The sequence below is a fragment of the Eublepharis macularius genome, chromosome 13 (genome assembly GCF_028583425.1).
Source record: "Eublepharis macularius isolate TG4126 chromosome 13, MPM_Emac_v1.0, whole genome shotgun sequence".
NCBI lineage: Eukaryota > Metazoa > Chordata > Lepidosauria > Squamata > Eublepharidae > Eublepharis > Eublepharis macularius.
This window is the reverse complement of record NC_072802.1, coordinates 43770636-43892531: the sequence shown is the minus strand read 5'-3', so window position 1 is coordinate 43892531 and position 121896 is coordinate 43770636. Positions and strand designations below refer to the sequence as shown.

The 121896-nt window shown below is 44.7% G+C and overlaps 5 protein-coding genes across 9 annotated transcripts; 2 read left to right on the top strand and 3 right to left on the bottom strand.

The window, feature by feature from the left end:
• The first annotated feature begins 220 nt into the window (after window positions 1-220).
• SLC7A3 (solute carrier family 7 member 3) lies at window positions 221-23460 on the top strand. 4 transcript variants are annotated; one of them, XM_054996787.1, is made up of 12 exons: window positions 221-256; window positions 14170-14578; window positions 16367-16525; window positions 16820-17000; window positions 17410-17522; window positions 18061-18283; window positions 18457-18596; window positions 18688-18790; window positions 18954-19165; window positions 19563-19729; window positions 21001-21109; window positions 22844-23460. In XM_054996787.1, the coding sequence occupies exons 2-12, from the start codon at window positions 14209-14211 to the stop codon at window positions 22972-22974; spliced, it is 1908 nt and encodes a 635-aa protein (XP_054852762.1). In that variant the 5' UTR covers window positions 221-256; window positions 14170-14208; the 3' UTR covers window positions 22975-23460. The 4 variants fall into 4 exon arrangements, with proteins under 4 accessions (XP_054852762.1, XP_054852765.1, XP_054852764.1 ...); XM_054996790.1 differs by lacking the exon at window positions 221-256 and adding an exon at window positions 4736-4786; XM_054996789.1 differs by lacking the exon at window positions 221-256 and adding an exon at window positions 10884-10933.
• A 5632-nt stretch (window positions 23461-29092) lies between these two features.
• On the bottom strand, window positions 29093-37678 carry LOC129341358 (nascent polypeptide-associated complex subunit alpha, muscle-specific form-like). 2 transcript variants are annotated; one of them, XM_054996507.1, is made up of 6 exons: window positions 36251-37678; window positions 33805-33997; window positions 31596-31712; window positions 30987-31081; window positions 30276-30359; window positions 29093-29257 (listed from the first exon to the last, which is right to left on the bottom strand). In XM_054996507.1, exons 1-6 carry the CDS (start codon window positions 37223-37225, stop codon window positions 29171-29173), a joined length of 1551 nt encoding a protein of 516 aa, XP_054852482.1. In that variant the 5' UTR covers window positions 37226-37678; the 3' UTR covers window positions 29093-29170. The 2 variants fall into 2 exon arrangements, with proteins under 2 accessions (XP_054852482.1, XP_054852483.1); XM_054996508.1 differs by lacking the exon at window positions 31596-31712.
• A 2903-nt stretch (window positions 37679-40581) lies between these two features.
• On the bottom strand, window positions 40582-45591 carry SNX12 (sorting nexin 12). The gene is made up of 4 exons (XM_054996900.1): window positions 45326-45591; window positions 43110-43205; window positions 42822-42946; window positions 40582-42231 (listed from the first exon to the last, which is right to left on the bottom strand). Exons 1-4 carry the CDS (start codon window positions 45488-45490, stop codon window positions 42129-42131), a joined length of 489 nt encoding a protein of 162 aa, XP_054852875.1. The 5' UTR covers window positions 45491-45591; the 3' UTR covers window positions 40582-42128.
• Window positions 45592-50716: 5125 nt separating this feature from the next.
• On the top strand, window positions 50717-67918 carry FOXO4 (forkhead box O4). Its single transcript, XM_054996101.1, has 3 exons — window positions 50717-51459; window positions 60879-62119; window positions 64443-67918. The coding sequence occupies exons 1-2, from the start codon at window positions 51007-51009 to the stop codon at window positions 62100-62102; spliced, it is 1677 nt and encodes a 558-aa protein (XP_054852076.1). The 5' UTR covers window positions 50717-51006; the 3' UTR covers window positions 62103-62119; window positions 64443-67918.
• A 2971-nt stretch (window positions 67919-70889) lies between these two features.
• On the bottom strand, window positions 70890-82812 carry GDPD2 (glycerophosphodiester phosphodiesterase domain containing 2). The gene is made up of 16 exons (XM_054996952.1): window positions 82625-82812; window positions 80254-80378; window positions 78587-78690; window positions 78395-78488; window positions 77652-77711; window positions 76517-76615; window positions 76331-76424; window positions 75702-75847; window positions 75161-75243; window positions 74820-74970; window positions 74039-74254; window positions 73053-73204; window positions 72390-72537; window positions 72172-72254; window positions 71705-71733; window positions 70890-71298 (listed from the first exon to the last, which is right to left on the bottom strand). Exons 2-16 carry the CDS (start codon window positions 80353-80355, stop codon window positions 71246-71248), a joined length of 1614 nt encoding a protein of 537 aa, XP_054852927.1. The 5' UTR covers window positions 80356-80378; window positions 82625-82812; the 3' UTR covers window positions 70890-71245.
• Window positions 82813-121896: the final 39084 nt, after the last annotated feature.

The following is a 121896-nucleotide window of genomic DNA, read 5'->3' as shown; positions in this document are numbered from 1 at the left end:
GGAGGCTAGAAAATCGACACGTGTCAGCTTGGGCTCTAGATTTCGTGCGGATACCGGGAACAGGACTTTGCGGCTCCGGAGCCAGGTTTGGGGCTCCCCCTGCAACCTCCCTCGAAGTGCGAAGCTGCTTGGCTCGCCCAGAGGAGGGCGCTTTGTAGAAACGCCTTCTCGGCTTCCGATCCGCCGGCCTCCCGCGCTCCGCTCAGTCATTTGCTGTCTAGTTGGAGGAAACAGCGGAGCTGCGCGCGTTTGGCGGGTGAGAAGCGAGTACAGTGGAACCGGACTCGGTACCGGGTTGGTGGGGGTGGGGGGTGTAACGCCGAGCGAGGCAGGCAGACAAGCAGGCAGAAGGATCGCGCCCCCTTGCAAGCGGAGCTCCTGATTGCGTCAGCCCTGGTCAAACTCACTCCCCCCTCCTCCGGCATACCTTTCAGAGCTGCGCGTCAGGCAGAAGTTCAGCCGGTGAAGGGAGGGAAAGCTTTGCCTGTTGAATCTGCGCTGCGAACTTGTGGGCGCTTCTTGCGTAAGCGTCCCTTAAGCTGTGCTCTTTAGCCCTCCGCGTGAGAACGCAGGCGGTAGAGAGGAAGGTGCTCTGCGAGCGCTCAGATGCCCTTCGGGGTTTGGGGGCTGAGTCTGGTCCAGGGCGGGGAGGGGAGCAAGGGAAAATCGCCTGAGGTCGCAAGGAATGCATAGGGACGCCTCTTGGACAAGGAAGATTATGGTTTGGGTAGCTGTTTCTGTCTGCTGGAGACGGGTATCCTTCCACATTTGCTCCTCGTAGAGAGATCTGTGAATTCCCTATTGGAAGGGAAGACAGGCACGCGTGGATCGCTGGTTGACCAGAGGATACCTTTGGGGGTGGAGTGGGGGAAAGGAGAGGGTGGTGTAGCTCCTACCTCGAAGCTGAGCTGGTTCCCGGAAGGGAGGCTGGCATGTACTTGGCTTTGGCCAAGTCAGTTGCGTGGATCTCAGTCACTCGTCTAGGTTGTGATCTTTCCTCTAACGCCCTTCTCTCTCAGTTTGGGAAAGGCTTGGGGCATTCTCTTCACCCAGTATCTTGCTGCCTTCCCTGATCAGATCTGAGGCAGCTTCTATTGACTCAGTCTCTCAGACATCCCTTGTCGATTTCTTGCTCTGGTAAGTAAACAAAAGGGAGGGGGGAACCCTAACCTGTATCCAAAACAGCTTTTGGTACTGGTTGGCGCATCTGATTGTAATAGTTAGGCCAGTCAGAGGCATTTTGTTGTCCCAGAAGAGGAGCAAATGCTAGCTTTTGCCTCGCATCCCCTTCTGCCTTGTGTCTGTGCAATCTAGATACTGAAAAGTGCTTTCCTGTTACCCTCTCCTTCAGCCCAGAGTTGGAATGTAGGACAGAGCCAGTGCGATGTTATGGTTGAGAAGAGGATTTTATCTGAGATACCGGTCAGAGTGGCAGGCACTTTGCACACATGGGAAGTTGTTAGCAGTCAAAATTCCTCTGCAGATTTTAATTTGTCCCTTGTCCGTGTCTATGGTGATATTCCTCAGACTCTATTGGTGGAGGGTACCTCTTCAGGGTTTTTGTTTCCTTTATCTGTATTTGGAACAGGACATGCAACAAGAATAGGTGCCTCCAGAACAGGGAGTGGCACAGTGGGGTGCTGGAGCCTGTTTAAAGGGAGCCCACAGCGCAAGTTGTAGGAGCCCCACCCTGCCTGTTTCCTGCTATTGTTACCTGTGGGCACCTCAGGCTGTGGGATCCAGGAGGTGGGGAGAGTTGCCTCCCCACGTCTAGCATATCCGGACCATGTATGCATGTGTGTCTGTCTTCCTTTCCTCCTGCACAAGCATGTTGTAGGGTGCGCAGGAGGTAAAGAGAAGCACTTCGCAAGCAGGAGAAAGGGGGATTGTACACAATGCTGCCTGGGCACCAATCGACTGAGGAGGAGAGCTGGTTACGTCAGAAACGATGCCTGCTGCTGGATGGCTTGCCTTCTGCTTTCTGCTCTCCCTAGAATACCACTGTAGTTAAGAGCTTGACAGTAATCAGACAGTGGCTCTGGAAAACAGCCAGGCCCTCCTTTCTCCTATCTGGCTCCCTCTGATTTGAGGCTGCACAATTTTTCTTGCTGCTCTGTTTTCATTCTTATCCTGTTTTGCAGACATGGACTGACCACTTCTCCTGTTGGGGGCAGAGTCCAAGAGCATGCTCACCCAAACACCCTCTTGAGTTGAATAGAACCTTCAAAGTGCTTTTGCCTCAGTGAGCACAGTTCAGCTATTCTGTTTGTGTTCATGCCCGTGCTTCAGATGAATGCAGCTCTCTTGTCACTGACTGAGAAGGCACAGAGTCCTTTCAGGGAACATGCTGTGCCCCTCCTTGCTTCTGAACTGTGTGAATTATCTTCCAGACTAGGACCTGCCCCATCCTTTCCCAATGTGCCTGGGGCCACTGTGGTGTTGAAGACCACTGTCTCTCTGCAAAGCAGAGTGAACAGAAAGAGCCCCGGGGGTATCTTTACCTGGTTTCCTTGTAAGCTCAGACATGCACTGCTAATAACCCCAGTAGACCAATGCACCTGAATCTGTTTTGTTCTTATGCATTCAGGCTCAGACATGAAGGGGGAATTAGTTAAGAACTGGACAGGAGTTAGTACTTGATTTGCCACTTTCCTGAAGGAGTCTGCCAAGGAGAGTGCTGAGAGTATTTGGATGGAGAGGGCTGCCAAAGAAATGAAGGATCCAGGGCTTTCCCAGCTGAGAATAGCAACATAGCATAGATGCCATCCCATGCATTGGGAAGCTTGACCTGCTTGTTTGAATGATATGCAAGCTGTTTGATCTTCCAGAGATACTATGTAGTATACAGAGATAGTGTGCAGCAGGAGGGGCTGTGGCTCAGTGGCAGAGCATCTGCTTTGCATGGAACAATCCCAGGTTCAGTCCCCAGCTGCCAACTCCAGTTTAAAAGGATCAGGTACTGGGTGATGTGAAAGACCTCTGCCTGAGACCCCAGAGAGCTGCTGCAAGTCAGAGTAGACAATAATGTTCCTGAATAGACCAATAGCTTGACTCAGTATAAGGTTGCTTCATGTGCATACTTGCTCTCTTTGTGCAGCAAGCATGCTGTGGTCTGCCGTCAGCTGGTCAATTGTGGGACTGATGGTTAGCCCAAAGGACACAGCTGACTTCTTGGAGGTGGGGAGAGCCATTTCAATTCTGCCAAGTGTTAGTCTGCAGTGAGTCTACCAGGTTTTAATGGCCCAAATGATGAAAGAGAACCATGTTTTCATGTGCAGATGATACAGACTCTTCTTTTTTCTCAGATCTTTTCTGTGGCACTCAGTTTCAGATGTCCTTTACATCTAATATTAAATCAGACTTCATTAGCATGGCATCTGAGATTAGTTTAGGTTTCCAGGTGTTGGCTATATTGGTCTGAATTCCTTCAAAGCTGCAGAAAAGTAGATAGAGTTGCCTTAGGAGAGATCCCTTCCAAGAATGCCTGGGGGAGGATAGGAGACAAATCTTTTATGATTTTTATTTTTGTTTCTTGAATGTACATAGCACTGTAGAGAGTAAAATAAGCACTGTAGAGAGTAAAAAATGGAGAAAATGGCAGGTTCCTGTTCCAAGGAGATTACAGTTTAAGAGCTGAGAGCAGGGGAAATGACAGAGAATGAACATATTCAAATATAAATATACATACTTGTTTAGTTTCAGGTTGAGGTGAGCAATAAGGCTTTTTATCCCCTTGCAGAGCCTGTAAAATAATTCTAGCTTGGCTCCTGGCTAATCTGGGGAATGGATCCCTCAGATGGGTAAAGGCAAGGTGACAGCCCTTTTACAAGAGGGCAAGCAGAGAAGAGCCTGCAAGTGGGCATTCCAGAGGCTCAGGCATTGACTCCCAATATTGCAAAGATAGGACCACCTAATGGAATTTAATGAAAGAAGGGGGGCGGGGAGAACACTGTATGCTGCCCTGAGTTTTGGAAGAAGGGCAGGATAAAAATGTGTGAGGTAGATTAACTGGGATTGCTCTCAGTGCTCTGACCAAAGTTGCATTCACTTCCTGTCAGCTACTGATCCTTAATGCCATGTTACTCTGAAGGTGGTAAGCCATCCCTAGAGTTCACATGACCCTCTTGTGAATCCCACAAACCACCATTTGAGGATCGCTGAGCTTGGAGATGTTGGCATGTCACTACTCTGAGAGGGATTTCCCCCTCTTTAAATCCTTCTCTTACTGGTCAAGGCGAGGTGAGGTGGGAGAGTTGGGTGGGAGTGGGGCAGCTACGTGGGGAACAGCAACAGATGGAGGAGGCAGTAGCTTTTCCTCTTCAGTGACTTGGCTGATGCAATTGGCTTTCTCTGCTTCTGCTCTGCTTCAACTGTCCAGGACTTTTACCCCCGTCAATTCACGCATAGGTGACTCTGTCGAAGGCACCTTTGCTCTTTACCCATCACTCAGCAGAGCGCCACGGTTTCTGTGAGTCAGTCCTGCTGTCATTTACAAAGTGTGAATTGTCGAGGTGATGCCCCAGTCTATCATAGATGTCAAGCAGACATATGCTGGGCGTCTAAGCTTATTTTGCTGTCCTTGTTTTGATATTTCAGGTAGTGAGAAGGGTCCAGTCTTGTCTTTTCTACTGCTGGGGGATTCTGCCTTTCAGTTGAGAACATGTGGCCCAGGTTCCTTCACAGAGTGGAAGCCCAAAGGTGGAATGCTGAGGGCATCCTTGAGGCACCAGCTTCCCTCAGAGCAGCAATTTCCAGCTGTACTTTTACTGTAGCTGTTCTCCCAAAGGTGCATGTCATTATCTAATGAGTTTTGCCTCATGAATTCTCACAGTCATGAGGAGACCTCCCCCCTGCTTTGTCTGCTTCTCCCTCATAATGGGCGGTGTGAGCTGCAGAATAAGTGACATTGCTCATGGCCAGCTTGTTATTTTTGATTGTGTTCCAGAGCAGGCTTAGTGCAATGAAAACAAACCAACTCAAAAGTACTTTTTTAAAAAGTGGGGGAGGGGAGTCTTTCTTGTGTCTTTTGCTGTTTGATGGAACTACGTAATAGCAGAAAGGGTCCTGCATTGACCGTCCTGTGTTTCTAACTGTACTGCTTTCATGTGATGACAATTCTTTATCCACTTCTGGGCAGTTGTCAGGATACTAAGAGAGGTTCCCAGCACAGGGGCAAATATCCAAGGGTGGTGGCAAGCTATCATAGGGTTTTTCCAACAGCCTGCCTTCCAAGGTTGGGGTGGGGGGGTTGGAGAGAATAGTTAACAGCTTCCTACCCTAGTCTCCTGGCCGGGGCTGCGTGCCAGTGACAGAACCTTGCTGGAGGGACTGGGAAGGAAATGTTACAAGCTCTTGTTGCTGCTATGAATACAGAAGCATTTGCAGTGGCAATGGAGCATCCAGATGAGTTTTCCCCACACTTTTTCTTGCCTCAGCTCCCTGTGGCTGCTATCCCCCACCCCATTCCCCTTCCTGTACCAACAGAGGACTATTTTTTTTAAAAAAAGGTAACTGTTAGATCATTATAGCATTATCATGATCTGCTGTCACAATCTCCCCCCAGCTTTTAATGAAAACTGGGAATTCAGAGGAGCTAGTAGACTCTGGCTATGGATGACTATAGCACTATAGTGCTCTAGTGGTTATAGATTTTTTTAAAAACCTGCAAATAGCCCTTAGGTAGTATGGCAGGAAAATAGCAACCATGAGAAGGAAAGTGGTGTGGCTGGGGGCAGATAATCCACACTTTCCTACCCAGACTGATACTTATATACACCGTGCTTGTCTTCCAACAATGGGAGAAAAGTTGGTTTGGGAAGAATGTGCCATGAATAGAGAGAGGACGATTGCAACCTCAATGTCATGCAGATACTCCAAGAAAGGCACAGCAGTTTGGCAGCCAAAGCAATGATAAAGCTCTGTGTAGAAGCAGCCTTCTTCAGAACCAGAGGGAAACCATGTTGGTTCTGCCCCCAAATGTTTTCTTTGTTCTTCTGACCTCTTTCTAACAAGCAGGACATCTTGGCTGAAATGCAGATTCCACCATCAGCTTTCCTGTGTTGTGGTTAGAACCCTGGCCCACCCTGGCTTCAAAGTCTTTTCAGACAAAACATAGATAAACTTAACATTTTCTTCCTGATTTATTTTTGTTTAATTTATTGATTTAATCATATCAGTGTCCTGCCCTTCTTCCATTATGGATTAGCAGTGTGCACGGGATGGTGGGTGCCCCAAGTAGTTTCCCATTCAGGCACTGATCAAATTCAGGTCTGCTTACCTTCTGCAGATTAGCTGCATCATGTGTTTCCCAACTATTGGACTGATGGTAATGATCCAGAGAGCAATGTGTAATGCATTTCAAATCATATTTTGGTCTTGACTTCTCCACCTAGTTGATAGTTGTGGTCACTGTGGAGAACATGCTGGGATTGGCCCAAACTTCTATAAACTGAAGACAGCTACCCATTCCTAATATATCCAAGACGTTTTACAAACCCCAAAAGCACGTTTTTATAAATTAGGTGTCTTAAGTTGGTGCTCTTTGTGGCTTCTTAGCTTTGCACTTCTATAGAAATGCTGGCTTCTTAAAGAATTAGCAAAACATGAGAGAGAGTCTTAAGGCAGAATACTGCATTTTAGTGACCAGTTGACAATGTACTACTGCACCCCTCTCTGGCCCACCCAGCCGTTCTCTCTCTTTCTTCCACATTGATTGAAATCCTCTGCTCTTCAACTGCTTACTTTGGAGAAGGAATCCAGAATGGCCTACCTTCACTTCTACAAAATTGTAATTCTTATAGCTGCTTACCAGCAGCTTAGATACTTACCACACGGCTAGGCAAAACTGAACGAAATGGCAGTCCAGTAACACCTTGAAGACTGACAAAATTTTCCAGGGTATAAGCTGTTATGAGTCAAAACTCACTGTGTTAGATACAAATGAAAAGGTGAATTTATGTCTGTAAAGTGAGATAACTGCTTACTTGGATGATGCTATATTACACAGGAGTAATATCTCTTATTTTGGATGGAGTATTCATCATCACCCTTGAATCCAGATCCTAGATGAGCAACTAGGTACCTGTCCCTTAAAATCCAATTCTGTTCAAATTAAGTAACTTTAATCATATAAGACAAAACTTCAGGCTTTTGCTGTCTCAAGAAGATTTATAATCCCCAAACCCAAGTGTATCCTTACTTAAATTTCCATTACAGGCCTGCTTCTCATAAGCAGCTGTTGGGATAGTAAATGTGTGTTTGGACTATATCTCTTCACCCTACAAGTGGGGGGGGGGTATGGATACCTTCATAGGAAAAATTCCCCATTTGTAGAAAACTAGGCTGTTTTCACACTACTTATCTGCTCCTGGAACATTGCGAAACATCGTGCAAAAACCATGGAAGATAGCTTCTTCTCGTGAGTTTTGCACGGCATCGCGCAAAACTCACGAGAAGACGCTATCTTCCGCGGTTTTTGCGCAATGTTTCACAATGTTCCGGGAGCAGGTAAGCAGTGTGAAAATGGCCCTAGTGTTGCTTGAGGGAATATTTTTTTACGCAGAAGGATTCAGATTCTATCACCTGCAATCTGAAGAGGCGATAGACCAAGAAAAGGTTTACTGCCTTGTCTTCTGCAGTGTGCACAGTACTATTCATTGGCTTTCTGGGATCTAGTAGAATAGTCTGAGATTAGCTAAAGGAAGAGAAACATAATAATGAGGGAGGGTGGCAACTTCTTGTTTCTGCCAGTCACAAGCAGTGCTTACCCCCTCCAGGCTTTCCCTTATCCAGCAGTAACCTAGGCTGCATTGTGTAGGAGCTGGTGCAGCTCTTTAGTTGGGACTGAGACCAGGCAAACTTGACCTTCCCTGGCTCTCCCTTCTGCCGAAGTGAGAGTTATTATCTATTAATAGAATTAGATGAGGGTTGAAAGGCATTATTATCTTCCATACTGAAGTGAAAATGTGGGCTCAAATTGCGTTCCCAAGATGGAAATGTTTAATTACATGCTTTGCCAACTTAGTTTCTAGCTTCTGTCAATTGTGATGGTAGACCCTAGCACTGATTACAGTGCTTGGGTGTTTGCACTTTCTCCCCATGAGCTTTGCTGTGTCAATTCACGTCCCTCTGGCCAGAGCTTTGTGTATGGAGGATCCCAGGAGTTGCTAAGATACTTTATTGTGGGTGAGGTCCTCTTAAGAGCTGGTAGAAAAACTGGTTTCAGTGGCCTTAGACTGGAGTAACTCTTAGGATTGCACTGTAAGATAGCCATACTGCTAATGCCATCTCCTCACCTAACTTACTTTTTTTTTAAAAAGTGTGTGGTCCCCAAACAAGTTCTCTATAATGCTTATAGCTCTTTGAAGAAAAGTTAACTAAACCGGTTAACACCGTAAGTGATTTCAATTAACTATTTACACATTTACAAAGGCATCAGTTTCCTATTAACAAAATCCAATAATGTTTAGTCTTTAAATTAACAATTTACTATAACTGCAAGTATCCCTGCTATTTAGGATAGAACTTTCTGAAGAGCAAACAAACAGACACAAATTCTGGTCACATTCTGCTCAGCAAAGCCACCCTTTGCCCAGGTCCCCTGTCTTGACTTGGCTTGGGCATTAGTAATCAGGTTCATTAATTTCCTCAAATCTGGTTTCTTTCATTCTTCTCTTGCTATTTTTGCACTGCTTCCTGGACCATGCTGTGCCTGGATCCAAAGTGCAGATGTAAGGCCCTGGCTAGATCTGGGTAACTTTGCTTCTTAACAGGGGTAGCTTCTGTTGGGCCATCAAGGCTGGTCACTTAGGCTGGCTAACAGCAATACCTCAGTCAGCCCAATACAGGGTGTGATCTCAATCTGAGGCAAATAGGTTGTTCAATTACTATTGCCTACATAATTTGTATTCTAGATTAGCCCAGTGAAGAAGCCTTCCTCTTTACACCAAGGCCCAGCAAGGGAGGTAGAGGGTGTATGTGTGTGTAAGGAGTAAGTACACTTTAACATATCCAGAAGTTTAGGAGAGTCTGACTGGGCTATAAAGCCCAGTAACATATGGTCTGTATAATTTCAGAAATTATATATATTTCTTTCATGGATTGTGAGTTTGTATGTGTGGGATGGAATTGTTTGGGGAGAGATGTTGCAAGTTTAAGAGATTCAGCTAAATGGGGTTGGATTCAAAGGCCTTCATGGGGCACACCACAGGTGAGGAAACCTGGCCTTGTTTGTGGCTCTAGCCAACAGCTGATCCGCTCCTCCTTCCCCAATCCAAGCTACTTGTTTCCAGTGCTGGCTGCCATCCTTGCTTTTTTCCTGCACTGGCTCTCCCTTGAACACATGTGAGGTAAACAAAGATTACAAGGATTTATTTTCCATCCACACAGATGCAGCTGATTTCTCTCCAAGCCACTCCATGCTCACGAAAGCTCATACCACAAATTTTGTTAGTCTTATAGGTGCTACTGGACTCTTGCTCTTCTCTACTTGTGAGGTAAGTTAGGCTAAGTGACTGGTCTGAGGTCAGTGAGTTTCATGGCCTGAGTGAGCATTTTAACCTGTGTCTCCCCAGGTCTAGTCCAGCATCCCAATCACTACATCACACTAAGTGTAAGCTAGAGTTGCCATCCTCCAGTTGAGGCTGGAGATCTTCTGGAATTACAACTTATCAAGGGTGAACTCTATGTCATTATAGCGTTCTCAAGTCCCTCCCTTCCCAAACCCCATCCTCTCCAGGCTCCACCCCAAATTTCCAGGAACTTCCCAGACTGCAGTTGACAACCCTTGGTAAGTTGATGAAATCCTGGGCTGATAGAGCCTGTGCATTCTGGGCTGCTTTCTTTAACTTTCAGATGCAGCTTCTGTAAACTACTTTTGTTGTGCTTTTCTATTCATTGTTTCATTTCATGAAAGAAAAAGATTTATATAAGCCTATTTGGATCCCCATTGGGGAGAGAAATGGGGTATAAATGAAGTAAATAAATGAACATTTCTCCAGCACACTCCTAATTTGACCTGAGCTACATCTGCATTTCTAGGCTATGCTTCACAGTACAAGGAGTACTGGAGTGTGGTTACAAAATACAGGCTTTGTATAACTTTTTTTTTGCTAATTGCTCAGATTAAAGCTTCTACATCTTTGATAAACAGTGGGCTCAGACTTCTAAGCGGGTGGATTTTCCTGCATCCTGAATGCTTTTCTGTTACTCCTGAGCGGTGCTACTGTCAAGAGCCCTTCTCTTCCTCTTTCCCTTTCCTGTCTCTTTTGCAAAAATTCTTGCTCTCTGGAAGTCCTGTTCTGCCTTACCCTGTTATTTCATAGCATTGAGGGCTTGCACCTGGAGAGCCCCCTTTCCAAGCTCTCCATTGTACACTGCTTGGAGCAGATGAGTGGCAGCATTTTTTCTGAGCCCTGAATCTTTGGCTGATAGCACGCAACCAGTTGCACTCTAGGCGTGAGGACAGTGCTTCTAATAAAATACTCACCTATGTGTTGCTCTTTTTGGGTCTGTTTAGGTTGCAACACCATCAGTCAGGGAAGCTAACACCTATGTTCAGTGTAATCTAATAGTTGCTCAAGCATCCCCCTTCCATGTTGGTGTTCTGCACCAGGCAGAAGCATATATTTTTCAGTCCAGCACCCCAGGGTGCATGACTTGCCAGTAAATCTTATATTGGTGTCTTGATATGTTTGCTGTTGCACTAAAAGACCTTCTAAGCAGCTTAGCCATACCATCGCCATGTCTCTAATGCGGAATATGCAGCTTGGCATTTGCCCCTCCCCGTAAGCAGGTTCTTGGCAGAGCCATGGCGCCCCTCCCTAGTAAAACTTCCAATCCCCTGTGACGACAGCAGGGGCCTCCTGTCTGATGGATCAACACTGGAAGGGTTTGTAACGCAAGAGATTTCCAAGTCCAGAGCACGGCAGGGCAGGTTTGCCTTTTGTCCCTCTTTTTGCTGAAGAGAATGTTGAGCATGTGTGAGATTGAAAGGACTGCAGAAAGGGGGAAAAACAATCCAAAGCTGCTGGCTTTTGAAAAATGCTGTTGCACTAGACTGTGTGATCTCAGAGGCTCTGGATGAGCTTGAGGGGGTCAGAAAGAGTTGCCCTAGTTTGTTTGTGTTGCTGTTCTCTGTTCCCCTTGCTTGGCAACTTCTGGTGTTGTGTAAGTGCTTTGGTTTGTGGAAGGAAGCAGCCTAGAGTAAAAACTTCATGCTGCTGCTTGTGTAGACAGTTTCTAATGGTGGTTCTTTCAACAGTTTGTTCTGCCAGGCTCCAGGCCTGGGAAAAAATGTGTTTCCCAGGAGAGTGTGAGAGATTCTCTTCTGCTCGGCTAAAAGCAGAAATTTGCTTTCTTTTGTGGCTCGTCCATCACTTTCTCCATTGGTCTGGAGCCTGAGGCAGCTGTACATGACGCTGTGCGTGTGATTCCCGGGCTCGGCTGTATGTGTGTGCTGTTTCCTGCTTCTGAAGGGAATTCTGACTCTCACAAACTCTGGAAACTCCCAGAAAAAAATCTCTACATACATCATTCCTCAGCCTGTGGAAATGTAGTGGGAGATTATTGATTGAGGGTTCTCTGTCCAGTCTTCTGCAAATCAGCTCCTTGCTAAAGCTTCAGCTTCTCTTTGGTTTAAGTCCTTTTTTGTGTCTGAAGAGAGAGAGAAATAACAACATGCTAACTAGAACTTAATCCAAATTAATATAGAAACATTTCTTTCCCTAGACTGTTGGTTTTTGATATTTGAAGTGTGTTCCTGTAATTTAATTTCTGCATTTAGCCGGTGTTGCTCCTCCAATCTCATTTGCCTACTATAGAGCTATTAAGGACAGGAGAGTACCCTTTTGTCATTAGCTAGCTGATTATTTTCTCCCCTGTCCTTACAATTTTGGGCACCTTCACAGTATACTCCCCGCCCCCCCTTGCCAATTGCCAAGGCACCTGACAGCAAAAGGAGGAGACAGCCATTAATCTCCATATATTAGTGCTGCAGAAAGAGGAAATGAGTAGGTCTTTGTTTTGCTGTGTCCTCTGACAGTATTATCAGTCAACTTGATGGACTGGCTGGGACCTTTATCGATTCCATGAGCCAGACTAGATGATGGAGGTCATTTGGAAGTAACAGGAATTCTTAGTTGGCAGATCATATAGGATTTGTATCTGGTGGGAGGACAATCATTTTATTAATTTAAAAAGTTACACCCTGATCTTAAAGCAATAATTTAAAAAGTAATGCACATTCAAATTCTAGCAGTATTACAAAAAAAAATAGAATTACTGTTAAGCATAAAATAAAAATATGTATAATATTTTACGTATACCCCACTTTTCTCACCAGCGACGATCTGAAGCAGCTTGTCACTTAGTTCTCTCTTTACCTTGTCTTGTAAGGTAGGTTAGGCTGAGAGAGTGTTATGGGCCCAAAGTCACCCAGCAAGCTTCTATGACAGCAGGGTTTGAACTCAATTGCCCCAGTTCCTAGTTCAAAACCCTTTAGCCACTATGCCATGCCAGCTCACATTGTTAAAAGTGTAGGTGGCAAAGAGTCAGTTGCTGATGCTGTGCAAGAACTGTCTTCAGGCAACCAGACAGGGGTGCTGCTGCACCTGAAAGGAAGGAAGTCCTTTTTTTCTTCTTTCAAGTCCGTAGTGCATCACAACTTAACATAGGGATGTGTGGGCACTTGGGGGATAGTAAGTCTGGAGAGCTTCTTTGCAAAGTGATTATGCCTTATGGTCAGGTATGAAGTTTTGCCTCTTAGGATTCATTTTTGTTTTCATTCTGTTGCCTTTAGTTCAGGTTCTGTACCTCAACATGTGCATTCTATACCCTTCATTACCATGCACCTGATAAAACAGGCTCTGGCTTCTGGATGCCTATAGCCATGTCTATGCCCTTGCTGTGGCTCCAGGATCCAGCCACCAATGATGGTATTTGGGGCTCAGTTGGGCTCAGTTTCCGGGCTTGCCTTTTGCTTCCTCTTGAAATGCCTTGTGGAAATAAGGTGGGACAACAAGCTTCACTTCTGAATGTAGGTGAATCCTGCTCGATCTGAGGCTGCATGTCTTTATTGACAATTGTCATTCATCTACTTGCTTGTGTCCAGAAAAGATTGCTTGCAGACGGGCAAGCAGTGTTTATAAATGAGACGTGAGCAGATTCCCTCTTTCTCCTGGGTGTTGATATGCCATCATTGACTGACATTGGCCTGTGTGAGCAGGTGAGCCCGGAAAACTTTTTCCTTTCATTTTAGTGGATGTTTTGGTAGTTTTTTCTTGTTTTTCTGTTTTGGTAGTTTTATCTTGTTTTAATAAACTGGGATGCGCTATTTTGTCTCCGGCATCACATGCCATATTTAATGCTGATGTAAGGTGTTGTAGCCTGGCCTGCAGCCTAGTTTTTCAGAGGAAAGTTTGTTCTAGTGTCAGTCTAAAGTTTGTTTAAACTGGTTAATCGCTGAAGATGGCTTCCTGACATTTTATCCAATGAATGACTTGTGCAAACACAGTTATCCTGAGATTTGCTTTGTGCTAATATTAGTGAACATCTGCAGCAGGCGTGAAGGTAATGTATAACCCCAGCCTGTTTGGGCCTAATCTGTTCTCTTGCCGCTTCTAACGGCAAAATACTTTGGGGCTGACACTGTTACATGGCATTAGACAAAACCTTCTGCAGGCCCTCTCTGAAATAAAGCCTTAGCTTGTCAGAGGCATGGTGAAATCTAGATTTCTTTCTTTTCTTTTTTTATGATGGCATTAAATCAACAAATATCAAGCTGGTAGACTGTGAGCTGAAGTCTGTCATTCCATAACTTGTGGGAGGGCCGTTTAAAAACGCCAGTTTATAAATTAGATTTTGGGGAAACTAGATGTGGCATTGTACTTTGGAGCCAGTATTGCCAGTGTGCTTGCTTCTGTGCCCCTGAACCTTTCTCACCCTATCTGCAAAGAAGCTTGCCCAGAAGGCTTGCCCTAATTTTCAGCCTTTGGAAAAGGAGCAGTGAAACACTGCCATGGGGATTCTCTAAATTCCAAGTAGCAGAGGTTCTTAGCTTGCTGGGCTTAGTATTAGTTTAGTATTGTGTTTGGGTTAGTCCCGCTAAATCCCCAAATCCTTGTTGCAGTCTCTGCATTGCTGGCTGACATGCTATAATATGTTGTCTTCTAGATATTTCGGAGTCGTCAGGCATTGCCGATAAGTAGCAAGATGCTGGAGAAAACCATGAAGAGCTTTGGCAAGAAGTTGATCCGGCGACGTGTGGTAGATCTCAGCTCAGAAGAGACCCGTTTTGCCCGCTGCCTCTCCACCCTGGACCTGATAGCTCTTGGTGTGGGTAGCACCCTCGGGGCCGGTGTCTATGTCTTAGCTGGGGAAGTGGCCATGGAGCAAGCAGGCCCTTCCATTGTGCTCTGTTTCTTCATTGCGGCTGTCTCATCGGTGCTAGCTGGGCTATGCTATGCAGAGTTTGGAGCCAGAGTTCCGAAGGCCGGTTCTGCCTATCTCTACAGCTTTGTGACCGTTGGGGAGATCTGGGCTTTCACCACAGGATGGAATCTTATCCTCTCTTATGTGATAGGTACATGCCATTTGATTCAGAGCTGGGAGGGAGGAACTTCAGTTTGTTCATGATGGCAGAATGCATTACTGACACAACCGAGGGCTTGTTTGCTGCTTTGTACTGAAGAAACATCATTGTTGGGTTTCTTCAACAGGTTAAGCCTCTCTTGAATTGGGGATCCCAGACTAGATTTTTTATTTATAACTTCAAACAACAACCACCATTCAGCCATTGCTGTATGAGATATGGCATACAAATACTTTGAATAATTGTCTCCTATTTGTTTAATTGACTTCACCTTCTCCTCAGCGGGGACCCAATATGACTTACATTGTTCTTGTTGCCTTTATTTTATCCTCACAGCAACACTGTGAGGTAGGTTAGACTGAGATTGACTGTCCCTAGGTCACCCAGCAAGCTTCTAGGGCAGAGTGGGGATTCAAACCTGGGTCTCCTAGATCCTTGTCCAATAGCGTAACCACACCACCACACTGGCTCTTGAACACTATCCATCACAATTTGTCACATCTCAAGAAAAACAGGAGGGTATTTAGGTTTTATATTCTTGATTTTCAGTTGTGATGTTTTTAATTATCATTTATGAGCCATCTAGAGCCACAAGGAAAGGTGGGAATATAAACATTCTCGCTCTCTCACTGTTCATGTTGTTGCTGCTCCAAATCACAACAAAAAGCTTTTCCAGGCCTAGTCATAATTCTTGGAATTGTCACTTCTCCTCAGCAGAGCTTCTTTGTGTGAGGCCAGTTCCTGATGCTCTTGGTTCAAAGTGAAGTGCAGAAGGTTCTTTCCAAGTCATTCCTGCCAATCTTTTGGCTCCCAAGGCTGCCCTGTGCAATAGTCCTTTCCCATTTGCATCAAGGCCCCCTGTGTGTGGGTGTATGGTAGCTCCATATGAAACCCTCTTGATTCATATAACTGGAGAATGAGGAAGAGGGTGGGTATCTGGGGTGGGCAGGGCTATGCAGAATCTGGCTTTGGCTCTACCTGGGCAGTCCTCACAGCCCAGGGCTGTAAAAAGAGGCCTTCCTCCAGAAGTCAGGGCTAGCACTGTTCACTTGAGTCACTCTGAAGTAGTTTTGTTAGTTTATTCCATTTTTAGCCTACCCTCTCCACAAGCAGGCTCAAGGTGGGCTACAACAATGATAATCGCATACAAAATATGAAAGACGTATATGACTATATATATATATAGTATATATATATGATCTATAAATATTGGGAAACCTGAATAATCTGGAATACCAGTATTTATGCTCTTCCCAAAATCTGAATTCTAAAAATACAGATTTTTTTTCCCAGGTGCACATCCCTTGTTACATCCTTCAAAGCCCAATTTCCATTGATTTTGCAGGGTGTAACTCTGCCTAGGATTACACTGTAAAATCTTTTAAAATGTGGAAATAAAACATAACTAAGGTCTTTTTAAAAACAGCTTTAAATAATGTTCAGAACTGGCAAGCTAGTTAAAGGTTAGAGCTTACAAGATCCCTACACATAGCTTCTTTGACATTTTAGATGCACTCTGTGGAAACTAATGAGATTTTCTTAGCCTGTTCTTCAAGCTAGCTTTGAACTGTTTCACAAATCAAGAACTCCACTGCAGGCTGTTTTCTGGGGAAGTCTGTTGTGTGTTGATTGGGAACGGATGTGTGCACAGCCGATAGGTTAGGACTAGTCTTCCAGCTTTGGTTTCTCTACAGGCTCTTCTCTAGCTCTTGGGTAGTGTTGATAAGGCATCTGTGGTATTTCCTTGAATAAATGAAGGATTCTTTGGTTGATTGCCAGGTACAGCAAGTGTCGCTCGTGCCTGGAGCTCTGCCTTCGACAACATCATTGGTAACCACATCTCCACTTTCTTCCGGAATAACACTGCCCTGCATTTGGAGAATGTGCTGGCTGAATATCCTGACTTCTTTGCCCTCTTCCTGGTGTTGCTGCTCACAGGTGGGATGATCCTAAGGTGGCAAAGCTACTCTCCCTTGCAAAAGCCCACAAGCTGCAGAACTTAAGCTGAGCAGAACTTACCTCTAGATTGGCTGTTCAGTGCCAGAACTACCCCAAAGGCATGTGAAATGAATAATAATAATAAACCCAACTAGCCAGCCCTGGCTGGTCAGGCTTTCCAGAGGAGTGGGCAGGCATGTTCAAGAATGCATGCCCTCCAGCGCCATTCTATTTTAAAGGAGCTGGTGTGTCCCCCTGCCTCCCCTGAGCTCCTCTTGTCTCCTCCCCCTTCAGGCTTGCTAGCATTTGGTGTCAGTGAATCTGCACTAGTGAACAAAATCTTCACTGCAATCAACCTGCTGGTCCTCAGCTTTGTCATCATCTCTGGCTTTGTGAAGGGGGATGTCAAGAATTGGAGTGTGTCAAAGGAATATTATCAGAACCGTTCCCACGAAGCTCTGAAGTCTGGAATCAAGTAAGACACCATCTCCCTAAGGGGGTCAACTTCTTGGCTCACGGTTCCAAGTTGATTGCTCTTATTCAGCTGTGGAGCAAGGCCAGCAGAAACTTGCTACCTGAGGATTAACACCTGGCTGCTCAGCGCAAGCCAGCCTCAGTCACCAGTTTTTCTTAACATGCTGCATAGCGGAGAAAGACATGGAGCAATAGATTGGTGAAGAAAGGGGAAGCAGCTAAGGGCACTAGTTGGGAGATGGCCAGAGGTCAGCTGTTGAGGAACCAGAGCTGGAGGGGAATATTTAACAGTCATGTCACCATGCAGTGTCTATCCCCTCCTGGAGAAAATGACCTCTCACTAGCTGGTTTAGCTCCTCTGAATGTGGTTACAGGCCTCCTCTCTCTTCCTCCTTCCTTCTCTCTTTCAGGGCTGGCGATTTTGGTGCAGGTGGCTTTTTCCCTTTTGGTTTTCAGGGGGTCCTCTCTGGCGCTGCCACTTGTTTTTACGCCTTTGTTGGATTTGATTGCATTGCAACAACAGGTAAGGCAGGGAAGGCAGGCAGAAATCTGCTTACATGCTCCCCTCCTCACAGTGCCACAGAGCACTTTAGCATGGAAGGGGGCATTTCATGGATAAGTATAGCGGCTGTGTACACAAACGCATTCTCATGGGATCCCTGCTCAGCCTGAGGGTGTGGTGGTGGCTGCTCTTCTGTGCCTGTGGAGTTCCTCATGGAAGGCATCTTCCTGTGTTCTGGGAAATGAGTCATTATCCATGCAACCCAGTGACACAGATGGCTGCTTTGCCTGGGAGCTCTGAGGACTTCTTTGCACAGAAGAGTTCTCATGTAGAGCAATAGTCATCTACCCAGGCAGTAGATTCAGAGTGCAAAATAATGATAACAAAAAACTCGCATTGCGCATTCTCACATTTAAAAGAAAAACTGCATTTCCTGCCCAGAATAGCTGTTTTTTAATTGGGGTTGTTCAAGTCTTTTCCTTTTCTCGGATATTGTATGGGAGGGCTGATTTCATTGGAATCTCGTCCTGGCCGTTCTCACCTGCCCCCTTTTCCTCAGGTGAGGAGGCTCGCAACCCCCAGCGCTCCATCCCCATTGGCATCATTGTGTCCCTCCTCATCTGTTTCGTGGCTTACTTTGGGGTTTCTGCTGCCTTGACCCTGATGGTGCCCTATTTTCTGGTGAACAAGGACAGCCCCCTGCCAGAAGCCTTCAAGGACGTGGGGTGGGAGCCTGCCCGCTATGTCGTGGCCATCGGCTCGTTATGTGCCCTCTCTGCAAGGTAAGGTCTAGGTGGGAAAGAGGAGGCAGAGCTAGGATAAGATTTGTTTCTGCCATTGATCCACCCCAGCGAAGCAGAGACAGGTGCCGTGTGTGCTGCAGTTTGTACTGCTGGCTATCCAAAGCCTCTTCCCATGTCCAGGTGCTGACCATCTCTCTTCCTGCTCAATGCAGTTTACTTGGCTCTATGTTCCCAATGCCACGAGTGATATATGCTATGGCTGAAGATGGGCTCCTCTTTAAGTCGCTGTCCCGGGTACACAGTCGTACTAAGACTCCCCTGGTGGCTACAGTTGTGTCGGGTATCATTTCTGGTAAGGATATTTTGCCAAGAGATCTCTTTCCCACCCCCCCATCCAAGCAGTGAGTTAGACTAGGTCTCATGGAAATTTTGTTCTCTTGCAGCTTTGATGGCATTTGTCTTTGAGCTGAAGGACCTCGTGAACCTCATGTCAATTGGAACACTGTTGGCATATTCCTTGGTAGCTGTTTGTGTACTCATTCTCAGGTTGGTGCATGGGCACTTTGAACAACTACTGATACAGAGTACTCAAAGCCACATCAAAACACTGTCATGTCCTGGCCTGTTGGGGTCCTTGATCTCCATGGCTGGTGGAGGCTCTTTTAGCATAAAAGATGGATTGTCTTAATGCCTTTGGTTTTACTGATAGATACCAGCCTGAGATGGTCAGCTCTTCCAAGGATCTGGAGATGTTGGAGGTGAATGGAAGTGAAGAAGAGAAGGTGATCATGAATTTGTCAACCGGCAGTAATCAGACTACACTCAAAGAGAAGTTCACCTTTGGGAGCCTTTTCTGCCCTTCTGGGGATACTCCAACTCACATTTCAGGACGCATTGTCTACATCAGCACCACAATTGTCTGTAAGTGCTTGGGACAGAACTTGGGTGTTTTAGGTAACCTGGGATTTAAAGCTTGCATTGGAAGACACCTCCTCAACAGTGTTCCTGAGACCAGAAATGTTTCAAAAGTTCTAGTTAAGTTGGGGAGGTAGATGTCTGACAGCACTTGATCAACTGGGCACAAAGGACTACTGCAGTCTTTCTTGGAAGGGCCCAAACATCCTTTCTGGATGCCAGGAAAGGAATGAGTCTAGCTCAGTAGCAGATCTGAAATGCTACAAGTTGGTTTGCAGTTCTGCCTCTGACACCTCATGTTAGATGACTCCTGGGAAATGCCATAGAGAGGTTCTGCTAGGTTTAGATCATGTCATTGCCCATGCCCCCAATATCAATAGATGCTTCATTGTTTTTATTACAGCTATCGTAATCACTGCCCTGTGTGGGATCCTGGCACAGGAACGGAAAGCGCTCATGAATGGCAACATTGGTTGGGTTGTGCCATGTGTGCTTCTCCTAGCCATTTCTCTAGTTACCACTATTATCATCTGGAGGCAGCCAGAGAGCAAGATGCGCCTTACTTTCAAGGTAAGAGTCAGGGCCAGAAAGCTGCTCATCATGCAGGAACTGTATGTGGCAGAGCGGGGTGTTGTCTAGATCTGGCATGCTGCACTTTGGCACCTTTGGTGCTTGTCATTTGTTGAAGGAATGGTGACACTTCTGCTGTTGCTTCTGAAGGGCTGGGTCTTCTATGCAAATAGCATCCTGCCTTCCAGAATGAACATCTGCCTCACCACTCGTCCTTCGCTTCTCCCAAAATACCTTTGTTGTCTGACTCCCACAGGAGTGGTATGACTCCCAGTCTGCCTTAGCAACTCCCCAGCTCCTTGCAGAAAGGTATCCTTTTCTGCCTCAGGGCAGCCTTTCCAAATCATTAGAGGAAAAAAACCCAAGCTGAATGCTAAGTTGTCCTAGGCAGTCCAGATGACGTTCCACATATTAGTAACCCTGTTGTGTGGAAACACATTTTCCAAGCATTCTGATGGCTATTTTGTGTCACTTGGAAATGCAATTTCCCCACCATCCCCAAATGTAAGTACTTTGTGAATTTTGCAAAGTTTGATAAAACTGGAAAATGCCATTATGCTTTTCCATTAAAAAAACGAGAAAAAACTGTTGCATGAACAATATCATATTGTCAAATTGCATATCGTCAATTCATGGTGACACCCTCCTCCTCCCCCCATCCACAAGGCATTCCAGGCAAGAGATGAGCAGAGATGGTTTGCCATTGCATTCCACCACATAACAACCTCAGTCCTCCATGGTGGTCTCCCATCCAAGTACTGACCAAGGCTGATCCTGCTTAGCTCCCAAGTTCTGACAAGCCCAGGCTAACCTGGGCGAGTCAGGCTACTTATTTGTTGAAATAGGGCTGGATATTTGTGCTGTTGATGCTCTAAGAGCTAGTCTTGAACTATATATAACACCCCTCTCAAATTTTCCCCTGACTTGGATAGCCTAGGTGAGCTTGATCTCGTCAGATCTCAGAAGCTAAGCAGAGTCAGCCTTGGTTAGTAATTGGATGAGAGACCTTCAACGAAGACCTGAGTTGCAGAGGCAAGCAATGGCAAACCACCTATTAGTCTCTTGCCGTGAAAACTCCACCAGGGGCTGCCATAAGTCAGCTATGACTTGAGGGCACACTCTACCACCACCTCCCTTAGATGTTATTGTTTCCCTATTGTCTGTAAAGACCCTCGCTGCAATTCAGTCTAGTTTTTGCATATGCAAGAAAATCTTGTGAGACTATTAGTTTCTCTGAATCCTTGCCTTGAGGGCTTTCTCTTCTTTTCCAGGTGCCAGCCCTGCCACTGCTCCCTCTCTTCAGTATCTTTGTGAATGTCTATCTCATGATGCAGCTGGATGCAGGCACCTGGGCCCGCTTTGCTGTCTGGATGGTTATAGGTAAAGAGATTGATGCTGTATGAAGCATTGTCATGCAGATTTGCTATCAGTAATGGCTGTGGCCTCCCATTGGGGAAAACAAGGAACCCATACAGTGGTATTAGTTTCCTTCTCTGCATGGAGATATTATCTGGGGTGGCTTAGAAGTGTTGCACCTTGAACCAGTAAACAGAGCTTTGGAATTTCAGGTTTCATTTGGTAAGGGAAGACATGCCGCAATCTAGGCAGTGATTCAGGCAGTAATTTGAAGGTGATCCAGAGAAGAAAGCAGGCAGGGGCTGGGTATGATGAGCAAGACAGAACCCAGGGTATGCAGTCAAGATCCAAGCTTGGCCTGAGTCAGAATGATGATGGTAGTTGTTGCTATAGGGGTCAGAGAATAAAAGAAATACAGGTTTGATTTTTCCCGGGCTGGGAAAGAGTTCAGTTTTGGGTGAAGTCAGAAGCAAACCTTCTGATTAATACAGATCGAAGCTCTGGGTGGAGAGGAGGTTGCAAACAGGAGGGGTCTTAAACTTTCTGAATATGAATAGGAGGAGGGTTAGAGACAAGAAAGGTATTGTTAATTGCTTCAGGTTGAGATCATTCTGGGCAGTGGGCAACTGGGGCATGTGCCTCAAGCTCCCCACCAGGGGAGGGTGCTGAGTGCTCTTGACCTTGCCCCTATGTCAGAGAGGAAGAGAACAACAGTAGATTGCTGCCACTCACTTCCAGTGGTGGTAGTGGCTCCCACCTTTCTTGTGTGGGTGAGGGCTACCCTTTGTCTCTTCTGGACTTTTGTCCAGGGCCCCAGAATCACTAAGACTTCCCCTGATTGTGGGGGGTGGGGGGCACTGTCCTTTTGTTAGGAATTACTAAGGCAGATGGCAGAGAATTATTCCCAAAGGCCCCTTGATGATTATTCTAAGCATTTCCATCCAGTCATGGAGTTTGATGGCAGCAAATTAGACCAGTTTCACTCTGGGTTTTCCACTGAGCTGGGCTTTATGTTCTTATATGCTTGCATTTTGGTAAGCTAGTAATGGGTTCTTTATGGTTAAAATTAGATCATGTAGAATAGCCTGTTGCTGCCTTTTCTTCTATCTTCCTCTTCCTTTGTCCTGCAGAAAGCCCAGGTTGGGGCTTGCAGGGCTTTCTTGTGACATGTATAAAGACAAGGTCTTGCTAGTATTTTCTGAAGTTTGTCGGGAAAAAATGGTTCATTACAGAACAAGAGGTAGGGGTTAATTATTTTTAAAAAGCAACATATCTCAGTTCAATCCTTGGGTTCATCTTCAGCTCAAGGAACCTGTGTAATGGGTGCTGAGTGAAAGCTGGTGCCAGTTAGAGGACATAATACTGAACTAGATGGATGCATCCAATATTAGGGTTTGGGGGTTGATCTTTAACACATAATCATGTTAAAGTATGTTAAATATTACTCAACATGAAACATTAATCAACCACCAACTTTCAGCTATGGCTGTCTATCACACACTTCCTCTGAGGAGCTCCAGGAAATCTCCCCCTATCCCTTTTATCATCCCAACAAGCCCTGTGCAATAGTTGATGCAGAGCCAGTGACTCGCCCGACTACCCAGTGGGCTTCATGACTAAACAGGGATTTGAACTCAGGTTTCTCCAACGCTAGTCTGGAACACTAACAGTTTACAGCACACTGACTCTTTGGCATAGCACAATCTAGCGGTATATTATTATCTATATTAAATAAAAGGGGTTTTGTAATCCATGCAGGCTTTGCCATTTACTTCGGTTATGGGATCTGGCACAGCGTCGAAGCACAGCCCACTCGGCGGCCACAGCTGACAGCAAACAAGCCCCTGAATTCTACCAGCTCTGAGTTGAGGCCAGATACGTCCATCTGAAAGGAGGAGGAGAAGGTTCTGCATCTGCCCTGTCACTCTTACCTGTCTCCTGCCCTTCCATATAACAAGCAGGAGAGGGAAAGATCCTGGGCACACTGTTTCCCTTTGCACACTCCAGTAATCCCAAACAAGGTTATCCTGCAGGGAGACAAGGCAAATACCAAGCTGGAGGTGGGGGAAGCAGATGCAAAGAACTGCAGCCCTCTTGCCCTTGGGAAAAGCTGACAGGCAGAGAAACTGCCACATACCCAATGTCTGTATTTATTGTCTGGCCATGTTGGCTAGGGAGTTGCCTTTCTTTTGTGTAAGAAGCATGCATGTGAAGTGGCTGATGGTCAAAAAATGGGTCTCAGTGCTCTTTGGTTGTAAATTTTTGCTTTCCTTTTTTTGTAGAGTTTTTTGTCAGACATATCGGTGTTTTGTATGATTAAAAATCCAAAGGACCTTTTTTTTTTATAAAGGAAGTATGATCTGTCTCACTGCCAATATCTTGTGCCAATTTACCTTATTAATCTTCTTTGCAATGTACTGTGTAGTGGTTCTTCTGAAATCACAGCCGTTGGTGTGGTCCACTTTCAGCTAAGGCTCGCATGACACACAGGCAGCTGGGGACTCCAGCCTTGACAGTTCTTTCCATTCCAAACCCACTCACATCTCTCTTGAATGGCAGGAACTATTTGGAATCACACTGTAGCTCTTGTGGAGGGGTGCAACATAGGTCACTCACTATCTAGCATCCTGCACGTTATTATGCCTGTAGGCAGACTCTGTTTTAGCACACACCCACACAAGCCAAGTACCCTAGTGACGGTGCAGGTAGAGGCAATAAACCTTCCATGGGTCAAAAATCCAGCATTGTGTAAATCAAACACTTGCTTTTTCAGTACTTCTATAGCATTTCTGACTGCCATGTTTAATAACAAGGCCCCTGCGTGCTTTAAATGTAGTAGTATGCAAGAGTCTGCTGAAGCCATTTCTTTGAAATATTTGCAACCTGTACAAGTTGAAACATATTTGCAAAATTCTGTTTATCATAGGGAGGAAAAATATCAAGAAAGCATGGAAGCTCTGCTTAACCCCCCTTTCCTGACTTCACCATGTATCCTGTCTCATGCTTTCAGGCTTATTTTCAGTCTTAAAGCCTAGGAACTTGTCTGTGTTGGATTTTTTTTTAATTTAGAGATTCTCAGTACAGAATTCTACATGCATGGTATGATTTCAGGAGCAGAGGCAGCCCTGAGCCCATGGATGTGTTTGTCTTAATGTAGATCTGTGGGGCAGCTGGATACATGCCCATGAACTATTTGGTATCTGTACTGTGTCAGCAATCTGGGTCAGATGGTTCCTTTTTTTAGGCAGGTATATTTTGTTACAGGAAGGTTTCCTGAGCATGACACAGCCTTAAGAAATGTTCTTATAAAAGCATGCACCACTGTAGCTACAGCACTCCATAGTCCCAAAGCGGGACAGTATCTAGACCAACTTAATAGTTTGAGCCAGGCTGGCTTGTGATCTTGTTAATCCACAGAGCAGAGCTTGATCTCAAGGCCAATCAGATGAGGGTGGCTTGTGTGGCTAGTGCATTAAACATTCTTGTTCCCATTTCAGCCCATCAAGTGCTGCCTTTCATGACACTGTCATCTTTGTCTGAAGAGGATGGAGCAGGAATCTGGAAGGCTAGATATGAGCCTTTTAAAAAACATAGTTGGAGGATGGGATTAGGTTCTGGACTCATAGAAGAGCAACTGTGGTGAATGTGAGCATATTTGTACTTGGTCAAGCAGAGAGCCATGTCTTGATGGAGTGCTTGTTATGACAGCTTACAAGAATATTGTAAATGAATTAACCCCATCACAGCAGTTTAAACTTTGCTAGGGCTATGGAATTTGGCACCTAGGCACTTCATAGCAATTGTTGCTTGTTGTGGGTTTTCCGGGCTGTATTGCTGTGGTCTTGGCATTGTAGTTCCTGACGTTTCGCCAGCAGCTGTGGCTGGCATCTTCAGAGGTGTAGCACCAAAAGACAGAGATCTCTCAGTGTCTTTTGGTGCTACACCTCTGAAGATGCCAGCCACAGCTGCTGGCGAAACGTCAGGAACTACAATGCCAAGACCATGGCAATACAGCCCGGAAAACCCACAACAACCATCGTTCTCCGGCCGTGAAAGCCTTCGACAATTCATAGCAATTGTTATATACAGACTACCCTTCCCAGTAAAGGGTCAGTGTGTGAAGCATGCCAAGGCAGTAAAATAATTATTTTCTATCTTGATACCAGGTGCTTCTCCTAAACAGCAACATACCAATCACCCCCTCCCATATGGGAAGTTTGGGTCCAAATCATATTTAACCTACCTTAGTAACTTACTCCTGCAGCAGGCCCCTTTGCTTAATTTTTTTAAGTCACCCACTTAGAAGTATTAGTTATTGCTTATATCCCTTCCCCCTGGTTATCCTTTCAATCTCCAGGCATTTGAAGAGGCATAATTCTTCAATATAAAACCAAAGCATAAGAAGAAAGTGCATTGGCTAGGGAAGGAGGGCGAGCACAAGTGTCTGTGTTTAAACCGTAAATGACAATGGCTTGAAGCTACAAGCAGACTAAAGTAGATATTGCTAAATCTTAATGTGAACAATCAATGAGGGATGTGTATTCTAATAAAGGGTTTCCATTCCTTATGCAAATGAAGGCTGAGCTGAATAATTAGTTATACCATATTAACATGCACATGAAGAAAACCTCAAGGCAAGCAGACAAGTCATAAATACTCCCTGAAAAGGGCTAGCCAGGGATAAAGGTGTTCCAGCTTTTACTATGAGATCAGTACCGCAAGCCATCAGAAGACTCAGTTTGGGGAAGCTAGGGTGAGGTTTAAAAAATGGGAGAGAGACTATCAAGCTGGCCAAACCTTAGCAATCATTACCTGTAGCAAGAAGGAGCAGGAACGATACCTCCTTTTTGCCACAGAGGACTAATGAGCTGAGCTAGACCCAAGTTCAGAGGCAACAATGATACTTATCATTGTCAACTGAAGATTCAGGAAGGTAAGTGCCAAGAGGCAGAAGGGCTTTATCAGAAGAAAAAACCTCTTTTGCAAACCGGCAAGCATGAAGGCAACAGGTGTTGCAAATTAGGGCCCCTCTCAGTCCAAAAGAATTTCTGGTTCTATTCCTTTCCCTAAAGCAAGACCATAGCCTCTTAAGCAAAAGCATACAATTCCTGACCATCCATAATAACCGGTAACCCTAAAAGAACATGCTTTATAGGTGTAGCCAAACAAAGACAACAGGCCAGTTCTAAGGGTTGGCAAACAACCAGATGATTGCATGATCGTTATTCTGCTGTCAGTTTGGTACAGTGGTTAAGAGTGTTGGGACTCTAATCTGAAGAACCAGGTTTGATTCCCCACGCCTCCACTTGAAGCTGGCTGGGTGACTTTGGGTCAGTTACAGCTCTTCCAGAGATCTCTCAGCACCACACACCTCACAGGGTGTTTGTTGTGGGGATACTTTGTTAACCACTCTGAGTGGGTGATAAGTTGTCCTGAAGGGTGATATATACATCAAATATTATTATTAATCAGTAGATAAAACAGTTGCAAATAAACTGATAAAAAGCCACTGATTCTAGTCCAGGAATGGTGCTTTTAAAGAAGACAGAACACACACTCTTAAGTTATAAATAAGATGCAGTAAACACTTATTACTGCAATGATTATTGCCGGTGTGTTTAATTTTCAATAGTGCCCAAGACCGCTGTTCACTAAGATGTTTTTTTCTGCCCCTTCCCCTTATGAGAAGAGCAAATGACATATTTAGAGTGGACAATCTATATACTTTATTTTGGAAAATATTTAGGTATACAATGTTTGTGCTGATGATAAGGTAAGCCCGGCTGTATAGTCATATTGATGCTGTGGACATAGAAACCTCTTTGCTGGGTTCTTTCATAAAAGATGTTGCTACTGTTTTGACAGAAAATAATCCAGGATGCTCCAAAGAGGTCAACATTGATGATTTTCATGCAGAAACTCAAATTCAGACATTCAAGCAGAGCTATAGAAAGCCTGATCTGGTGCCAAAAGTATGGAAACTTTATTAATATAGCTCCAGCCTAGAGTATGTCTTTTCCATAAGTAACCCATTTCCAAAAGAAAAGTCTAATAGGAAACCTTTCTGTATATTTCTACTGCTCAGTAATAGAAATTTACAGGTAGGTTCATACTAAAGTAATAGAGGAGGAAGTAATGTAAAGAATTCCATGGAATTAGCCCAAGTTAACAACTGCTTGGGCTTATAATTATATTTATTAAGTACCTACAGCAGCTTAAATATACATTAGAACAGTGAAGTTCAAGCCATGAGGAGAGACGGGGGCTCAGTGGAAGAGACTCTGCAGAAGGGCCCAGGTTCAAACCACTGGCATCTTCAGTTAAAAAAGATCAGCAGCCAGTGATGTAAAAGACCTTTACAGGAGCGCTGCTGCCAGGCTAATATTGATGGACCAAAGAATCTGTTCAGTTAAGACAGCTTCATGGCTGTGTCCATGAATTGGGATCATCAGATGGGTTGCAAACCACCAACAGCTAGGTCACAGGCCCCTAGAGCCACCATTTTTGAAGGACCTGCTCTTAGCATGTACAGGTAGAATAATAAGGGGGCCAGAAGTAGCTGGATGGCAATGGGGTCACTCACTGGAGAAGATTCCTTTGTGACTGAACACTGCTTGTTCCTTACCATGCTACTGCTAGGTTTGTGGTGCCTGTTCCCAGCTCTTTTGAGTCTACTAGATACTGTCCTGGCCTCTGTGGCAAATTTATCTAATTTGCATACACAACAACTTGATACCAGGTAAAGTCATAACTCTGGCTCCTCCTTTCCTGTCACACAACCTCATCACATTACTATATTACATAATTTCCTGTCAATTGCTTGATAGGTTCTTATGTTCCATAGTACCAGCTGGGGTTAAATGTAGGTAAAAAGGTCTTTTAACATATAACTTCACACCGGAAACAAAAACTTCTATGTTACATGAACATGACATGCAATGTTTAAAAAAATGGGTTGGACAAAAATTGTATTTTCCTTTGTTTCTGTTGGACCAACAGTAGTATGCAGCTTCCTTGCACTCTTGCCCTAGCTATGTATGGTGCAGAGGGTAGGAGGAGTCATAAACAACTCAGTCCCCAAGTCCTAAAGAGTGCCAGGGCACTCTAACAAGAGAGATGTGAACTTGCAGGCCAGAGGAGTGTTATCAACACTCAGAAAAGATTGTGAATTTTTATTAGGATAACAAAGGCCAATCCTTGTTCACAAATGAATATCTTCCTGCAGTTCAGAATGACCAATTTGGACTCACCAGGGAAACCTCAACTCCACTAGACAGAATTACGTACTTTGGTATACATTCCAAAGCACGGCTGCTTTGATTCAGTTCTAAAAACGGTAGAAATTATGCAGCTAGGGTCATCTTTAAAGGAGATAGAGCCCAATTCAACAGGTTGCTCTAGACTATGAATGGCACAGGCAAGAGCCACACATTTGCTGACCTTTGTACAGGTCAGCAATGTGCTGAAATGAAAGAAGCCAAGCTTGACAGGAGAGGAAAGGGGGCTGGTTCTTGTCTAAAATGGCTTTGCTGTCTGTAGATCTGGACTCCAGCAATTCGCCCCTGAGGGAGACAGTTTCAGAACAGTCATTCTGCTATATCCTGAGAATCAGCAATGCCAGTGCTTTAACTAGATTTAGGCTCCATCAGCTGGACATCTTCCAGGGCCGCAGCCCGTGAGACAGCAGGAACCAGGCAGGAAGATGGAACAAAGGATTCACCATTGCCTTTCCCCCCCCCCCCCGTTTCCACAGCAAGGCACTAAAACTGGGAGGGGAGGAGAGCAAAGCTGAATTTACAGAAGAGCACTCTGCTATGTCCCTGTACACTAAGGATTACAACCTATGGATAAGGTGTAGGGACCAGAAAAGGCTAAGCAAGCATTGGCTTGAAACAGGCAGGCTAAAACTATACACATCCCTTACTGCCCTTCAAAGCCCTTCAGGCAGTTTACATGCAATAAAACAGTCCCTGATTTACAGGGACTCTGCTTATTTTACAACAAGACTTCATTTTATTGAATTTATTAACTCTTAATATATAGCCAGATATGCTTTGTCCATTAGCAAATATCCATCGATACTCTTCATTTAAGAAATCTCATTTGCACAGTTTGACAATGTTCTTCATCTAGTTGCTGAGGAGGACAGTTTTCATTTTCTAACACCGATTGCTGAAAGAGTAAGAAAAAGGTAGAAAGGGACAACCCAAACCAAAGAACAAGTTAAAATTGGTTCATGTTATATAATATATAGAATTTCAATTGTTATAATCATGATTTTTCTATCAAAAATTGTTCATGGCCAGCATTTGGAACAAAGGCACATAACATGTCCCCAGCAGCAAATTGATTAAATGCCCCACCTTCAGTCTCCATCACACTAACGAGTAATTGTCTCAAATTATATAATAACATTTGGCTATAGAACCCTCCTTACTCTACAGCCTACCACAGTGATTGAATTCTAAGCCCAGGGGAATGTACTCAAGCTGCTGCTCAGCCTCTTTCAGACTAGTCCCAGCTGGTCCACCATCACCCCTAAATTGTCCCACTGTCTGCATAGATGTGGATCTTCTGTGCACCTGTTCCTTTCCTAATCCATAAAGAGGGCATCTCAAGCCCCTCCAACTTTGTGGTTCATTCTATACTAGAAACACCATTCACTGAATCACTTGCCTTAGTTCCCTGATTTCATAGTCAGTTTTATGGGTTTTTTTAAACCCTGACCCTCAGCACAACAGACTCTTCTCTTTAGGTCCTAAAGTTTAGGAGTAAAGGATGGCCATTTTTCCTTTATTTATTTCCCCTTAGATTCCCCATTTACCCAATTTATGCAACAACCAAGGGAAGCATTGTTACTGCTCTGCAACTTTGTTTTATGTTTTTGCGTTCCTTTGCATTTAACCTTTTTAGCCTTTTATTTGTTTAGAGTAATAATGATTATTTCTCCTTCCCCAGTTGGAGTACTGCATCGAATTGGGACCCAGGTATATACTCCCAAAGTAACTGCCCCAGTGACAGGGTATGATTGTACTGATTTGGGAAACCAGGTCATATGAATAGATTACTACAATCTTTTTATCTGAACTGTGGATAAGCTCTGCTCTGCTAGTGATTTGACTGCACTGCATTATACACTCTGCATACAGAAGCCCCTCAGACTGTAAATGCGGGGTTCCAAGAAGATTACCTTTCCTTCCAGGAAGGCAATAGTCTTTCGACATGTCTCTAACATGCTTTTCAACTGCTGATTCTCTTCAGCTAGCCGTTGACACTGAAATTGAAAAACACATGCCATTTTAGCCATCACAGTACATGATTTTCACTACTAAAATGAATGGCTACATTTCTGACTATGAAGGACTAAGGACTCTTTTGCTAGCAGAAGGTTCCAGGTTCAGTGCTCTGAATGTGCAGTTAAAGGTTCTGAAGCAGCAGGGCTGAAAAAGGTCCTACTCAACCCATGATTATCTGGAGAGCTACAGCCAGACACAGAAAGCAATAACGGACTATGCACATTAGTGGCCTCACACTAACATCCATTCATATATATACCAACTCTTGTTCCTGGAAGAACTGGACACTCAACTAATTGATGTTTAATGTGCATCCCTATGGAAAATCAAAACAAATCCTTAATTTCATAAATGCCAAACAAAAGAAGATATAAATTCTGTACAGCATGACAAGTTTGTATGATTATAATATCCCACCACTGTGCACCATAGTGCTTGAGCTGCAAACAAATAAATTGTTACAACTAACTGCTAGAACATAGGCTTCTTCAGAAAACAAATTACCCACTGGAAATGTTATTCTTTTATATCTGTCTGTCTGTCTGTCTGTCTGTCTATGTCCTTTTTCTTGGGTGATTTAAATCCATCGACCCTGCTGGCCTCACCTGTGAGCAAGGTGCAGTAAGCTTATTCTCCAGAGCAGCACTTGAGATTTGTCCAACAGCCAGCAGATCACTGCATGTGGGCTTCTCTTTCTGACCTGGATGTAAGACACAAGAAATTTTCCTTCTTTGTTGATCTGCAAAGAGCCTAAGAGTTTTGTTCCATGGACCCCCTAGCCTACTGTTTCTGTGAAGGCTGGGCATGTCTCTCCTCCCCTGCCATGTCAGGATGCCCACTTAAGAAACCTACCTTAGAAGATTGCTTGTGGGAAGGGGGAGAAGCTTTTAGTTTGCTGCTGCCCTCTACTGGCAATGAACCACCTCTGCACCTAATACATAGTATCCTGACAGTAGCCACTCTCTAGGCAAGCATGTATTCCATTCCATAGTAAAAAAAAACCCCATGAGAACTGCTATATCCCAAAAGAGGATGACAGCACCTTTGTTGCAGCTATGAATGTATAGTATTGTGCTTGAGAAGAACCTGCATTTCAGTGCATGGAATAACCCATCATTAGGCATTTCCTGCATCCCTAGCCTGGAAGAGGAAAGTTCTCACCCTGACCCTAAATAAGGACTTACTGCTGAAGTAAAGTATCCTTCCCAACTTACTTTTGCATATTCGGGATCGCTTAGGAAATGGTTGTTCCAAGGGGGATGCAGTAGCTTTGTCAGATGGTTTCTCCCAAGGCCGCTTTTGATTGGCTGTATTAGCTGTTATCTTGTTGCCTGAATGACACACAAGAAGAAGAATGCCTCCAGAGCTGCTTTTGATCTCTGTACAAATCATGGCTTGACAAAGAAGTGTTCTGAACCCTACACATGGTGGTATGTATCCTACCATGTTGCTGAGCAAAGCGTAATGCCTTCCTCCAGCCGAAGGAGCCTTCTTCCAATGGAAGAAGTACTTAAGTTGAAGAACATATTTATTTATTTGATACTCTGCCATTTTCCCCAGTGGGGACTGAAAGCTTACATTGTTAGCTTCTCCATTTTATTCACACAACAACCCTGTGAAGTAGGTTGGGATGAGACTATGAGACTTACTCACAGTTACGCAGCAAGCTTTCATGGCAGCGTGGAGATCTGAACCTGGAACGCTGAGATCCTAGTCCAACACTTTAACCACTATCAGCTCTCACAACTGCTGCTTGAATACTAGCACAGGTCTTGACAAATATTATTCTGCTTTAGGAGCCAGCCCCCAAAATTCAGGAACCAGACTAATTTTTCAGCAGCTTTTTGTATTTTAATGACAACGACAACAAAAATAATAAAGCGCTGTCAATTTGCAACCAACTTATGGCAACCCCTCAAGGGGTTTTTAAGACAAGAGATGAACAATGTTGGTTTGCCACTGCCTTCCTCTGCATAGCAATCCTGGTCTTCCTTGGTGGTCTTCCATCCAAGTACTAACCAGGACAGACAGTGCTTAGCTTCCAAGCTTTCAGGCTAATCTTGGCAATTCCAGCATATTTTCTAATTATTGTTACAAAACCTAACCCTAAACTCTTTGCAGATTCTTATAATTTTATTAAAGATCTGACAAAAGTGTTGTAGTGTATAAATAAATATGGGCAGTAGGATTTGAATCCAAGATCTTGCTGGTCTCTAAGGTGCCACTGGACTCAAATCCTGTTCTACTGCAATCCAACATATCTACCCTCCTAAGTAAATATGAATAACCCTGGTTGCCATCGTGACAGCAAAAAGCTAACCTCTAATTTATTATTGCTTCAAGAAGCTTCATTGAACTGAATATTGAAAGCACCTGATTAAGAAATTATTTGATTCACTGACATTGAATGGTGCAAAGTTAACATATAAACAAGCAATGACAAGAATTTCATGCACATGTATTTTTATGTCATACTACAAAACTTTTTTTTTTAACTGTTGAAATTACCGTTATAGCGGAAATCCGTCATTCTAACATAACATTCAAGCATCAAATAATTAGTCTGCCTGTTTGGAGAGTTTGGATCACCTCCACCTTAAATATCAGTTCAAATTAGCCCGCCAGAATAATGGTCCAATGGATTTCAAAGAAGGCATAGAATAACATTAACTAATCACAGGCATCGCAGGGGTGTGGCCTTGCCATAGTAATTTAGCAAAAAAACACTATAGCGGAAATCTGATGAAAAAATGGAAAAAAAATGAACAAGATGTCGTCATCAGCGACGTTGGATCTAAACCCGCCTCGTATTGCGCGATTCTACCAGGAATGTGGACGAAGTATAGCGCAAGAGAAGGGATGTGAACACAGACTGGGACATTGCAGAATAGAATCCAGCGCGATTAATGCACATAAAAAGTGGAAGGTAGGGAAGTGTGGATTCAGCCTTTCTGATCTGAAATAATAAGCTTTGCATCTCAACTGAGGATATCCAAGATACACTACAGTAAATTCATCACTTAACATTCTAAGCTCAATGGGTCCTGGGATTTGTCAAGCCCTGTACTAGCATGTTCCAGGCCATAATGAAGTGATTAATCCAATACTAGACCCAATCAAGGAAAGCTGAGAGACCTCTCACACAGTCTTCTGAAGATCCATTCTCCTCTCAGCTCATGAGTTTCTGAATGTTGCCTGCCCCTTCAAAACTCCTTCCAATACTGGACCTCCAGTATATATGCACAAGCTGGCTGATGAGCACCAGATTGTTACCTAATTGTAACTCTTAGAAGAAATAAAGGAAATATGCAAGCCAGGTCAGAATCTAGTCAGGTCAGAATCATACACTTCAACCCTTTCTTGACAGACACACCAGCCTCCTTGTAACCCACATCCACTCATCCAGAAGCCAACCCAGATCACCTGCTGGAACTGGAAGTCTTGTTCCTGAAGCATTATCATATCTTGATGCTCCATGAAGCTTCATACCCAGACACGCTAGGTACCCTTGAACTCCAGATCTATCAGCAAGTTTGGAAGGAGGATGGATGGAAATCTGGGGCTTCTTGTTGCAGGGCAGTTTTGTCAAATCTGTCTTCTCATCAGGTAAGAGTTTCTACATGATACAAGACCCAAGTATTAGATGGGCTTTAAAAGCAGGTGTGAATCAACCCCTCTCTATTGTCCCAGACACTTGAACACTGCTACAATAAGCTGATTTAACAGCTCTATTTGATCACAGATTATAATGGTGATAAATAATGCATCCGAATATAATACAGAACTAAATTCATTGCCAAAGGAAGTGCAGGAACGGAGTACATAAGTTCAGTTGTCCAAACTGCAGTTCATTACACAAGCTTCCAATGGCCTTTCATTAATAGGTAAGCCAAAAAAAAAAAAATCCTGCTCATTTTCAGAGATGGGACACGGAAACGCAGTGAGGAATAATCTCTATTTCTCCTTCCCCACAGATTAAAAAGAATATTTCCGTCACATCTGGTATTGCTGACCACAGTTTGAGAGCCAGTTTGGTGTAGTGGTTAAGAGCGGAGGCCTCTAAACTGGAGAACCAAGTTTGATTCCCCACTCCTCCACTTGTATCCAGCTGGGTGATCTTGGGTCAGTCACAGCTTCTCAGAGCTCTCAGCTCCACCCACCTCACAGGATGATTGTTGTTGTGGGGATAATGATAACATACTTTGTAAACTGCTCTGAGGGGGTGTTAAGTCATCCTGAAGGGCGGTATATGAATCGAATGTTGTTGTTATTATTATCTGCTGAATCCAGAGAACTGTAAATGCTTTCATTTTTTAAAGAAAGCTACTTACATCACCAACATGGTTTTGAACAGTATTTAATTATGTTGTCATACCATATCAAAGGTGAATTTTAAAGATAGGATAGTGCAAATAAACCCTTTTGTGTAAACATATGTAACAGTCCAGTCAGCAACTTAACAGCTAGAAAGCAATTAAGCTCAAAGACACAAGATCAAACCATGTGAACAGTTCCTAACAGCCAGGAATTCTGAAGGCAGGTTATGACAGAGAATGAAGCTAGTTTCTTATTCAGTACAGAGCTCCATGAACAGCCTAGTTTACACAGCTTAAAGTAAGTTTTCACCCTCCTATGCATTTTCTTTGCAAAAAACTACCAATTAGCAAGGGTGATGGTCCTGTGTTTATCAATACAGTAGTGAGGATCTCTCACAGACAAGGAGAGGGTTTCAGCATTCTCAGGGGACTCCTCAGCTATGAATAATAACATTTGATTTATATACTGCCCTTCAGGATAACTTAACACCCACTCAGAGTGGTTTACAGAGTGGTTTACAAAGTATGTCATTATTATCCCCACAACAATCACCCTGTAAGGTGGGTGGGGCTGAAAGAGCTCTGGAAGAGCTGTAACTGACCCAAGGTCAGCCAGCTGGCTTTAAGGAGAGGAGTGGGGATATCAAACACAGTTCTCCAGATTAGAGTCCTGCTGCTCTTAACCACACCACCAAATGGTTTGTAAATTCACAAAGAAAAGAGACCAACACCACTTGGTCGATGCTTAGATAAAAGACTGAACTCTCCAGAAATAATTTTGTCTCTGGAGGATTACTGTAGCTTTATCACACTTGATATCAAGCAGCTGTGGCAACAACTACACAGTTTCTAGCAATATGAGCAGGCCCTCTTACGCATGTAGTGGATGCTTCAAGTTTTCAGTATATAATAAAACCAAAAATCTATACCTGCCTACCACTGGTGGGGAAAATCCCTCTCTGCTACAGTTAGCTGCAATCATCATCATCATTGCCAGAAAGAGGCCTTTTAACTTCTTATTTGTGAGCAACTGGCCATAGATCTAGTTGTAGAAATTCTAACAGTCAGACTTGTACCTGCATACAGAACTTTTACTACCAGAATCAGTGACATATACTGGAACTAAAAATCCAGCAGAAAGCTTTGTGTGTTAAATGACAACACCCAGGAGAAGTTATTAAGAGAGTGGGTGGGTCAGTTGCTTACATCCCATCAACATGTTTATACTGACCTTCCTCCAAGGATCTCCGGGAGGTATGCATTGTTCTCCCCTTTCCTTTGCACTGTAACAAATTTGTCTGCTAGGTCTGAATGAGAGCGACTTGATGGACAGATCTTTGAACCTACTCTTACTCCTCTACATCCTAACCAACTCACTGCATTAGTATCTCATCTGGCTGATCTTTAAGAGACACCTCCTACAAAAAGTCAAGGGCAGATTTTCAGAAGGAGGCAGGAGAGCTATAACTCTCTTAGATTTCATATTTGGGCATTTGCATGCACTTAATTGAAGCCAGTAAAAGATAACACAATGCCCCCCGGATATTGCTTACCTGGGCAACAGGCTGGCTCTGCACAGCTGATCCTGATCTGGTTGGCAGAGTGACCATGTTCTGCAAGCGATTTCCACCAGCTGGCTGCAGGATTTTCTTTGTTGTACCAGTGCCTTTAGGAAGGGCTCCTATGCCCGGAGCCCCTCGAGGTCTCAGGACTCGAGGGACACCTTGCAACAGGTTTCTTTTGGCGAGGGGGGCCTTCCTGGAGACAGGAGGTAACTGGTCAGCCCCATGGTTGACAGCAGCGGATAGGCTCCCACAGCTGGATCCAAAGGTGGAGTCTGACCCAGAGCCTGCCGCTCTCGGAGGACATTGTGTATACAAAGCTGTAGGAGGTGCGTCTTTTGAAGAAGGAGGCACCATCAATGGGGTCGACGTGATAAAGGGCAGCTCCTGCTTACAAACACCGAGGGCAGACTGGGTGGGCGCTGCGTCTACCGGCGTCACTTTCCCCTCAGGCGAGGGCGACCGGGAACAGACGTAGGTGGCGTTGGCAGAGCCACCGGCACTGTCGCATTCAAATGTGGCGTTGGCCCTTCTAGGCGGCGGTGCGTCCTCCTTCCATTCAGGCCCCGACGGTCCTCCGATCAGGCCCGGGGAAGTCCCCGTTAGGCTCTGCTGCTCGATGCTCGGCGCTGTGACGAAGGGCTCGGGCGGGCTAAGGCCGTCGGAGGCAGCCTCGGGGCCAGGCCGCGAAGCGCCATCGGGGCTGTCTAAGAAAGAGCAGGAGGGCTCCAGCGGGGTCAGCGTCTCCTCCTGAACGGTGAAGGCGCACCGCGGCCGAATCCCCGTGGCGGCGCTGCTCAGCTGGACCACGACGGCCTCGCACTCCTGGGCGAAGCCGCTGCGGTAGAGGAGGCTGGGCGTAGGCGCGACCCGGTCGGGGCCTCCCTGGCGGACGGGGCTGAGGCACCATTGAGACGGCGGCTCCAGGAAAGAGCCCGGGCTTTGCGGCCTACTCAGCCGCCTCATAACGGCTGGCAATTCCCTCAGGCCGATTCGGGTCTCAACAGGCTCTTTCGCATTCCGCGCCTCCTCCCCATTGGCTCGGTTTCCACCTATCAGGCTGCTCGGGTTCGCCCCTTCCGCCTTTTCTCCAACAAAAAGCACCCTCGAGGAGTGGGTGGGAGCGTCAACTGCATTACGGGTTGCCAACCTTCCGGTGGTGGCAAAGGACCTCCCGGAATTACAACTGCTCACCAGGCGGCAGAGACCAGTTCCCTTGCAGAAAATGACTGCGTGGGAGGGCGACCTCTATGGAATTATACCCACTGAGGCTCCTCCCCTCCCCACCCTGCCCTTCCAGGCTCCCCCCTCCCCCCACATCTCCAAGAATTCCCAACGTGGAGCTGGCGACTTATATTTATAGATATGTTTTAGCCCACCCCGAAAAACTTATCTAGACAATAGGAAGTAGGGTTTCCTCTGTCCATGACAGCAGGCAGGCGCGCTGGCCGGCTGCCAGAGCTTGCTCAACAGGCGACTGCCGGAAATGAGGCAGAAGGAAGCCACAAGACAGGCTGCACCAGAGAGACGTGGGGTTTTGCTTTACAAGTTACCTATGAACTCCCATATAGCAGAAAGTCTTTTAGTACCTTTAAAGACTAACATATGTATGATGGCAGAAGCTTCTGTAAAACTGAGTTCACTTTATCAGCCACATAAGGTATATTCCTCAATTAGCAGATTATATGCACATACAAAGGTACAGGAGAGAGAGAGGAAAAAAGTAAACAAGACCACACACCTATGAAATGCAGAAGGGATAATCTGAGATAGTGCCCTGCAAAAAGTCAAAAGTATGCAACCTAAACAAAGTGACTGTTCACAACACCAGTAACTCTCAACAATCCGGACTTTTTTAGTATTTATAATCTAACCTCAATTTAATCACTGTGAGAGGCTAGGTTGGATAATAACAAATTTCCTAAAATGCATCTGATGAGAGCTGTGGCTCTCGAAAGCTTATGCTACAATAAAGTTGGTTTGTCTTAAAGGTGCTACTGGACTCTTTGCTAAATTTCCTTAAAAAATACCATTCCAGCTACTTGACAGTGGACTGTCATTTGTTCAAGAATGGTAACCGAGTTAATACAAGAGCCCTCCCCCCACTTCATGTACCTGATTAAGTGGGCTCTAGTTCTCAAAAGCATATGCCATAATAAATGTATTTACATGACTTTTAGAATCTGTATACTGTAAATGGGAATGCAGAACAGCTGTATTTCCAGAGGCAGCAGGCTAAATACGGCCTGTATGGCCTGTCTGAATAGTTTGACCATACTGGCATCCCCACTACTGTAACTTCCTGCTGAAAGAGATGTCAGGAAAGCAGTTGGATAATTCCCACTAGGCATACCCAAAATGTCACAGCAATAAGCTTTTTGACTCATTATACAACTCATCATACTCATTGAGTTCAAAGGAAAAGAAGGGGAAAATGTGGCTCAGGTCAAGGTATACAGCATGGGACTTAGGATGTTACATTTAATCAGATAGTGTATATTTTTTTTTAAAAAAATCTAGATAAAATAAAGCCAGCTAAAACAAAAGAAAATCAGTTGCTCCCTAAACATAAAAGCCAATTGATGTCCAGATTTTTGCCTTATCCACACAGGTCCCTTGTGAGGTAGAAAGTAAAACAAAAATGGCAGCCCTTCTTTTCCCACATCTAGAGATCAATTTTAGAACTTAAAATTAAATTCCAGCTATGTTAACAGAAGAGCTACCACGTTTCTTTATTTCCCCTTTCTGCTTTACAAGGAAACTACATGCTCCAATTTGCGCCATGAGAGTGGATGTGTTTTGCTGTTCTGTTCCACAAACAAGAGAATCACAGAACAGAGACCTCACAAGAAAAAACGAGCCATAATGAACTAAGCATAATATATATCCACTATCAGCAATAACGTACCAAGGTCAGTTTATAAACTCAGTTTCTGTATTTTTTTTTACCAGCAACACACCATATAATCATTGTGGTTTATACTGAGGGCAACTGATATTTAGAAACTTCAAATTAAGGCAACCGGAGAGTATAAGCATAAAACAGGATATGGGAGGGGCAGTGGCTCTGTGGTAGAGCATCTGCTTGGCATGCAGAAGGTCACAAGTTCAATCCCCAGCACCTACAGTTGAAAGGATCAGGTAGTAGGTGATATGAAAGACCTCAACCCGAAACCCTGGAGAGCTGCTGCCAGTTTGAGTAGACAATACTGACTTTGATGGGCCAATGATCTGATTCAGTATAAGGCAATTTCATGAGTTAGAAATGTTTTAAATAAATAAATACAGCACCTCTAAGTGACCCTGCAGAAGCACTTGAGGGTATAGTGGTACTAGACTAGAACTTTAGAGGCCCAGCTTAGAACTCTGACTCTGCCATAAAGCTCATTAGGTGATCTTGAGTTAGTTTCTCTCAATGCTCTAAGGTAAGAGATGGGGTAGGGGCAGAAAGAAGACTAGGCCCTCTGAGCTCACTGAAGCAAAAAGTCAAACGAAATTGATAAGGATCAGTAATTGGTTTCTAAAAGGATGCCAGGGCCCACATCTGTCTTATTTCCCTCTCCTTCATATTTCTCCTTATTACATGGCCCACAGCTGAACTTTGGCACCCACCATTAAGTCCCAGATTAAGTTCCATCAGCAATTAGCACTCGATTCCAACAGCATTAAGGTTTTCCTCACCAACATGGAAGTGGGAGGGGCAAGGCAAGAGAAACATGAGAATAGGGCAAATTATGTATGGGGTTCATCTCCCTTACTAATTAGTGTTGGTTAAACTACATTCCAGAGCCTCAGAACCTATTCATTTACCTATCACTTGGAAAACTATAGCTCTGTATGCCCTTCAAGGCAAGGATGAAGTCTACTCTGCAAAGCCACTAAAGAACAACAGGTCATTCTAGAATGGACAACACAAAACACAGTGGAGGTATTAATGCATCATTTAAAGTATTAAGATTCAAATTGCTTTTACAATGAAATCTCAAAACAAGTAACCTAGTTTAAGCAGGACTTTATATTTCTAAATGCCAGAGCAACAGTTACTTTCCTCATGCTTCTACCACAATCGAACACTCTATTTATGACAACACAAAGTCCAATCCTGTGCATATTTATTTAGACATAAGGCCTATTCAATATAGTGGGGCTTCTTCAAACCCAAATTGCGCAAGGTTACAGCCCTTGGATAACCTTTACAATGCTCCCTGGCATTCCACAGGTATTGTGGAAATGGAATGGAACAGAGACAGCGGATAGTAGCCCATAGAATGCTTTGTCCAGAGACATTTTGAGCAGACCACTGCTGAATACACAGACACATATTGGCTTCACAGTGGTTTAATATGAACAAATCTTGGACATTACATTAGACAGTAAACCAAAGACAGTTTGCTGAATTATAAGCCCCACATCAGAATGTATGCACAGCAGTAACAGCCTCTGATCTTCAGCCTTGTGCACTGATGAAGGGTTTGAAAAACCCTTAGCTAATGCTGATCCAGGAGGAAGCAGCAGGCTGCTTCAAACAGAAAAATAAGGTTCCACACCAGTTAGCACCTCTCCACCAACAGACAGGACTGCCTAGTGCTGTTTTTTCCTAGTGTTTTCAGTGGCAGCCCAGAGGAGATATATTTTCTGCTTTTCATTAGCCTCACACATTAGGTAGTGAATTACTCCTGTCTCTCGCCCCTCCCCCTCCGGCATAGAGTTTTTACAGAGGTTCCTTCTGCCCTCTGATGTTGTTTCTCCCATCCCAAGACATGAGATATACAACTTCTGAAGTCTGTAACCCGCACATCCACAAAATCTAGGATTAAGGATGCCTGTTTCTTCAAATCAGGTGAAGAGGTTCCTTAGATGACCTGAACAGTAAGTGCAAGACCTTCTAATATACATTGCTAATGAATAATAAATAGTTACATGTACATTGTAGCCACAGATGGAGGCAAACAAGTGTAACTGAAGACATCTATCAGCCACAGAATCCATATGTTGAACATACTTTAGCTTTGGCTGCTTACTATGCCTCTCACTTGGCAATCCTTGGAGAAACACTGCTCTGCAGGCATTAAAGTCAAATTTCACAAGAAACCAACAACCTTATTTACCCAGACCTGAACAAGATTCTGGCATCAAGCAAATCACAGCCTGGGGTGGAGTGTCTCCCTGCTATGGGAACCAGAGGCTTTCAATGAGGCGCTTCAAACCCTGGATTTAAAAAAAAAATAATCCCTCCTTGACTTTGGAGATGCAAAGCTAAAGATATTCTTAGGAGCAGGATTAGCAGCTAAAAACTCCAAACATACTGTAACATGGAGAGAGGACCCTCAGAAGAGCCCTTTTTGCTGAACAAGGAAGCCGTCAAGGTGCATCTGGCCTGCAGTATCAGCCTAGCAGACAAGGAAAACACCTGTTGCTTTCCAGTGCCAGGCTTAAGTCTGGGATGAATGTTAACCATAAGGGCATAGGAACAGCCACAGAAACATCCACAACAGCAAGGGGAGGAGCTCCAGGATCATTTACTCACCAACAGAGGTCTGTGGCGGCATTGAGAGGGGAACAGATGTCTAGGCTTCAGAACTCTCCCCATCTTTGCACATCTGATGCTTGCTGCAATACCTTACACTAGTTCTTGGCTCAATTTCAACAAACAATAGGTGCAGATTCTCATCTTTAATGCAGAGACCAAAGACCAACAGAACCAAACACTGCTGCCTGATAAGGGGGTGGAATGGGACAGCATGGCAGGCAACACTGGACTAGTGGGGCGGTTCAAAGAGAAAAAGCTGGTTCAGAAGGGACATTGTAAAAATAAATGTCATTTTTGCAGGGGGAAGAGAGAGAGAGAAATGGAGAATGCCAGGCTCCCCTACTGGCGAACTTTCCCTGGGACGTAATTCCTATCGATGGTCTCTTCTTGCAGGAACATGTGTAAGCATCGCTCATTCTGTGCCAATGGGTGTCCAGCGATTCTGCCAGGAACAATCAAGAAGGTTGTTAGAGTTCAGTAGGCCATCACTTCTGGTTATCTCTGAACTTATCCTTCACAAGATTTTCTGCCAAGCACAGAAACTCTTGGGGACTGATAAAAGTCTCATCTTGGACTTCACACAGTATGATGAGAAGTTAATCTTACATCTCCCCCAACTCTCAGCCTAAGGGGAAAAGTGTGCATGTGTGTGTGTGTGGGGGGGGGGGGTAGAAACCATGCCTCAGACTCTAGGGGCTGCCCAGTGTGGCATGAATTTAGAGATAAGGGAAGGGGCACTACCTTGGCAACCCTTGATATGCCCTAAGTTGATGGCAACTGCAGCAATGGGAAGGAAGTACTTTTTTCTTTCTTTCACGGCAGACTTCTGCCAATGTCGGCCTCACAGAATCCATCCTCATGACATACACCCTTTGGTGTATATTTATAGTCTCCTCTGCCACAACCGTTCCCATTAGCAAAATAGTGATGATGCTCATACTGGTTGTGCTATGCAACTTGGCAACCAAGCAGTTATCCCCTCTCCCCCAGTCCTCCGCTTCCCTCAGAAATGGATACCAGTGTCAACCTTACTTGTTTATGAATTGTTCTAAGCCCTGTCTTCTTTCTTCTATGAAAGATTCTTCAAAGATGCCCTCATCTCCTCTGAAAGGAAGTTGGCGTTTCAAGGCTTTGCCAGGCAGTGGAGGCACTACAATCTGGAAGCAGAGGGAACACTTAACAGAAGAGCAGAACCCTGAACCCTCAAGACTACAGTTTGATGAGAAAAACCATTTCTACAGGAGATGGGAAGAGGCTTGTCTGTGTCTATACTGTATACATAAGGCTGCACAAAGCAAGTGCTCTCTCCTTTGCACTCACCTTACTGTCTCGCTCCAGTTCATTTTTCAGCCACTCAAAGTCGCTATATCGTCTCCTCACGCAGGACTCTTTCAGTTTGAAAATGGGCAGATTTGTCTGCAAAAAGACACATTGCTTAGCAGTTGCTTTGGAAACCAGTCCTTCAGCTCTACAATGAATGCAACGGTACAGTCCAGGAGCAAATTTACTATCCTCCTTTCCTTGATAAAAAGAATCAAAGAACAGACTTCTATCAAGAGCAAAACACAGAGGCATATTAAAAATTAATTTCCAGTTGTTTCTCGATATGTTTTCTGCAAGTGATAAGTACAGAGCTAAGTTATTTGTACATGGGATCCACCAATATTGTTATCACTTTAAATTTAGTTCTGGCAACCAGCAGAAAAAGCTTCTGCATGGCAGATAATGACAACACCAATACATGCCTTGTGACATTCAGATTAGATTAACGTAATTCACTCTCTATAAGGCTGCCTTTGAAGGTATTCAAAAACTGTAGTTGATGCAGAATACAGCAGCATAATTATGAACAACAAAGTTAATCATCCTCACTGGCTTCCAATCTTTTTCTGGATTTGATTCAGAGTGTTGGGGGATGAATTAAATTTCTAAAAGGCTTAGGTCAGGGTAACTGGAGTCCTTTCTCCACCCATGATCTTGTAGCTTCTGTTCAAACCATACCCTGATGCACAGGACAGCGAGTTTAATCACCGACTCCAGAACTCTGCACAAAGAAGCATAGCTTGGTCCCTCAATCCTTGTCTTAAGGCATCAGGTTTTTAACCCCTACCTCATTTGCAGAGAGTTATTTGGCAGTGGATATGTTATTGAAGTTTCTGACGCTATATTCTGTGATCTGGGGTTACTGTGAGGTTTGTAGTGACACATTTTATTGCTGATTGTATTTGGTTTATTATGCTATTTTCACACTGTACTACCAGCCTTCAATACTAGTTATATTGTAGAAAGGCAGAATAGTAAACAGTATACACCAGTACATGAGTAACAAGTTTTAAAATACTATATCAACAGAGAGACAGGGGGTAATCACCACAAATGATCTCCCTGCACCAACTACCCTAAAGTCCTCCTGCTTGGCTGCAGACTTTACAGAGCAGAAAACAGAGCCCGTTTGCTACTAAAAACAACTGACTACCATGCCCAGCTAGAGTTTATGGACCTCTGAATTCCACTATGAATTATGTATTCTGCAAAAGTTTCAAGTTTGTCAGCTGATCCACAAGTTCTTGGCCCTGAACATTTAGGGAAGAGATCTGCACAAACAGTTAACAAACGTCTGTAACATCTGTTGGAGATTCAAATGAATTCTTTGGTCAAGGGCAAAGTTGCTTTGTGCAACTAGCCAACCAGTAGCACGAGCAAGACCAGTATCAGGCCCTGAGTAGGCATAGCTGTGGAACTATTATACAACTGCCCCATTATACAGTTTTCCATTTTCCACCTGTATAGAAAAGGGATACAGGAACTGTTCTGCCCATGCTCAGGAGAAGCTCCAATTCCAGGTGTCTCATAACAAGAGAAAATATTCAGGGGAATCAAAACTACTCTGTAATTATTAAATGGAGGCTGTTGGTCCTTAGCTTTCAGAATAGGACTATTTTTTTTAAAACAACACTTCTCTAAGGAACCTTTCTTACTCCTCATCTATAATTAAGCCCTAGAAGAACGGTATTTACCCATCATTTATGCATGCATACCCCACACCCCTTTTAGACTGCAAGCATCTCAGACCAGGACCCTGTGATTTGTTTTTGTTGCTTTAAAATGTCCTGTATGCCAATGGAAGGCGCATGACACAACCACATTGTTCAAGCCAGGCAGGTGTAAGTCTGGTCACTGTTAGGATAGGAGATCATATAGTCTCCCAAGTACAATGACGAGATCCAGACAGACTGTTATCACACATGCAGGAAAAATGGAGAAGAGGCAGAAAATGCTGAGTAGGTAGAAAGGGCCGCACCACTTCAGACTGTCAAGTGGACTATTCCAACATTTTGGAACTATGCTTCAAAAAAGTAATTACACGTAGACAGCCACTTCCGTGATGCGCTAACTTTCTACCTGCAGGGTGCTTTTTCTAACGAGGAAGACCGTTCAGGGTCGCTCTCCACCCTACCCCTCCTGCCAGCACGTCAGACCACGCCTCTTGCGCCCTGTAGCTCCTCCCCTTGCGCCCCCAGCCCCCCCTTACGCACTCTCATGCGGAGCTCATAGCTGGTGTAGCGGGCCCGACCGACGCCCACGGTTTGCGGGTTGAAGATGTCGATCTCTAGGAAGTTGCTGGGCGGCCCGTAGGCATCCGTCAAGTCCTGCGGCTTCGAGTTGAGGCGCCGCGTGTCGGCCACCGCCGCTTCAGACATCGCGGGCGCTGCGAGAGGGACGATGAGGGTCTCTCACGCTCAGAACCGCCTCAGCGGAACCGCCACTCTCGTCTCCCCCAGCGCCGCGGCGCCGCAATACATAGCGCCACCCCGGAACGTGCGTGGAAGGGCGCGACACTGCCTCCGCCCTGCATAACACTAGGAGGAATTCAGGGCTTAGGGTTGTTGGTCTTGTCGCCCCGCACTCTGTATAAAGACAGACAATGGGATATGTGCAACAGTAGGGATTGTTTAATCCATGGTATGGGGCACTCGATTGCCCATGCTCGGAACATGTATTTTTCAGCAATACTGCTCGTGCGATGTGGAAGGGAAGGACGGTATCCATATTCCCGGGCGCCTGTCAGTTTCCTGAACTCTGTACGGAAAGGGCTACTCCTGAAACGACTTGCATAATTGGAGGAAATATCCACAGAGATGCCGCAAGGCGCTGTATTTGGTGCGCGTGCGCAACGGTGTTTCTCGGTGTCCTGTAAAAGGAGAGGGATGTTGTTCTGCTGGGCTCTTAAATGTGTGTGTGCGAGGGAATGCGGAGTTTTGTGGCTTGCAGTGCCAAAAAAAAAGAGGGGAAGAGTTTTCTGCAGAAGGGGACGCTGACTTAGAACGGTGCTGAACTCAATTGTGTACGCGTGTGTAGGTATTTCCTTGGTCTATAGAAAACTGGTTTTTACTTTTGTGCATGTACCTACCTTGTTTTGTTCTTTTAAAAGGTCTGCTTTTACCTTGTTGACCTTGTTAGTGGATCTGCTGTTTTTATATGTAGCGGGTAGGTGCGTTACTGTGCAGTCTTGTGTACAATCTCATTGGTGTAAGTCTTTAATGGACTTAGTAACTTTGCATACGACTGTATTATTGTATGCTTAACGCACGTGTAGTCAAATCGCAAGCGACTTATGGTTACTCCAGGAAGGTGCTTTCAAGGCAAATAAGAAGCTGAGGCGGTTACCATCCTCTGCAGTTTTCCTTGATGATCCTCCATCCGAGTACCGACCCTGCTTAGTTTCCCTGATCTAACAAAATTGGACTATATTTTATTTATTTATTCACATTATTTGTAGCCCACCTTTTGCAACAGACTTAAAGAGGATTATACAGGATAAGTCAATTTCAATGTCATTTCAATAAACAATGTAATAGGGTATATAAATGCAAATTTGTAAAGCTTTAAAACTAGCAAGAATCTAATACAGAGTTGAAAAAAATGCTAAAATAGAGCATAGGCAATTCTGACATATTAAACAATGTATAAACTATTCAGTAGGATCATACTTCAGCAACAAACAGTACATTGCAGTAAAGTCTATAGTCTCTATCCCTTTATTTATGCATCTCTTTGAAACTTACAGTACATCTCTCCTATCTGAGTAAAAAGCCCTCTTGAGTAACTCAGTTTTGCATTGTTTGCAGAAAGCCAGAAGAGTGAGTGTTTTCCTGACTTCTTCAGGTAGGTTGTTCCATAGGGTAGGGGCTACCACCGAGAAAGCACCTATAGGGGCAGCAGTTGATTTTGCCCATGTGCAAGGTGGCACCTGCAGAAGGCCTTGTTCAGATGAGTGAAGCTGCCGTGGTGGAGCATAAGGAGAAAGGTGGTCCTATGGATATAGTGGACCAAGGCTGTGAAGAGGTTTGTATGTGATAGTACCTTGAATTGAGCTTGGTAACTGATAGGCAGCTAGTGGAATGACTGCAGAATGGGAAAAATATTTATGCTCCTCCTAACTCTCGTAAATAAATGAGCTGCAGCATTCTATGCAAACTGGAGTCTCAGTTTAGAAGGGAAACCTCTGTAGAGTAGTCAAGTCTCAATGTTACCATGGCATGGATCACGGTGGCCAGATTGCCCATGTCAAGATAGGGGGCCATCTTCCGGACTAGACTGTGGTTGTAGAAAGCATTTTTTTGCACCTGCCTTAATTTGTTTTTCTAGAAATAGTGATGGGATCCAGTATAACTCCAAGGCTCTTAACTGAGTCTGCAAAAGTCAAGTGAATTCAATTGAATGCAGGGAGTCCTTTAAGATCTCAGCCTTCCCAATGAGTGTCACTTCTGTCTTGTTGGGGTTCAGTTTAAATTTGTTTGCTTTCAGCCAGTTGACCTCAGCAACCCAAGATCTCCACTGTATTCTATGGTGGTTTGGATAGTGCGGGCTTTCCTCGCCATACTATACCATGCAGCCTTTCTTTTCTATACTGTTAGTATGTTGCAGCCAAAATAAACAGCAGTCTGTAACACTTAAAATGTTTTATTCTTTATTCTTAAAGTGTTTTATTCCATGATAAACATTTATGGAATAGTGGCGTATCTGACAATGTGTCCATGAAAGCTTATGCTAGATTAAAAGCTTTTTAAGGAGTCTCAAGATTCCCATTTAAAATATTATTGTTACACACACGCACACACACACAGTATTATGTGTGTTCAGGGGCTAGGTAGAAGAATTTGCTCCCACTGGAGCATTGTTCCTGATGCTTATTAAGCCATTTAGCACCATTAAAATGTTCTATGCCTTCTGGAGAGGGTTACTTGTTTTGTAACCTCTAAAATGTAGTTTAAAACTTCATCTGGGGCTCAGAACATCTTAGGAATTCTGCTTGTCAGCAGCCTTTAATGTTCAGCATTTCATTTTTTTTAAACTGTGGGAATTGTTTCAAAATGTCTAACCTAATCTCCACATCTCCCAGACTAACCATGATACATCCCACAGCTGGCAGGAACAAATTATCATTCGTTAAAGGAAATTTGGCTCATTCAAAACAAATCATAAACAGTATATCATTATGTATAGTTTTGTTCAAAGGGAAAACTAAAGTCCCAATTATGATTATTATATATTCAGAAATAAGCTGTAGGTTCAAATTTAACCTTAGTTGGGTGTTGGAGAATTGGCATTTTCTAGAGTCCCGTATGCACATTTTCATTGGTGCAGACTGATCCTGTGCAGAGTTAACAGTGCCTAACACTGCATAGATTGCAGTTTCAGGATGTCACAAGTTCAAAATTTTAGTTCTTACATCTTCTTTCCAAAATTAAAATACTGTGAGAGCTCAAAATTTGGTTCACACTAGCAGCATTGTAAAGTTTGGCTTCCACATTGTACTCTGTTTCCATATTATGTTTGCCAGTTAAATATAGTACACTGAGAATTTATCTGTGTGCCACAGCAAGTTGGAAGATTTGGATTCGAGATGGGAAAGGCTTCTGCCATAAAATGTGTGGCCAAGACTAGTTGTATCTCAAAGCATATATGAAAACTAAAACTAACAAAGAGGGGGGACTCTGTGAACAACTGTTCAGACTATTTTCATAAGTGATGTTTAAAAATCAGTTTTGGTATTTTTCGTATTTGTAATTAGAATTAAAAATAGTACATTGACTAGAATGGACACTCAGATTTAAATTGGCTCTTTTTGGGTTTCTGCGCTGCAATAGTTTAGGTGGGTAGCCATGTTGATCTGTAGTAAAAGAGCAAGATTTGAATCCAGTAGCACCTTAAAGATCAGCTAGATTTCCAAAGTATGAACTTTTGAGGGTTGGAACTTATACCCTGAAAACCTTGTTAGGCTTCAAGGTGCTACTTGCCTTGAATTTTGCTGAGCTGCAATAGCATTCACAAGGGGGAGGCACAGCCTTAACATTGGTATATTCTGGAAACTGTTTCTCATCAATGTTGCCAGCTAACTTTTATGGTGCATCTCTTGTTTTATTGTCTGAAAATTTTGTTGAAACATTCAGTTTGTTAGACTAGTGATAAAGCTGTGCATATATTTGTTGATAGGGGAGGGAGGGTTGTGTGAGTTTTGAGGATGTAGCTTCCCTTAATACAGAGAAAGAAGCTCTGTCCTCAATGATATCAGAGTAAAACCAGAAATTTACATAACAGTAAACAAACGCAGCATATTTTGTCTCTCCAGTTATAAAAAACAATACTGGGATAAGTTTCAGCAAACAAGGACACTTTTGGGAGACTCTTCTAAGGTGTGCCTAGCTCTTCACACTATCACAGAGGATACACAAAATCACCAAGTTTTGGCTGAGAAGCCAAAAGTTAATGGACAGTAAGGAGCAAGCAAACCAGAATAGCTTATTTTATTTTAGTTGATTTACAGAGTGCTTCAGATGGGTAGCTGTGTTGTAGTAGAACAGCAAAGTTTGGGCTCAGTAACACCTTAAAGACCAACTAGATTTCCAGTGTATGAGCTTTTGAGAATCAAAGCTCCCTCCCCCTTTGTTTAAGGCGTTACTGGACTCAAATCTTGCTTTTTATAGACCGCCTTTCTTTTTATTTAATTTGTCATTTATAGTCCTCCTTTCTCACTGAGATTCAAGGCAGCTTATATAGTGTGAGATTAGTACAGTCAGTATCAATGACATTTCAATAAACAGTGTTACAGGGTAAATAAATACAAGTTTACAAGGACATAAGAGCAAAAATTCAATACAGACTTGAAGAGATGCTGAGAGTATAAGCTATTCTAAACCACATAGAACTACCCAGTCGGATCATACTTTTTCGTAATAGTAACTGATCGTTGAGGCACTAAAACATAATAATGCATGGAAGAAATGCAGTTTAAAAGTTTGTGCAACGACGGTTACCAACCGCCAGGTGAGGCCTGGAGATCGGCTATTACAACTGATTTCCAGACAGAGAGTAATTCCCCTGAAGGAAAATGGCTGCTTTAGAGGCTAGACTATATCGTATTATTCTCTGCTGACGTCCTTCCCCCCCAACCCCGCCTTTCCCAAGCTCCATCCCCAAATCTCCAGAAATTTTCCAACCTAGAGCTGGCAAATCTAGGTGCAACATTTTATAGTTAGGAGTCATACAGTACACACAGCTGGAGGGGAGGGCGTAGCGTCTGGCGACCAGAACAGCAGCGTCGCCTACCCCAGCACAGAAGGTTTGTTTTGAAGCAAGCCGATTGGTTGGTTATACAAGTTTAATGAAGAATAAAAGGGGAAGCTGCTGCTGCGCTTTCTGGGAGTTGCAGTTTCTCCAGGTGGTACTGCCTGCCACGGTTCTCTTTCTTGAGCTCGGCTTGCGCTGTGTTCAACGGGACAGCGAGTCCTTTCGAGCGCCTGCTTCTCCGGGCAATCCAACTCTAAGACTACATCTCCCAAAACACATCGGTGTGCGCAAGCGTAGACACGTCTTTCCCGAACTCTGGTAAACAGAGAATCGCCGTGGGGCTGGCTGCTCTGGTTAGCGAAGAGGCGGGAGCGACGAGAGAGAAGAAGGGAGCGCGTGCGCGCTCTAGAGCTAAGGCCGGACGCCGAGCCACTGGGGAGAAAGGCCTAGCGGACGGTGCCATTAATCGATTAAGGGGGGGGGGGACGTTCGGCGCGGCCTGAGGAGCTTGGGCGATACCACCCCTCGGGGAGAAGGGGGGCCGTGGGGGCGCGTGCGCGCTAGTCACTCGACGAGCGTTCTGCGGCCCTGAGGAGACGGCGGTGATGTGGCGGCGCTGAGTGAGCGCGAGAGCGGAAGGGGCGTCATGGCGGAGGCGTCCGGCAGCCCCTCGGCGGCAGAGGCGGCCTTGGACCCCGAGTTCCCTCCGCAGAGTCGGCCGCGCTCTTGCACATGGCCCCTGCCCCGGCCGGAGCTGGCAGGGCCGCCGGCGGATCCAGACCCAGAGCCCGGCGGCGGGATAGGACCCGGCAGCGGCCTTGGGAGCCCCGAGGAGCCTGGCAGCGGCGGGGTTACAACGGCGGCGGCGGCGGCGGCGGGAGGGCCCGGGAGCGGCGGGACACGGAAGAGCGGCGGTGGGAGCGGCGGCGGGGCGCGTCGCAATGCCTGGGGCAGCCAGTCGTACGCCGACTTGATCAGCCAGGCCATCGAAAGCGCCCCGGATAAGCGCCTCACCCTGGCGCAGATCTACGAGTGGATGGTCCGTTCCGTGCCTTATTTCCGCGACAAGGGAGACAGCAACAGCTCCGCCGGGTGGAAGGTGAGGCCCGAAGGACGGGGGGGAAGGGGGGGAGGATTAGCAGCGTGATCCTGCATTCCTTGCATCAGCTCTGTGAGGAAGGCCGGTAGCGCTGTCGCTTTTTATTTGCCCTGTACGTTGCAGCCGGCGAGAGTTCCCTAAGGCCACAGTTAAAGGCGAGATTCACGCAGGGGACTTCCCGATCCGTTGTCACCAGGCTACACCAGACTAGAGTTTCTATGTCTTTTCCCCTTCCTCTTTCCTTTCCTGGCAAGGTTCTCTTCCGTTCTGGCAGTGCAACTCTGTGCGGAGTTACTCCAGGTATTGCACCGTGAACTGCTTGCAGAAGGGGCTTTGCCTTTTGCCAGGAGTGCCTCTCTCCATTCTTTCCCTGTCTTGTGACTTATAAAGCTCAAAATAACAGTATGGTAGTCTTTTTTTACTTTTAGGAAGTGCATGCAATAAAGTTCAACAGGTGAAGTTTATTCTTCAGTCAGAGGGGCAGTAATGGGAGGAAAGTACCTGTTGAGGCCCTGTTTATGTTGCTGAAAAAAATGTAAGAGTTCTGTCAGCAAAGGATAAGAAAATGGCAGCATTAGGGGGTTAGGCAGTCTGAAGTTCAAAGGTGGGGCTGAGTATTGCATGGCTGTTGAGGTTGCTTAGATCCTCCAAAGGAACCAGTTTTCAGTGCTAGATTGCAATTCTGGCATATGGCTTCTTTTAAAAAGGTTTAAAGCATCTGTGCTTCAGATATGGGTAACCTCAACTCTCTTCCATGATGTGGAACTAGGCTGCAAGGTTTATGGGTTCTGGGTGTGATTTATCAGCAGGTCTGGAATTAACAATGGTAGTTACTGTACTGCCATTTGATGGGATTGAATTTGAGTCAGCATTGAACTAGAACTCTTTCACACTGCTAAAGAACTATTGTGGCAATTATAATTCTAAAACATTTCTGATGAGGAGGAAAGCTTTCTAGTCAGAAAGTGAAGTATTAGTAGTTTAGACTGACTTTGAGGGGTGGTGGTGTAGCAGAAGGTTGGATTAGATGGAATTTCTTTCCCCCAAATCTTGGGTTCTTGATATTGAATGCAGAGCTTTAAAGAAACTAGGAGAGAAGGGTGTACTGAAGAAGCTGTGTCCTGAGTGCCCTGTTAAGTATATTTAGGTTGCTGGGCACCAATGAGATTGCTTAGCACGGACCCTTGTGTCTGGTAGGGATGCTGTAGCTTAACCCTTGTATGGGTCATGGTCCACAGCATGAGGCAAGTGTATTTGACTAGGAATTCCTGCATTGTGTTTTTTCTGCAGTTCCTGTGACTGATGATTTTTGCAGGGAGTTTTTCAATACAAGAGGCCTTATATTCCCCCTTATCATCATGTCTGTGTCCTGGTTTTTCTGTGCAGTGCAATTTGATTCTGAGGCAAAAGCTTGGACACCATCACCCCATCTGTAGCTGTTAGCAGTGCAAGTTTAGGGAATACTTCTGCTCTCATTGCTTGGAAAGAGTAATAAGGAATGGTTCTTCCAAAACTCAGAAAAATTTCAGATGTCTATAAATGTAATGTGACCCCCCTCCCCAGCTGATGCCTTAAAAGGTGCTGGCTTCTCAAAATTTAACAAATTTACAAAAATAATTTCCCATCCATATATTCCATAATCTCTCAGACTTCCTCAATGGATAATAATAACTTTCTTGCTTGGATCGGCATACAGTTTCTTCTGGTTCTACAGTCTTTCATCTAGCAGCTCACAATGGATGCTATATTACCTTTAGAGCTGAGGTCTTCAGCCTTCTAGATTAGTGATCTAGATTTCTAGATTAATGACCCATCTCCCCCCCCCCCCCCAGAAAGCAGCACTGGTCTAATTTACAAGCAAATGTCTAAAAAGGAAACAGTGACATTGGACTTGTGATGAGAACAAGCAAAGAACAGCTTTTGTGGGGAGAGGGGGGTTCTGTGCAGCAAGCAGATGTGTGTGATGTTGCAGTAATGAACTGTGGGTTGTGGGGATTAGAGGAGAATAGAAAGGGGGGGTTGGGGGTGTCTGGACATCTCTGTGCTAGAAAAAGAATCCTCTCCACTACTGAGTTGTCTAATCTTGCTGCCCTAATGCTGAGGAGTGGGCATGTACAATGCAAGACAAGGGACATGACACCCTTGTTCTGTCTGCATGCGCATTAGCTGCATATGCACTAGCCTTAGGGCATTTTCAAAAGCTGTAGGGGTTGATAGCTTAGCATGACTAACCTGAAGTTCTCAACCCATGGGTTAAAAACTACTGCTTTAAAGAAATGGAGGGGGTGAGATTACTGCTGATTGCTCCCATACCCCTGGCTCTCAGAAAAAGGTATTGGGGGGGGGGGCGTATATGCATGTTGTCTCATGTGCTTGGCTCTTCAGTTCACTTTGTTTCAGTACTTCCAAGAAAGGCCACTCCCTGCCCCCTTTGTAAATGTTCTTGGAGATTTCCTGGAAAGGCAGGAGCTCAATCAGAGACTCTAGGCCAGGCTGCTGTGTAAGGCCAAGTGTCATTTGAATTGATTTCAATACTGGGCCTCAGTTCTTTGTCACCCAGCTGTGCTGATGCTTGGTATAAATAACTCCTTCATAACATGCATTCCTAGCTTACACAGCCATTCCTTCAGAAAGGGAGCTCTGGGCAAAGAATATGTCTGCCCTCCCTTGAGGAAGCTCAGGCTGAAAAGCACTTGGAAAGAAGACTCTCTTTATTTTAAAATATGAGCCTTGTTTGTTCCAAAAATGGGAAATGCCAGTGTTAAAAGGAGTTGGCTCCTGTAGAGAGTGTTCTCTCTCCCTCCATGCCATGCCTAGTCTGAATCTCAGAATAGCACCACCTGTGTGATTATCCACACTTTCCAAACTTGCATTTCAAGTAGTTAAAAAAAAACTGCTGCACTTTCTCTGTTGCCTTTGCCATCTTCTATAGTACAGTATCTGCAAAAGGCTGCAATGTTCTGAGCGCGCTGCTTCACAGCTGAGTGAGACTGTTGATCCTCTTTCCTGTCCTCTGTTATGTGGTTTGGGTAATATTTTGTGCTGCCTTAAATGTGAGCTTGTGAATGATCACAAGGTTACAATAGATCTATTTATCCTTAGCATGTAGGTTAATCTGAGAGGCTGGGTTTTGCCAGATACCACATGAGCTTCCCAGTTTAGCAGGAGTTTTAACCCTGATTCCTGCATGCGGGTTTAGCGATCTCTACCTCTTCACACTGGTTTGCTGTTGTTTTTTTTAAACTGCTTCTTCATTTGCTTGTACTTCTCATACTTGAATAGAGGTGAACACTGTTTAAAGTTGTCTTAATGATGGCTCTGCAGGCATTCTTTTATAAAATTCAAAACTTATTCATGTCTAGGGAATTCTCTCTTGCTTTAGAATAACCAAAACTATGTTTCTGTATGATCAGATCGCTAAATGTCTTGTATGAAATGAAACTGAAATACATTTCTTGGCAGTGAAAATAGTTTTGATCTGGAGCAAGTAGTGCCTGCTGCAGGCTTCTCCCATACAGGTTTCAGGCATGCAGTTCAAAAGCTCATTCCTAGTGCTTATATGTGTACTATGCACCTTTAGTGCAGGAAGTATAACAATGTAGACATCCATCATAAAAATATTATCTTTTACTATTCATTTGCAGTCTTTTTCAGAAAAACATATAAAGATTGTGAGGTGCTAGCCTTGTAACTTGTCTCTTTTTTGTGTAGAAATTAAGAAATAACTGGGATGTAAAAGGAGAGACATTCAAGAGTAGATTTAGTGGTCATGTCTGTAAGCTCCTATGTAATTTTTCTGTTGATGCTGTATGAATAAAAGTTTAAATCCTTCTTGCCTTACTAACTGGCTGGGGTTAAGGTGTCTTGTTATCTATTAGGGTGCCTTCTATTGATTAAATGGAAGCAGAGGAAATGTCCTTTGGAATATCCATACTATGAGCATGGCATTGTATGAAGGACAGAGACTTTTAAAAAAAATGTTTAGGATGTGAAATCATGCTCCTGGTACCCAGTCTCCATACACAAATCTACAAAATAGGCACAGCTCTGCTAGCTTCCTATGCTGCTACTGTGTCTTGCAGTGTGCTTTCCTGGAGCTGGACTCCTTGGAGGAGAAAAGTAATGGAAGATGGGTTTGACTCAGATCAAAATCAGAATGAATCCAAATTTATTAGGGTTCAGGAGAGAATTACTTTACTTCCATGTTTGCAGTTCTCCATGATTTATTGGTCATCCGTGTGGCTGTTGTGGAAGAAGAAGGCACAGCAGGCAGCACTCTGAAACATGAGGGAGTAGTTCACAAAAAAAGTAACTACACTTATTTCCTCCATGAAAGACCAGGCTTTTGTTAGACATCTTTTTCGTAAGTTTGATTATCCTTTTGTTTGAGTTCATCCTGGAAGTACCAAGGAAAGTATTAATTTTTCTGTTAAGATTTGCCAATGGCTAACCTTGTGTTTGATTCAGCTTTTGTACACTGTAATGGAAAAATATTCTGCTAGTTCTTTGTGGGGTATGTTGAATGACTGTTTTATCCCAAAAATGTAGTGGTGCAACAAGATCATTTAGAAAGATTTGCTGTAGGTGGAGAGCAGTAGATGAATGTCACAGCACTAATTTGTGCTTTGAGCTGCTTCCTACCATGCTCATGTCTAGAAGGTGGTGTAGTGTTCTGCAAAAGGTTCTGGCTGTAATAATGCTCGGTTCTGACTTTAAAAGCTCTTTTATGGTGCTGTGGGAGTTTTGTTATTGACTTATATGCTTGCTTGATGTGCCTGACCTAGAATTTCTCCATTGGCACATGTCAGCTATGTGGATGAAACTGAGGCATGAGCAGGAAACTGGCAGTGGAAAAGGTAGGAAAATTAGGAAGAACATGTAACCCTTTTTTTTCTTGCAAATATTTGTGCTTCTGGAAACATTGGTAGGGGTTTGCAAAGGAAGCCAAGGAGAGATTCTGGACTGACATGAGAGGGAATGGGAAGAAGGCCTGACTGTGGGTGGCCAGTGAGGGTAACAGGTAGAAAGAGAAATGAGAGGGGTTGGCTCAATTGCACAAGCATCTGTCGGCATCCTTGCTTGAGAACCCATAGACAGCACCTTCTGGAGGTGTTGTCAGCCTTGCCTGTAGATTAAAAACAGGGTGTGTTTAAGTGAACAAGAACAGAACAGGACAAACATGCCCCACCCCAGAGCCATTTGGGTTCAGAGTCCCAGAGGGCACTTTCCTGCTCCTTCCTCACACAGTGTACTGCCTGCTCTTTGTAACCCAGGTTGAATTATCTTGGAAAACCTTACTTTTGTTCTTGCCGGTTCATGAAAGCTGTTTCCCTTGCGGGGTATGTGCCAAGATTGTTCTGTATCTGTGTTGGATCCCAAAAAGAGCTGCTTTAAGAACACTAATGCAGCTGTACTTGTTACCCCTGCTGATGTCCCTCCCTTCCCGTCTACCTTTTAATATTTTCTATATGGCTTGAGAATGGGTTTAAAGACTTTTTAGCATGTACTATATGTATATTTCCACCCCTTCTCTTTTCCTACCCAACTTAATTCTGTGGGAGAAGGAAATGGATTCTGGCAAGGTAGAACTGAGAAGGTGCAGTTTTTGTGTGAAATACTTGAAAGCATTGTTTATGGGGGGTATTAATAGTCATAAACAGAGCCACTGGTTGCTCAATCAATTTAACTTGGTGGAGCTTTTTTACTTACACATCTGAATAGTGTGGAAGATCTTTGCTTCCACTGGGAGGTAGTATGTGGAGACGGAAGGCTGAGACAGTGGCACTTGATGTGTCCAGTTTCATGAACTGGAAATATCCCATTGGCAGTATTTTCAAAAGTGTGTTATGCTTGTAGGGAAGTGTGGGAATTGTGAGGTGGGGAATAAGCTTTTTCTCTCTGTAGAAAACCTGCATCTCTGTCTTGGAATGCCTCTTTCTGTTCACATACCATCTCAACTCTCACGTTTTTGTGAAGCTGTGCTTAACTCTCACTTTTTCATTTCTAGACTCACTGAAGCCAAAGCACTCAGGATGCATTTTTTACTGTTCTCTCATGCTATCTTTGCTCACCCTCCATTCCTATATCACACTTCAGATTGCAAGTGTTTGGGGGGGGGGCAGGGGGATTACCCTTCTTACTTCTGCTGTAACGTACATTGGTACTATACATGAAGTGAATTGACTGATGCTCTCTAGCTTTGAGACTTCCAGCCATGTTGGAGAGTGCTAGCTTCTTCCTTGGCACGTAGCAAGATTTTGCAATTTGATAGGGGAGGTGTTTTTTTTCTGAGGCAAGTCTGAGCATTGGGCAAATCATACTTTATTTTAAAAACACATAATTTCCTCTCTGTCCTCATGAGAGCAGTTTGCTGCCAAATCCTTGGAGTGTTTCAGGAACTCTGGGTGGGTGCTGCTAACCTGACATTTTCAGAATTACTGTGGCTGGGAGATGACACATTTACTAGTGATGGGCAATGTATGTCCTAGAGAACTATGAATTTTATGGTCTCTCGTGATCACTGAACTTGAGGTTCCAGCACAAATTCATAATTCAGATTTAGTGAGTTTGCAGGCAGAAGGATTTCCTGGAAATTTGGAGGAAGGAAAAAAAGTATAAAGTTGAAAAGGGCCTAAGGGAGACTTGAGTGAATGTCAATGTAAGGCAACGGCATTTACTTGAGAAGTATTTTCTGACACTGAATTTTCTTAAAAGCCTGTTAAAATGCCCCTGTAATCAAAATGTGGCAAAACAAATTAAGTAATTGCTAGTCACTTTCATTCTGGATCAAGGGCTGTGTTTCCATAAGCATCCCTCACATAAAGAACAAAGGGAGTACATAAATAAGAAGGGATATTTTTAAAGCAAGGACATTGCTACAGAAGGAATTCACTGCTGTGTCACCCCTTCTCCCCTCGGTGTCAAGTTAATGAGAAGGCTTTGGGGCTGACTTCTTGTTTTTTCATTAATCCCTTTATTTACTTATATTTTAAAACATTTGTTTAGGGGGTTTAATAGATAGATGCTAGTGATTTTTTTCTTCTTCTGTGGTGTTGCTGCAGATAGAGGCCTGGTTGATTCATATTAACTAAATTTAGCCAGTGGAGAATTCAAGACTTTGAATTCCCTTCCCAGAAGTGTGTGCTATATTAGAAAGCTGTTTTTTGCAAGGGAGGGGGGGGCTACATAAAATCTTGAGGTATGAGTTCTGTACATTTAGAGACTCTCCTTCCCTGTGCCCCATGTCAGCCAATGGTTAGAATTTGTTTAGGTTCATTTAGAATTCACTAGTATCGGCACCATCATACATATATGTGTGATGTCGAAATGGCAAAGGTATGTGGTGGAACATTCAAGGTGCCTGTCTTGTGACTCTGCTGCCTGCTTTCCCTGGAAGGATCACTGAAACGTGAGCCCATGTATTTTCCAAAGATGGCATGTGACCTATTCTGCTGTGGATGGCTTTGGGTAGCTAGGTAGGGGTTAAACCAGTAGGAAGGTATTTTGAATGTCAGTGCAATTTGTTTGTGTCTTTTGCCTTCAAGAACAAGTGGAATATCAAAACACTTACCCACCCCCAACTTCTATCTGTGTGAAAGGGAGAGAGGGAATAGGGGGAGGAACTACTTCAGCTTTCTAAGAAAGAATAGACCTAGCTTAGTGTTTTTTTAAAAAAAAATTCTGTGGGCAAGGAAGATAGTAATGAGTGCTGTTGGATTGCAGGTTAAGCTGTTGATAACTGTAAATGCTTAATTTAGATTAAATGTCACTTGGTCAAACTCAGCCCTGTTTTTAACTATGTGGCTCCAAGCTTTTTGCTAGTTCACCCCCTCCAAGTTTCTTTTTGATTTTCCCGTGATTGCTTGCTGTGTGATACTTATTTGCTTTGTTTCTGGTAACAGCATCCAAAGTTTTCTGTGGTATGATGCGTGCAGTCTCTCTGTGCTGTCGTGCCATCATTTCTGCCTTTTTATTTGTAAACCAGAAGTCTTGAAAAGTGCCTTTTCACCAGAGAAATCAAGGCATGATGGCTTCATCTGGCAGCTCCAGTGTACCAGAACAGTTCTGCTGTAGGGCCAAAGACTCCTCTTGACGCAAGGCTTAGCACATTGTGGTTCTGGCTGAGCAGGCCTGTTACCCAGAAACAAAACCTTACTACTATTCCTAGGAAGTTACATGCTGTTCTGAACCTCTTGGTTTCAAGTCACACTGAAGTAAGCAGAGCCAAAGTCTTGTGGTTAGGCAATTAGACAGCAGCCATTCCTTGGGGGTGGGGAGGAGGATGTCCATGGCCAGTGAGTTTGCTGATTCCCTCTGGGGCGGGGTTGTGTAGCAGCTCACAGTTTGCAAACCACTGGGATGGTAAATGAGACTCCCGTTCTAAATCAAGAGCCTCCATGAGTGGTCTGTGGTGTGCTAGATTTTTTTTCTTGTGAAAACTGTAGAGAGGTTCTCTGCAGGCAGAAGAATCCCAGGTAGGTGTGGCTGCTCCAAAGATTTTAAAACAGTATTATGGTTTGGAATCCATGAACTCCTGACTGAAGTCACAGTTTATAAGCCAATTGATACAATTGCTTCTGTTGTCACCAGTAGTCGATGGGCTAGCAATACTGGACACTGTGCAATTTGGAGAGCAGTTTGACTTTTTCAGGCCTACTATTTTTTTGAAGCGAGGCTCCACGTATTTCATGACAGGCCTAGGTAAAGTTGGGATAATGTTCCTAGGCTATCTTATTATTTTGGCTAGGTGGGTAAAATCAGTGGTGGGGTTAGTCACGTAAATATTCCTGTGATTTACCTAGGCCTGGGAGGGTTACTGTTTCTGTTTTTGACTCTTCTTGGAATTTGGCTTTGACCTTGTTTGCAGGCTGAGCTGGCTCCTTGCTGTTTAACAAAAATGCAACATGTCACCCCAACAAGAATGATGTCTTGTAGAGTCTTGGAATTGATAAAGGGTTAGTAGTGTGTTTGATTCTTTGACTACATGCCAGTGAGTGCAAGCAAGGCTTCTCATGCAGGAGAGGTGGCAGAGGAGTGGTGAGGAAACACTTGGAAAAGAAAAACAAGTGAAGGGTGCTTGAAGTACACTGAAAGGAAGGAGGAGATAGCGTATTGGCTTGCCCAGTCTCTCAGGCCTGCTGCACTTTGAATATCCCCCATCCCCAGCAGAATATAGCCTCAAGTCAGGAATAGTTTGGGCTGCTTGAACAGATGTTTTAAGTGGATCTCACTGAGAGTCTGAGTGGTTTACTGGAAAGCCAAACAGGCTTTCATATTGATAACCAAGAAACATCTCTAGGCTTGCAGGCAGCTCTGTGGGTCATTTGTCTCCTTAGGATACTTGTTTTTTGATGTAGTTTGTGTGAAAGGAAGATTGAAATGATGCTTAATGTGCTGTCTTTCCTGTTGTTTCCCCTTAGAACTCCATCCGGCATAACCTCTCTCTGCATAGCAAATTCATTAAAGTGCACAATGAAGCTACAGGGAAGAGCTCTTGGTGGATGCTCAATCCAGAAGGTGGTAAAAGTGGGAAAGCTCCACGGAGGAGAGCTGCTTCCATGGACAACAGCAGCAAACTGGCAAAAGTCCGGGGGAAAGCCTCAAAGAAAAAAGCTGCTTTGCAAGTGCCTCCAGAACCTTCTGCTGAAAGCCCAGGTACTCAGTACCCCAAGTGGCCTGGCAGCCCCTCTGCAAGAAGCAGTGAGGACTCTGATGTGTGGACCAGTATCCGGCCTCGGACCAGTTCTAATGCCAGCACCATCAGTTTAGGGCTTTCTCCAATCCTGACAGAGCAGGATGACCTTCCTGATGATGAGCTCCTCCCTTCCCTTGGCTACTCCAGTGCATCTAGCAACGTTCCCCCTACTGTGACAGAGGAGCTGGAACTCATTGATGGCCTAAACCTGATGTCACCAAGTTCATCCTTGCTGTCAGCTCAACAGCATACTTCGAGCAGTATGGCCCAGAGAACTCCCAGCTTTCCCCTGCGGACCCAGAGCACGGCTACTCAGGCACCATCGTTTGGCAGCTCCCTCTTCAACCCTGTTGATATCTCGCTGCACAGCCCTGGTGGCCATTTTTCTGGTCCACAGACACTGGAAGCCCTCCTGACCTCCAACTCACCACCTCCTAGTGATGTGATGATGACGCAGGTAGATCCTATCCTCCCACAGAGTGGAGGCAGGTTGAACAGCCAGACTTTTTTGCTCCTGGGGGACCAGTCCTCCAAAAGCAAGATGAGCTCAGTTAACCTGCTCAGAAAGCCTTCGGAACAGCAGTTGGATTCGGTCGGTACCACTGCTTTGGCCTCTGCACTTACCATGGTGACAGCTCCGCAAAATGCAGGTGGCTTGTCCACTTTGAAGACATCCAACCCAGTACAGTCTACCCAAGGGGTCCAGCAGGGTGCCCTGCCACCTGTGTCTCCTGCCACTCTTACTCCTTTTGGAGGTAGTCAGGATAGGCTGCCTAATGACTTGGATGTTGATATGTACATGGAGAACCTTGAATGTGATGTGGATTACATTATCAATACAGACCTCATGGACGGTGAAGGGCTAGACTTCAATTTTGAACCCATTCCTTCTGCTCCCACCTACCCTAGCACCTCGCAGGCCTCCAACCACACTTGGGTACCCAGTTAACTTCAGGGTTGACAAAGGTAGGTGAATGTATTACAACTGGTCCTGAAGTTCCACCTCGCAGTCTGTTTCTGGGTTCTCCTAACCTTATACTTAAGCAATGTTTCCTCCTATTTCAGGCAGTTATAGGTTTGGAAAAGACCCAGAGCATAGGTTGCTTTGTCCAGGGCTTGGGAAAGCAGTTTATATTTCTAGGATCCATCATTGCATTTTTGTGCCAGCCTTATATAAGACTGAAAATTATTTACAGAGCTTAGTGTGAATCATCCAATCTTGAATTTAATTCAGCTTGCTATTCTAGCCTCTAAGGCAGTTATGTTCAGGGTAACTTTAAGGAAGTCCTTACCTGGATAGCCCAGTAGAGCCTGATCTTGTCAGATCTCAGAAGCTAAGCTGGATTGGCCTTGGTTAGTAATTGGATGGGAGACCTCCAATGAAGACCAGGGTTGCAGAGGCAGGCAAACCACTGCTCTTAGTCTCTTGCCATGAAAACCCCACCAGGGGTTGCCATAAGTCAACTATGACCTGAGGGCAGAATTTCATTTTTCAATTTTGAGGAGCTGTTACCTTGGTGGAAGGTGACTTCAAAGAGCAGAATAAAATGGTATGGTAGGCGGTCCTATCTCTGCTTCCTTAACCACTGTCTTTCAGAAGCTTCTTCTTACTCCCCCTTCTACTACTTACTTTTGACTCCATCAAATGAAAATCTGTCCAGTTTCACAGTTAACTATTTATAAATAGGTAGCTGGGAATGATAAACAAGAAGAGCAGATACAGTCTTCCAGATCTCTTTATGTGAATGCCCTGAAACATGAATGCACCTTGTTAGATTGAGGTTTAATGTCCATTACCTTAAATCTGCTTTAATGTCACAAGGGTAACAACTTAAACAACAGTTGGTGACACACAGATGGCTGTACAGGGGGTAATCTGCATGCCTTTGCTCTGCTCACCTAACAAAGTATGCCTAATTCCAGTAGGCTTCACACAGTGCTTAGTCTTTAGCAGCTTGCCTTTTGTGGATGTGCAGAAGAAGAGGGATGCGCAAAAGAACAGCAACAAAAACCAAAACACAATGGTGTGGTGGGAAAAATAATAGGTTTTTTTCCAGTTTATCCAGGTAGATGTGACATCAAGTCAGCGAGGCTCTTTTAATTAGAGACTGAAAGCATGCTGTAAATGCCTGTCTTTGTGGACAGCAGGCCTGTCTTTGGACAAGGATGTCCTGTTAGTCACAGCAGCAAGACAGAGGTGTGTGTGTGTATATAAAGTGTATAAAGAGCAGGTACTTCATGTATATGCACTGTACAGAATTAGAAACTTCAAATGAAGTTGGATATTCCAGAGATCATCCCTGTGTTTCTTTCTTTACAAGCCCTTGCTGGCTAATGATATTTCATCACACACAGAGTTTCTAGAATGACCATAGCCATCCTCCTTAATAGGCAGAGGAATTTGGAGTTACAGAGAAGGAAGGCATTGTCCTGAAAACTTTCTCATTAATATTAAATCTTTGACATTTTCTGGGCCACAAAGTGTAGTAGTCTGTCTGCCTGTGCATATATTTTATGCTTGTCATTTATTACCTATATCAGAAGAGGAGCCAGCTTCAATAAAGTTTCCCCTACCTGGTTGCCTGGATTTAACTTGTGCTTACTGTGGGTGATCTGGTTATCGGCTTTTTTGGCACTCAGAATGAACAATTCTCTTCAGTGTTTCTGTTCCAATTTTAACTCTGCTTTCTGTTACGTTCAGAAAAATATTGCCAGGAACCATGTCAGGTTTCCACCAAACTCAGATACTTGTCCTGTTCCAGTTATTGAAGAAGGTTGTTTGGGAGCTACTGTATAGAGTTGGGAGTTCATCTCTGTCTCTCAAGGTTAAAGAAAGGAAAGTAGAGCAAGAAGATAGGCGGAAGGCAGAATTAGGTTGTGGAACATTTTGTGGCAGGGTGTATTTGATGCCAGAAATTGGAAAGGGAAACAGCTTGGACTTCCAGACATGTAATTTATTACAAAATGCACAACCTCGTGAGCTTTTGAGAGTAAAAACAATCTGACATTGGAGGATTAAGATGGAGCCTCACTTGGGGGCAGATTAACCTACATTTGTCTGGTATGGGAGAGCTGAATCTTGGAAACATCTGTTAGTAAACACAGACTCCTAGGTGAAAGGAACACTGGGTCTGGTCTGGTCTGCAGATTCTAACTTGATAAACTGGGATGTTCTCTAAAGGGGGATGCTGAATATATAGAAACTTGAGTTTCCTTAAGACTTGATGTGTGCTTCTGTTGCCATCTGTACTTTGCAGACAAATAAGCACTTGCTTCTTTCTCTCTCTAGTGCCCTTCTGGTTTCGGAGCTTTGCACCCCCCAGAAAAGTCTGGAATGCAGAGAGCACCTGGAGTTGGTCTTACAGCTCTTCAAACCACTGGGAAGAAGAGCTAACTGCAACAGGAAGAGGGGGATCCTGTTAAGTGCCACATCTCTTCCTGAGTCTACCATAAGCCCTCCAAGCCCCAGACAGGCCTTCCTGCAAGGAGCCTGGGAAGTGTTCCAAACATGGCCAAAGACTGTTCATGCCCTGAAGAAGCATTCTCTGAATCGATGGGGTAGCACCAGCTGAGATGGATCAGTGATGGTCAGAAGGAAGCCGCTTTTTGGTGACATCAGCTCTTCGCCTGATCTCTGCCTCAGCTATCCTTTGACTTGGCACCCTAAGCCTTGATGAAAAAATGGGTGGGAAGGTGATGGGCATATCACATGGCTGCCTGAGTCATGTGGTTCTTCCCTTTCTGTATTTGTCTGGTGGGAGCAAGGGGTGGGAGAGAGAAAGTTGTGCTCCGGGGAAAACAAGGCTGTCAAGTTTGTTCTTGACTGTGTCAGTCATCAGGCCCATTTGAAAGATGGAAGTCTGTCTGAGTGAAGGTATTGCCTGAGCCATTGGTAGCACTTTCCTAAAACACTGACTGCCTAAAAGCAGACAAGCAGGTGCTAAAAGCTGTTGCAAAGAAACCAAATCTTCTCTTTGGGTTTGTTTCTGGCTGTCCTGCTGCAGCTGAGAAATAGAAAACCCAGATCTGGCCTTAAGCAGAGCCCTAATGTTCATGGTTTTTTCTTTTTTTAAATCCAGAAGGGCATTTTCTACAGATGAACTATTTTGGAGGCTTTTATAAAGTAATCTGGACAGGGCTTTCTGTGGTAGCCTTCAAACCAATTTAAGTGTCTCCATATTGGGTGCCTTTCCTTCCCTCAAAGACAGTACCAGTTGGAGATGTGCTTCTCTGAGCTGCATTAACAACAATTTTGCACCTTCTTGTGTGTGTAGCTGGGGGAGTGGGGTGGAGAGAGGGGCATCGAGCAAGTCATGTTCTTTGGAACTGGGGCAGTGCAGGGATTGTACATTATAGGTAACCTGTAAAGTTAGCTGCAGATTTACTAGAAGCTTTTGTAACCCTTGGGTGTGAAGAGGTCATTATATTTTAACAGAGAACCCTGTGAGATTATTGGCTAGAAGCACAGACTGTTTTCTTGCAGCTTTATACTTTTATCAGACAAAACACTACAGTATATGAGTCTGGGGGTCTGGAGATGGGATTAGGGGAAGCTCCTCAGGGGGTGAGTGTTGGATGGACAAGGCTTAGAGGCCTTTCCTGCATGGTGAGATCCGCCAGCAATCTTACGCTTTCAGCAACTAATCATGAATTGCCAACATGTTGCACTGCAGGGATTGGTGGGGGCAGGGGTTTGTCCATTAAGCCTTATAATGGCTGAATCACAGCTGTCAGCTGAAGCCTCTTGAACTCTGACTGCTTTGTAGAATGGGGGGGCACAGGCTTGTCGCTTTGGGGTACAGCCCAACTCCACTTAGTGACTCAGTGGCCTGGCAGTTACTGGATCTTTTGCTTTAACTTGAGTTGACTTTTGCTGATGAGTTTGATAGATTCAGAAAGAACAGATTGGATTTGGACGTTGGGTCACTTCATTACTCTTGGAAAAGAATCTTGGGAGCAAGGCGAAGCCCTGGTGCAGGCCTGGTGGCTCCCTATCAGCACTGGAGTATTTATTGTGGCAGAAATGGGGATATGGATGGGCTCCCTTTTAGCAGTGGCCCTCTCACCTGATGAGGAGTGATGCTTCAAGATTATCCTTTGTTCCCTTGACATGCTTGGCAATCCACTATCATTACTGGAGATGGGGAAATAGTGAGGTTTCATCTTCCTGAAGCCAGGCTAAGCACTGACCAGAGAAGCAGGTGGCACAAGCCCCCTTTCCCAGCCTTCTCTTCCTGTAGTTAAGTAATTTCAGGCTGTATGTGTAAAAATTCTTGTAATAAGTCTCCTTGTAGTTAAGACGTTGTCACATGGGAAGGCATGTCTTGCAGGAAAGAAGAAACAGGACAAACACTGCTTCCTTGCAGTGGCAGCACAGGTTTCTGGTACCAAACTTTTGGCTGTAGCCAGGCGTGGATTTTGTAACTAGTACCTGTTGTACTTCTCTGGCACACCGTATTGGTCTGACTCAGAAGAACATTTTCACACTTTGTCAGCAAAAACATGCCCTGTGGTGTCTTCTCTGGCAGACAGTGGAACTGAGTCAGCAGTAGGACTAAAAAGAAGGAACTGGCAGAAGTTAGAAGCCTTCAGGTGCATGAGTGAGGTGGATCAGTTTTGCTTTCTCAAGGCAGATATTTACCAGAAAGGAAGATGACTCTCACTGAAATATGGAAAAGATTCTACACAGTCCTTTTATTACTGTGCATACCTGTAACTTGTGTGTGAATTCAAGACAGTATGTTGTTTTTTCTTGGTAGCACAACTAGGCAAAGAATTAAGTCTTCCTTTCAGGTAAATGCAGTAACTGCATTTTAAAGTTAATCTGATCCAGAGTCAGGGTTGCTTCAGGAGGTTCCCTGCCCCTTAAAATATTAGCCAAAGCTTGAGAATCTTTGGTCAGGTCAAGGTAGGTAAGAGTCACTGCAGCCAGAAGATTGGCATTTGGGTGCTTTGAGCTGTGGTGGGGAGACTGGTATGTTTGCAGTCGCAAGCCTGAATTAGGGTTGATTAATTCTCTAACTGGCCCCGTATGTTTTCATACTCACAACTACTAATGGTCTTGAAATCTGCACCTCACACACAACCATACCCCGGAGGAGTGAACCATGTCAACCAGTTTGCCCCCACATTGTGTGCGTGAATAGGCACCCTGATTCTTCCTCCTCAGCTGCTTTGGGTTATAAAGTAGAGCGGCATACAAGGACTGTTCTTGCAGCATAATTAAGGTATTTCTGCCTTTGATGAATAATAAAATACAGGGGATCCGCGCAAGTTTTGATGGGATATCTGTTTGTGGGGCTGTTGCTAAGATTGCTTGTAGTGAAGTCTGTGGGATGCATTTGAGACTCAGGAGCAGCTGGGAGTTACCTGATCATCTCTGTGCATGATTGAGGGTGGGGGGTGTGCTTTCTAGAAGAAGGCTGTAGAGACAGCAGGTGACCTTGGGGGGGGGATCTTCCTCCTAATATTGTGTTGTGGAGTGAGCCCCTGAGGTGGTAGAGCTCATGCAGTGTACATACTCTTCTAGACTGGTCTTGTCTTTTCCACTTGGACTGGTGGGTTAGAGGAGGGGAGCTGATTGGAATAGGTCCTACCTTGTTTCTACAGATGGATTATTTTTGTCCTTGCTATACTTCATTTTTGTCCCCTGTAGCAATAGAATCTCTGTTCTCTTCCAGGGTTTTCCAATATCCCCCTTTGCTAGAGAGGCTGTGTGGAATGTGCTAGAGGGCGAAATGTGACAAATAAATCTCTGTAATCCTTTGCCTGTTTCACTGTAGTTCATGCTTCATGTCCTGCTGCTAGCTAAGACCTCTCTCAAGTCTGCAAGAAGGGTGCTGCTGAATACTAGGAATTGGGGACATTTGACAAGGTGGCAGAAGCTTCCCTGTAGTTTTTTGAGAAGGAACTAGCTTGGTGTGTTGGGTTAAGGTTTTATACAATCCATTGCTAGGTAGTAGAACATGTTAAGTTGTTGGGCAAATGAGAAAAAAAGCTTCTTTCCGTATCTTCAGAGTTCATTTTTTCTCTGATAGCGTTGGAATAATTGGACAACTCTCCAGGACTTAAGGAAAATATTAAAGCTCGTGTGGTTCCAGAAAGAGCAGCCTGCTGTTAGACTGCAGCCAGGCTTTGATGCTGGTCTGTGTTTGGAACAACCAGTATAGTAAAAATGTGAATATGAGTAGAGTGCATTTCTCCATCCAGACAGTCTTCACACATCAAGGATTATCTTGGAGGGGGTGGCAGCTTCCTGGCTAAAAGTTGTTTGGGATACTTCCCCCCCCCCATCACTTTTATGCCTTGGCAAGTGAGAATTGCCTTGTTGATCCACACCAAGACAATCTGTTTTTCAAGCACTTTGTGCCTGTGACCCTCTAGGTGCTGCTGGAAGGCTCAAAAGCCAGGCATGAAGGGGTATGCAGACTTCTGTTTGTCCCTAGCATCTGGTAATGAAAGTTATAGTTGTTCTGAACATGGAGGTTCCATTTTTTAAAACTAATGTGTTTGTTCTCTCTCTCAAAAAATAATATTCATTCTTGAAGGTGTGAGTTGGTCTGAAAGCTTAAGAGTTAGATAAGGCTTGTATCCTTCAAGATGGCAGGGCCCTGATTTGGAGGAAGGGGAATTAAAACACCTGCAGCTAATTCTGGTGGCCCTTCTACTAGCTCCACCCATCTGTTTCTTTGATCAAGTTGCTGTCCTTGCCTGGAAGTAGAGAAACTCCTTCCTGATAGACTGTGGCAACCTGTGTGGTGAAAAAGCTGCTCCATTTTGCCAGAGGCAGGAAACATCTTGTACTCAACTACATCTGGTCCACTTGCTTCCAACTGGAAAAGTGGTACTGAGCCTCTGATAGCTGTACTAATCTAACCAAGGCACTGTTGAGGCAGAGTGATTGTAGGTTATGGAGCTGAAAGCCAAACACAAATCTATTAGCTATAGAGCTATGCAGTTTGGGAAGAAAGCAAAGCTGTTCCTGGAGAATGGTGGGAAGGAGGCTGCTTGAAGAATGTGGGATGATTGTAGGAGGGGCAAACTTACAGGGAGGTGAGTCCTATGACTTTTATGTAGCCTTTAATTCCTTTCCTAGAATACACAGAAAAGTTTTGGAAGCAACCTCCTGCTTCCCAAATACATTTTTAACAAGTAAAAACTCCACTCTCATTGTGACAGGAGATTGTATGCTCAGCTGCTTGTTGCACCCCTCCCCCCTTTTTGTATTTGCAAATAATGTTAGGGAAGGAAGAGCCAGGCAGCAACTGCAAGGAGGCGCCTCCACTTCTGGCCAGCCTTTGTGTCCTCCTCAGTAGTGAGAGCAGCCCTGCCTGCTTTGGATGACTTCTTGGGCAGGCTGCATTCCAGCACAGAGAGTTGCTCTTAGGCAGCCAGCACATTCCATTCCATTCCTCCCACCAGCAGGCTTGGGAGCAGCCCTTGTGTGTGTCTGCCAACATTACCGCCTGCTCCCAACTGCATCCAGGTTTGGTGGCTGCTCTGTACTCTCTTAGGAAGCAGTTTACTCTCTAATTCCTTGCCTAGCTGTGACCTGCTATCTGCAGTTACGGTACTGATAGCAGGGAGGTGTAGGATTAGGTGTACCCAAAGTGGGTATGCGCCCATAGAAAAGTAGCTTCTGGCACAGGTCACTCAGCTGCAGAATGAAAAAAGTTCTACATCATGAAAGTCATACATACCCTGTATAAGTTTTGTATATGATGCATATTCAATTTTGGATCTGTTTGCATTGCTAAAGGTGGAAGGGGAATAGAGCTACAGCTGGTATTGAAACTGTAACATTGAGGAGGAGGTGGTTTATTTTCATAATTTTGGTAAATTGGTTTCTATGTCATCAATCTGATGACAAGGCAGATTGATTTGTATAGGAATAACACCAGTAGCTCCCTCCAGCTTTGTTTTGGTAGAAGCAACCAGTTACAAGGAGAGCATGTCACCTGCTGCACTGTATTGGTCCCTAATCCAATAGGATCTATAAGAGCTCATTCAGTGATGTGGCCACTGCACTGTGCATTAAAGAAGCTGCCCAGAAATTTCAGTGATAAACTACCCTGCTCATGCTCTGGCTTCTTCACGGATTTTCTTATCTTCTGTGCATAACTGAAGGTGCTGCAGTCAGACTTGTACAGGTCTACATATTTTGAAGACTGCCTGCTCTGTGTCAGTTGCACAGTCAATTCAACTAGGAAAAACTGCCTGCAGCAACCTTGTCAATGGCTGCCTAACATTGTGCAGGGCTTCCTCAAGAGGGCCATCCAAGTGAGCTTCAAGTACTTTGCTGTTAAAGAGGTGGTTGCTAAATATGCAGTAAGAAGATTAGTTGGATTCTTTATTTCCCCTAACTGTATTCTCTTATCCTTCTTCCAGTCTATATTAGTGACAGGCACATGTTCTTTTTTAACCTGAAAGGAGTCACTGAGACACATCCTGCAACAAAAGCAATTGTCTTACATTCTGTGAGGCTTAGTGTGGCACATTCTGGGGCTGAGATCTCAGTGAAAAAGGTAATTATCAACAGCAGACTCAGCAGAGTAGTGCTCTAGCTACAAACCATCATTTACCTCCAGGGAGCAAGAGCAGACCACAGACTTCCAGCAGATGGTCCTCTCACTATGGCAAGGCATGAAAATTGCAATAACTCTTTGAAGTTACTGTGGCTGTAAAGAGAGGCTACTCCCCCCCGCCCCCCCCCCCGAATCAGAGCCTGCTTCAACAATAACCCACAGAGGATGCTTTATTTACAAATGCTTCGGCTACAATGGAAAAAAGTCTGTTGCCTCTCACATGGAGGAGAAAGGGGAACCCACTCTCTGGCCCAGATGGCATAAACACTCTGGAGTGGGAGGGGATCACCTGCAAAGTCCCCCAGCAGGGCCACATGGAGGAAGGTACAGACTGAAATACAAGAGTCCACTTTGTCTTGGCTCAAAGCAACACAAATGCAGCTGCTCTTGGATTCCGGAACAAAATACCACTGCAGCAGTACTGGGTCTTAGCAGCAAATGAGCCCCATGAAGTTATTTCTAGAAAGAGGGGCATGTTCTCCTGAGCACTCTTCATACTACTTCCCTATCACTCAGACAGAAGGCTGTGGATCTTTGTCAGTAGCACATCTGAGTCAGAACCTGGAAGAACAAGGAGATGGGTGTCAGCTGGAAAGTTACAGCCTTGCTGCAGTGGTCCTGAGCACCGCTGTTTAGCCTCTGTTTGAAAAGACAGTAGCTCACTGTGCAATTATATTTAAAATGGTTTATGCATCTGAGATGTATTTGGACCAGCTGAAGGTGAAGCAGTTTTGTCTTAAAAGGAAGGTGGTGGACATTGCATGCAAATGCGCAATAGCACAACTGTAGCAGTTCTAAGAAATGGTAGAAGAGTGTGCGCGGGGCGGGGGGAGGTCTTATTTATGTATATCCTGCCTTTCCAGTTTGGCAGCCATCAACAATGATACACAAAGCCAGTCTCTAGCATCTAACTGGCTTAAACTGCATGCAAGATACCAGGAGCAAGAAACCCAATGCCTTCCTTTACCTGCTGATTCTTTTTTCCGGGACCACTTCCTATAAAGAGACAAAGAGGAAGAGTTAGCCCAAAGAGATGCATATCCTGGCACTTGTGCCTGATTTATGGGCATGAAGATGCCCTTTGAGCTGAAGCTAGAGAACAGAATGGAGGTGTCTGCCTTTGTGCTAAAGTAAAGAGGAATGCTTTACTTGTATGAGCTGCATTGGGCCCAAGTCTATTCAAGCTCCCGGACTTCTGTCCATTTCCCACCCATTTTTCTGCTAATGGTGCCAGTCCCAAATGCATATATAGTAATGTAAGCAAATATGGTGGCAATTGGAAGCATCTGCTGCCTAGAAGAGGCAGTAGCTTTGCCAGCAACAGACCCACCTCATGCTGGTAAAGCCAGCTAGCGGTCTCTTTGCCTTCTTTAAAATATTAGAAAGGAGTTGGCATTGCAGCAGGAGCCAAGGAACAAATCAAAGGTTACTTACTTCAGCAGCAGGAAGGCCCAGCCGATTAGCAGTAAGGAGACACAGTCAGTAACAATCCAGATCATTTGGTATGTGGCACGTGGCTGGGTTGGTGGGAACAAAGGGGATAGTAATTGGTGAAATAGTTGGGAGGGGAGAAGTGGCAGTTGTCATTCTCCCTGAACACGCACCCACATTGCAAGGGGGGAGGTATCTGGGGATACTGGGGTAGACCTCACCAGGAGCCAGAGGGGATGCTCCATCTTCTGCAGCACATGACAGGCATTGGTAGTAACTGAGCTGGTCCCTGCACACCACAGGATTGAGAAGAGCCATGGAGCATTCACCACATACAGGTTAACAGAGATGTTGTCACGGCGATATCCCCTAGGGAAGAATGGGGTGGTAGTAGTTGGGGCACAGTAGCACCAACATCATCAGTAAGTGGTTACATAGAAGTTTTATCATTGCCCAAAACACATGTCCCTAGAGAAAAGAGAAAATGGAGACGGGGAAACTGAAGAGGTCCAACTTTCAACATTGCCACCCCATTCCAGGACTGTTCAGCACCCAGGGATCATCGTTTACTAAACAAACAGCCCAGAGGCTGTGGCCTGTGTGTTAGGCAAGATGTCCCAACATTTTCTAATTTACTTTGCTTTTGCTGGCAATGGTGATGGATGATAGCTATGTAGAGTACTTGTCCTATTTTCTTTAACTCTTCCAGTCTTGGTTAGTTCCTCTCTAGTTTTGAAGATTTTATGGAGTGCTACTTCCATACCTTTATTTCTGCAGCTATTAATGCCTAGATACATACAGATTTAGAGAACGTTGAACACAGTTGCATGAACTGTGCACAGACCTATTCTCACTCCCTAGTACCTCCCCACCCCCAGTCAAACCTGATTTCTGTGCTGCTCAGATTTTGGTAGGGTAGATTAACATGTGACAGCTCTTTCGTTTCATTGTTGAGCCTCTTCCGGCCATAGACCTGCTGGAACCTGGGTGCCCGCTGCTTTACCTGCTCTCGAAACTCCTTTGGCAGCCATAGAACCTGGAGAGGAAATAAAATGTAAGGTATGCATCCTTATTCTCCATTATCTTCAGTCATATTCTTGTCTTCCTGCTAAGTGGAAGACAAAACGAAGAGGCACAAGGCACACTCTGGAGCATGAAGTCATGCATTATGTGCTCTTAATGTGATATGGCAGAGGATTAAATGGGAGACATTTGCTACTCAGGTACCCTGAAATGAAAAGCAGGAAAGATGACATACTGTGGGTTCCAGCTTAACAGTCAAGAGCAGACCTGAACCAATAGACAATTGGGCTTGGACTTGGGTTCAAGTCCCAGCTCAAACAAGGATTTGTTGAGTGATTTGGGGCAAGTACCCCCATTGTGTTCATATTATCAGATAGATACTTTGTTATGTTCACTTGTGAGCTGCCCTGGCCCATCTGCCTACCCATGTTGGAGCCCAAGTTGATGGACCTTTGGTCAAGTCTGATACTCAGCCTCAATTCTTCAGTCTGCACAATGGGAATAGCTAAGACACACTCGACAGAACTCTTATGAGGAACAATACAGTATCCAAAATTATAAGACTTAGGGGAAGCATGATGAAGACGATAAAATATGTTCCCAAGGAATAGCACTATATAACCAAAGCATTTAGCATGGATATTTAACTGGACAATTGGTCATCATGAGAGTAGTCCAAGTGCTCTCATGGCATCTATTTTGCATAGCCTTTGCGGGTGGGGAAGAGAAAGACTTAAGCTAGATTAAAGTCTTCAAGCCTATTTACTCCCCCCCCCCGCCCCCCATCCTGCTGAGGTGCTGGTTAGAAGCATCCTTAGCCTTAATGCATGGCTCCAGGCACACTCACCAGCTCAGGGGCAATGCCTGATTGGAGGATGGTCTCCACAGTAATATTGACAAGGTGCTCATACTGGGGATGCTCCTCAGGTCGTAGGTCGAACATGACAGATACATTGTGCCTCGCGGCCTCTTCCAGCAGCTGATTTAGTGACAGGATCTTCTGTGCATGCACCATGGCCTGTTCTGAGCTTGAGAGGCTTCGTGCTGTGGGGAAGGGGTATTTCTGGGAGGGCAGAAGGAGCCATTGAAGCACATCAGAATCCATTGCCTGCTCTTATCTTGTTACAATCCAGGCCCATTTCTATCCAGCCCCAACAAAGGCTTCATGATCCCCAGAAGCTCCTTAAGCTCGCCCATCCTGCTTCTGGCTGAATGCATGGGGGGGGGCAGAATTTCCCCATCCCTTACTCATGGGTGGGCCTTTCACCCAACAGACTCCCCATAACCCGCATCACAGTATGCCACTTAATGGAAGACAGGTGCACTGCAGAAGAGAGCAACTAACTCCAGGTGACTTGTGCAAAAAAGCCAAGCCACTTGTAAGTATATAAAGCTACTTCTCACTGACTCAGACCGCTGGTGGTCCAAACTCGGCATGGTCTACTGAAACTGGCAGAGGCTCACCACAGGAGCCCTGGTGAAAAAGACCTTCCCCAATACCTTGCTACCAGAGAACTCTTTTTAACTGCAGATTCCATTGATCAACCTTTTGCTTGCACCCTCTTCTAAATCAAATTTCTGCAGGATTCAGCCATTTTCTTCCAGCTTTACCATTTTTTGACCCTCACCTGCAGGAACCAACTGCCAGCATTCAGTTGCTGCAGTTCTGTCCAGTTGAAGGAACTGGCATTGGAATGGGCCAGAGTGGGAAAGAGTTCTTGCACGTTCGTTGTCCGGGTGAGCTTCTCGTCATGCATGATAAAAGGGACTCCATCAGCACTGGAAGGAGGGAGGAAGAAAGAGGGCTTGTCCAGACAGTAGATTCATCAACAAGCAAAATATTTGTTTTGTTTTTTAAACCAGGCAAAAAAAAATTATTACGGATGAGTGAAAGATTCTGAAGGATGTTCCAAGAGACCCAGAAAACTCCATCTTTCAGACAAACATCTCATTTGTCTTCTTCCCTTACCTCACCAAGACATCAGTCTCCAGTACGTGTACACCACAGTTGAGTGCCTTCCGGAAGGACATTAGTGTGTTCTCCGGTGCAAGCTGGAGGGAAATTAAGAGTGGCAGATCTGTAGTTGCAGATCCTTGATGCCTCATCACCCTACTTCAGACTCTGAGGCTGTGGTCAGCAGTGCACATTCCCAGAGTCACGAACAGGATTCAGCATTGAGCATGCCAGACTGAAAATCACTAAGTGGAGGAGTGTGTAGCATTCCAAGGCCAAATCAGCCCCTCATTTCAAGGACAGGCTACAGAAGCCCCAGAGAGGCTGGGTTGTAAAAGGTGGTCACAGACTGCTCACATCTGGGAGGAATCCAGAAATGCGGAGACAGTTCAGCCTCCAAGGGCTGCTCCTAGGAGGGACGCAAGCAAGTAGCCTCCAGCACTTTCTGCCTTCCTCTCTAGTTGCCTTTCACCCTATTGCACCCTATTGCAAATGCCCCTTCATACTCTGCTCCTTGTGCCACAGAGGCAAGTAGCAGCTCTGGACGGTTACTTACCATGGGAGCCCCACGATGTCCAAACAGAGCTGGCTTGGGGGGTAGCTGGCTATTCTCCAAAAGACAGGGAGAGTCAATGCCCAGTGGAACCAGATACAAAGTAATCACTATTCCTAGATACAGTAGCAGGAGAAGTACTCTGAGGGCTGTCAAGACACATGAATTGAAAATACGTATGAGATACCATGAGAAGTGTTCCTTCTGTAGCCATGAAGACTATGATGGATGATCAGACTGGAAGCCCCATCTTTGCAAAGGCCTCCTAGGTAAGAGAGCATCCATTCTCAACAGTGACCTTGACCCCCTTCATTTCTCAGGCCATTCTGTCAGAGAGACTCATCACTTGACTCCTTTCCCTCTAATGAGGTCCTGAATCTCCAAAGCAAAGCTAAAGAGAATGATAGCGCCACCTACTGACAACTAGCTACACAGTTCACTTCTGTACACTTCACTGCAGCGCAGTATGAGCGAATGCCTCCAAATACACATTTTTTAAAAATGTCAGCGTCTGCTGAAGGGGCTTTAATGATTAGTACTTGGAGGGAGGAGGAGAGACAAGAGGACCCAACCTAGCTTTCCTATGACTACCGCTGAAAGCCCCAACCTGCAAGCTTTGGTCTCCCCAGTACCTGAGTGGGATGTACGGTAAAAGCAGTCTGCCACTGGCCAGGCAAGCAACGTCATTCCAATCACTGCTCCGATGTGTAGGAAGGGGCCTGTTGCCTTGTGTAACAGAGAAAAAGCATCCATGTGGCCAGTTTAATGTTGAAACAAAACTATTATTTTCAAAGAATGTGAATCAACTGTGGACTCACCTGTAAGGCAATGCGAGCACTTTCCCACTGCTCTGTCCATTGAATTTCCAGTCCCACAAAAGCAGTTGCTACCACAAGCACAGACAAGATCAGGAGGATCTGGAAGAAATGGTGAGGACAGTTTCAAACACCTGGACGGGTGCAAGGGGGGTCCAGCTGCCTAAGCTTTCTTCTGAAAGGAAGAAGCATGCTCAGATGATCAAGCCTTTTTAGCAAGAATCAAATGACTTTTATTCATTTCTACTCTGCTTTTCTCCCCAATGGGGACCCAAAGCAGCTTATGTAGTTCTCTACTTTATCACAACAACCCTGTGAAGTAGGTTAGGCTGAAAAGTGTGTGACTGGCTCAAGGTCGCCCAGTGAGTTTCCATGGCAGAGCAGGGATTCCAACCTGGGTCTCCCAGACCTTAGTCCAACACTCTAACCACTACACTGCACTGGCTTGTGCTTCTGATTTCTCTAGAGTGCCTAGCTTACTACTGATGCTCAAAAGCACTCTAAGATTATACTTATTTCATCCTTCTAGCTGGCATGGTGTAATGGTTGGAGTTTCTAACTATGATCTGAGAGATCGGGATCCAAATCACCACTCTACTGTGAAACTTCTCTGGGTGAGTTTGGGTCTGTGAGTCTCTTTCATTGTTGTGAGGAGGAAAGGCCCGTATAATAACTCCAAGGAACTTGGGGCAGCATTCACAGCTCCCATCTCCTCCACTGTATTCTCACAACCCTGTGAAGTAGGTTAGACTGATGCTGGAGTATGTGCACTGGAAAGCCATGCATCCCAATTATGGCTATCCAGCTAACGTACATCAGGAAATGTGGGAGAGCTAGCAAGGTGTGGTGGACTAGGATCTCAGGAGACCTAGGCTTGAATCCTCACTTTTACTGTGGAAGCCCGCTGGATGACCTTGGTCTCAGCACAAATTCTCAGCCTTGCCTACCTCACAGGGTCATTGTGAGAAAATGGACACAGGGAGAACAGCGGTCTAAGTTGCTTTGAGTTCTCATTTTGGGGGGGAAAGCAGGATATAAGTAAATAGATGCATCATGCTTTCCATTTAGGAAATCCATAGTATGGATCAACTCTAAGTTGAAAGGTGCAGTCAGTATTGTTGGGTATGGGCAAGGTTACCTTGTGCAGCCAATGTAGCTTCAAGGGCTGGTGGCAAAGTTGTAGACTGAGTGCCAGAACCTGGAACGAAGAGGGGAAAGCTGTCACCACTTAGGGCTACTTGTGTAGGACTAAGTATAGCTGTGAAGCCTGCACCAAATCAGAATCCTACTTTGAGACAACCCAAATTCTGACCCTAGAAAAGCAAAATGCTAAGAATTATGAAAATTAAACACCTTTGCTCCTTCTGCATAATTAATTTTGCAACTGCTGGTCACATTCCCCATGAATAGACAGGACACCAAAATCTTTCTCCGTATCCCACTCTGACTCCTGAAATTTCACTGGGGATTGCACATACACTTTGTCTTGAAGACTAGAAGCTTACTTTTAAAAAAAAAACAAGTAAAGTGGATATTCGCATCATGCTGATTTAGCATTGGCTTCTCTCAAGGTTTTTGAGACTTGTGGTTTCAGGATGCTGCTGAGACTTGTTAGATGCTGGTTGCTCTCCTAAGACTTTTACATTGGATATTTCTAGCTACATTCCCAGGGAGTCTGGCTACATTTAAAGCTGCATTCCAAGTCAGGCAGGGCATCTGTGGCATCCCCCCCCCCCCAATTCATAGCACAGGCAGACCATTGGCATCAAGTAGCAGGTGGGGCAAGCATGCTCTGGGAGTCAGTCGCTCGGCTGCATTCCCAAAACTGGACCAGGGAATGTCAGATGGGACATCTTGGAAAGGTCAGAGCAAAGATCATACCAAGAGCAGGGATGAGTAGGTGACCAGAGTCACTGTTCCAGACAGCATCACCACTGACCAGTCGAGCCACCACTCCATCTTATGAAAGAGGAACCTGTTGGGCAGAAAGATGGGCAGATAAGAAGTCACAGCCAGTCTGACTCAGGAAGGGTCTGCAATGGGTGGGTGGGAACTGTGGTGTTTTCTACTCACTCATTGAAATTGTGGAAATCATTGAGGGTGACGAGGGCATGATAGAGCCAGGCCAGTGTGAAAAGACACACACAGAAGAGGAAGAAAAACCAGGCACAGTCACACTGTGAGACAAAGGATCATATTAGAAAGACAGCACCAGAAGTGACACCTTCATACCTTGATCCCTGGAAGGCACGCTTTCTTACTAGAGAATCCTACTGAAATTGCTCTGTGGCACTTTGCACCTGCTTAGAGCTGTTCTTGTGTTACGTGCTGTAAGGCTGAGCTATAGCATTGTAAACAGTCTCACACTTATCTCTGTGCCTGCTCCAAAGGGAAGCCTGGGCTGGAGAAAGACAGTAGCTTTTACAAGAGGTTGCATTTTCTGTGGCACTTTTAGATAGGAGTGGGTCAAGTTCAATGGTAGAGCAGCTGCTTTCCATGCAGAAGGTCCTGGGTTCAATCTCTGGCACCTCCAGTTAAGAGGATCAGGTGATGTAAAAGACTTCAGCCTGATACCCTGGAGAGTCACCGTCAGTCAGAGTAGACCATAGTCTGGCTATGCATAAGGCATCTTCATGCGTTCACTTCTGCATGCATGCACATGCACACACTCTACTGATCCCACCCTTGCCTCTGGGCAAGTAAACAACACATGGAAATAACGAGCTGCATTAAACCTGTTTACCAGAGGCAGAAACGGCAGGAGAGTCTGCACCTTTCCCACAGTCTTCAAGACATTGTCCTGCTCAAGCCTTTCATTCCAGTGGTACACTGCAGGAAGGATGGGGAGGAAGTAGATGCAGCACCCCATGCCCAGCCTCCAGCTTCTGCCCAGTACGCTCCATTGTGGTGCCCCATGAGAGACCAGACAGTGTTTTCCCCGGTTTCTGCTGCTGCGTTGCCCGATATATGGTGGCAGAGCAGGAATCTGAGCTCATATTGCACCTATGCCATAGGTTCAGCTGCTGACCTTGGGTAAGTCATTTCTGTCCCCCATTTGTATGATGAGAAGAAGAGTGCTCCTGGTCTGGCTGCATCCCCCACTCTGTTTTTGTTCCCATGGCAAGAGAGGTGGCTATTCATAGCCATCCCTTGGGGATTCCTTAAAAATTAAGAAAGGCAGCCCTTCCCACAAGAGCAAGGAAGGTCAGCTAATCTCCTGGCACTATGAGGGTCTAGTATATAACTGATTTGGGAACTGGGGTGGTGGATTTGGCACATACTCGGGACACACGGAAGAGGAAATAGAAGTGGGAAGCTCTTGCTGTTGCAACAAAGGAGGCCAAATAAATCAGTAAAAACATGTACCACCCAAGGATACGGAGAGGAAGTATAGCCAGACTACTTTCAGAAAGAGAAGGCGGACCAGATTTGATTGAATGCATTCTTCTCTAGAGCTTGGCAATGCGAACAAGCTTGTAAACATACTTTGCTCATTAGTACATTTTTGTTGTGCCCTTCCTGCAAAGAGCAAAGGTCCATTTTATCCTCACAATTTTGTCAGGGAGGGTTAGGCTGAGAAAGAGGGACTAGCTCAAGCAAGTTTTCATGGGAAAGAGGGGATTTGAACTTCCAGATACTAATCCAGCCCTTTAACCTATATGCCATTAGCTAACTTGAGTCAGCTAACATTAGCTAACTTCATCTACCCCCCTGGATGCTGCCTGGAGGCCCCCACTCACCTTGTTAGTTTTCATAGCCTTTTTACTGCGAGACCAGCGGCAGCTATAAAGGCAAAGCAGGCAGGTGGCACAGGCATGGCAGCAGCCCCCATCCTTTGCCATGATGACGTGGGGGGCACCAGGCACTGCAGGAAAAAGTATGCAAACAGGAAGTAGTTTGAGAGCTGTTGTACTTCCTTGTCTTGAGCGCACACTGTGGCCCCCTCTTGCCTCTGGTCCATCAATAGGGCATGTCTCATAGAATGGGAATTTCCAAGAAGAGGCAATGAGCAGGGAGGGGAAACCATTCCAGCTTGAATGTATTGCCAGTCTGCCCCTCCCCCTGTCCCATCCAGCCTCCTCCCACAGCAGCAGCAGCAGCAGCAGCCGTTTGGTGCTTGAGCAGGTTCCAAGTTCAGAGGTTTCTTTGAGGTTCCGAACTACTCAATCTCATCATCTGGTGCAAACTTACAGATTCCCAGCAAAGGCTAATCCAGATCAGGCAACAGGCCAACGGAAACCTGTGCAGTTAGTCACTCAGTCTCCCCACCCCAAACCGTCAAGCCAGGGCAGGCCCACAGTGCAAGGAGCCGGAACCGTGGAGCACTTCATTCGTAGCCTTCTCCAGAGGGAGAGAAAGACATGCAGCTCATGAAAACAGAAGGGCTGGGAAAACCCACAGTGTTGCCTTTCCAAGGGTTTTGCCCAGGCATTGCAGTTGATGGCAGCTTAAGGTAGCCAACAGCCTGGAGAAAAAGTGTCCTGCCCATTTAATAGAAGCTTAACAGAATGTTACTTGCCTCCATGCCATGGAAAGCTTCAGCAGCCCATTCCCACACATTAAACCTCTGTTAAAGGAGCAGGACGCTTCCTATTTAACTAACGCTCCACATTTTTCATACTTTGTGAATTAATTCTCCCCCTTTCCCAATGCATGTATCCCTCCAGGGAATGCAGGACTGTGGCTTGGAAGCTATGGGGATCATAGTCGATAGAGGACTGACCAAGAGCTTGATAGAAGTAGGGGTCTGTTTGCAAAGGATACTAAAAGTACTCTAAAGTTGAAATGTGGCAGTACACCTACTTCCTGCACTGGCCCTCAGGTGAATCCAAAGCCTGTTCCTGCACATTCAAACCACACTGCGAATTATTTGCACAAGTAGTGGATGACTGACATGAGGGGTCATTTGGGCCTTGTACATGCTCTAAAGGCGAAGAGAAGCTTCACTCAGGATATTTTTTCCTGCCCAGAGGTGCCTGGATTGGGAAAGAGATGGGAACCATCCTGAATAATAAATGCACACATTTATTAGTCTAGCTTACAGTTGTTCCTGTTGGTCCTAAACATGCACAAGCAGCCGAGGCAAGTGGGGAAAATTCACATGTCCGTCACGCATGACAGCATGGAAGTTTTTTCCTACACAGAGAAGGAAAGTATGTCCAAACTGTGCAAAGCAGTTTGGAGAGGCAAAGGAGATCCAGCCCTGCAAGGGCCTCTCAGGCTTGGGGAAGGCGTTTCCAAGGAGACCAGAGAGGCTTCAGGCTTTAGTGCACAAGGGGGGGGGGCAGTGTAGCCATGCCGCTCAGAAACTCCACTTCTCATGCAGTTACTGTGTCAGAATGCCAGCAAGGGGAGGACAAAGGTGGGTACGGCATGCGGCTGGTAAAAGGAGCGACGGGGGATGCAAATAACATGGTTGCTAATAGCACGGTTGGCACAATTCTTATTCATTTCCTGCAAAATTGTGACATTTTGATGAATTGGTGGAATCAAACTCATTTTCTCTCTTTGAAAGAAGTTGCTCAACTTTGACAGGGTTATTTTTTGGTATTGTACAAGAGTATTTTAACTGGAAGCATTTCAACATATGGAGGCAGGAAGAAATCATCCTCATAAATCTGTAGAGGCTTCTTTCCCCTCTCACTTAGAACTCATTTCCTCTGAGAAGCAGCACATGCATTTAAAAAAAAATAAATCAAAACTGATAAAATTCCTTCAGGAAATAACTCTTGAATCCATTTCCATTGCAAAAAGAAATTAGAGAAGAAGTAAAAAAACTATACTTCAGCAGCGATGCCCTGATGTCATCTGGAAACAAACACTTCTTTCTAGTTGGCCAGCATTTGTTTCCCATTCAATGTACAAAGGAATTACCAAATTATTCCTTCCTCTAAAGAGAGTGGTTTGTTCAGAACCGCCTCCACCCCCAATCTCCATTAAGCCAGCACCGTTCCACTGTTGTGCATAGAAAGTCCAAGCCTGCCCCGACCACCCAATGGTTCCGTTTTGGGTTAAGTCCCAGGGAGTTCCCTCTTTGCTCCAAGATGGACTAGCTTAAACTGGCCTGGTTTCATAGCGGGCTCTGAACAATGCTCCTCCCATTCCACTCACCTTGCCTGAGGCCTCAGTTCCTTTGGGAGCCAGGCAGACAGCAGTCTCACCAAGGACCTTTGCTCTGACAGCCACCCTTCTTGCAAGCTGGACGGCTGCTGTGGCTCCTAGGAGCTCTTTTGTAGTCTCCAGATCTCTCTCTTGCCTGCACAATTCCTGGCAAGGCAGCCTGTGCCACCTATGGGCAGGGCCAGGCAAGCCCAGATGCACTTGGGAGAGGCGGAGAGGCAGGAGCGAGTTGGTTGTGGTGCTGCAGCCGCAGGCCAAGGAAGGAGCTGCTTTTGTGCTGCTCACTCCAGTCCTGTCACTCACTCCTAGGCCTGGGCAGCTTGTTTTGTGGCTGCTCGGATACTAGATAAGGGGCCCGGGGTGGGGGAAGTCTCTCACACACCTCCCAGACTCAGAGTTTGCAGGCAGCCCACGCACCAACTGGATTAGGCAGAGGTATGAAACAGACAAAGGGTGGGGGTGGCCAAGCAAGGGGTTCTTAGCTGGAGTTGGGGGGGGGTTCCCTCTGACCAGGGAGCTGGTGGACAGAATCCCACCCCAGCCTACTGAGGAGTAGATACAAATCACTCACATTGGAACTAAAAATATAACTGTGATCAAGTAAACAACGGGTAATTTACAGCTTTCCCACAATACCCCAAACACTGCCATCTGAAATGGGCTGTCTCCCCCTGACCTGGGGAAGTACGTTTCTCTGTAGCAGCATCAGGGTATCCCCTCCAGCACATGCCACAGGGTAGAGGCTTTAAAAGATGTGATGCCTGAATGATCACCATTGCCAACTGTCATATGCCAGGGTGTTGGAGCAGTGGGTCTCTTTGATGCGTTGTGATTGTGCATTCCCTCTTCCAGGACTTTTTTTCTGGGAAAAGAGGTGGGGGAAGTCAGTGGGTTGTCCTCGGAGAAAATGGTCACATGGCTGGTGGCCCCGCCCCCTGATCTCCAGACAGAGGGGAGTTTAGATTGCCCTCTGCACCGCAGCGCAGAGGGCAATCTAAATTCCCCTCTGTCTGGAGATCAGGGGCAGGGCCACCAGCCATGTGACCATTTTCAAGCGGTTCTGGAACTCCGTTCCACCGCGTTCCAGCTGAAAAAAAGCCCTGCCCTCTTCCAGTTTTCAATCCTGAATCTTAAAGCTGGAGGAGAGTCTGCCATTGTCTCGCACATTTCAGTTCAGCGAGGTAGCAAATATTCCATGTGCTAAACTAGAAGGGAGCAGCTTGGAATCTGCCCCTCCTAATGTTTCAGTTTAGCACTGTGTTTCTGGTTAGCAAGACAAAGCCTTGTCTGACTCAGTTTGGTCTGACTAAGCGTAAACATAAGTGAAGTTGCCTTATGCTGAGTCAGACCACTGATCCATCAAGCCCCATGTATCTACAGGTCCCCAAAGTCTCAGCAAAAGCAGTTCCCATATCAGAGATCAACTGCAAAAATCAGACCTGTAATATTCTGTGTGCAGTGCATATATTCTGCCACTGAGCTATTACTGCACCTTAACATGACACAGAAATCTGGCCCTATGTTCTCCTCGGATTGCCTTCCTCCCTGTGTCCCATTACCAGCATAGGATATGCTTGTAAAATACAAGCAGGAGAGTTGTTTGTAATAATCTTCCACCTACGCCGACAACAAGTTTGCTATCTTACAAACTGTGTGTGTGTATTATGTGCCCTCAAGTCACCTCTGACCTATGGCAACCCTATGAATGAAAGACCTCCAAAACATCCTATAATTAACAGACTTGTTCAGATCTTGCAAACTGGAGGACATGGCTGCTTTTATTAAGTCAAGCCATCTCATTTTAGGTCTTCCTCTTTTCCTACTGCTGTCTACTTTTCCTAGCATTATTGACTTTTTCAGAGAATCTCGTCTTCTCATAATGTAACCAAAGTACAATAGCCAGCTTTGTTATTTTAGCCTCTAGAGAGAATTCAAGCTTGATATGATCTAGAACCCATTTATTTGTCTTTTTGGCCATCCATGATATCTGCAAAACTCTCCTCCAGCAGCACATTTCAAATTAATCAATTTTCTTCCTGTCAGCTTTCTTCATTGTCCAGTTTTCACATCTCTACATAGTAATGGGGAATACCAAGGTCTGGATTATCTTGATCTTGGTCCTCAGAGAGAGAGAGAGCTTTATCTTTAAGGATCATTTCTAGTTCCCTCACAGCTGCTTTTCCAAGTCTCAATCTTTTTCTGATTTGTTGGTTGCAGTCTCCCTTTTGGTTAATGATTGAGAAAAGGAATAGAAAATACTGAACAATTTCAGTTTCCTCATTTTCAACTTAAAATTGTGTAAATCCTCAGTAGTCATTACTTTTGTCATTACTTTTGTCTTCTTGATGTTCAGCTGTAATCCTGCTTTGGCATGTTCTCCTTCAGGGCCAGTGCCAGAGTTTCTAGCGCCTGAGGCCAGGGGCAGCTTCAGGGCTGTTGCCACCCTTATGCGTGCGCGCGAAGCACCAAGATACGTGATGACATCACTGTGTGTGATGTCATCACACAGCATGCCACTGTAAGCCGGCCCCATTGGAGCGGCAGGCAGCTGGGATGGTACGCAGGTGGCCTTCCAGCCCTCCTGCGCCACCCCAGCTGCCTGCCGTGCCTGGCCCACAGCTGTGTGCAGGTGGCGGCAGCAGCACGGGGCAACTGAGCGGGAGGGCTGGGAGGCTGTCCACTCAGACTGCTCCATGCTGCTGCCATCAGCATGCGCTCCTGGCCGGGCACAGCAGCTGCGGGTCAAGCATGGCAGGCGGCCGGGGTGGCACACGGGCAGCTTCCCAGCCCTCTTGCTCAGCTTCCAGCGCTACCGCCGCCAGCTCTGCGGCATGTGCCCTCGCCCCTGGTGCCCCCTCTGGTGCCTCAGTGCTTGAGGCAGCTGCCGTACCCGCCTCCATGGACGCACCAGCCCCATTCTCCTTTAACCATCAGTAGTCATTTCAAGTCTTCATTATTTTCTCTCAGTAACATGATGTCATCGGTATATCTCAAATTGTTAATGTTTCTTCCACCAATTTTCACTCCACCTTCTTCTAGATCTAATCCAGCTTTCCTTAGGATATGCCTTGTCTGACACCTTTGCCAACTGGAAACTATTCTGTTTCCCCATATTCTGTGCTAAGAATAGCTTCCTGTTCAGAGTACAGGTTGCACATCAAAACAGTCAGATGTTGTGGCACCTCCATTTAACACTCTCCATAGCTTTTCATGATCCACACAGTCAAAAGGTTTGCCTATAATCTATAAAATATAAAACATAGTCTTGCAAACTACTCTCCAACTTTGCCAGGCTTTTCCAAAGCATGGGTATCTCCTGAAAGCGACTGATGACTGTTCAATGAACTGAACAGTACACAATACACCTTGAAAGCCTTCAAAATTAATTATAAAATGTGCTACTTGAATATAAACTTCTTACCTAACCAGAGTGTATGTGGAGACCGTGGATCTTCTAATGGCACAAAGGTTTGTGGTACCATTGGCCCAAAGCAGGAGGAGCTCATGAGCACATCATGGAACATGAAGTTCAGCCCACCTTTCCTCGCCCCCTTTTTTAGACTAGAGGCAAAAAAGCCCCAAAGCACCAGAACTGGGGAACTCCATATGTAGTCTGACATTCCGGATGCTTGCCCTCCAAATCTGGACATCATGAGAGGATTATAAACCTAAAGCAGTGACTATATGTCACTGTATATGTCATTTGTACTCTACTTTTCTTTAGTTTAGCAAAAATCAGAGTTCATAAATATTAAACTAAATAAATTAAAAAACAGAGCTGAAGATTAAAACAATGTAAGAATAGCAACACAACATTAAAGAGGAGTAGATTAAAACATCAGCATAAGCAGGCAGTTATGGGGCCGTAGTTGGGAGTAAAACCAAATCAACCAAAAGTTGAACAAAACAACATTTTTCACTTGTCACCTAAATGAAGGCATCAGACAAACCTCATGAGAGGAAGTATTCCACTGACAGTTGACCCATTCTTGGTCAACTCACTGCAGTAGCACCAGAGAAAGCCCCAAAGGAAGATTTTAGTGGGTGAGTAGTTTTGTACCAGAGGAGACGACCTTTTCAGTACAGGGATAACATGACAAATTGGGCTAGGCCCAGGCACCTTTTCTGGGAAACAGACCCAAGTGTAGCCTCTTAGGGCATAACTACACAATGCACCTGACATTGTGTAGTTACACCCTTCTGTGATGCTTCTCATGGCTCATGATGCAAATCATAAACAGTTTATTAAGAAAACCCTCAGATAGCCTCTAGGTGGCATCCTGGCCTCAAAAATATGAATGAAAACATGACTTCCTTAATTCTTACTTTACATTTGTACTTGGCCTTGTACTAGCCAGCTGCACTTGAACTTCATACACCCCATCATCATCATCCCTCCATTCTAGATGGAAGTACAGAAGCGCCCTTTTGTCAGGTGTGAGAGAGAGATGATTCTGGCAAGGCTTTCAGGGCTATTTTGTCTGTGGACTCAGACCAATGCAATTGAGCTTGCTCATCACAGTTACGTTAATTGCAGTCTGTATTGTCAGGTGTGGCATTGCAATTCCTTTAAGAGAAGCTTTAAGCTTATTGTTACTGGTGCAATGACAGGTTTGTATTGTACCCAGGGAAGACAATGCCAAGGTAGCAGCAATTTAGAAGAGGTGCAATTTCCCATCATAAATGCAGAAGGGGCAACGTTCCTTAACCTTCCTGCTTCTCAGACATTGCCAATTACTTACCAGAGTTAGAAGAGGAAACAATTAGACACACATTCATATGCTAATCGCCACAATCTCATTGAAAGTGGGGTCTCTTCATTAAAAGAAAGAGAGGGCTCGAATGCTGGCAATAAGAATTGATAAAAGAGACGAGTGGCATTTTCCTGAAAACTTTGGCGTTTATGTGAACACAACAGAATGTTCAACATTAACAGCTATTGTTCAGCCAAACAACTTGGAAAAGCAGAGCCTTCCCGACCAGCTCTGTTCCATGACAGAGACCTGCAAGGGCTAGAAATCTTGCATGCTGTAGCTGTATGAAGAGGGACTGAAGCAAAGCCTGCAGGGGCCACCTGACTTGAAAGCCTTCCTCCCTAATCCCAGGTGCACATGGGTGTGGTGCGGCTGTTCATTGATGAGGAAAAGGCACTTTCTGCACATGCTCAAATACCCATTCCAGATGACTCAAGCAACAAGCAGTCAAACAAATACTCCTAGACCAACTTGTGTTCTACACCTGTACATAAGCCTGGAGTTTTTCATCACCACCTAGTCTCTTGCATTGTCCAAGAAGTCTTCACTTAGAAAAATAATAAGCAGGTCTTTGGGCAGTGGGTGGGGGGGAGCTGGCTGTGCTTAATAGTGTCTGGTTCAGTGCAGTACCTAATGATATCAGCAGAGTGGGGGGAGAGTTCAGTGCTTTGATATCTCTTTACCCCGTCAATATTAAAAACAAGTCAGGCAAATGGGTTAGTACAGCACTTAATTTTTATTTTTTTCCCTACAGAAATCACCCTATTTTTTTGGCTTAAGCAAACTGGGGGAGGGGGGGATTGAGGGATCATCTCCACGCCACTTGTCTCTAGCTGCAGTTACCTCCAGGAAAGGGAGCTGGTATTTCCCCTTGTGCTTTCCAGTCTACTGCTACAACATATCCTGTCAGAGAAAACTAAAAAGATTCTACACAGACATATGCAATTAAATAGATTCATACCATGAGCTCAGGTTAATGTAATAAAGGATAATAAACTTAACGTCTTCCATGTAACCCAGAACTCCCTGAAGGCTAGAACTGCGTGGGTGTTCCCACGCATTTTGCTTGTTCTGTGAAAACCCCACAATACCTGCATTCATTAAATAATATACCTCTCAGGTCAAAGGCTTCCCAGTGCTGCCAAGGAAGGAGATGTGGGATTGAAGGGCCTGGGTTTTCATCAGCGGCAGAGAAAAGGAAGAAAGAAAAAGAACAAGACACACAACCAAGCAAATACTTACTCCTGCTAAGGCCAGCAGAACAGCAGCAGCTGTTTGCAAAACCTTCCTCCTGCTCCTTCTTGCCAGATTTAAAAGGTCAGCCCCATCCTTCCACCCAGGCATGCTGGGAGAGGGTTCATAGCTGGGAGGAGAGTTTTGAATATAAATGTATAAGGTTTTCTTTGGGATGCTTGAAGCTTGAGAAAGCCTATTTGTAAAAGGGATGTGCATCAGTCCCTGAGATGCCCTTGTTGAGATATTTAAGCTCTCCATTTCCAGAGGGTCTGAGTGAGTAGCAATGTCTAGAAAACTTCATCAAATGTTCCTATTGCCATCAAGAAAAACACACAAACCCCCATCCTCTCATAGTTGTAGAAGCTGCCTTTCCCTTGCTCCCTCCTAGCAGGGCTTCTGTAGTTTTTATGGAAAACAGAAATGCCTCAGTGGCTCCTTGTAGACTAACAGGCTGATTGAAGCAAAAGCTTTTGTAGGCTGGAGCTCACTTTGTCAAGCACACGAAGCATCTGATTTATCTGCCACAAAGAGGACTGTAGCCTACAGAAGCTTCTACTTTAATAAATCTGTTATTCTGCAAGACTCCCCCTGCTCCCCTTTTGTAAATCAGACTAATGTGGTGATCTTGCTAGAAATTCAGCACTTGGTTTCGTCTTCCTGCCTTTCCGTGCTGAGGAAAGTAACACCTGTTGGTCTTCTTTGTGTCACCCAGATTGAAAAGGTGCAGGAAAAATGGTCCCAACAGTCTTGCAATCCTGCACTTGTAGCCTATTCTTTGTGTGCATGCATGCACCATTCTGTAGCAACATTCGAGCCCAGTAGCGCATTAAAGACCTTGACTCTTAAAAAGTGTATAGCCTGAAAATCATCATCTTGTTGTTGTTATTTATTTATTTAATAGCAACAACAGGCTCTAGAAAACTCTGCAGCGGGCTGAATTGGCCTACCGGGAATGCTCCTGAGAGGTGCAGCGGGCCCTGGAGCGCTCCTGTGCTTTGAAGTCACCCAATCTGGCCCTGATTCAGGCTGGATTGGATGGCTGAGGGTCCAGGAATATGGGGCAAGGGGAAGGGCAGTGGAGCACTCCTTCACTCTGCAGCTGCCCAATCCTTCCCTGAATCAGGACGGATTGAGCAGTTGAGGGCCCAGGAACATGGAGGGGGGACAGAAAGGGCTGAAATTGGCCTACTGTGGCACGAAAGAGCACGCCACACTAGCACGGAGTGTGCCCGGGAGATGCGTTCCCCCCACCTTTCCTCATCAGCCAGGTAAGCAGGGGCAGGGATGGAGGGTGGGAACGGGAACTGGCAACACGTCCTTTTCCAGCATGAGCAACAAAAGAGGCCTTGGTTCAGCCTTGCTTATTTTGGTTCATGTGTCATTATGTCCTTCCATCTGGGATGTATACATTCCATACAACTTTTTGTTGGATAATTCCTGCCTTCTGGATTGTCCTGGTTCAGGACTAAAACTTTGGTTTTCTGGAGGACCTCTTCCCACTCCTTTGTTAAGAGCACAGGAATAAGCAGTTGAAAAGCATTGGGGGAGAACTGGTCAGACTGTCGAAGAGGGGGCTTGTTTATATCTTGGCTCTATATCTGGCTCTAGTGAGACCCAGTTTGGTGTAGTGGTTAAGGGTGGCAGGACTCCAATCTGGAGAACCAGGTTTGATTCCTCACTCCTCCCCACTTGAAGCCAGCTGGCTGACCTTGGGTCAGTTACAGCTTCTAGGAGCTCTCATAGGGTGATTGTTGTGGGGATAATAATAACATACTTTGTAAATCACTTTGAGTGGGTGTTAAGTTGTCCTGAAGGGTGGTGTATAAATCAAATGTTCTTGTTAGTGAAAGAGGCTGCACATGGATGGGGAGATAAGGAACTCTGGGATGGGGCAGGGGTATGCTGAGAGCACATTGATAAACCCTAAATCCTCTAAATCACATATTTGTTGATTAAATGGCCTTTTTGATCTTTGAAATAGGTGTTGCACTCATTCCCTAGGTTCTGAGACCCCCCCACCCTCATCAATGAAATTTATTATTTATTTGTTTTATTTTATTTATGTCATGTATAGTCCACCTTTCTCACTGAGATTCAAGGCAGATTATGCAGTGTGAGATTAGTACAGATAGTATCAAGGACATTTCCACAACATTGTCATATGATTCTCTTCTATCCTTCTATCCTCTATCCTCTATCTCTTCTATCTTCTATCCTTCCAGTCACAGGAAGAGGAGCATGCCGGGAGCGGACCATACTTGAGGTGAATCGCTGGCTGAGATGGTGATGCCGGCAGGAGCGCTTTGGGTTCTGGGACCATGGGATAGGTTTTCTTAGAGAAGGCCTTCTAGCACATGATGGGCTTCACCTCTCAAGGGCAGGGAAGAAAACGTTTGGAACGAACCTGGAGAACTTCATCAGGAGAACTTTAAACTGATGCCGCAAGGGGCAGGGGACGATCAACATGGCGACTTCAATGATGAAGTGAACACAGTGGGGACCCACCTGGGCAGGAAAGGTCAAACAAAGGTACAAGGCTACAAGTGTTTATATACCAATGCCCAAAGTATGGGCAATAAGAAAGAAGAGCTTGAGCTTCTATTGCAAACAGAGGGCTACGATATAGTAGGAATTACTGAGACTTGGTGGGATGATTCCCATGACTGGAATGTGCTAGTGGATGGGTATGAGTTGTTCAAGAAAAACCGGAAGAGTAGAAGAGGAGGTGGAGTGGCATTGTATGTGGGATAGGGCTTGATTGTCAAGAAGTTATGGAGAATGGGGCGGACAGCCCGGTGGAAAGTATATGGGTAGAAATAAGGGGAGGAAGGACAAAGGGTATTGTTGTTGGAGTCTGCTACAGACCACCCGACCAGCGAGAAGAAATGGATGCTGCCCTCTTTGAACAAATTGGCAGAGTATCCAGACAACAGAACCTTGTAATTATGGGTGACTTCAACTTCCCCAATGTGTGCTGGGAGACAGGCTCAGCAAAGCGTCATGAATCATGCAATTTCCTGACCTGCCTGGCCGATAACTTCCTTTTTCAAAAGGTGGAGGAAGCTACAAGGGGTTCGGCCATACTAGACTTGATATTAACCAACAGGGAAGAATTAGTAGATGAGATTAAGGTGGTGGGGACCTTAGGGGGAAGTGACCATGTCCTTCTTGAATTCCAGTTGCTGTGGGGAGCCAAGGAAGTTCGTAGCCAGACTCGTAGGTTAGATTTTCGTAGGGCCAACTTCGATGAACTCAGAGGCTTGATGAGAGTCATTCCGTGGGGGAGTGTGCTGGAAGGGAAAGGAGCGAGTGAAGGGTGGGCCATTCTCAAACACGAGCTTTTGCAAGCTCAAGCCTTCACTATCCCAGCAAGATGGAAACATGGTAAGGGCTCCAAGAAACCGATGTGGATGCACAGAGAGCTCCAGAATAAGCTAAGGGAGAAAAAGGAAATGTTCAGGAAATGGAGAGAAGGACAGACCTCTAAAGAGTCTCTAAAGATATGAGGGTTACTAGGTACTGCAGATCAGCCATCAGAGAGGCCAAAGCTCAGTACGAGCTGGGTCTGGCCAGGAGGGCTCGCTACAACAAGAAAAACTTCTACAGATATGTGAGAAACAAACGCAAGGTAAAAGAGGCAATTGGACCACTGTTGGGAGTAGATGGAGAAACTCTGATGCAGGACAGAGAAAAAGCAGACAGGCTTAATGACCTTTTTGCCTCTGTTTTCTCCCTGAAGAACTCAGGCACATCTAGAGATAGTAGAAAATGTGGCAGGACATCTGAGTGGCTAATTGACATTGACAGAGAGGTAGTGGAGAGGCATCTGGCTGCACTGGATGAATACAAATCCCCTGGGCCGGATGGGGTGCACCCAAGAGTGCTGAAAGAACTTTCCAGAGAACTTGCAGAACCCCTGTCCATCATCTTCAAGGCCTCCTGGAGGACTGGGGATGTGCCACAAGATTGGAGAAGAGCGAATGTTATCCCAATCTTTAAGAAAGGGAGGAAGGATGACCCGGGAAACTACAGGCCGGTCAGTCTGACTTCTGTTGCTAGGAAGATATTAGAACAGATTTTAAAGGGATCAATCTGTAAGCATCTGAAGGACCGCTCAGTGATCCGGGGAAGTCAGCATGGTTTTGTTCCTAACAGATCCTGCCAGACCAACCTGGTTTCCTTCTTTGATCGAGTGACCAGCTTACTGGATCGGGGGAACTCTGTTGACGTGATTTATCTGGATTTCAGTATAGCTTTTGATAAGGTCCCCCATGACATTCTAATGGGCAAACTGGAAGACTGTGGAGTAGACTATAGGACAGTTCGGTGGATAGGGAACTGGTTGGAGGACCGCACTCAAAGAGTGGTGGTCAACGGCGTTTCATCAGATTGGAGGGAGGTGTTCAGTGGGGTGCCGCAGGGCTCGGTTTTGGGCCCGGTACTTTTCAATATTTTTATCAATGATCTGGATGAAGGAGTGGAAGGGCTGCTCATTAAATTTGCTGATGATACCAAATTGGGAGGGGTAGCAAACACCCAAGAAGATAGAATCAAAATTCAACAAGACCTGAATACTCTGGAGAAGTGGGCAGCTGTGAATAGGATGCAATTCATCAAAGACAAGTGCACAGTATTACATCAGGGCCACAAAAATGAGAAGCACAAATACTGGATGGGCGATACACTTCTGGGCAGTAGTATATGTGAAAGGGATCTTGGGGTAAGAGTGGACTGTAAACTGAATATGAGCAGTCAGTGTGATGCGGTGGCAAAAAAGGCTAATTCAATCCTGGGTTGTATCAAAGGGGCCATAGCATCGAAATCGCAGGAGGTCATAGCCCCTCTCTATATTGCCTTGGTCAGGCCACACCTGGAGTATTGTGTGCAGTTCTGGAGGCCTCACTTCAAAAAGAACGTGGACAAAATCGAGAGGGTGCAGAGGAGAGTGACGAGGATGATCAGGGGTCTGGAGACTGAGCCCTACGAGAAAAGGCTGAGGGCCTTGGGAATGTTTAGTTTGGAGAAGAGGAGGTTGAGGGGGGACATGATTGCGCTCTTTAAATATTTGAAAGGCTGTCATTTGGAGGAGGGCAAAGAGCTGTTCCAGTTGGCAGCAGAGGGTAGGACGCGAAGCAATGGGCTAAAACTACATGCACAAAGGTACCGACTGGATATTAGGAAAAACTTTTTCACCGTCAGAGTAGTTCAAAAGTGGAATCAGCTGCCTAGGGAGGTGGTGAGCTCCCCCTCACTGGCAGTTTTCAAGATGAGGCTGGATGAATACTTGTCAGAGATGCTTTAGGCTGATCCTGCACTGGGCAGGGGGTTGGACTAGATGGTCTGTATGGCCCCTTCCAACTCTATGATTCTATGAACTCTATAATTTTACAAAGATGTAGCATTAGCAAGAATCCAATACAGAGTTGAAGAAATGCTGAAACAGAACATAAGCAATTCTAGGGTTGTCATTAAACATGAAGCAATGAGAGCACATAGGAGCACATATTTAAAACAACAGATAGTACATAAGGCAACATAGTGTGAAGACACAACAGGCCACCATACCTCACAGCACACAAGTAATTTCTCACAAATGTAGTCAGTCGCCCTAGCAATTCATCAAGCTCTGTAAAACAAGACCCAATGAGAAATTGAATTAAGCAAACTTTCCTGCCCTTTTCCTAAACCAAAGCAGTTTTTTAGGAATGTTCTCTTTTTCAGGTGCAAGAAGAACCTTTTGGCTGTAGCAGATCTCCTGTGCTATGAGTGGTTCCTTGATACAATTGGTGCCAATAAAGAGGCTGCAGCTGCCTGTGGTGAATTACTGGCCAAAGGCCTTAATTTCTATTCCAGCTACATGAACTGCAGTCCCATCTGTATTTGGTTTCAGGTGACAGAACCATAAATATGCTGCTATTTTATTTTCAGGGGTGGTAGGGGGAGTATATAGCATTGTATTCATCACTGCAGCTAGTCCCCAGGGGTACTGGGGAAGCTTGTGAGGCGTCTTAGACAGAATGTTTATTTTTATGTTGGAAAAAGCTTAACAAATGTTCCCTCTCAACTTGCATTTAATAAGCTCCCAGTTCACATTCTCTCTCTCTCTCTCTCTCTCTCTCTTTTTGGAAAGAGCTTTGCTAACTAAGCTGTACGATGTATGGTGCTGGAAAAATATGTAATTTCTGCTTATATCAGATCAATAATACTGCAGACTGGCATGGAATTCAAATTAATTTCTTAGTGTGAATCTACTTGTATAGAAGCAGCATGCTGAGGCAGGAAGCTTTAAAAGCATTATGCACAATTACTTTTTCTCTACCCATTTAGACAGATTTTCACTTTCAGAGTGGCAGACACAGGGCATAGAGACTGTGTCTTAGCCGCTCAGACTTATTTGAATGATGAAAGCATTCCAACCACATCTCTCCCTTGAATATGGATTCGGTGCAGTGCAGTTCTTGCAGTGCAACCGAGGGCATGTGATTCTGAGCTCCGTAATGTGATCCTTGTTTCCTGGAATATGGCTTTGCCTGAGGGCCAAATTTACTTCCGGTCTTGGCTGCTCCAAATCTGCAGCTGTCACTTGGAAACCTTTCTCTGAGGAATCCTGTTTTATGCCAAAACAAGGCTCCTAAAGTGACTTTTGGTGAAAGCTGCCTTTCCTCACAGTTCTCTGCTGCAGCCGTCATTTCCATGCCCTGTTTGGTTTGTAGGAGGAAAGATTCCAAAGGAGCTAAATGTCTAGTAAAGTGGTAGTATGGTCTGTTCCAAAGAAGCAAGGAAGGGACAGAGAAAGAACATTAAAAAGTAACGTAAATCTGTATTATTGATACGTTTTGTTTCTTGCAACACTTCCCTTCCCCCTTTAAAATCTAGCCTGATGAAAAGTTCTAGAGAATTTGAAAGTGTTCACACTATTTTTTGTTGTTTTAATTTGTCCTAATAAAAAGTATTTACTTGGCATTTATTTTTAGACTCATCTTTGGCTCTTTAATGAGGAATGTAAGCCAAACAGGCAGTCCCAGCACTCATGAAACTTAGAGTCATCATGCAGGAGTCCAGGGACCTCATCACACATTAGCGTCCTTGTGTATACCCTGGGTCCTGCTGACAAATGTGTTTTAGGAATTAGGTGCTTGAAATTTAATTTGCAAGCATTTGGAGGCCTGATTCAGATTGGTTGTGGGGGGATTAAGCCTTCCTCCCTATGTGAAACAGCCCCACGGAGCCACTATTTGGCCCCTGGGGGAAACTTACATGTAGCCTGTCAGTAAACATTAAGTTTCTCTAATGAAATAAATAGTGGATCCCCAAGCCTGTTTCAGGATGAGAAATTGGCGTGTCTGTGCGTGTATGTGTGTGTACAGGCTCACTCTTCCTGTGTACCATGGTTCCAGTCTGAATTGGGCCCATGCACACTTGGGAATTAAGTTCTGAACATGTAACTCCTGGAGCTCATCTGGTTGACAGGACTGGGACAGCCAGTTCAGGGTAGGGTTGCTAAGTCTCCCTGGCAACCAGCGGGGGTGGAGGTGGGATCCTTCTGGCCGGCTGCAACAACATCACTTCTGGAAGTGATGTCATCATGCTGCCCACAGGAGGGCTCCCATGCTTCACGTCCTCAAGGTGAAGTAGGAAAAGGAAATGGACAGGATAATAGAAAAGAGGAAGGGGAACGTGGGATGACTCTGAAGTCAAATAGCTGCCCCATAGATATTTGAATGGAGAAGTGGGATATAAGTATTTAAGATAAATATGTTTTTCTGCTTTGCTGGGTTGCAGATGAGAACTGGGTTGAGGGGCTGAGCCAAAAGCCTTCAAGGAAAAGGAGGATTTTATGGAGGGTTCTGAGGTGACCTCTTTATCCAGGAGGCAATTCAAAACAGCAAAAGAGAATAGCAGCACACAGTCTTCCTAGCATGCTCCCGCTCCGTTCAAGCTCTGCTTTCAACATTTGTCTTAACTATGAAGAAATGTAAAAATCCACTTGAAACCATATATCAAAACAGCCTGTGCACAGGAAGAGCAAAGCCATGAAACTGGCTGTCTTGGCTTACAAATGTGCTAGTTAGCACAGTATATCTTGAGCGGTGATTGTGTTTTGTCTCCATTTATCATAAAAGGAGGCTGAAATTGAGACTTTTCATCTCAGTTTGAAAATAGTTGCTCCTGGGGGCTCTAGGAGGAAAACAAAGCCTTTTAATAGCAAGATAGTGGCATTGCCACCGTGTTGCCATAACATGTTCTTTCAGGAGTGAAGCAGCCCTGAATTGGCTTGAAATCTCAAAGAGCAGGAACCATTCAGAGGCCCATATTTTCACAATACCATTTTATTTGCAATGAAAGGAAATCTATTGCTGCTTCTGTGGTTCAGGCTCAAGGAAGAGTACAGACCTACTGCATGTTTGTGCGGCTTGGCGAATCAGGCTGGGTCTTGCAAAATAACTGCTATTATGCTAGCAAATGAAGGTTTGTCCCAATAGTTTGAAATTTGTCTGCTGCATGTCAGCTGCTGTTGCTCCAGTCCCAATGTGTCCTCCTCAGAGACTGGCCATCCAGAGACAAAAGCCCAAAGTGCAAGTGGATGCCTGTCAGTTGGTGCTCTAGGCCTCCCTTCTAATACATTCAATTTAGGATGCTTCCACGTGGATATTTTTTTCTGTATTTGCTCCCAAGCTGAAGTATCCACATGATATCATCATCTAATCATCCACTTCTCAGTTGTCCCCATCCTCGGCACATGCTTTCTCAAACCAGTTTTACCGTAATATTTTCTGGAAGAATAAAGCTAAAAAGGAAATACTAAACTGAAGAACTATGCAGAAGAGATTAACAGATCCCTTCAAAGAAGAATCTTTTCACGAAGAACTTGCAGTTCTAGAAAGTAAAGTGAAAGCTGCAATCAAAACAATTGAGGGGAAAATCAGAAGCAGACTGGATATCAATAGAGCTGTTTCAAGCTACAGAAACTGAGTCCATCAAAATTTTAACAAGAATATGCCAACAAATATGGAAAACAAAACAAAGCATTTCCACAGACCGGAAATGCTCAGTCTACATTCTGATTCCAAAAAAAGATTGCAGCAACTATGAAACATTAATTTCCCATGCAAGGAAAATGATGCTCAAAATTTTACAACAAAGAATGAGAAACACTAGATATTCAAGTTGGCTTCAGAAAAAGGAGAAACACTAGAGATTATATTTCAAATTTACATTGCATACTGGAGCATATCAGAATTTCAGACAAAAGTCACTTTGTGTTTTATAGCAAAGGCTTTGACTGCACAGGTCAGGAAAAGCTATGGATGGTTTTAGAAGGAAAAGATGTGCCACAACATCTGATTGTTTTGATGTACAACCTGTACTCTGGACAAGAGGCTACTGTTAAAATGGAATATGGGGATGCAGAATGGTTTCCAGTTGGCAAAGGTGTTAGACAAGGATGTATTTTATCTCTCATCTGTTTAATCTATATACAAATCACAAGGAAAGCTGGATTAGATTTAGAAGAAGGTGGAGTGAAAAATATTGGAATGGCCATAAACAATTTGAGATATGCAGACAACACCACGTTAGTGGGAGAAAATAGTGAAGACTTGAAACTGCTACTGATGAAGGTTAAAAGAGAAAGTGCCAAAACAGAATTACAGCTGAACATCAAGAAGATAAAAGTAATGACTACTGAGGAATTACACTATTTTATGGTTGACAATGAAGAAATTGAAATTGTTCAAATGTTCTATTCTTTGGCTCGATCATCAACCAAAAGGGAAACTGCAATGAAGAAATCAGAAGGAGATTGAGACTTGGAAAGGCAGCCATGAAGGAAATAGAAAAGATCCTTAAGGATAAGGAAGTGTCTCTATAGACCAAGGTCAAGATAATTCATACTATCGTATCCCCCATTCCTATGTATGGATATGAAAGACAGTGAAGAACGCTGTCAGGAATAAAACTAATTCATTCAAAATCTGGTATTGGAGGAGAGTTTTATGGATATATAAACCTCCAAAAAGACATATAAATGGGTTCTAGATAAAATCAATCCTCCCTAGAAATTAAAATGTGACTAAACTGAGTCTATCATCTCAAAATGGGATGACTTGACTCAAAAAATGAAGACCTGAGCAAAGGTGTTAATGACAGGATGTTTTGGATGTCATTAATTCATAGTGTGGCCCCTGTGCGAGAAGCAACTTGATGACTGATAAAACAACACACAAATATAGTGATATAATAACACTATAGCAAATACTTATTGTTTTTTTTAAATCCCTGGAAAAGTGGTACGGTAGGGAAAATACTGGGGAAATGGCAGCTGATGTAGGAAAGTGTGCAGCAAACTCCAATGTGGATGCTCCTTTGTAAATCAGATGCCTAAGCACTTGCAGTAGCAATACATTCAAAATGGAGAATCTTTGCCAGATCAGGACTGGTCTCCCCAGTCCTGATCTGGGACTGCGCTGCACTACACTAGGTTTCATGTTACTGGATTTTGCATATTTTGTGTCTGTCTTTGTATGTGTTTTGTTGATTTCAGTGTGTGCTATTGCTGAGCATGTTTGGAAAAGGGACTGTGAGAGGCAAGTAAATTGAGATGTTTGTTTTATTTATTATTTTAAAATATTTGTATCCTGCCTTTCTGTAAAGCTCAAGATAGCTGACAAACAACTTAAAAATGGATTAATCAAACCAGCACCAATACACACAGCTAATCTGCTCCACACTTAGTTTATAAAATATCAAACACAGCAGTGAACAAGAGAGATCCAGCAAGTGGGACCAAATTCAATTTTTAGCAGCAAAATACCCCAAGTTTTCAAAAAGTCCTGCAAAGGAGCCCTGTCTTCCTGAAGGCTACCTGCAAATGTACTCTGTGCCTTCTACTGACAGGTGGTTCCATAGGGCAGTAGCAACTCTGGAAAAGACAAGTGAACTGAAGAGGTGTGTACCATCCAATGAGAAGGAGAAGCAGGCCCATGAATCTGTCTGTTTCTGTTGGTGATAACCATTGCAATGTACACACATTACGACAACGTAGGAGAAGTTGCCTGGCATATGAAAGAGGGGCAAGTGTGGCAGATGACTACACCCCCCCCCCCATAGTGTGTCACATTTTTTGCCTGTACTCCCTTTGTGGAGTACCCACCATTGGAAATACACACCATTTGGTTTCTAAGAATTACCTGGCAAAATGCTGTTTGTAAGTAATACCATTGAGATTCTTTAAGAGTACATTAACGCAAGTTAGTTGTAATGTATTTAATATATTTATTGTGATATTTTACAGTCATTTTATTAATAATATTGAGCCTTTGAAAAAGTTGGCAATACGAAATGGGATTAATAATGCTGACAAACGCCCATTAGGCTCCATCTCTTCACATCATTCTGCTTTAAGAAGTCAGACATCGTATTTTTACTCTTGTGAACCTGAGAAGAAAAGAAGGAAAGAAAATTCCTAATTGTGGACTTGAAATTTGGATACCTACCTATTGATACCTTTTGTAAATAGCAGCATTCATCTGTTCAACCAACTTGGAGCAATTTATAGTAAAATGTTATATTGCTTTGCATTTTATGGTGTGTAGAGGTTATAAGATTTGTAGTAACATTGTGTGTTAATTCTCTCGATAAGATAACATTGTGACTCTCTATTTGTACATTGATAATTATATTTATTGTAGTTATTAGGATATTTATTAGGATATTTATTGTTCTTTCACTTTATAAGCACTTTGAGCACTAAAAAACTGTGATAAAAATTAATTAACTTTCTTGGAATTGTATACGTTTTGCCTCCCTTGGGCTTTTGCCTTCTAATTGTTAAGTTGTTTCTGGAGGAGTCCCTTTGTTTGCTTAAGCTGTATGGTGGTGCAAGCAAAATGTTTACCCCTGTGCCTAGCACTGAAGGTCTCAAAGAGAAGAGAATAGCAAGCAAAATGTAGCTAATGGTACTTAAACAGAATTAGGTCAAAGCCCCCTCCCCAAGCCTGTGAAGCAGCAGTGTGATTGGTGCAAGCAACACATTGACAAGGCAACCTATCTGCACAATTCTTTCAGTGTCAAGATCTGTGTATAACTGTGCTCTTTGTAAATGTTACTTGTCATTTTGTCCCCCGCCACAAGGCTCCTGAACTCTCAGACAAAGATCTCAGTAATGTCCAGATCTGAATATTATTGAATATTACCAACTGTCATTAGTTTTGCAATGGATCAGTTGTAATAACAATATGAAAGAATGGGGTATTTTGTTCTGTTAAAGTCCAGACGTGCATCCCGGCTTCCCACCAGGGGAACCAATGACCTTGTGCAATACAGAACAGCAGCTGCTCTGAGATCTTAAAAATATTGCCGGTAATAGGTGTTGGTGTGGATGCTAAGGAGCACCCAGCCAACCCCAAACATTTAGATTTTCATGTAAAACATCATCACTTGAAATCAATGGGCTTCGACTGGAGTCTCTCTCCTGAGGATTGCACTGTTAGTCGCTTACATGTAAAATATGATGCAGAAACATTGGGACATTTAACTAAATTTTACTCTTGCCTTTTAATTTACAAAAATAGCATATTAAGAAGTTCCTTGTCAGTTTCTTAAAATAAACTGTTTATTTTGTCCCCACCCCACTCTCAATAGAATCTAACTCCTTCAGGATATTGGTCAAATCCTGTTCATCCACAACCCTGTTGCAGTCACTGGGATTTACAGGTAAACATGCCTTAAAAAGGAAAGAAAGAAAGAATGCTTAGTTGTGAGGTATTTCTGCTTTCCCAGAACAAGAATGCTGACCACCATACGCTCATTTGCATTTCCTACTTCACTTAAAAGGCTGAAATTAACAAATAGAAAGAAAGCATAAAAGAAAGCCAGTCTTCATTAAAGCTGACCAGGAGGCACTGCGCTGCACTGCATGTTTAAATATAATTTGTTCTACTTGCTTCTAAATTTGAGCCTTGACTTGCCGACGATCTTTTATAAAAGTTCCCCCCCTCTTTTGATCAAATTGTCCAGCTTTTGCAACAGCACTTTTGTCTCACTGCCTTAAGGGTAAATTCATGTGCTACAATATTCTCATGAGAAGGAGGACTTTCTCAGCAATTTCTAACAGTCCACATACTATGTATAGCAAGTTTCAAGTCTAGTAGCACCTTAAAGACCAACGAGATTTTTAAGGTTTAAGCTTTTGAGAGTGAAGCTCCCTTTGCCAGAATGCGATCTATCACCAGTTCTTTCCCACAAGAAGCCTTGCTGGTGTTGACAACATCTCTCCACTTAGCAGGCTAGGCGAGTGGCTGATTCACATGTTATGGGGTACATGGGTTGGGTCTGGAGTCTCCATCCTGTCAGATGTGTGTTCTCTTCTGTTGCCATGCATGTGGTACATGATTTGGCATGGGACAATGGTGTACATGAAGGGTCTTCAGCCCCACTCTATTTTCTTGACCTGAAATGGTCCTGGGGATGTTATTTGGCCCACTGGGGAATCACACATGACCCCTGGTATATACATGCATTTCACCAACAGGCCAGAGTCGCCCCCCGAGGCCACACCATACCACAGAAACAGCATGAGTGAAAAGGATGAAGCTCCTTTTGTGCTGTAGTCCTGATGTGGACTGGTTATGTCACATATGGGAATTGAGGAGAACCTGTAGCTCATGTCTGACTATTACATAGAATGAGGACCCCAGATACCCAACCTATGTACTCCCTAATGTGTGAATACAAAGCTGGTTTTGTCCTGTGTTGGGATTTGAGCTCCAACCAGGTTCTGAGCCTGGGATCTGAGAGCTGTCCACTCAGCAATCTTCCTCATCATCCAGCTCTGGACAAAGGAGGATTTATAGGAGGCCAGCCATACGAAAGAGAGGCCAGAGCGAGTTGTCATACTTTCTGACCCTATAAAACTTGGGTCAGGGATGCTTGCAGCTCTGAGAAGCAAGGAGGCTCTGCTGCTGTGTGTCTTGCATGAAAGGTTGTCCTCCCTGGATCTTGGATCTGACATATAGTAGAGGAATGAACAACCAGCTTGCTGTGAAAAAGAAAATACCTTGCTAAAGTCTCTTGTTGTCCCTGAGCTGTGCAAATGAAAGGAGCTTGACCCTAATCATTTCATGTTTATTTTCAGGGTTAGATGGGAAGGAAGGAAGTTTAACAAGGCTCAGCAATCTCTGTCATTGTATTTGGTACACAGATTTTCAAGGCTGTTAATGATGCTGAACAGCCACACAAAAGGCTGTCTCAGTTTCTCCTGCCTGGAGAAGCTTGCCTTGCACAGTTTCTCCTGCCTGGAGAAGCTCCCTGCCTAAGGCACCCATTGTATTATCTGTGCTTCCTTATTTGTTTTGGGGGATGTAACTACCTCCCCTTCTTAACTAATAATGGCATGGATTAATTGGCATTAGCAAAAAACACCCAGGGCAGTTTGTAGCATTGTTGTCAAGGAGCAGTGGTCCACCTGCTTGCATTTGCAGCAGCCATGATCTATCAAGGATATTTCTGCAATACTTTGAGTCAGAGCTGTGTGCATGCTTGTACACTGACTTATCTGTGGAAGAAATGAGGCCACAGCCAGTCTTCTTTGCTAGGTGGAGCTGCTACATTTCCAGCTTCAAGGAACAACGTGGAAGCAGGCAATTTCCTTGTAACCAAGGAAATCTTTTAGATCTGAAGCCCAAGTGCTTTAGTGTTCCTAAACTGTTAGCTCCCGTGTATAGGTTAAATATGAATGGTAGTTTGGGCCTACTTATAATCAGGGCTTTTTTTCTGGGAAAAGAGGTGGTGGAACTCAGTGGGTTGCCCACACAGGGGGCAACTCTTGGTGGGAGGTAGTGCCCCTGGTACCACATGTGCGTGCACAAAGTACGTGCATGCTCCCAGGACTGCACAATGACATCACGTTGGGTCAGCTGGAACAAGGGGGATGTTTTAAAAAGTTTAAATCGCCCTTGGCAAAAATGGTCACATGGCTGGTGGCCCCGCCCCCTGCTCTCCAGACAGAGGGAAGTTTAGATTGCCCTCCGCGCCGCTCCAGCAGCGTGGAGGGCAATCTAAACTCCCTTCTGTCTGGAGAGCAGGGGGTGGGACCACCAGCCATGTGACCATTTTCAAGAGGTGCCGGAACTCTGTTCCACCACGTTCCAGCTGAAAAAAAGCCCTGCTTATAATGAATGCTTTTGTTAAACAAATAAGAACTTGCTCTTTTAAGCACCTTAAGCACAGTCATCAATGCAGGAAGGAAGAACCATCTTGGTGTAGGGGTTAGAGCATCAGACTAGCATCAGAGACCCAAGTTCAAATCCACTGCGCCATGAAGCTGGCTGGGTGACCCATGGCCAATCAGTCTTTCTCAGCTCACATCACAGGGTTGTTATGAGGGTAAAATAGAGGAGGAGACAGGGAGGCTGATATATATTGCCCTGCTTATTCATCTTTGGTTGAGGGGAATCTTGGATGTACAAAATGACGTGAATCAGGTTGAGTTCAGTGCACAATGACTTTTTGGTGCTCTGTTGATCATTTTTTTTAAACCAGAAATTATCTCATTCTAAAAACAAACATATATTTTTCTAAAAATTAAAATTGCCATGCTGTAAATTAAAACATCTGTTTTGTGAAAAAATCCTAAGTGGAGTAAGTCAGCTCTCCTGTAATGTGTGTACATGTGTGTGCCCTACAAGGCAGCTCAGAATGCAGAAGATTCTTGGTACACATGCTGTTTGTGGCTTTCAGTATTGCTTCTGGAGGGCTTGCTGCAGAGCATGTCCCCATGGGACAGCCCCATGGGCTGTGTATAAACAGTCTTTCTGGGATCTTCTAATAGAGGAACTCCAATAAGCTTCTGAAGTACATAAAGGCTGTGTCTTGAGTGTAGCCCCAGGACCACTGGCTGGAGAACAACACGGCTCTTAAGAATGTTGTTGTTGTTAACATCTCTGGTCCACATTGTCATCCCACTGATAAGGAGAAAAGAGCAAGAGTCCAGTAGCACCTATAAGACTAACAAAATTTGTGGTAGGGTATGAGCTTTCGTGAGTCACAGCTCACTTTTTCAGGTGCTACTGGACTCTTGCTCTTTTCTACTGCTACAGACAAACTAACATGGCTACCCATCTTGATCTATTCCACTGATAAGACACTATTCAACAGAAACATGACAGATTAAACCTCCCAGGATGCTTTGTGAACCATTTGTACATATTGTTGGAGTGTGTGGATTAGCACCCAAAAAACCCAGACAGTTCCTCGGGGCCCATAGATCGGAGCTGAGCAGAGGGTAGTTATGGAATAGGAGTTGGGAACAAGAAATCACAAGTCAGGATCAGGACCCAGGAATTGGAGCCAGGAACAGGACTGTTGCTGCCCTAGGCAAAGTCCCAGCCAAAACAGGAAATGATTATTGTCCTTTTAGGTGAAGGAGGGCCCATTATGAGGAACTGCTGTGCACCATAGGAACGCTTTACTAGGGGATGCTTTGAGCTATCACTGTGTGGTCCAGCAATGTGCAGATCCATGGGTTCCTGGCTGTAGCCCTGGCAACTCCTGCCACCATGGGCATTTGAAAAGTCTACTAACCTGAATCCAGACTCAATATGATCTCCTCATATATCCTGACCTCTGCTGCCTCTGTGTATGTGTGAATGTCATTTAATGAATGTGCAGAATCCCAGCTTTTAATGCAATTTAGGGTTGTGGAAGAAAAAAGATTGGCATTCACATTCACCTTTACATGCTTTTTGGTGTCACCTGTAAATGGATGTGCGCCATTCAGAATACATTACTGGTCTGTCATCTTTCATGATTATCATAGAGCTATAAATTTTCAAGGACATGTTCCTGTGCTAGCTGGAAGAGCAAGGGCTCTGTTAAAGTGGTCTTCACTTTTTGAATGGGGAAAAATATGAATGAACTGAAGCTGTAGTGCTGATGTCCTGGGCGATTTCCAAGGCACATGGAAAAATGTTCTCATGTTACAAGGGAGCTTAAGAGTTCTTTTAAATACCAGCTGGGGGAAAAATTAATACAATACTTAATGCTGAAGGAGAGTCAACAAATGAGAAGAAATATTTATCATGCAGTAATGAGGCTTTCATTTGGGCAATTGCAAATCCCAAGTTAATCTATCATCTGTAAGGGGGGGAGGTAAAAAGATCTCACAGCTTGATAGAACCTCTGCCTGGGAGTGTTTAGCTTTTCAATTCATCATTAAACAATACTAATAATTCAAGTCCTCGTTCACAAGGATCATAGCTCCTATCTGCCTCCAAGGGAGAAACCCTTAAAATGAGACGGGTGTGTGTGTGTGTCTATAATGAACTGTAAATCATTCTAGAATGATGCCAGTGCCTTAAATTAGGGAGAATTAAGGAACCAATGCTGTGCGATGAGATACTTCTTAAGGTATCAAAAGACAGATTATATCAGGGGTTTCCCCCCTGAATTTGTGAAAACATTTGTTCTTAAGGATGAAATGAGAACTTCTTAGGCAGAGATTTCAGTGCTTTGAACAAGCCACTATCTTATCATTTGATTGCATTCTTCAGAACTTTCTTTTTTAAAATCAAGCATCCTGCTAAAGCTTTCTGTGCCAGTGCAGGCACCCCTCAGTTTGTAATGAAGACAGATATTTAAAGGGGGGGCAGGGTGTGCATTGAATCAGCCTTCAAAAGGGAGCAGAATCCTCCTAGGAATTGTTTAATGGTTTATGTATTGGCACTTGTGTCTTAATAACTGCCTCCAAGAGTACACAAGCCATTATATCTCCTATTTGGCACCTTATTACTAAAAGGTCCACCCACCCCCCTGGTACTAAGTCAGGCCATTAGTTTATCAAGGTCAGTGTCACCTACTATGACTGGCAGCAACTCTACATGGTCTCAGGTTGATATCTTTCACATCACTCACTACCCAATCCTTTTAACCAGTGATGGAGGGCTTTGAATTGGGGTCTTCAGAAGGGATGCCAGACTCCCACTGGGGGTCCCTGCCCCCCACACCCTGCCCCACTTATCTGGCCAGCGGGGGGGGGGGGAAGCGCACCTTCTATGCATGCTCCCCTGTGGTGCTGCGTGCTTCCGTGTGCTGCAATTACCTGGATTGGGCCCGTTTTGGCCCAGATCAAGCTCAGATTGGGGCTGCTGCGGAATGCAGGAGCCTGGCATTCCATACTGAGCTGCTGCAGAGTGTGGAATTGCTCCTGCACTCCGCAGCGGCCCGAAACAGGCACATTTTTGCCTGGATTGGGCCCGTTTTGGGCCACTGCGGAGTGCAGGAGTGCTCTTGTGCTCCACAGTGGCTCAAAACGGGCCCGATCCATGCCAAAATGTGCCTGAAATGAGCCCGATCTGGGCCAAAATGGGCGTGTTTTGCTCTACTGTGGAGGGCAGGAGCGCTTCAGTGCTCCACAGCGTCCCCAGTCCCGGAAGTGACGTCATCACGCTTGCAAGAGTGGGAGCACGCTTTGCACGTGCACCCCCCCACTCCCGCAGGTAAGTGCCAGGCCCCAATCCCCTGCCAGGAGGTTGAGGGGGCCTGGCATGTAGAAGGCTGCCTTCTACATGCAAAGCAGATGCTGTACCATGGAGTCAGCGTTCCATCCTCAAGGTCAGATTTCATGAAAATTCATTTCAGAAAATGAATCCTGCTTGATTAAAGCACTGAGTTGGGAAGTTTTCTTCCAAGAAGCAAGAGGGCGTTTCTCTCCAAACAGTTATAGTCAAACAACAGTAGCTTCATATAAATGAGTGGTAACTTCTCATAGTTAATGAACCACTTAATAGGCTGTTCCTTTGTACTGATCCTGCTGAGTGAAAAATCTTGATGTGTTTCTGCAGTCTGTCAGAAACTTAAGGAAGCAGGGTGCATGTGCACTTTGTTTGTGGTCTTCTCCAGAGCATCTTGCTGGCCACTGTTGGATTGTGGATGCTGGACTTGGTCTGCAATGCACCTTGGTCTGATCCAACAAGACTCTCCTTAGGAGGTTTCCTTGAAGCAGAAATGCATATGCTACAAAGCCTTGATTTGGTTTTGTTAGGGCCCAGGGCAAGTGGCACTGGCTAATCAATTGGCCCTCGGAGCTGGCATCCTCCTGTGTAGTAGATAGCCCAGTTAACTTGTTAGCTTGTCACTAAAGTAGGGCCATGAAACACCTCAGCGGGCTCCCTCTACTTATATTCTTTCTAGGAGAGTTCCATCATTGGCTGCTGGTCAAATAGAGAGGGAGTCTACCTCTGACTGTCAGTTTTCAAGAGGTGGCAGCAGGGAAATGCCTTGACCTCTATCTATGTCCCTTCTTGTGGGCCTTTCTGGGGAATATGGTGACCTCTGAACAAAGCAAGAATGCTGGGTTTTTGCTCTGATTCCACAGATCTATTGTTTTCATACAGAACAACAGGTCAGCTGCAAATTAGCCTCCTCTGCTACCATTGAGAACCCTTCACATCACCCATGATTATTGTATGTATCCCACAGCTGGAGAGCAGCATTGCAATGCTACCCTGAAAAAAGGCATGGAGCCCATTTCTTCTTGGTGGTCTCGTCTTAGCTTTTTCACAGGAGGAAAGTAGATGACGAGTAGGTGGGTCTGGACTACCACTTTGAGGAAGCTGAAATTGTGTGTATGTCAATGCTTGTATCTGACATTGGGTGGGGTGGCAGTCAAACTGGTAGACAAACTGAGAATATCCCACCCTTCTGAGCAGAAGTGTTTACCTTCCTGTGACAACTACAACAACTTCCTTCAGTGCCTTCTCCTTTTCAGCATCCTGTTCACTGAGTTAGTTCATGCTTCCTTCTTTCTTGTGCTGGGCAGTCTTCACAAAGTCACCTATTGGAATAGGTGCAAAGATGCTAGACTTCAGAGGCCAAACTGCTGCCAAAAATGAACAAGAGGGACAGGCAAATGGCAGTTGCCTTAATTGCCATCATTTGCCTTCTCTGCTCTCACTTTCTTTAGTGCAGTTACTGCTATATCACTACTGGTAGATGCTCAGGAGGGGGAGACTGTACACACCATGCCTTGGTCACAGTGACCCTTTTAATCTGCATGCATTTCTTTAGAAGACAGCAGGGCACACTACACTGAGAAGCCAGTGTGACCAAGTGACAGTCGAGGATCTGGCCTCTATAAGTAAGATTATTTTTTTTTACTAACAGTAAGTTCCCTGCCATCAGACTCTTCCTTTTGCAATTAAGGTCCTTCTGTCTGGTGACTTAAATCCTTTTCTCCTTTGGAGTTTTGGATGTTATAGGAAGGTGAAGTTTGGCATCCTACAGGGCATTTTAATTTGTTTTAGCTATAACAGTTCCATGACTAATACTGCTTAATAATTTCAATTTCACACAAGTGTTGCTTTCTTCCCGCCTTGGAAACGTAGCATTCTAAAGCAAAGGCTATATGATTAAGTTGTTTAAGTCAAAACATGACAGTGCAAAACGGTCTTAGGCAATAGACTGATGAATTACATGTGGAATGTAAGGTTATGTGCAGAATGTAAATTTGCATATCCTGCAATGTGGCATATTTGGAGGAGAGAACCTCACTTTATGAACCCAGGAATCCCTCTCCACAACACCCAGGTAGGACATCCTCAGCTTTGGACAGCTGGAAGCCAGGGAATTGCCATAGCATTTAATTACCTAAAATGGTGACAAGCACACTGGTCCAAGGATTTAGATTTGGGGGGAGGGATGGGGTTGCTTGTGTATGTGGCCAGAATGACAAGAACTAGGCTAGTGTGGACAAGTTCAGCTGCATCCACAGAGAGGATTTTTATTTTTTTGTTCTGAGTTTCTAAGTTGCAGCACTTTTTTTGGAGCATCCACTCAACATCTTCTTTCCAGGCTTTCTCTGTCCTTGGAATGTTCTTTCCCAAACCTGATTTAGTATGATCTTTCCAGAAAGAACAGAGCCCAAGCACACCATCTGGATGGGAAGGCACACACATTTGCAGCTCTGAAGCTCACTGGTTGATCTTGGACCAGTCATTTTCTTTCAGCTTAGCCAACCACGCAGGATTGTTAGGATAAAAATGTGGAGGGAGGAATCACATAGTCTGAACTCCTAGGAGAAAAAGCAACATAAAAATGCAAGTGGAGGCTGAATCCTCAGATCTCCTCTCCTATTGTGCTTCACGGTCAAGCGGGGAATTGAGCCTGTGGTCTCCCATATCCAGAAGAGAGAGCAAAATAACCCCCTTCTTTCCTTCTGATAAATAAAGCAAGGGGATTTGAACAGTCTATGAGGAGCATCTAGGTGGATAAAGGAAGAATTCATTTCCGGGATAGGAGATTGGTGAGAATCCAGGGGCACTCAGAGGTGAGGATCAATTTATTTGCTGAGCGCTGGAGCTATTCTAGTTCCTTGCAAACGTTTCAGACAATTAAAACCCATTTTGGTTCCTAGAAAAGCAATTTCTTACATATCAGCCTGAGCCATTAAAAGCACTTCAGCACTAATTGAAAATACCTTTTGTAATAAATACTCATGAAATGTATCCACAGCACTGTTTGAAACACCTTCCCTAGCCCAGTTCTTCCCTGAGGCCTTATCTTTCTTCCCCCTTTGCAAGCAGGCACGTATTTCCCCCTCTTTTTCAAGGTCTTCTATTGATATTGTTTACTGAATATGCCCAAGGTCAAGACTTTTTCTTTGAAGCTCTTAACATGAAGGAATTTTTCTTTTTATGAAAATCTAACCTGCCTATTGTTCTGTTTAGTACCAGAAAGCGTAGGCTGATGTTTGATATTAAATCTGTCCTGTAAGAGCTTTAAGTCCATTGATTTTGCAAAACTGCTTCTGCAGGCCAAAAGACAAGACCAGGTTGGCCTGCTGAGATGGAGGTTTGTGTGTATCTACAGAATCTACTGTTTTATAAAGACAAGCAACCTTATATAGACCATTGATTCTTCTCATCCAGGATGGTCTGCACTGATTGAAAGTCAGTATCCAAAATCTGTAAAGAGTCTTTCCTAGGCCCTGCTCCCTACGTTCCTTTTAAGATGGAGGTACCTAGGAGGATTCTGCTGCAAAGTTAGCCATCAAGATGCAAAAACAGAGGTGGCAAGAATACCAAATAACTCCAGTCTTTGTTCTGTGTGCACGAGAGGTCCAATTCTTCACAATTTAAAATGGCCTTGATAATCTTTCCAGTCTGATGCCACCCTTTTCAAGGGAAGAATTTACATCTGAAACCTTTCTTCTTTGTTGTGACTAGACCTTTCTTTTGACTGCATGACCTCACTGGGGAATGTATTCAGGAGGCTCTAATATAAAAACCCTCCTCTTAGCACCTCTTTTGGCATCAGAGTTTGAATCACAGCTTCTCCATCTGAGCTCAGTGGGGATTTATGTACGGCAAAGGTTCGCCACAGAGCTCTCAGATCCTTTGCTGCACTATGCTGTATGGAATTACTTCAGTCTAAGCCAACTGATTTGAATGGGCTTAGACAAGACCAGAATAACTCTGCATAACATAGTACTGTAAATCTAACACTGCTGGGAGAGGGAGCAGGACAGCAGGTCAGGCTATGAAAGGGGAGGGTGATGAGAAGAAGGGAGTCATCTGAAGTCTGGCGTGATCTGCAGACCGGAGTACTGAAAGAGCCAAAATGGAACTATCCAGCAGCACATTTTTATCCCAAGGATCTCAGGGAGGCATAAATGATTCCCCTTTCCTCTTCCAATATGGATGAGGGTATGAATTCCAAGGTGGAGGATGAAGCACGGGTTGCCCTAAATCAAAGGTTTTCAGACTAGGAACCCCTGGGGTTGTTTGGAAGGTTATTAAGAACTTCTCAACAAGAAAGCCAACAACAGAGGACATGCTTCCCTGAAAGTGATCTTCACTGTAATGTCCAGATGCTAAGGAGCATTGAGTGTCGGGTGCCTTCTTAGATGATGCAGAGAACCAATACCCCCAACACCCTCTGCAGTGTACTGGGGATCCTTGGCAGATCAGTTGACATGGAAAGTAAGAGAGTTTGAAAGCCATCCGGTGCTAGTAAAAGTTGTCCTGAATCCTGGAGGAGCTTGCAAATGGTGCAAGGAATAAAGTGTGCTTACTTTTTGTACAGAGAGATGTTGTGAACAGAAACAAACTCATCTGAAAACATAAGCTGAGGCTTACATGAACCATATACTGAGTCAGACCATTGTTCTATCACTGCCAGAATCGTATACCGACTGGTGAAGGCTCTCCAAAGTCTCCAAGGGTATCTCCAAGGTCTCATGTAGCGGCCTTTCATGTTACCAAATTCCTGATTCTTCTAACTGGAATTGCTGGGGATTTAATTTGGGACCTTCTGCATGCGAAGCAGATGCTCTGCCACAGAGCCGTGGCCCTTCCTTGTACAAAAACGATTCGGGACTTGCATGAAGGCAACCGGCTGTTTGTGATGCAGGGGTCATTTTCATCTCTGCCAGCCCTCTACTTCATCACTAAGTAAGAAGGCAATAATTAGCAATCAGTGGCGAGAGCTTAATGTTTTAATGTTTCATCTGTTGTGCACGAGGCCCCACGCCTGGACTGTTGACACATCCATCATAGCAAAGGAAAAATAATGCCGCATTGCCCACAGTAGTAAGCAGAAACAGGTCACTTTTCTGCTTCATTGCCATTCATCTACAAACCTGCCAGACTGGCAATCTTTAATGCTGGCGTGGAGGGGTTGACAGGAGACCCATGCGTCACTAGTGGAAACAGATGCTCGGAAGCCCTTAGCAGAACATCCAAATCCAACCTAACCCCCTTATTTCCTTGTCTGTCATTGGTAAATGAAGCTCGATTTACAATTAGGCACCTCCCTGGACTACAATAGAACATGGGGAGCGCCAGGTCCATCTGATGAAGTCCCAGGCAGTCTCACTGATAACCCCATCAGCCTTCATGCAGCAAGGACAGGCGAGCTCTGATGGCTTCATGGCTGTTCTAATCACGGAATTCCTTCTTGTCTGCAGACAATGTCCTGCTTTGCAGCTGGCGGGCAGGCAGAAAGGACAAGCACAAAGCAGGGTATGTCAGCAGCCAAGTCTCAAGCAGGCAGGAGCCAAGACAACAACAGCAAGACTTACGGGCGCTGCTGAACCCACAAAGCGTCCACACTTCGGCAGGCTTATATAAGAGGCTGAGCTGTTACACCTATTCTCCCCCACGGGAGTGGCTGGAGTGAAGCAGACCACAGGCTGCATGTTGCAGGTTCCTTTGTTGTGTTACCCACATGGGCGGAGGGGTGTTTCCTTGTGAGTTGGGGGAATTAGCATTCAAGAAGACACAGTGAAAGGGGCGTAACAGCAGGACCACCAATATATACCAGGATCATTTCCTTAGAGAACTGTCAAGTAAACAGGCAGGTGTTCAACAGGAAAGGTTTATTAACAGAGCAAAAAGAGCAAATTCACAGAGAACACACACAGCATACATACAGAACTAACTAGAAAATGGAGGAAATAGAAAGAGTAATTGGGATGTGGTAATATTTACCCGTCCTGAAGGGAGAGAAGGTCCATGGAAGTGGTAGTTGTTGGAAAAGGAGGAAACCTTTCCTCAGGTTTCAGAGGGGGACAAACCAAAGAGTTAGAAAGATAGAGAGGTCAGGGTACTCTGTTATTGTTTACTGCTTTGACTATCCTTTGATATGTAGATTGCTATTCTCAGGATTTCCTCCTCTTGACTTCCTCCCTCTCACTTCTCTTCCTGGCATTGTTCCAGGCAACATCTCTCTACTTCTGCTCCCTCCATCTTGGAAGCATGGATGCAGGACTTGTCCTGGCATCCAAGCTCATCCTTAGAACAGATAGGTAGTTAGGATCTGTCTCTCCTCCTTTCCTGTCATAGTATAGAGTTCCTACAATAAAGAACTCTTATTTCCTTTCTAAGTAAAAGCAAGTATATGATTTGTTATTTTCTCTTCTGCACACACTCCAGCCAGCAGAACCAGCTCACAACCACCAGCTGAGGCTGCCCACTCAGCTGCCCCATGCTGCCGCTGCCAGCACACGCTCCTGGCCGGGCTCAGCAGCTGTGAGCCAGGCACGGCAGGTGGCCGGGGCGGCGCGTGTGCATCCTCCCTCGGGCTCAGTTGCTCCACACACTGCTCCGGCCACCTGCCACATGCCTGGCCCGCAGCTGTGTGCCAGCAGTGGCGGCGGCAGCAGCATGGGGCAATTGAGCTCTGTGGTACACGCCCCTGCCCCCCAGTGCCCCCTCCGGCGCCCCCTTGGCACCTTAGCACTCAAGGCGGCTGCTGGCCCAGCCTCAATGGGTGCGCCAGCCCTGATGAGGGTGCGTGAATGGGTCCAGAACACACACACACAGAGCACATGGCTGGGCAGCTCAATTGTGTCCTGGGGCAAAACTGACATCTTCTCCAAAAGAACAATAACTTAATGGCTGTCTCCAGAGGTAGACAGTACTCTGGGAGAGGCTATATGTGATTATCTAGGAGGAATTATAGATGGGGAAAGTGCTTGATGACCTGCAATAGCTAGACGGGAAGGGCTTATCAGGTCTCTGAATAGCCCAGATTGGGAAGGTGGGTGAGGGAAGATCAGAAGGGTGTGGATCAGATTAACTCGAGAACTCTTGGAACTTGTTTTATTTAAGTGCTTCTCAGGGGCATGAAGGGGTAGCTAGTTGATCTGTCTCACCTTCTGGTAATTTTCCAGCTCCAGCCAGAGTTGGCATCTGCTTTGCCTAGCCAGTCAGTGTTCTGTGCTTAAAGCACAGGAGGAAAAGGGGTTTATGATTTCCCATATTCATAAACTGCCCTTTCAATGTAATGAAGGGGCCTAACTGCTAACAGTTGGGTACCTACCTCCACCCTGGTCTGCCTTCATCTCTGATGCTGATGCTCTGGGGAAGACTGGGGGCACTGGGCCATGCCAGGCCTCCTGCAGTAGTTCCCAGTCATTAGGCAGTGCCAATGGGGTACAGGGAGCTTCAGGTGGTTCCTGGTCTGTTGGGTCTCTGGGAGTGGGTTCCAGACATGACTGCTGGGGAAGGACCACAGGGTCTGCCTGTGAAGCATTCAGAAGTGTCTGTGCCTCAGAGATCTCAAGGCCTGAGAAGGACTTCTTGTCACCTGAAGTATCTGCCTCAGTAGAACTGGTGCAGGCCATGACAGACAGCTAACAGTAGAGAGCCACTCTACTTCTCTAGAAGCAAAGCTGCTGTGCTAGGGTAGGAGTGAAAGGAGAGGGTTTGGGTGCTGAATTCTGTCACCACTGAGTCTAGGTATGAGAGGTACGTTAGGTTGTGTTTGTTTTACTTCATTTATACTCTACTTGTCTCTCCAACAGGGACCCAAAGTGGCTTGCAACATTCTCCCCCCTTCCATTTTATCCTCCCAACAACCCTATGAGGTAGGTTAAGCTGAGACTTTGTGACTGGACCAATGTCACCCTGCAAGTTTCCATGGCAGAGTGGGGATTTCAGCCTGGGTCTCCTAGTCTGACACTCTAACTACGACACCAAGCTAGAGCAAATCTGTTCCAACATGGGCTGAATATAGTCTGCACTCAGGGAAGAGTTGTGTGAGAATCCTCCAGGTCCAAACCCATCATCCTGTCAACAGCACTACACTACCACTTCATAAATGAAGAATCAATGTCCTCAGGTGTGTGACTGTGTTTTTGTTGAGTTCACAGTGTAGACGTGGATATTTGCCACTAGGGGGTAGCAGTTCATTAGCCTGAGATTGTTCAGGGGAACTCAGCAACATCTCCTTCTGTTCAATAATTTATTAAATGGCTTAAATGCAATTTGACATGTTGCTTTCAATTGTCAGTTTTTGCAACATGGCAAAGTGTCTGTGGTTCCTTAGTGTGTTTCTCCTATGCAAACAACAATGACATTGGCTGCATACAACCCGGGTAAACATCTGTGGGCTTGCCTTTCCATAGCATAAGCTACCCCTGAGACCTTTGAATTGGACTGCATGCTGTTCAAACTGCAGTATGCAGGCTTGCAAGTTATTTACAGAGATGGTTGTTCAAGAAATTAGACGGGGAGGAAGGGAGAGAAGAGGGGGGAAATAGATGTTTCTGATCTACAATATGCAAAAAAGCAGAAAGAGAAATTTATTCCAGTGGGCTCTTGCCCAGAGAAAGTCATATACTGTAAGGTGTTGTGCACAAGTGGTTATTAGTAGGGGAAAATCCTGCACAGTTTCATAGACATATATGTGGTTATACATTACCACTTGCATCAAGGAGTAGATGGTAATGTGTCTGTTCACTTTTCTGTCTGTGTGGGAGGAGAGGTTAACAGAGTGCATTGGATTCAAATTTAGATACATGCACATACTGACATTCCCTCACAAATCTGCACACTCTCTACTTGTGTAGCTTAGCTTTTCTGTGCATAGCAACCTCCAAAGTTGATTTCTGTGTGAGAACTTAATCTATCCTTTGTACCCAGAGGTAAAGCATCCAGTGCAAATCAGCATATATGGAAGCAGCTATTCCCAAAGCACAGAAACCCCTCTACATGTGCTGGATTGGAGCAAATGTGACATGTACAGGCGATGATCTTAGAGGTGGGTGATATCTTTGGAAGGTTATAATGGTGCTGCTGTTTTGGTCTTGGCAGAAGCTGTGAACAATGTTAGCCTGCAGTATTTTCAAGGAAGTGGCTAATAGCAATGATAGTGCAACCTCTACATCCAGAATGAGTAAACCATGGACTACTTGATACGTTGGGGAATAAGACCAGGAGATGGCTCTTACCATGAAGTTCTTCTTCTTCACTTCCTTCAGGAACCCAGTTGTATGAATATTGGTTATTTTTCTATGTCTTTTCAATCCAGCCTCAGCAGCCCTACTGGATGATCTCTGTATAGAAATAGTTCTGAGAAATATCTGTCCACTGATCTTGTTTGTCTTTATGCTTTGTTACCATGTGGACCCACACTATCATTTTAAAAAGTCTGCAACAGTGATATTCACTCAGCGGCTTGGGTGCCACCCGTGGCTCTTCTGGGCACAATTTCTGAATGTGGTTCTTGCCCCATATTTCAGGAAAGTAGCCAAGCCCATGCCCAGTGGGGCTTGTGATTGACGGTTCCCTGAGGTGTAAGCTTCATGCTGGAGATGGAAGTTCATGTGGCTCTTTTGGTTGATGGTAATCACAAACATGGCTTTCTGTGAGCCACAGAATGAGTACCTCTAGTACTGTACAACATCTGGCAGATGTACCAGGGAGGGTGCTACAATGGTTCCATTGTGGATGACCATTGTGGATGCCTTATCAGCTTCTTGAGATTTGTCATGTGGAGTCCCACAAGGCTTGGTGTTACCACAGATGTGGTGTAACACCTGTATGAAGCCACTGAGTGAGGTCATCTTGGTCTCCAGAGCTGAGTGTCCTCAATATGTTCTCTGTTGTCAATGTTTTAACTAAACATCTAGTGCTCATGGCAAATTTGATGAGTGTGAACAGATGGAAGATGAACCAGACAGAATAGAAATGGAGTGATACCAGATAAATTTCCTTGTGATAGGGATGGTGACTGTTTCCTTATGTGATCATATGAAGAACTGGGGGAGAGGGGGTGTTCTTGATCCAAGAAGACTAATCTACAAGAAGCCAGTTGGAATTGTTGCTAGGAGTTCCTTTTTCAATTTTCAACAAGTATGTTGATTCTGCCCTTAAGAAAAGGCTGCCTCACAAGTATCCATGTAATTTATGCTCTTCTTGATTGCTGTAATGCATTATATGTAGAGCAGCCCTTGAAGACAAATTGAAAGCTTCAGCTGGTGCAGAGAATGCAGCTATGAATCTTTTGTTTGGAGCTGAGAGATGTGCCTGTAATGAAGGCTATTCTGTGCCAGTGGCATTAGTTACCTGTTTGCTTCCAGATCCAATTGCTAGCCTAAGAGATCAAGTTCAGAAGTGCTGCTGACTGATGTGACTTGAGGCTTGTCTCAGTCAGGTGTCCTGTCTGTCTGTCTATTACATTTTTGTTCCTCCCTTCATTCAAGGAGTCCAGAGCAATTTGCATGATTCTTCTTTCTCTCATTTTATCCTTATAACAAATTGAGAATGACTGAGCTTAGGTTCCCCCCATCAGGATTTGAATCTGGGTCTCCCTAGCTGAAGTCTGATATTCTAATCACTACACCACACTGAGTGAGATGGAATGACCAGAATGAGGAAGGGAGGAGTAGTTAAGTAGTTGGGCTGTGATGTAGCACTCCACTGGTTCAAATCACACTACTGCCATGAACTGACCGGGTGGCCTTGGGTAAGCGACTCTTCTCAGCCCCAGCTGCATTGAGGGGATAATAACACTGACTTTGTCCACCGCTTTGAGTGGGCACTAATCTGTCCAGAAGAGTGGTATACAAATGAACCACTGTTATTATTATTATCCTCACTAGGGTTTGTGGAAAGATGTAAAAATTATTTATTTTTCAACAGGCATGGTTTTGTGATTTTTCTGACAATTCTGTTATTGTTAATTTTGTAGTAAGTTCTTTCATTTTAGTAGTTATATACTATGAGCGATCAGAACAGCAGTTTGTAAATATTTTAAATAATAGCGTTTTCTTTTCTTTTTTAAAGTAAAGCATAAGTAAACTGACATATGTTTGGTGGACTGGGCAACATTAGGACTGGCCCAAGGGTTTTGTGTTCCTTAGATAAACTAAATTGGCATTTCTTCTAATTGGCACCCCCCCACACACACACTCTGCTGTCCTTAGGAGGGAATGGGAGGTGATGCACTTTCCCGTTGCACCTTAGAGATCCAAGCAAGGGCTGCATGAGAACTTCTCTCCCTGTCACCAACTGCCTTCTCACCTTGCTGAGATTCCCATAAGGACCCACACCCTTGGGAAACATCTCATCAGTCGCCAACTTCAACACTGAAGTCAAGCTTCCCTCCCTCCTACTAACATCTGATGGGAATGGGAGTCGATGTCTGGCCGGAAGCTATGTAGTTGCTCTAGGCATGTGGAGGAACTTTGTGTCTATGGTGTCCCTCCCATGCTTTGGAGAGGCTGTCACTCAAAATGAGTCTTTCTGCTTCAGGCAGTGTGCTGCCCAGCCTAGGGAAGGTGGTGCCTGAGTGAGTCATGCCTGGCCTGGGAAGATGGCATACTGCCCAGGCTCATTGGCATCTGGCCCAGCCCAGTGGCTGGCACACCATTATCTGTTGGGGGCATTCTGGTGCCCTAGACAATCACCTAGATGCACCTAGTGGATGGGCCAACACTGAGTAGTATGTAGGGTTACCAGTCCCCCAGTGGGAGTAGGGGATCCTCACTTCTAGCCTCCACCCCCTGCCACCATTTACCTGGCTGGCTGGTGGAAGGGGATGTGGGGAATAGGCCCAGGAGCTCTGGAGAGCATTCCCACAAGCTCCAGAGCTCTTTTGTGTTGCACTGGGAATAACATCATCCCTGGCGCGACAAGGAAGGGAAAGCCCCTGCAGCTGGCTGATTTGATGAAATTCAGCCTCCAAGTGCTGATTGATGAAAATCAAGCGGGGGGGGGGGCTTCCCTTCCTTGTAGCACCAGGAATGACATCATTCCCAGTGCAACAAGGAAGAGCTTTGGAGTGTATGCATAAGCCCCCCCCATGGCCCATTTGTTTCCTGGATTGGGCTCCAGGGGACCTAGCAACCTTAGCAGTATGCTGCAAGCCCCCCTGAAATCAGTACAAAGCCATCAGAGGATTCTTTGTCTGTTGTCAGTTACTCCTAGGCCTGTCCTGTCTTGCCCATCATTGTGGAAGCTTAAAATGCAAATGTCAGATGCTGAGAAACAGTATCCTTTGATATTCTGTCCCCCTGGTACCTAAGCTGTAAATCACTGAAACATCTATTGCCTATTATGGCAAAGTCCTAAGACATGTCTACAATACATGTTGAAAGTGTTCCAGTCCATTTTTTAAAGTTTCTGTAACAATGCATCTTCTTTAATCTTATCCCAAAAGCAGTATAGACACAACACAGTGCGATGTTATCAGCAGCAATAACAACAACTGCACTTATATGCCCCTCTTCCAGACAGATTAGTGCCTGACTCAGAGTGAGTGACACAGTACAGCTGGGGAGCGGGGGCTGAGAGGAGTGCTTACCCAAGCCTACCTACTGAGGTCATGGCAGTAGTGGGATTTGAACCAACAGAATGTTGATTTGTAGCCCAACCACGTAACCACTATGCTACAACAGGTTCCAGAGATATAAAAAGGTTTCAGCCACTAGGCTGCCAGGTCAGTTCTGCAGCATCCCTTCCTTCTATAATCACCATGGTAACAGAACACAATGCAGTGGGCATCTTTGTGCATCCTCAGCAAGAAAGTATTTGATTCTGCTGAGAACTGAGTCTGAATTGTAGCACAGGAAGAACCCGGCAAGGGGAATCCAATTTTCTGGACCTTGAGCAGTCGATCACCATAGAAATCTACTGGCTGATTCAAATTAAGGAAGGAGTCATGGCTCAGTGGCAGAACACCTGCTTTACATGCTAGAGGTCCCAGTTTCAATCCTTGGCATCTCCAGTTAAAAAGCTCTTAGATAACAGGCATCAGGAAAGTGGAGACCTTAGAGAGTTTCTTCCAATCACAGAGGAAAGTACTGAATTAGATCATTTGTGTGTCCTCTCATGACACCAAGAGATTGCATACTAAAGACAGGGCCCTTCTCAGTTGTGGAGCCTATACTACGGAATTCCCTCTCTACAGATGCTTTCTGGCATCAAACTTACCAAGTGCAAAGCAAACTCATTTTTATTCTCATGTTTTAACACCCTCCTCAATTGGTTTTTAACCACTGCACTCATTTTATTTACACCTCCCTTGCTATAGTTTTAGGTTTATAGGGCTGCCTTTGGTGCGTTTACTGTTAACATCTCTTTTAACTAGCTGATCTGTGTTGTTATGCTGTTGTGTTGGCCTTTAGGAGACAGTATTTTGGGGATTTAAATTAGCTTATTGATATTTTAATATTTTGTGAGCTGCCTCGATTACAGATTTGTAGAGAGGCAGGATATAAATATTTTAAGTCAATGAATGGCTGGCCCAATGGCTTGGTATGTGGCAGCATCACATGTTCAAATTCCAGTTATTAATTTGTTTATTTAGTCAATTATTTATAACTTGCATTCCTAGCCACACTTTGTTGCCAAAGAGAGTAACAATAAAAAGTCAACGTACACTACAATTAAAATACCCGCATCTATATAATTATAATAAATGACAAAGATCAAAATTGACAGATCCTTAAAAAAACACCCAAGATCAGAAGCATCAAATAATTAGCAATAAATAGAAACACTATCTGCAGAGTACTTAAAACAGGATACTAAAAATATTTAGGAAAATAGCTGTTAACAATACAGCTTGGTATATCCTTCCACTTCTTGAATGCTGTCTCACTCAATTAAATTCAAGGCCTCAAATAGTCTTGCAGGTGTTTTTGCTCACAGGCAAAATAGAGCTATTTGCAAATTACAGCTGTGGAAAGTGAACAGACAGGGTGGTCCAGGATAAAATCTTCATCTTTGTGCATTTGCTGTAACTAGTGAATGAGGACCTACGTAAATATATATGCACACACTGGCATTATCTGTACATTTAGGCCCCTGGAAAATGCTGGATCCTAAATACACATAAAAGACACCTATGCATGTATACACTATGCATATAGACTTTTGTTCACAATAGATGTGCATGTGGGTAGGGCTAGTGGGTGCAATCTTAGTCCCCTCATATGGATGTTTGCTCTCCCTGGTGTGTAATTTTTGAGCCACAAAACTGTACTCTTAAAGTTACATGTATGCACTGTCAACATGTCTTGCCCTACTTAGCACTGCATCATGGGTCATGTGGTTTTAAAGCTGTTCTTTTCATATGTAACCCACCTTGAGTCTCATTGAGAAAGGTGGACTATAAACAAACAAACAAATCTTCACACACATACACCCGGGCTCTTCTGGGCCTTGCTCGGATTTTCTTCATGCTGTTTACACATTCCTTTTCACTTCCATAATGTGAGGAGAATACTCTGATGCCACTGGCTCAGTGCAACACTGTTGGCCTGCCTCTTTCTTCTTAGCAATGTGGGGCAGTGGTGCTGTCTATGCAAGCCAAAGGGGCAAGACAAGCAAAGCTCAAGAGAGGAACTCATCATTAATTAACTGCTGCCAGGCCTCTTCTCATGAGATGCATGAGAAAGTGGATGGAAGTGAAGGTGCATGGGAGGGAACAGATGCTGGTCAGCTCCTTTACCTGTGGCCAGGAACAGCCTTCAGAATGTGGCAAAGT

Bases quoted from the DNA above. Each gene is read 5' to 3' on its own strand.
- GDPD2 (XM_054996952.1), bottom strand. From the start codon at position 80,355: ATGGCAAAGGATGGGGGCTGCTGCCATGCCTGTGCCACCTGCCTGCTT. The intron at 76,425-76,516 runs GTGAGTCCACAG...CTGTTACACAAG, and splicing joins GTGCTCGCATTGCCTTACAG to GCAACAGGCCCCTTCCTACA. The intron at 71,734-72,171 runs GTAAGTAACCTT...GTCTCTTTATAG, and splicing joins TGGGCCTTCCTGCTGCTGAA to GAAGTGGTCCCGGAAAAAAG.
- LOC129341358 (XM_054996507.1), bottom strand. From the start codon at position 37,225: ATGAGGCGGCTGAGTAGGCCGCAAAGCCCGGGCTCTTTCCTGGAGCCG. The intron at 33,998-36,250 runs GTAAGCAATATC...TGTATCATGTAG, and splicing joins AGAGCCAGCCTGTTGCCCAG to AAACTCTTACCTGATGAGAA. The intron at 31,082-31,595 runs GTAAGTTGGGAA...TCTTACATCCAG, and splicing joins GCGATCCCGAATATGCAAAA to GTCAGAAAGAGAAGCCCACA.
- SNX12 (XM_054996900.1), bottom strand. From the start codon at position 45,490: ATGTCTGAAGCGGCGGTGGCCGACACGCGGCGCCTCAACTCGAAGCCG. The intron at 43,206-45,325 runs GTGCGTAAGGGG...GTCTTTTTGCAG, and splicing joins GCTATGAGCTCCGCATGAGA to ACAAATCTGCCCATTTTCAA. The intron at 42,947-43,109 runs GTGAGTGCAAAG...CTCTGCTTCCAG, and splicing joins AACTGGAGCGAGACAGTAAG to ATTGTAGTGCCTCCACTGCC.
- FOXO4 (XM_054996101.1), top strand. From the start codon at position 51,007: ATGGCGGAGGCGTCCGGCAGCCCCTCGGCGGCAGAGGCGGCCTTGGAC. The intron at 51,460-60,878 runs GTGAGGCCCGAA...GTTTCCCCTTAG, and splicing joins ACAGCTCCGCCGGGTGGAAG to AACTCCATCCGGCATAACCT.
- SLC7A3 (XM_054996786.1), top strand. From the start codon at position 13,187: ATGCCATCATTGACTGACATTGGCCTGTGTGAGCAG. The intron at 14,579-16,366 runs GTACATGCCATT...GTTGATTGCCAG, and splicing joins TATCCTCTCTTATGTGATAG to GTACAGCAAGTGTCGCTCGT. The intron at 21,110-22,843 runs GTAAAGAGATTG...TAATCCATGCAG, and splicing joins TGCTGTCTGGATGGTTATAG to GCTTTGCCATTTACTTCGGT.